This window comes from Pseudophryne corroboree, chromosome 1 (genome assembly GCF_028390025.1).
Source record: "Pseudophryne corroboree isolate aPseCor3 chromosome 1, aPseCor3.hap2, whole genome shotgun sequence".
Taxonomy (NCBI): Eukaryota; Metazoa; Chordata; class Amphibia; order Anura; family Myobatrachidae; genus Pseudophryne; species Pseudophryne corroboree.
The window spans coordinates 412376836-412521014 of NC_086444.1; the positions used below are offsets into that span (position 1 = coordinate 412376836).

The following is a 144179-nucleotide window of genomic DNA, read 5'->3' on the forward strand; positions in this document are numbered from 1 at the left end:
TCTAACTATATGAAGTTATATGTAAGTGTCAGAGAAGTATCTTCATATAGTTAGAATTCTCAAATTTCCTATACAGGAGCAAATAGCTTCATTAGTAAGGTGTCTGCTTCCAGTGTAATAGGTTGTGGTTTCTAATCCTGGGTGTGACCCTTGTAAAATGTGTATAATAAAAAGGGTGTGATTTGTAAGGTGCAGGGACCAGTGAGGAAGTCGGCCACTGAAAAGACAGCAACAGCTATCAATTAACTTAATTCAATGGTGTCACAGAATGGGAGGAGAGGTGCCCCCCCTGAGAGCAGGAGCCCGGCGGCAGATGACTCTGTTGCCTCCCAGAGTTCTGCCTCTGGGTAAAAGAGCATTTAGTGTTGTCTATAATGTCTAACCGATTTGAAGGGTTCTCTACAGATGAGGATGAGGGGGAAGTCATAAGAGAAGATGGCGTATTATTCCTGAAACCAAAAAGGGTGAGAGAGAGAAGGCAGGTGGGAAGAAGAGGTGGGGAAGAAAGGAATGAAGAAAAAGAAAAAGGAAGGAAAGTTTGAGGGTAAGTTCAGTAAATGAGTCGCAAAGCGAATTAGAGTGGGATCCGTCAGGATCAGTGTTAGGAGAAGGTGTGCAGGGAATCCCAAGAAACTGTGTCTCAAGTATAGAAGGGACCCAGGACAGTACAGGGGGTTTGGTGGATGGAGAAGTACAGGGGCCCTTGGGGGTGTGGTGGGGTGGGGGGGACTCCTACGGAGGACTTTGCCCGGAAACTTCTAGATCGTGTTCCAGGAGAAGAGATAGCCGGGATAAATGATGGAGCGGATGTAGTGAGTGTGAATTGTGGTGTTGGTGGTGGTGGTGGTGGTGGTGGTGGTGGTGAAGGTGGTGGTGGGGAGAAGTAAGTAAAGAATGTTTGCAATGGAACCTAATCACCTAAGAAACATGGATTTCCGCCCTATACGATGTGCCACGATTAATGCGGCTTCCTTGCTTTCTGAATGTGCTCGGTTTATGGCTTTTGATTTTTTCAACAATCAAGATTTTGATGTTTTGTTTTTGCAGGAGACCCAAGTTAGCAGGTTGGCTGCGCTCCACAAAGCCAAAAGCGAGTGGAGATGGAGAAGTGGTCCTTCCTTTTGGTCTCTTGCGGCTGAGCCGTACGGTGGGGTGGCAGTACTTTTTGCTGATGGATGGTCTGATGGATGGAAAGGGTGTCATGCAGGAGGGGAGAGAGGGCATCCTGGAAGTCATCAGAACCTATTACACTGATTTGCTGTCTGAGAAATCACTTGACAGAGAGAGGATGGAGGAATTTCTTGGGAGTACACCAGGACTCGTGGAACCAGATGTCTCAATTGACTGAAGAGTGAGATATCTGTGGAGGAGGTCAGAGAGGCAATTGGCGGTTTAACATCCAAAAAAACACCTGAGCCAGATGGCTTAACAGCTGAATTTTATAAAGAGTTTTAGGACATTCTGGCGCCACGTCTTGTGGAGGTTTTTAATAATAGTCTGGCAGAGGGTGAACTCCCTCCCTCTATGAGACTTTCTGCTCTTATCTTGCTCTCCAAAGGGAAAGACCCGGTCCGTATTTAAAACTGCCGCCACATAGCTCTTCATAATATGGACAGGAAGGTGTTGACAAAAAACATGTTTTAAAAGCTGAAGGAATTTTCTGGGCAGTTGCTCTCGTCTTTTCAGCATTGCACGTGAAGGGTCGTAGCACATTTAGTGCTGTCCTAGTTGTCCAGGAGGCCATAGAGCGGTGCAAGGCTGAGAAGTGGGGAAAGTATTTACTGGCATTGGATCAATCTAAGGCTTTTGATCGGGTCAACCACAAGTACCTATGGGCCCTACTTGAAAGGTATGGCATTCCAGTGAGGATGGTCAATTGGCTTTGAGTATTGTACAGCAGGGCCGAAAACTTCCCACTTGTTAATGGTTGGGTAGGGCCTATCTTTGTGGTTAACTCTGGTGTCCATGAGGGTTGACCCCAGAGCCCTCTTCTTAATGTGTTTGTGATCGATCCTTTCATTCGGAGGATTAAGAGTGGCATGGTGGGAGGGGTACAGCTGGACCCGGGAATACCACTGAGAGTAGTAGCCTACGCTGATGATGTCACAGTAGTTCTGTCCTCAGGGGCAGAGGCCTGTGAGGTTGACCAACTAATAGGAGAATACTCTGTGGCCTCTGGCTCCATGATAAATTAGGACAAGTGTGAAGTTTTATGGATGGGGGAGGAAGGTAAAGAATTTTGCCTTCCAGACAGCCTCCCCGTGGCCAGTCAGCATATTAAGATTCTTGGCATATGATTCGATCAGAGCGATTACGCCACCGCAAATTGGGAGAGGAAGCTGGAAGAGGCAACTCGGAAAGTAAGGAGCTGGAGGAGATGAAAATTCTCTCTAAGGGAAAGGGTTGACCTGTGCAAAACTTACTTGATTCCTTTGTTTTTGTACATCAGTTATGTATGTTTTTTGCATCAACCGTTGTGGTCAAAGATCGGCTCATTGTTCTTTCTACTGTTGTGGGGGAACAAAATGAATATGGTCAAGAGGGGCATCGCCTGCAAACCGAGGGCTGAAGGGGGTCTGGACATGGTCAACCCTGTCATTTTCTTCATAACAGCTTTCCTAAAGATGAATTTTGGTGGTCAGAGACACCCCCTCGGTGGGCAGATGGCTTCATGGAATGGATGTCTCCCTTTCTCACAGCATAGATGGAAGAAGGTCATTTTAAAAGACTTTGGGCTAGGAGAGGCTACCTCCCGATCTACGTGGTTCGGTGTCTGAGAGTAATGGAGGTGGGGGAGCTAAGAGACCTCTGCAGGAAGGAGTTGGGGAAGAGGGTCTTGCAAACTCACTTCCATGTCCCATTGGCTCTGAGGGATTGCCCAGGTGTTGTATGTTCAGAGGGGATTGCTCTGATAAATTCTCAGAGGGTTCCATTGAAATTCAGAAACATCGCCTGGCTCTCTTTCCAGGGGAAGCTCTATGTTAGGGGGAATTTGAAGTTTAGAAGGCCCGATGATCGGGATTGTCCACGGGAGGAGTGTCAAGGAGTGGAGGAAAGTATGGACCACTTCTTGCTTCAATGTCCCTTTTATATAGGTGTTTATAAGAGAGTGTCAAGTGCTCTGGGAATACTTTGCCTTTCTGGTTTGAATTTCCAGGGATGGGCCTATGGAGCATTCAAAAGGTATGATGATTATGATTTGTGCACAATATTTTTGATTAGCTTAGCGGTTAGATATCATTTGTGGAATGCACGGTGCCAGGTTTCTTTGAGGAATGAAGTCCTTCCCTGTGAGGAGATGGTGGGTCTGATCTTGCATGAGGTGAAACGGATGATGGAATTGTAGGAGGAGAGGTTGGACGCCCTCAGCTGGTCTAGTTTGTGGCACCAGCTGAAGCCCCCTTAATGGGTGGTGTTTAGTTTCTCCTTCTCCAGGATCTAATATGGCTTACTATATTTCTTCACTTTTTCTGTCAATTAGGTTTTGGTATGGTTGAGATTTTGTAAAGTGGTTTGCATACACTGGAAGGGTTATGAACATTCATTATTTGTCTCTTGTCTTAATGTTGGCTTTGTCCTGGTTTAAAAGGTGAATGGAAGGGAGTGAGTGGGGGAGTGTTTGGGAGTGTATGATGGGTGAATGGTGGTGGAGGGGTATGTATGGGTGGGTGATTGAGGTATGAATGAGGTATGAATGAGGCTCAAGAACAGGATCAGGGGAGAGTACGAGGGGGAAAGGAGGGTATAAGGTTAGGGAGATGGGATAGTAATAGGTGTTTGAGGAAGTAGGGTTAGGTTGGTAGAGGTCCTTGTGTTTGGACCAAAGTGAAGAAGGGATAGGCCAGAAGTAATAGCTATGTCTGCTGGTATAATCGGTTTGATTATAAAATGATTATGTTTATTTCTCTATTTTAACTTTATTTACTATTTATTGAATTTATAATATATTGTGTAAATACTGTATGTATATAAATGCGCTATGTATTATGTTGCAATATTTAATAAAAACATTTCCAGTGGTACTGCCATATAAGTCCAGTCCATTGCTTCTGCCATATAGGTCCAGGGGTACTGCCGTATAAGTCCAGTGGTGCTGCCTTATAAGTCCAGGGGTACTGCCATATAAGTCCAGTCCAGTGGTTCTGCCGTATAAGTCCAGGGGTGCTGCCATATAAGTCCAGTCCAGTGGTACTGCTGCATAAGTCCAGCCCAGTGGTGCCTCCGTATAAGTCCAGGGGTACTGCCGTATAAGTCCAGGGGTACTGACGTATAAGTCCAGTCCAGTGGTACTGCCATATAAATCCAGTGGTGCTGCCGTATAAGTCCAGGGGTACTGCCTTATAAGTCCAGGGGTACTGCCTTATAAGTCCAGGGGTACTGCCATATAAGTCCAGTCCAGTGGCACTGCCGTATAAGTCCAGTGGTACTGCCGTATAAGTCCAGGGGTACTGCCGTATAAGTCATGGGGTTCTGCCGTATAAGTCCAGTCCAGTGGTGCTGCCGTATAAGTCCTGGGGATGCCGTATAAGTCCAGGGGTACTGCTGTATAAGTCAAGTCCAGTGGTGCTGCAGTATAAGTCCAGTGGTGCTGTCCTGTGCTGTATATTATTTACTCCAACTAAAGCGGTTATTAATATTTAATCCAAATAATTTTTACAAGGTTTGCCCTGTGTGGTGTAGGGGTACGCACTCCTGTGCCGCATATTGGGGGTCATTCCGAGTTGTTCGCTCGGTAAAAATCTTCGCATCGCAGCGATTTTCCGCTTAATGCGCATGCGCAATGTCCGCACTGCGACTGCGCCAAGTAAATTTGCTATGCACTTAGGAATTTTACTCACGGCATTTTCATCGTTCTGGCGATCGTAATGTGATTGACAGGAAATGGGTGTTACTGGGCGGAAACAGGCCGTTTTATGGGCGTGTGGGAAAAAACGCTACCGTTTCCGGAAAAAAACGCAGGAGTGGCCGGAGAAACGGGGGAGTGTCTGGGCGAACGCTGGGTGTGTTTGTGACGTCAAACCAGGAACGACAAGCAGTGTACTGATCGCAGATGCCGAGTAAGTGTGGAGCTACTCAGAAACTGCTACGAGGTGTGTAATCGCAATATTGCGAATACATCGTTCGCAATTTTAAGATGCTAAGAGTCACTCACAGTAGGCGGCGGCTTAGCATGAGCAAATCTGCTAAAATCCGCTTGCGAGCGAACAACTCGGAATGACCCCCCCTGTTATATAACTCCAGAAAAATAATGGCCAACAAAAATTTGGAGGATAAAATAGGGAAATATAAAGAACCACTTCCTCCTACTGCTGCTGCTGCCACTGTTGCTGCTGGGAGTCGATCGTCATCCCAGAGGGGAAGTCGGAAGACCACTTGTACTACCTCAACTAAGCAACTGACTGTCCAACAGTCCTTTGCGAGGAAGATAAAATATGACAGCAGTCATCCTGTTGCAAAGTGGATAACTGAGGCCTTGACAGCTATGTTGGTGTTAGACGTGCATCCGATATCCGCCATTAGTGCAGTGGGATTTAGACAATTGATGGAGGTAGTGTGTCCCAGTACCAAATCCCATCTAGATTCCACTTCACTAGGAAAGCGATTCCCGGACTGTACAAGTACATTAAGAAAAGTGTCCACAGTGTCCTGAAAAATGTGGTTGTATCCAGTGTCCACTTAACCATGGACATGTGGACAAGTGGAGCAGAGCAAACTAAGGACTACTTGACTGTGACAGCCCACTGGGTAGATGTATTGCCTCCCGCAGCAACAACAGTAGCGGCACCAGTAGCAGCATCTCACAAATGCCAGCTCGTTCCTAGGAAGGCTACGCTGTGTATCACCGGTTACCGTAAGAGGCACACCGCTGGCAACCTCTTACGGAAACTGAGGGACATCATCGCACAGTGGCTTACCCCACTTAAACTCTCATGGGGATTTGTGATATTGGACAATGCCACCAATATTGTGCGTGCATTACATCTTGGCAAATTCCAGCATGTCCCATGTTTTGCACATACAATTAATTTGGTGGTGCAGAATTTTTTGAAAAATGATAGGGGCATGCAGGAGATGCTGTCGGTGGCCCGAGAAATTGCGGGCCACTTTCAACATTCAGCCACCGTGTGCCACTCCTAGATAGGCCAGGTGTTTGTGCCACACACTTGTGTCACTAAGCTTAGTCATCCAGCTACCTCGGTGCACCTCTTTTTTTCTTTGCATCATGTGCTGTTTGGGGCCTAGTTTTTAAAAGTGCCATCCTGGCTGACACTGCAGTGCCACTCCTACAGTTGCAAGAAAAATTATGTGAACCCTTTGGAATTTCCTGGATTTGTGCATAAGTTGTTCATAAAATGTGTTCTGATCTTCATCCAAGTCACAACAATAGACAAACACAGTCTGCTGAAACTAATACCACACAATTATATGTTCACAGTGCAGGGTGGACAAAGTATGTGAACCCCTAGGCTAATGACTTCTCCAAGAGCTAATTTGAGTCAGGAGTCAGCCAACCTGGAGTCCAATTAATGAGATGAGATTGGAGGTGTTGGTTAAAGCTGCCCTGCCCTATAAAAACACACACCAGTTTTGAGTTTGCAATTCTCAAGAAGCATTGCCTGATGTGAACCATGCCTCGCAGAAAAGAGCTCTTAGAAGACCTACGATTAAAAATTGTTGAGTTGCATAAAGCTGGAAAGGGTTACAAAAGTATCTGTAAAAGTCTTGATGTTTATCAGTCTACGGGAAGACAAATTGTCTATAGGCAGGTGGAAAGAAGAGGTGGGGAAGAAAGGAATGAAGAAAAAGAAAAAGGAAGGAAAGTTTGAGGGTAAGTTCAGTAAATGAGTCGCAAAGCGAATTAGAGTGGGATCCGTCAGGATCAGTGTTAGGAGAAGGTGTGCAGGGAATCCCAAGAAACTGTGTCTCAAGTATAGAAGGGACCCAGGACAGTACAGGGGGTTTGGTGGATGGAGAAGTACAGGGGCCCTTGGGGGTGGGGTGGGGGGGGGGACTCCTACGGAGGACTTTGCCCGGAAACTTCTAGATCGTGTTCCAGGAGAAGAGATAGCCGGGATAAATGATGGAGCGGATGTAGTGAGTGTGAATTGTGGTGTTGGTGGTGGTGGTGGTGGTGGTGAAGGTGGTGGTGGGGAGAAGTAAGTAAAGAATGTTTGCAATGGAACCTAATCACCTAAGAAACATGGATTTCCGCCCTATACGATGTGCCACGATTAATGCGGCTTCCTTGCTTTCTGAATGTGCTCGGTTTATGGCTTTTGATTTTTTCAACAATCAAGATTTTGATGTTTTGTTTTTGCAGGAGACCCAAGTTAGCAGGTTGGCTGCGCTCCACAAAGCTAAAAGCGAGTGGAGAAGTGGTCCTTCCTTTTGGTCTCTTGCGGCTGAGCCGTACGGTGGGGTGGCAGTACTTTTTGCTGATGGATGGTCTGATGGATGGAAAGGGTGTCATGCAGGAGGGGAGAGAGGGCATCCTGGAAGTCATCAGAACCTATTACACTGATTTGCTGTCTGAGAAATCACTTGACAGAGAGAGGATGGAGGAATTTCTTGGGAGTACACCAGGACTCGTGGAACCAGATGTCTCAATTGACTGAAGAGTGAGATATCTGTGGAGGAGGTCAGAGAGGCAATTGGCGGTTTAACATCCAAAAAAACACCTGAGCCAGATGGCTTAACAGCTGAATTTTATAAAGAGTTTTAGGACATTCTGGCGCCACGTCTTGTGGAGGTTTTTAATAATAGTCTGGCAGAGGGTGAACTCCCTCCCTCTATGAGACTTTCTGCTCTTATCTTGCTCTCCAAAGGGAAAGACCCGGTCCGTATTTAAAACTGCCGCCACATAGCTCTTCATAATATGGACAGGAAGGTGTTGACAAAAAACATGTTTTAAAAGCTGAAGGAATTTTCTGGGCAGTTGCTCTCGTCTTATCAGCATTGCACGTGAAGGGTCGTAGCACATTTAGTGCTGTCCTAGTTGTCCAGGAGGCCATAGAGCGGTGCAAGGCTGAGAAGTGGGGAAAGTATTTACTGGCATTGGATCAATCTAAGGCTTTTGATCGGGTCAACCACAAGTACCTATGGGCCCTACTTGAAAGGTATGGCATTCCAGTGAGGATGGTCAATTGGCTTTGAGTATTGTACAGCAGGGCCGAAAGCTTCCCACTTGTTAATGGTTGGGTAGGGCCTATCTTTGTGGTTAACTCTGGTGTCCATGAGGGTTGACCCCAGAGCCCTCTTCTTAATGTGTTTGTGATCGATCCTTTCATTCGGAGGATTAAGAGTGGCATGGTGGGAGGGGTACAGCTGGACCCGGGAATACCACTGAGAGTAGTAGCCTACGCTGATGATGTCACAGTAGTTCTGTCCTCAGGGGCAGAGGCCTGTGAGGTTGACCAACTAATAGGAGAATACTCTGTGGCCTCTGGCTCCATGATAAATTAGGACAAGTGTGAAGTTTTATGGATGGGGGAGGAAGGTAAAGAATTTTGCCTTCCAGACAGCCTCCCCGTGGCCAGTCAGCATATTAAGATTCTTGGCATATGATTCGATCAGAGCGATTACGCCACCGCAAATTGGGAGAGGAAGCTGGAAGAGGCAACTCGGAAAGTAAGGAGCTGGAGGAGATGAAAATTCTCTCTAAGGGAAAGGGTTGACCTGTGCAAAACTTACTTGATTCCTTTGTTTTTGTACATCAGTTATGTATGTTTTTTGCAGCAACCGTTGTGGTCAAAGATCGGCTCATTGTTCTTTCTACTGTTGTGGGGGAACAAAATGAATATGGTCAAGAGGGGCATTGCCTGCAAACCGAAGGCTGAAGGGGGTCTGGACATGGTCAACCCTGTCATTTTCTTCATAACGGCTTTCCTAAAGATGAATTTTGGTGGTCAGAGACACCCCCTCGGTGGGCAGATGGCTTCATGGAATGGATGTCTCCCTTTCTCACAGCATAGATGGAAGAAGGTCATTTTAAAAGACTTTGGGCTAGGAGAGGCTACCTCCTGATCTACGTGGTTCGGTGTCTGAGAGTAATGGAGGTGGGGGAGCTAAGAGACCTCTGCAGGAAGGAGTTGGGGAAGAGGGTCTTGCAAACTCACTTCCATGTCCCATTGGCTTTGAGGGATTGCCCAGGTGTTGTATGTTCAGAGGGGATTGCTCTGATAAATTCTCAGAGGGTTCCATTGAAATTCAGAAACATCGCCTGGCTCTCTTTCCAGGGGAAGCTCTATGTTAGGGGGAATTTGAAGTTTAGAAGGCCCGATGATCGGGATTGTCCACGGGAGGAGTGTCAAGGAGTGGAGGAAAGTATGGACCACTTCTTGCTTCAATGTCCCTTTTATATAGGTGTTTATAAGAGAGTGTCAAGTGCTCTGGGAATACCTTGCCTTTCTGGTTTGAATTTCCAGGGATGGGCCTATGGAGCATTCAAAAGGTATGATGATTATAATTTGTGCACAATATTTTTGATTAGCTTAGCGGTTAGATATCATTTGTGGAATGCACGGTGCCAGGTTTCTGTGAGGAATGAAGTCCTTCCCTGTGAGGAGATGGTGGGTCTGATCTTGCATGAGGTGAAACGGATGATGGAATTGTAGGAGGAGAGGTTGGACGCCCTCAGCTGGTCTAGTTTGTGGCGCCAGCTGAAGCCCCCTTAATGGGTGGTGTTTAGTTTCTCCTTCTCCAGGATCTAATATGGCTTACTATATTTCTTCACTTTTTCTGTCAATTAGGTTTTGGTATGGTTGAGATTTTGTAAAGTGGTTTGCATACACTGGAAGGGTTATGAACATTCATTATTTGTCTCTTGTCTTAATGTTGGCTTTGTCCTGGTTTAAAAGGTGAATGGAAGGGAGTGAGTGGGGGAGTGTTTGGGAGTGTATGATGGGTGAATGGTGGTGGAGGGGTATGTATGGGTGGGTGATTGAGGTATGAATGAGGTATGAATGAGGCTCAAGAACAGGATCAGGGGAGAGTACGAGGGGGAAAGGAGGGTATAAGGTTAGGGAGATGGGATAGTAATAGGTGTTTGAGGAAGTAGGGTTAGGTTGGTAGAGGTCCTTGTGTTTGGACCAAAGTGAAGAAGGGATAGGCCAGAAGTAATAGCTATGTCTGCTGGTATAATCGGTTTGATTATAAAATGATTATGTTTATTTCTCTATTTTAACTTTATTTACTATTTATTGAATTTATAATATATTGTGTAAATACTGTATGTATATAAATGCGCTATGTATTATGTTGCAATATTTAATAAAAACATTTCCAGTGGTACTGCCATATAAGTCCAGTCCATTGCTTCTGCCATATAGGTCCAGGGGTACTGCCGTATAAGTCCAGTGGTGCTGCCTTATAAGTCCAGGGGTACTGCCATATAAGTCCAGTCCAGTGGTTCTGCCGTATAAGTCCAGGGGTGCTGCCATATAAGTCCAGTCCAGTGGTACTGCTGCATAAGTCCAGCCCAGTGGTGCCTCCGTATAAGTCCAGGGGTACTGCCGTACAAGTCCAGGGGTACTGACGTATAAGTCCAGTCCAGTGGTACTGCCATATAAATCCAGTGGTGCTGCCGTATAAGTCCAGGGGTACTGCCTTATAAGTCCAGGGGTACTGCCTTATAAGTCCAGGGGTACTGCCTTATAAGTCCAGGGGTACTGCCATATAAGTCCAGTCCAGTGGCACTGCCGTATAAGTCCAGGGGTACTGCCGTATAAGTCATGGGGTTCTGCCGTATAAGTCCAGTCCAGTGGTGCTGCCGTATAAGTCCTGGGGATGCCGTATAAGTCCAGGGGTACTGCTGTATAAGTCAAGTCCAGTGGTGCTGCAGTATAAGTCCAGTGGTGCTGTCCTGTGCTGTATATTATTTACTCCAACTAAAGCGGTTATTAATATTTAATCCAAATAATTTTTACAGGGTTTGCCCTGTGTGTTGTAGGGGTACGCACTCCTGTGCCGCATATTGGGGGTCATTCCGAGTTGTTCGCTCGGTAAAAATCTTCGCATCGCAGCGATTTTCCGCTTAATGCGCATGCGCAATGTCCGCACTGCGACTGCGCCAAGTAAATTTGCTATGCACTTAGGAATTTTACTCACGGCATTTTCATCGTTCTGGCGATCGTAATGTGATTGACAGGAAATGGGTGTTACTGGGCGGAAACAGGCCGTTTTATGGGCGTGTGGGAAAAAACGCTACCGTTTCCGGAAAAAAACGCAGGAGTGGCCGGAGAAACGGGGGAGTGTCTGGGCGAACGCTGGGTGTGTTTGTGACGTCAAACCAGGAACGACAAGCAGTGTACTGATCGCAGATGCCGAGTAAGTGTGGAGCTACTCAGAAACTGCTACGAGGTGTGTAATCACAATATTGCGAATACATCGTTCGCAATTTTAAGATGCTAAGAGTCACTCACAGTAGGCGGCGGCTTAGCATGAGCAAATCTGCTAAAATCCGCTTGCGAGCGAACAACTCGGAATGACCCCCCCTGTTATATAACTCCAGAAAAATAATGGCCAACAAAAATTTGGAGGATAAAATAGGGAAATATAAAGAACCACTTCCTCCTACTGCTGCTGCTGCCACTGTTGCTGCTGGGAGTCGATCGTCATCCCAGAGGGGAAGTCGGAAGACCACTTGTACTACCTCAACTAAGCAACTGACTGTCCAACAGTCCTTTGCGAGGAAGATAAAATATGACAGCAGTCATCCTGTTGCAAAGTGGATAACTGAGGCCTTGACAGCTATGTTGGTGTTAGACGTGCATCCGATATCCGCCATTAGTGCAGTGGGATTTAGACAATTGATGGAGGTAGTGTGTCCCAGTACCAAATCCCATCTAGATTCCACTTCACTAGGAAAGCGATTCCCGGACTGTACAAGTACATTAAGAAAAGTGTCCGCAGTGTCCTGAAAAATGTGGTTGTATCCAGTGTCCACTTAACCATGGACATGTGGACAAGTGGAGCAGAGCAAACTAAGGACTACTTGACTGTGACAGCCCACTGGGTAGATGTATTGCCTCCCGCAGCAACAACAGCAGCGGCACCAGTAGCAGCATCTCACAAATGCCAGCTCGTTCCTAGGAAGGCTACGCTGTGTATCACCGGTTACCGTAAGAGGCACACCGCTGGCAACCTCTTACGGAAACTGAGGGACATCATCGCACAGTGGCTTACCCCACTTAAACTCTCATGGGGATTTGTGATATTGGACAATGCCACCAATATTGTGCGTGCATTACATCTTGGCAAATTCCAGCATGTCCCATGTTTTGCACATACAATTAATTTGGTGGTGCAGAATTTTTTGAAAAATGATAGGGGCATGCAGGAGATGCTGTCGGTGGCCCGAGAAATTGCGGGCCACTTTCAACATTCAGCCACTGTGTGCCACTCCTAGATAGGCCAGGTGTTTGTGCCACACACTTGTGTCACTAAGCTTAGTCATCCAGCTACCTCGGTGCACCTCTTTTTTTCTTTGCATCATGTGCTGTTTGGGGCCTAGTTTTTAAAAGTGCCATCCTGGCTGACACTGCAGTGCCACTCCTACAGTTGCAAGAAAAATTATGTGAACCCTTTGGAATTTCCTGGATTTGTGCATAAGTTGGTCATAAAATGTGTTCTGATCTTCATCCAAGTCACAACAATAGACAAACACAGTCTGCTGAAACTAATACCACACAATTATATGTTCACAGTGCAGGGTGGACAAAGTATGTGAACCCCTAGGCTAATGACTTCTCCAAGAGCTAATTTGAGTCAGGAGTCAGCCAACCTGGAGTCCAATTAATGAGACGAGATTGGAGGTGTTGGTTAAAGCTGCCCTGCCCTATAAAAACACACACCAGTTTTGAGTTTGCAATTCTCAAGAAGCATTGCCTGATGTGAACCATGCCTCGCAGAAAAGAGCTCTTAGAAGACCTACGATTAAAAATTGTTGAGTTGCATAAAGCTGGAAAGGGTTACAAAAGTATCTGTAAAAGTCTTGATGTTTATCAGTCTACGGGAAGACAAATTGTCTTTAAATGGAGAAAGTTCAGCACTGTTGCTACTCTCCCTAGGAGTGGACATCCTGTAAAGATGACTGCAAGAGCACAGCACAGAATGCTCAATGAGGTGAAGAAGAAGAAGAATCCTAGAGTGTCAGCTAAAGAAGTCTCTGGCACATGCTAATATCTCTGTTGACGAATCTACCATACGTAAAACACTGAACAAGAATGGAGTTCATGGGAGGATACCACGGAGGAAGCCACTGCTGTCCAATAAAACCACTGCTGCACGTTTGAAGTTTGCAAAAGAGCACCTGAATCAGGGCCGAAACTAGGGTTTTTAAATTGTGTCTACCTGATTTGTGGGTCAGTGTTGTACTGCACTCGTGAGCGGTTTGTAACCCTCAGATCATACTTATTGGCTATAGGTCCTTCATATGGTTATGGATCAATGGGTCGACCTGCATTAGGTCGACAGTCAATAGGTCGACCACTATTGATTGACACTGACATGGTCGACACAGGAAAAAGGCTGACACATTAAAATGGTCGACACGGGACAGGAGCAGGAACCCCAATTAGCTCACTGTGTCCCCTTGCATGGCTCATTTTGCTCACCATGCTGCGGGCAAGGTGCCTCACTCCCCTCAGCACATGTTACTACTCCTAATCATAGTCTATGTGGATGGAAAAGTCTGAAAAACTTAAAACAAAATAAAATTCAGAAAGTTATGTCGACCTTTTTTCCTGTGTCGACATCTCAATGTCAAACAGTAATGGTCGACCTATTGACCTAATCCATGTCGACCTACCATCCAGATACCATATGCCCATAGAGATTTCATATCTTTACCATAAGGCCCTATTGGAAGGATCTAGTTTACAGATTTGTTTGAGTAATTGTGTTTGAATGTTTATTACGAATTTGTATTTTATCATACACTACAAATGCTACAGACTTATTTTTCATTTATGCTTTTTCTTTTTATATGATGTTATTACTTGTATTCATGAATAATGAGTCATGTTTACTGTTTACTACATGTTACTGTCACTAGCACAGACCCCCTAGTGCCCCTGTACCGCCAATTGTTGTTCCTAATCATGGGAAGCCTTTTTCTTCTCATGCATATTGGGAGCTGTATTATCTTTGTCTGTTTTCTAATAGTTATCATTGTTGATTATTCAGATGATTTTTTGCTTTTCTATTCTCTTTGTTCCTTTCCTCTGGTTTTCTCCTCTCCCCAATCTTTTTGTTTTACTCTCCCTATCCCTCCACCGGGATTCAGATCCTATACTCAAGCTCTTTACATTGTTGATTCTTTACACCTCTTCATTGTTCTAGGGCTTTCCGCGGGTCTTCCTCTCTGTTTGGCTCAGTGATCTTAAATGTTAAGTAGTATTGGTAAAATCTAAGAGACTGAACATTCTGGAGAAAATGTCAAGACCCCCCCATAGGAGCTCTCGGGCAGACAGAGTGGATGTGGCCTTTGTCCAGGAGACCCACTTTAAGGAAGGTAAAGCTCACATTCTTCATAATCGGGACTATCCCCATGTTTATTTTAGCAATAATAGCTTGGGCAAAACTATAGGTGTGGCAATTCTTTTCGCCCATCATCTCCCTCTCTCTAAGACTGACTTGCATACTCTAATTGAGGGTAGGGGATTTTTGATTAATTTTACTATGATCAGGCCGTCATGATTGTTAATATTTATGCCCCAAATCTGAATCCACCTACCTTTTTAGGACAATTGTGGCTGCATTGAAAACTAGTGTTTTGGTGGTAGATGGGAATCTCATTTGGTTACCTCATCCCCTGCAGGACTCATCATCTCAGTCCCCCAACCTCTCTGATAAACAACATTGTAAAGTGTGTTGTCTACTCTGTGAACATCAACTAGTTGATAAATGGGGATTATATAATCCTATGGATTGAGACTACACTTTTTTCCAACACCCATAATGTTGATTCCAAGATAGACTACCTATTTATTGAGCATAAACAACTCCACATGATACATTATGTTGTGATTGGTCACTTTACCTGGTCAAAACATGCCCCTGTATCCCTCACCATAAAGCTAATTTATACTCTGCCTGCATTCAGGATTCCTATTGTAGGGACAGCTGAAACAGTGTATTGATGAATATGTCTCTCTGAACCATAATACTAACTAGAAATGAGCGGTTTGTATTCCTTGGAATCCGAGACCACCCGAACTTCCGGTATCTGAGTCAATCAAAACCGAAGCACAGGTTTTATTGATAGACTTGGATTCCAAACCGAGGCAAAACATCACCATCCTGGCATTGGATTCTTGCCGATTCAATGTAAGTGGAGTACGGCAGGGACTCAATGCCACTTCACTCTAGTCTGGGCATGCTGCTGTATGCTGCACTCTGCTCTGCTTTAAGTGGATGTGCTGTGTCCAGACTGTGGGGGTCATTCCGAGTTGATCGTTAGCTGCATTTGTTCACAGCGCAGCGATCAGGCTAAAAAATGGCAGGTCTGCGCATGCGTATGCGGCGCAATGCGCACACGTGACGTACGGGCACAACGAACGATGTAGTTTTGCACAGGGTCTAGCGATGCATTTCAGTCGCACTGCTTTCCGCAGAGTTATTGACCTTCAAAAGTAGACTCAAGACTTTTCTGTTTACTCAAGCATTTCCATAATGTCCCTTTTAGTATCTTCATGCTTCTGTATTTTATGAAAATGTACTTCATTATTTTCTGTACTATATTATGCTATGTATCTGTAAAGCGCCTTGAGTCCTATTGGAGAAAGAGCGCTATATAAATAAAATTATTATTATTATTATTATTATTATTAAGTTGGCGTTTCTGGGTGGCAACTGACCGTTTTCAGGGAGTGTGCGGAAAAACGCAGGCGTGCCAGGAAAAACACAGGCGTGGCTGGGCGAACGCTGGGCGGGTTTGTGACGTCAAATCCGGAACTGAATAGTCTGAAGTGATCGCAAGCGCTGAGTAGGTTTTGAGCTACTCTGAAACTACACAAAAATGTTTTGTAGCCGCTCTGCGATACAACCGTTCGCACTTCTGCTAAGCTAAAATACAGTCCCAGTGGGCGGCGGCATAGCGTTTGCACGGCTGCTAAAAACTGCTAGCGAGCGATCAACTCGGAATAACCCCCTGTGTCCAGGCTCCATACAAGTGGCTGAACTGTGTCCATACAAGCAGCTGTGCTGTGTCCAGACTCCAGACAAGTGGCTGTTCTGTATGCATACATACAAGTGTCTGTGCTGTACTCCATATACAAGTGGCTGTACTGCCTGTGTCCATCTAAAGTGGCCGTGCTGTGTTCATTAAGTGGCTGTGCTGTGTCCATCCAGAAGTGGTTGTGCTGTGTCCATTAAGTGGCTGTCCAGTGTCCATCTGCTCCAGTGTTGTCAATGCACTTGTCCAGTGTCCATCTATCTGCTCCATTGCTGACAACGCACCTGTCCAGAGTCCAGACCTAAGGAAGCTGCTGAAGTTTTTTTAAAGGTGGAAAACCTCATTACTAAAGAGTCCCAATACTTTGGAGGGAACTTATGCTAATTTAAAGCCACGCAACCAGCAGTAAACAAAAGAGCCTTTACACCATGGAGGAGACTCGTGTTGATGCACGGCCACACAACCAGCTGTAAGCACTCAGCAATGACTACATAATAACCACTCTAGTAGGAGACCCATTTCTACCAGTGCTGTAATAATCGGTAGACGCCAGCAGCAATGGGTAAGAGGGACACAGAGTTGTAGAGTCCAGAGGAAGGGGATTAAAATAGGATTTTAATTACCTACCGGTAAATCCTTTTCTCGTAGTCCGTAGGGGATACTGGGAATCCATTTAGTACAATGGGGGTATAGATGGGTCCACTAGGAGCCATAGGCACTACAGAAGTTTGATTAGGTGTGCTGGTTCCTCCCTATATGCCCCTCCTACCAGACTCAGTCTAGGAAACTGTGCCCGAGGAGACGGACATACTTTGAGAGAAGGATATAGAAAAGGAAAGTGGTGAGATTTCGAACCAGCACAACCATAACAAGAGGAAAGCCATGCTAACCAAAACTTGTAAACAGGGACAGCAACAGCTGAACCAAACAACATTACTTAACCAAGAAACAGTGCAGAAAAAACGAAGCACCGGGCGGGTGCCCACTATCCCCTACGGACTACGAGAAAAGGATTTACCGGTAGGTAATTAAAATCCTATTTTCTCTTACGTCCTAGGGGATACTGGGAATCCATTTAGTACCATGGGGAAGTACCAAAGCTCCCAAACTGGGTGAGAGAGTGCTGAGGTTCCTGAAGAACCGACTGACTAAACTGAAGGTCCTCAGAGGCCAAGGTATTGAACTTAAAAAACTTTGCAAACGTGTTAGAACCCGATCAAGTAGTTGCTCGGCAGAGCTGTAATGCCGAGACACCCTGGGCAGCAGCCCAAGAGAAACCCACCGACCTAGTAGAGTAGGGTTGTACCGATTTTGGAATCGGCAAACCTGCTGTGGAATAAGAATGCTGGATAGTGAGCCTGATCCAGCATGCAATGGACTGCTTTAAAGCAGGCACCCAATTTTATTGGGATCATAAAGAATGAACAGCGAGTCCGATTTTCTGTGACGAGCTGTTCTCTTCATATAGACCTTCAAATCTCTTACGACATCTTAAGACTTTGAAGTAGCAGAGGCGTCCGTAACGGCCGAAACCACAATAGGTGGAGTTCATGTGAAATGCGGACACCGCCAAAGGAAGAAATTGCCGACGAGTCCTGAGTTCAGCTCTGTCCTCATGGAAAACCAAGTAGGGGCTCTTGTAAGAGAACGCCCCCAGTTCCGACACACGTCTTGCTGAAGCTAATGCCAACAGTGTGATGGTCTTCCACGTAAGGTACTTTACGTCCACCTCCTGTAACGGTTCAAACCAGTCTGATTGGAGGAACTGTAGTACCAAATTGAGATCCCAAGGTGCCGTTGGAGGCACAAAAGGAGGTTGGATGTGCAGAACACCTTTTAAGAAGGTCTGGACCTCAGGGAGAGAAGTCAATTGTTTCTGAATGAAAATAGACAAGGCCGAAATCTGGACTTTTATGGAACCTAGATGTAGGCCCACATTCACTCCCGACTGCAGAAAAAGCAGGAAACGTCCCAGATGAAATTCCACCGTAAAATATTGTCTGCTCTCACACCAAGAGACATATTTCTTCCAGATATGGTAATGTTTAGACGTTACTCCCTTTCTAGCTTGGATCATAGTCGGGATGACCTTGTCCGGAATCCCTCTCCTGACTTGGATCAGCCGTTCAACTTCCATGCCGTTAAACGTAGCTGCAGTAAGTCTTGATAGACGAACAGGCCCTGTTGCAGAAGATCGTTGCGAAGAGGCAGGGGCCACGGATCTTCGATCAGCATCTCGAGAAGATCTGCATACCAGGCCCTTCGTGGCCAGTCCGGAGCAATGAGGATTGCTTGAACCTTTTCCCTTTTTATTCTTTTTAGAATTCTTGGGACCAGAGGAAGTAGAGTAAAAACTTACACCAGCTGGTAGACCCACGGAGTTGTTAGGGCATCTACCGCCACAGCCTGTGGATCTCTCGACCTGGAACAATACCATTTGAGCTTTTTGTTGAGTCGAGAGGCTATCATATAGATTTGTGGATATCCCCACTGACACGTCACCCACCGAAACACCTCCGGGTGAAGGCCCCATCCCCCGGGTGCAGGTCGTGTCTGCAGAGGAAGTCTGCTTCCCAGTTGTCTACTACCAGAATGAAAATCGCCGACAATGCCACGGTGTGTTTTTCTGCCCAGAGGAGAATTCCTGACACCTCTGACATTGAGGCTCTGCTTTTCATTCCGCCCTGTTGGTTTATGTACGTCACCGCCGTTACATTGTCCGACTGGACCTGAATAGCCTGATTCTGAAGAAGAAATGAGGCTTGCAGAAGGGCATTGTAGATAGCCCTTAGTTCCAGGATGTTTATTGGAAAGACGACTTCCTGACTTGACTATCTTCCCTGAAACTGAACTCCCTGGGTGACTGCGCCCCAACCTCTGAGGCTTGCGTCTGTGGTTAGCAGAATCCAATTCTGAATCCCGAACCTCAGACACTCGACTAGGTTAGAAGTCTGTAGCCACCACAGTGGGGAGATCCTGGCTTTTGGGGACAGACGAATTCTCTGATGCATGTGAAGATGCGATCCGGACCATTTGTCCAGCAGATCCAGCTGGAAGGGCCTCACATGAAACCTTCTGTACTAAATCACCTCGTAAGAGGCCACCATTTTCCCCAGAAGGCATATGCAGAGATGCACCCAGATCTGGGTTGGCTTCAGGACAACCCGAACCATCGACTCGATTATCAATGCCTTTTCCAAGGGAAGGAATACTTTCTGAGACTCTGTGTTCAGTATTCTTCCAAGTAAATGAAGCCTCTGCGTTGGTTCTAGGTGAGATTTTGGTAGGTTCAGAATCCACCCATGATCTAGGAGTAGTCTGGTTGAGAGACCAATGTACTCCAACAACTTCTCCCTGGACGGTGCTTTTATCAGAAGATCGTCCAGGTACGGAATTATGTTCACTCCTTGTTTGCGGAGCAGTAACATCATCTCCGCCATCACTTTGGTGAACAGCCTCGGTGCCGTTGAGAGACCAAATGGCAGGGCCTGGAACTGGTAGTGACAGTCGTGCAGTGCAAACCGTAGATAAGCCTTTTGAGGCAGCCAGATCGGAATATGAAGGTATGCATCCTTGATATCCAAAGATAATAGGAATTCCCCCTTCTCCAGACCTGAGATCACAGCTCTCAGACACTCCTTCTTGAATTTGAACACTCGTAAGTACAGGTTCAACGACTTGATGTTCAGAATTGGTCTTACCAAACCATCCGGTTTTGGTGCTACAAACAAGCTGAAATAGTAACCCTTGTTTTGTAGATGGGGTGGAACTGGAACAATGACCTGGGTCTGTAACAGTTTTTGAATGGCATCCTGTAAGGTTACCCCTGCGTCTTGTGAAACTGGTAAGCCTGATTTGAAGAATCTGTGAGGTGGGAGCTCCTGGAACTCCAGTCTGTAGCCCTGGAATATAAGGTCTATAACCCAGGGATCTTGGCACAACCTTGTCCAGACGTGACTGAAGAATTGTAGCCAGGCTCCCACCTACTTGTCTTCCAGGCATTGCGGTCCACCGTCATGCGGAAGGTTTTGAGGCAGCAGAGCCTGAGCCCTGTTCCTGTGAACCGGCAGTAGCCGATTTTCGTGGTTTACCTCTAGCATCTCTGGCGGCGGTAGAAGAACCTCTGGCCTTGCCCCTAAACTTGGCATCCAAAAGGACTGTAATTTGGATCCTGAATAGGCCTTCCCAGCTGGGGGAGCTGCAGAAGGTAGGTATGTGGACTTACCCGCAGTAGCTTTGGAGATCCATTTGTCTAGTTAATCTCCAAATAAGGCCTCACCTGTGAAAGGTAGGCCTTCCACGCCTTTCCTGGAGTCCGCATCCGCAGTCCACTGGTGTAGCCATGAGCCCCTGCGTGCCAACACTGCCATAGCTGTAGTGTGTGCATTAAGCAAGCCTATTTCTTTTATAGCTTCCACCATAAAGCTCGCAGAGTCCTGTATATGTTGCAGGAGCAAGATAACCTCCTCTTGAGGTAAGGTGTCTAACCCCTCAATTAGTTTACCCGACCATTTAGCAATGGGTCTTGTAATCCACCCACATGCTATAGTGGGTCTCTGGGCCACCCCAGCAGCTGTATACAAAAATGTGAGCGTAGTCTCAATCTTGTGATCAGCCGCATCTTTTAGGGAGGCTGCACCACGGACAGGCAATACAATTTTTAGTGAGAGCCTGGAGACTGATGCATCCACTATCGGTGGATTTTCCCATTTTTTCCTATCTTCAGGAGGAAAAGGAAAAGATGATAACAACCGTTTAGGGATCTGAAATTTCTTATCAGGATTAATCCACGGTTCCTCAAACAGGGTATTTAGTTTCTTTGGAAACTAAATTACAGTTACAGGAAAAGTAGCTGAAGATTTCTTCTATATATTAAAATAAGATTCCTCACTCTCCTCTGTCACCTTATCATGGATATTCAGAATTTCTCTCATAGCCTCTATGAGAGCCTCTATTCCCTGCGACAGAGTACCCTCCCCACCTCTGAGTCCACCTCACCCTCCTCCATTTCCATCCGCTCATCATCAGAGTCAGACTGCAGGATATGTGCCAAAGTACGTTTTTGCGGACAAATGGCAGGGGACTGAGACGCTGGTTTGGGTACTGAGTCTTTTTTCATAAACTCAGTCATAGATTGTCTTAAGTATTGCGTCTCTTTCTCATTCCGAGATAAGTTAGTAGAAATCGTGGAAATCATTCCCCTAATGGAGTCCAGCCATGCTGGTTCTGCCCCACTAGCCTGTAAAGGGATACTACACTGAGTACACACTAGTGAACCCCCTGTAGAAGAGGAACACTGTGCCTTACATGAAACACACTCTTTGCCTGACATACTCTAACAGTGACAGCACACACACACACAGGAAAAGGTTAAATGCACAATTAACCCACAAAGAGCCATTCCAGGGAGACACAGATAGAGTATGGAACCAGCACACAGTGCCCTATTCACTAATGCCAAGCTAAGCCAGGTCACAGACTAAGTACCTAGATTAGTGACTCAGTACACTACTAACTGCTGCCCCCCTACTATGACCCCCTGGTACCGCTGATGTAATCTGGAGTCTGTCCGGAGGAGCTGCGCGTCCCTGTCAGTCAGCATCTGTGTCAGCTGCAGTAGAGAAAATGTCACTGGTGAGCTCATAGTGAAGCCCCGCCCCTTCAATGGCGTGCGGTCTTCCCGCTCTTCTTTATACTGACTGTATGTGTCTATGTGCATAAAATGGAGACATACTCCTTTTATGGCTTTGTTGCCAGTCTGGGTACTGTGTCCGCTGTTCAGCGTCTGTGTCCGTACACAGTTGGGAGATGCAGTCCGCCCCGTTTAAGAGCCGTGCATCTCCGTACCCTCATGCCGCCATAATGGCCGGCGACCCGCTAACCGAGATGCCGGCTTAGTACTCACCACTCTTCATTCTTCTGGCTCTGTTAGGGGTGGCGGCGTGCTGTGGGATGGTGGGGCTTGCGAATAATTCCCTCAGGAGCTAGTGTCCTGTCAGCGGGGAATGGGTCCATTAACCCTGAGAGAGGTTGGGCCGTTCCCCCCCCCCCCCCCTAAGTCCCATGAAGCAGGCAGGCTGGTGCCATCCAGTCCTGCCTGAAAATAACAAACTCAGAAAATAAATGCAGAAAACTCTTCAGGAGCTTCCGGAGACGGTACCGGCTCCTCAAAACACATTTTCTAAACTGAGTCTGGTAGGAGGGGCATAGAGCGAGGAGCCAGCACACCTAATCAAACTTCTATAGTGCCCATGGCTCCTAGTGGACCTGTCTATACCCCATGATACTTAATGGATTCCCAGTATCCCCTAGGACGTAAGAGAAAACCATGTGCACTGCAGGTGGGGCAGATAAAACATCTGCACAGAGAGTTAAATTTGGGTGGGGTGTGTTCAAACTGAAATCTAAATTACAGTGTAAAAATAAAGCAACCAGTATTTACCCTGCACAGAAACAAAATAACCCACCCAAATCTAACTCTCTCTGCACGTTACATCTGCCTCACCTGCAGTGCACATGGTTTTTCCCATTAGAGAAAGATTTTGCTTTTGCGATCATCCCTGAATTAGGCCCTAAATGCCAAAAATATTGAACGATGGAACAAGCCCATAAACATTGGAAGGTATCTGCCTCTTCTTAATGTCACCTTAGACAGGAATGACTCTCAGTGGTTCCCATGTGAAAACATCTGAGTGGAGATAGATAAGTGTTATGATATGTATTTAAAAAGAGTTCTGTGTACAGGCTAGCTGCTAATGTTTTTTGCGAGAACAATAAAGCTTTTTCTAGCATTGGTTAGGGTTGGGAAGTGAGTAAATCACTTGGACATACCTCCCGAGATTTCAGCATTATCTAGTTCTCAAGAAATTATAATGCATCTATATTGCTCTACGTTGGGGTATGGAATATGTCAGGACAGTAGTGTATTGTCCCAATCATTTTATAAAAAAATGTTTCAACACATAGATTACGTAAAATTGTAACTGCAGATATGTAAGTAGATAATGACTTATCTTTGCATATTTAGCTGAAAGTTCTGCAAATACAGTTTATAAGCACACTCATTATCTGTAGAAACTAAGGTTCTCAAAGTGTGTATACCCGCCAATCGCCACATCTTGAAGGGGTAAGCAGTTATGCCATCAAGGAAACTAGGGTTTCTAAGACACAGTCCTCTTAACAAATTGCCCCATACCAATTAGCCCAAACTCAGCCCTTGTCCATCCCATTTGTCAAACAACACCCATTAGTAGGCAAAAATTTGTAGGCCCATTTGGAAAGAAATGCTGATTTGTAGACAAAAATAAACTTTTTTTTTTAACCAGGAATCCAAACTATCCCACTAAAAGCAAGACTATTCTGACTCAATAACCAGGCTGTAAGTGTAAGGCTTCTGAGACAGTTCCTCTGTGTATGTCTATATTGAACCAGTACTTACACCAAGAGACCTTGTCAGATAGTGTCAACTCAACTGAAGAGGCACGTATGAAGAATCCAGATGAGGGTTTATTTCAAGCTGATATTCTTGTAATTATGCACAAACAGTAGGTGAAAAGATGATAATTTTCCAGAACTCAACAGGAAAGCTAAAATGGCAGACACACAAAGAGCTAGAGACTAGAAGAAGGGGAGGACTAATGACATCAGAACCTGGCTACCGGAAATCAGGAGGGACAAATTTTAACAAGATGCAAAGATTTGCAATAGTAACATTATAGCATATGACACACCACTTGATCCCGATAAAGTGGCTCATGAAAGACCAGTGGCAGAACTTGTGAGTGGAGAGCCCAGGTGCAAAAATATACTTTAGGCTCCCCTCCACCCCACCCCAAGTTTATAATATGCCACAATGCAGTGGCTCACATGGGGAGGTACAGGGTGTTGGGGAGAGGCAGGGGGTTACAGAGAGAGACAGAGGGTGACGGGGAGAGGAAGATGGTGATGGGGAAAGGAAAAGGGTTATGGGGAGAGGAAAAGGGTGACAGAGAGAGGCAGAGGGTGACAGGGAAAGAAAAAGGGTAACGAGAGGAAGACGATGACGGAGAGAGGAAGAAGGTAATGGAGAGAGGAAAAGGGTGACGAGGAGAAGAACAGGGTGATGGAGAGAGACAAATGGTGACAGAGAGAGGCAGAGGGTGACAGAAAGAGGAAGAGGGGGGCTGGGAGAGGAAAAGGGTGACGGGGAGAGGAAGAGAGTGACAGAGAGAGGAAGAGGGTGATGGAGAGAGAAAAAGGGTGACAGAGAGAGGAAGAGGGGGACAGAGAGAGGAAAAGGGTTAAGGAGCGAGAAAGAGGGTGATGGAAAGAAGAAGAGAGTGACAGGAAGAGGAAGACAGGTAGAGGAAGGAGGTGATGGGGAGAGGGTCATAGGGAGAAACAGAGGGAGAAGCAGAGTCTGGCAAATGTATCACCTATTACAATTTACATACCTGGGCCTATGGTACAGCTGCAGTGGGTGGAGGGCTGTGCATATAAATTGCTGGCTGCGGCTCTCCTGCTCCCATAGACATTTGGCACCGGGGACTGACTGTGACGTCAGGTCCCTAGCGCCCAAGCCCAGCCTCTATCACATAATATACAAGGAAAGGGGAGGAGCTGAGAGGAGAGCGGCACAGTTTGTACATAGCTCAATACTTACTCCTCCAGTGCGAAGAAATCAAGCTGATCGGTGCCGGAGCTGATGTCACACACCCTCCCTGAAAACGCTTGGGAATGCCTGCATTTTTCCGGACACACCCAGTAAATGCATAGTTAACACTCACAAATGGCCTCTTCCTGTCAATCACCTTGCAAATGCCCATGCGATTGAAACTTTCGCACCATCCTATCGCTGTTTGGTGACATGCCTGCGCATTGAGGTGCATACGCATGCACAGTATTTAGATAATCGCCCGCTGTACGAAAACACATCGGCGATCAGGTCTGAATCGGGCCATTTATCCAATAGGACTCAAGGAAATTACCAGATAGAATAAACATAATACAGTGCAGAAACAATGTGCAGAAAAGCTTTTCATAAAATAAAGAAAGCAAGTAGATACTAAAGGGACATTAAGGAAATGCTTTAGGAAACAGGAAAGTATTGAGTCTATGTTTGAAGGATTCTACAGTGGTGCCTCTCAAACTGTGGGGGAAAGCAAGTTCCATGGAATCAGAGCCGCATGGCTCAAGCTTGACCACCACATGAATGCTGGGAGATTCTAGGGGGTATATTTACTAATATTCCGATTTAATTCGAATCCATTCGCTTATAGTAATTTCCTCTAAGTGTGGTTTCGGGAATTTACTAACCCAGATATGCGGCCGTGTTTTAAGCATTCGTATTTTTTTCCCCCGCCTCGAACACAAATACGAATGAATACACCATCAGTCAATTTTGGCAGTAATTATATAGAATACTGTAATTTACTACTGATTCGTATTTGTGTTTTCGGCCGTAAATATCTTCAACTCTGCTGCAAATCTGCTCGATTCGTACTAAAGTACGATTTTCAAATAGAACTGCTTTTGGCAGGCGTGTTTGCATGTGAACACTATTTTTTTTTAAAGTATGTAATTTTTGAGTGTTTGTAAGTGTATGTTTTGTAGCCTTGCTGTATTTTTAACCCAACAATACACTTTGTTGTGTCCTTGTTTTTTTTCCTTTAACATTGTATGTCCTGTCATTACACACAGTGGATGTACCAAACATTTATGCTGTAATGGTTTGTATTTTAAATTTTAAAAACATGCATTACTATATTCCCCTGGTACTGTTACCATTTTTCTTTGGATTAGTGGTTGATTAACTACTACTGTAAATCACAAATACACTGGTGTATGTTATGGGAATTCTGCTTTCTTCTGTGGCTAACATATTATAACATTATCCAATTATACATGTAATATAATTGTTCAAAAGTAATAACAAGAATATGATGTAATACAATACCTTGATTTTACTGGCACATTAGGCGAGTTGAACAAACACTTTATATCTGTAAACTTGTGTACATAACTGAATTTTGAATACGCACCAACGCTGCGTAAATTAAGTAAACAAATAACATTACACCCACATGCTTACGCACATCTATTTATGGGGTCTGCCACTTGAGGGGGCTGGGCCTTTTCCTCTGGTGTGTTAGCGACTTCTGCTCGAGCGTCTTGGAAGGGATGTTACTGGTGTCACCAAGGGGGTTGTGGTGGTGGAACTCGAGCTTGTCTGTTGTTCTGGATGCATTAGATGCTGTGTAAGCGTCGTCATAGTACTATGTAAGTCTCGAGTTGCAGCCGTGTAATTCTCCATGACTCTCAGCATTGTGTCTTGTGTGATTTGGTTGGCTTGTATTATTTGCAAGTATGTTTGATGTAGTCGTATATTGTCGTCCATTACTCTTTGAAATGTATCTAGCATGCGGGTATTGTCTGCCCGCATTAGTTCGACTGTATTGGTCAATCTGGTGAGCTCCGTATGTTGGCGACTGTTGCTTCTGCATAGGCGGGGCATGTGATGGGCTAGACTCGTTAATGCTTGGGTCTGTTTTTCAGACTTTCTGTGGTGTGGGCTTGTTGTGTGGCCCAGGTGGACCAAAATGCCTGGTCTGTTGACTGCGGCATGGCTAGGCTTGGGCTTATGTGCTACTCAGGTGTTTGTGGTTGTGTTTGGGTTGGTAAATCTGTGGGTGTGGTGTATGGTGGTGGTATTGTCGTAAGTTGAAGGGTAAATGTGTCCTGTGTTTGTTGCTGTTGTGTTTCACATTCAGGTTGATTGGTGTCCTCTGAAAAGACAAAGCAGTTATGTATTGTTATAAATTGTGAATGACATTGTTTATTTTTAAGGACAATTTTAGTTTTTTGGTTTATGAATATCTTTTCAAAAAGCAAATTTGTGACTTACATTTCTGTCCGTATGTTTTTGTGTAGGTCAATCCACATGTTTGTTGCACTAAACTATAATTGCACTCAGTTGCGCAATAATTGCGTGTTTGAAGTTGGAGGTCAACTTAGCATATTTGGAGTTCTGCTTCCGTATTTCTGTAAATGTTGGATATGCACATATATGCATTGTGCACATATTGTGACGATGTAATGTCATTATGTATTTATATGTGCTTTTATGATGAGGATAAATTGGAAAATGCAGGTTTACATCTATATTACCCAACATTCACTCAACTTTGCTGCTTCTAAAATTAATACCGTAAAATTGTAAAAGATGGATTGCACACAGCAACTCACCAGGCAGATGAGGTGATTGTGGCGACAAGCGTGGAGGACTGTCCAGCAGTTGTTGTGGGGGCACGGGAGAAACCAGTGATATGCGGCGTCAGGGTGATGGCTGCAGTGGTGGCCTGCTAGTCACACCTAGGCTTTGCCTCTGCGTGGGCACAACGGCAGAGGATGTTCCTGTTGGGAGAAGTGTTTGATAAAATTAAGATGAAACATAGGGGAACATTTTCTAAGATAGGAGTTCTATTTAAAATGGTATGTTGCCCATAGCAACCAATCAGAATCAACTTCTCATTTATCTAGCACTTTCTAGAAGAAAGTACCTGGAAGCTGATTGGTTGCTATGGGCAACATACCATCTTAAATAGAACTACCATCTTAGTAAATGTCCCCCATAGAGTGTGAAACACAACAAAGGGTAATGCATTTATCTACATCTGCATCATCCTCTGCTTCAGACAAAGGCCCTCATTCCGAGTTGTTCGCTCGCTAGCTGCTTTTAGCAGCAGTGCAAACGCTAAGCCGCCGCCCTCTGGGAGTGTATCTTAGTTTAGCAGAAGTGCGTACGAAAGGTTAGCAGAACTGCTGGAAAAAAATTTCATGCCGTTTCTGAGTAGCTCCAAGCCTACTCCTACCTTGCGATCATTTCAGTCTGTTTAGTTCCTGCTTTGATGTCACAAACACGCCCTGCGTTCGGCCAGCCACTCCCCTGTTTCCCCAGGCACGCCTGCGTTTTTACCTGACACGCCTGCGTTTTTTAGCACACTCCCGGAAAACGGTCAGTTACCTCCCAGAAACGCCCCTTTCCTGTCAATCACTCACCAATTAGCCGTGTGACTGAAATGAGTCGCTCGACCTTGTGTAAAACTGCATAGTTTTGTGTGAAAGTACTTCGCGCGTGCGCACGGCGGCCCATACGTGTGCGCAGAAATGCCGATTTTTAGCCTGATCGCTGCGCTGCGAACAACGGCAGCTAGCAATCAACTCGGAATGACCCCCAAAGTGCTAGCATGGGCAGACAGTGTATGTGTTTTTTTGGACACTGTAAACATAAAGAATTTATAATGTTACTCTTATCCTGTTTTATTTTTGTTTTACGTTTTCACAATAAACATCTCCATTTCTATTAGTTTCAATATTGAGCATGCGCAAAGGAATTGTCCCTAAAAAAAATTAAAAAAAATACACAAAAACCAGCATGTCTGAACTCTATTCCAGCATGCAAATGAAAATGTATTTCCAAAGTCATCCTACAAACATTACTGTCTCTAATATTTGGCACTCACATAATACAAAACAGACTTTACAATATATAATGGACACCTTTAGGACTGAAATATGTTTTCAGCTACATATCTTAGTATGTGTTTTAAAAAAATGTTGCACAAATATATACATTATCAGAAAGAACATTATGCTAAACATATAAAGGCCAAAAAAAAATGTACACAATAGAAGTGAAAAAATAACTACAAAGATGTCCAAAGTCCGTTTTGCACACATACATCAGCATATGTGGCCTTAACAGGCCAAAAAACGTCCCACATACCAAAAAAAACCACAGAAACAAAGAATAAAACACACACACATCATATAAATCCACCGGTGGGCCCATCATGCCCCAGACCGAAACTGACTCAGGATAAGGGCAAAGAATCAAGTTTAAACATAACCTCTATTTAAATAGATTTTGAATCTAACATTTAGGCCAATAGAGCATACACAATTCAATATATAATAAGAGACAATCCAACACATATTGCTTGTTTAGCAAAATAATAACACAAAAAAACAAACTTACCAGACACCTTGGGGCGATCAGAGTCCCGTACATATGTGGCCCGCACTACCTCCGGGGGAATCAGGCTCTGCAGTGGCTCCTCATATTCCAAATAGGTGGCTACAAATGGGCGGCCACCCCCTGTTTGGCGCGCAGACTTGGCCTCCTTCACCATTTTGGCTTTCACACGCCGCTTAACATCATAATACCGCTTTCTGCAGGTCTCCTCTGTTCGACGCACAATCCCCTCACTATTCACAGCGTCTACCACCTTCTGCCACATTAAAGATTTTTTCCTTGCTGACACCGTACCAGCATTCTGACCAAACAACTGACGATGATATTTCATTATCACCCTCACCAGGGCAACATTCTCTGCATAGGTAAATTTCACATTACGGCCAGACTTGGTCCTCACTCGTGGCTGCGGAGCCACATCGCTCTCACTAGAGGACTCAGGCGCCTCCTCTGCCACCTCCTCCACCTCACTTCCCTCACTAACCTCACTAACCTCCTGCACCTCCCCAACCTCACTCACCTCAGACTCAGACATGCTGATAACAAACACGGAACAGAGAAAAAAAAACACAAAACACAAACCTCCACTACCTCTACACAGCGCACACACACACACACACACACACACACAGACACACACACACACACACACACACACACACACACACACACACACTGACAAGAGACTATAAAAAAAAACAAGGACAGTAAATAAGACACACTAATAAGTAATAATACAACCACAAAGGCAAGACAACTTTCACTGCACAACACTCAGAAATCTAACTCCAAAAACCACACCAACTCACCAAGCTCCTCTCAATACTACCTCTCTCCTCTCTACTGACTAAACCCACGAGGTTCGGCCGTTTGGGGGCGTATTTATATGACTGCGATCAGCCACTCCCATGTATTCCTCACAACCAATCAATCACGCATCACCCAGGGCCGGATTAAGCCTTAGGGGGGCCCGGGGCACTTAAGACATGGGGGGCCCTCCCCTCTTGTCAGCATCCCCCCACTCCCCTGGCTGTTCTCACTGTGTATGTGCTTCCTCCCCCTGTACCTCCATTTGACGGCAGTAGGACCTGCAGCAGTGCCATCGAGGGCCACCAAGGGCCCAGGTACTGTGTGTCACAGCCTCATCTCCCCCCTGACTCTCAGCCTCATCCCCTTTCTTTCTCAGACTCACCTCCCCAGCGCCCCCCCACATCTCTTGGCCTCCCCCCTCTCCCCCCCCTTTGTCTCACATGTCTTGCGTCTCTTAATCTTAAACCCCAGTGTCTCACAGCCTCACTCCCACCCCCCGTCTTGTGTCGTCTAATCCCCCCCACCACCCCCTCTGGGTAGATGCTAGAACCAAGTTGGAGAAAGGACCTCTGACGTCAAGGCACCAACTTGGTTTTAGCCATAACCCTGCCCTCAGTGTCTCTCAGCCTCTTCCACCTGTCTCTTAGCCTCAGACCCTGTTATATCTATGTACTGTACAGTGTGCGCACCTCGGCTATCTCTGCGCCTCAGCCTGTTGGCGCGCCAGCGGGCAACTGTATGCAGGGCAGGCTCACTCCATTTGACGCTGTCACTCTTCTCTGTTTTCAGCAGCAGCGTTAGGGACTCCAGCCGCGCTCCTGAATAGACATGCCTCCTCCCTTACTCTGGCTCCTGCCCTGACTGCGGCAGGAACTACCTCCTCCTCTGCCCTGACTGCGGCAGGAACGATCTTTGAGGAAGTGGAGGATAGCGGAGATGTGAGGGCCAAGGACGCAGCAGTGCCGCAAGAGGGGCAATATCACCCTCCTCAGCCCCACACTACTACTGCTGCTGCTTCTATCGGCAGAGGCTGGGTAGAACCGACTTCGGCTGGGGGGCCCCCAGAGAAAATGGGGCCCGGGGGACTCACCCCCTGTGACCCCCCCTTAATCTGGCTCTGGCATCACCGACAGAATCAACGCCATTATTAAAATTACGGCCGCAAAATAAAAAAACTCTGCCGCTTCGTAAAAAAATACAAAACATGCGTCACAAAACACATCTTCGGCCAAAATACAACACAATCGCCCGTAAAAACGCTATTAAAAATACGAATCTTATCGACATCGGAAAATACGAATTACGAAAACTCTGCAGCATAGTAAATTACCGAAGATGGTTTCAAAAAGTTGCAGGAAAATACGAAATAAAACTCCCTACAAATCGACACCAACATGAATATTAGTAAATATACCCCTAGGTACTGCTAAGAGTCCTTCATGTACAGATCTTAGTAATGAGTGGGGTACTATGGAATCAGAAGCTGCTTCAGGAACATTGGACCATGAATATGTGGGACTTTGAAAGTAAGTAAGCCAATCTTGGAATAGAGTCGCCATCTTACATGCAGCCAGTAGAGGGAGTAGAGAATGGGTGTTATGTGGCTGGAACAGTGCTGGTTGGTTAACAGCCTGGTAGGTAGCTGCTTTTTTTTATTTTTTTAGCAAACGTAAGCGGTGCAATTAATATGCTGGGAGACGAAAGTGGAGTATTCTTGGCGTGATGATACAAATGCATGTTTGACTATTGGCATATCTTCAGAGGGAATGAAGTGTTTGATTCTGGCTGTGTTCCTCAGATAAAACAATGAGGATTTGATTGATGTTGATATATGAAGTTTAAGTGTCAAGCCACCATCCAGGAGAACACCAAGATTCTGCACATGGGCCTGATTCACTATCATTTGCTAATGTGAGAACGCACACTGAGAGATTATCAGCAGACTGTTCATGCGCTGCGAACGCATTGTGCGTGCGCGAAGGTCAAAATGCAATCGCACTGTGGTTGCAGAATAAGTGTAAAGTGATCACAATTTGATTGTCAGGAAGAGACCATTCGTGGGTGGTAACATGGGTTTTGTGGGGAGTGGTCGGGAAAATGCAGGCGTGTTGTGGCCATTTTCGGGGTGTGTATCTAACGCCATCTGTGAACGCTGCAATGAACACATGGTGACTGGTACGACTGCATTCTCATTATTTTGAGCAGGCATGTGGCAGCCGCATCTGTCAATTGTGGTCGTTATTTGCAAATCTGCTAACGCATATGCAGACTTGAGATCACATTGGTGGGAATCCTTTATCCTTTCTGGGCGTCTCTTCACATGAGATTTTTAGCATTAGCAGATTTGTGAAAATCGCTATTTCAGCCTCAATAGCAACCCATAGTGAATTAGGCCCTAAGGGGTCTATTTACTAAGTCTAGGATGAAGATAAAGTGCATGGAGATAAAGTACCAGCCAATCAGCTCCCAACTGCCATGTTACAGACTGTGGGCTAGATGCATCATCGCTTGGAAAGTGATAAAATGGAGAGTGAAAAAGTGCCAGCCAATCAGGTCCTAACTGACATTTTTCAAACACAGCCTGTAACATGGAAGTTAGGAGCTGATTGGCTGTACTTTTTCACTCTCCATTTTATCACTTTCCAAGTGATGATGCATCTGGGCCTGTGTTTGAAAAATGACAGTTAAGAGCTCATTGGCTGGTACTTTCTCCATGCACTTTATCTCCATCCAAAGCTTAGTAAATAGACTCCTAAGGGGGACATGTACTAAGCAGTGATAAAAGAGGAGAAGTGAGCAAGTGGAGAAGTTGAGTTGCCCATGGCAACCAATCAGCATTGACGTAACATTTATAATTTGCATAGTATATACATATACAGAACAGCTGATTGGTTGTCATGAGCAACTTCTCCACTGGGTCACTTCTCCACTCTTTTCACTGCTTAGTACATGTCCCCATAAGTCCCTTTCCCACGTGCTCAACCCCAGTTTCAAAGAGGAAACCAAAAGAAGTGGTACCCAACAGACATCCCTGTGCTTGGAGGAACAGAAACTTGGTTTTGATCTAGTTTCGAATCTGTCATATTTGAACCTGTGAAGAAATGGGCTAACTATGCGCCTAATTCAGCCCTGATCGCACTTCTGCATTTTTGCAGAGGTCTGCGATCAGATAGGTGCCGCCCATAGAGAGTGTAAACCCGCCCCGTGCAAGTGTGCAAATGCATGCGTACGCCGTGCAAAATCTTTGCCAGACAGCGGATATCTGCAAATCCGTTTGCTACTTACTCACCATCAAATGATTTTTCCATACTGTGCAGTCTGTGTGTAGCCCAGGACTCACTCCTACAGTGCGATACAAACAGGCTGATTGGGGATGGAGCTGACGTCACACACCCTCCCTGAAAATACTTGGGCACGCCTGCATTTTTCCTCACACTCCCAGAAAACGGCCAGTTACCACCCCCAAACGCCCGCTTCCTGTCAATCAGTCTGCGGTCTGAATTAGGCCCAATGAGGGATATCTGAGACTGAGAGGAACTAATGACCAATGAGTTCTAATTTATGCACACTATTGTGAAACTACTACATATGTCACAAACAATACAATTAGCACAGATACTTCACAATTAAATGGGATTTTATAGATCTTGATCTAAGGTCACGTGCTGTATTTGAATTTTGGAATAAACATTTTCTTTTTGTGAAGATTGGGACATCCCCAACAAAATATACATCTACTATAAATAATTGAATGCACACTGGGGGTCATTCCGAGTTGTTCGCTCGTTATTTTTTTGTCGCAACGGAGCGAATAGTCGCTAATGCGCATGCGCAATGTCCGCAGTGCGACTGCGCCAAGTAAATTTGCTATGCAGTTAGGTATTTTACTCACGGCATTACGAGGTTTTTTCTTCGTTCTGGTGATCGTAATGTGATTGACAGGAAGTGGGTGTTTCTGGGCGGAAACAGGCCGTTTTATGGGAGTGTGTGAAAAAACGCTACCGTTTCTGGGAAAAACGCGGGAGTGGCTGGAGAAACGGAGGAGTGTCTGGGCGAACGCTGGGTGTGTTTGTGATGTCAAACCAGGAACGACAAGCACTGAACTGATCGCAGATGCCGAGTAAGTCTGGAGCTACTCAGAAACTGCTAAGAAGTGTCTATTCGCAATTCTGCTAATCTTTCGTTCGCAATTTTAATATGCTAAGATTCACTCCCAGTAGGCGGCGGCTTAGCGTGTGCAAAGCTGCTAAAAGCAGCTTGCGAGCGAACAACTCGGAATGACCCCCACTATACGGGATGCAGTTATGTGACCGATGGTCGGGGAAACCGCCGGTCACTATACCGACACAGGAATCCCGCCCGGTGGAAAGCCTGACAGTCGGCGCACTCATCCCCGCCAGCAGTCTGAACACCGGGATCCCAGCGTTGGTATGGAGACTGGCGGTATCCCAACCGCCGGTCACCCATACCCAACCCCACTATACAAGTATACAATAATTACTGGCTTATCTATAATGGGTGCAGTGTGTGCGGTGCACACGGGCCCCTGGGTCAAGAGGGGCCCACACCGCACACACTGCACGCATTTCTTCTAAATACTTACTTTTCGGGTGTCCGGCTGTGGGTCCCCTCCTCTCCTGAGTCCCGTAGCCGGCAGCCGCTGCAGCGCTGTTAGTGCTCTGTCTGAGCACTAGAGATTCTGGCACAGAGCCAGAGTCTACAGCGCATACGCAGGTCTCCGAAAAAAAATGGCCGCCGTGCCATTTTTTTGGAGACTAGCGCATGCGCTGTGCCAGAGTATCTAGCGCTCAGACAGAGCACTAACAATGCTGCTGCCGGCCCACACCCGGAGACTGCACATGGGTCCCCTCCTCTCTCGATACGCCCCTAACAAAAATGATTAAAGGGAAATAAATCCCATCTGTATAACTTTTCATTATATATTATTTGGCTATATTTTACCTGATACACACATCTGTGTGATCATTTTATATGATAGAATAGCATTACCAGTACATATATTATTAGAACAAGATATAACCTTATAGATCTCAGCTGTTATACTGTGTGCTGAAACCAACATCGAATAAGACCCATTAAGAGGAATTCAATTGTTATTGCCCCCGATCTCCTGTGTAAAGTAACAGGAGATTGCAGGGGGCGATATACAATTGATGTCCCCTATCGTGCTGATCGCGCCCATTAGTGTCGTGTTTAGCCGCATAAAGCGGCTAAACCCGACTAAAATAATAGCCACGACTGGGACACGTGGGTCATTTTTCACACATTTCAGCACCCCTGTGGGTGCGAGATGAGATGTAGATTCCGGCAGCCAATCATGCCCGAATGGAGCTATGTTTGAATAGCTCTGTTGGGCACCATCTAGTGGCTGCCGGCCACAAATACATTTGAATCTTGCCCATTAAGTGTGAATATAGGGGGTCATTTCGAGTTGATCGCACGCTGCAACTTTTTGCAGCCCGTGCGATCAACTAGACGCCGCCTATGGGGGAGTGTATTTTTGCATAGCAAGGCTGCGATCGCTTGTGCAGCCCTGCTTTGCAAAAAAAGTTTTGCATAGAACAAGACCAGGGTAAGAGTTACTTACCCTGTGTGATGAATCTAGTGTTGCAGGTCCCAGAATTATGTCAGACATCTGCCCTCCAAATGCCTGGACACGCCTGCGTTCGCCGCACTACTCTTAGAAAACGGTCAGTTGACACCCACAAACGCCCTCTTCCTGTCAATCTCCTTGCGATCGGCTGTGCGAATGGATTCTTAGTTAAATCCATCGCCCAGCAACGATCCGCTTTGTAGCTGTATGACACGCCTGCGCATTGCGGTGCATGCGCAGTAGTAACCTGTTTGCTGCGCTGCGAAAAACAGCAGTGAACGATCAACTCGGAATGACCCCCATAGACAAAACTGAATAAATATATACAACTAAATCCATACCACTCAAGCATTATAGGGTATAAACTGTATATATTTATAACTCGGATATACCCACCTGTGATATATTCAATAATAATCCCTATAAATGAAACTAATATATATGGAATGATTCTATATGTCGGATATCCATATTTTATTATGAAGATTGATATAAAGACATGAGACGCTTCTTAAATCTATTCATTTGTTGAATACAGTATATAGCATTTGACGGCAACCCCCATACACAGTCATTTTAAATCACAACTTTACTTTTTAAACACAACCTTTTCTTATTTTAATTCTATATTTTGCAGAGTTTTGAAAATCATATTTCTTTATCATCCACTAGGGGTCACTGGAGTACTCTTGGGATATGGACGGGCGTAGCCGATCAAAGGCACTGAATATTCAAATTTAGGACTCTCCCCCCCCTCCATATCCCCAAGTACCTCAGTGTACTTTGCCAGTGTTTTTTCGGTGCTCACAGCATGATCATCGGCTTGTGGCAATGGCCACTTTTCAGAAGATTTTTATTTTTAATTTTTACACTTTCCGTCCCAGTTTCTGGAAAAACTTGGGGCCGGGATGGTGCCGCTGCAAGGCAGCGTATGGCGTGTCGGTCCTCACAAAGAGCACCCTCACAGCCACAGGCGCTATAAGGCAGCGCATGGCGTGTCGGTCCTCACAAAGAGCACCCTCACAGCCACAGGCAGCTGGTTACTGCAAGCTGCACGGAAAACAACTGGACGGAGCTTACAAAAAGAAGCTCCGTCACAGCCAAGATGACTGAGAAGCCCGTCACAGCCAGCATGAGAAGTGGTCACAAGCTGGACGGAGCTTGCAGCACAAGGTATGGTGGGTCAGGGCGGTCAGCTCACGCTGCCGCCCTGCAGTGTGGGGAAAGTGTTTATTTTATGTTGACCACAGCTATTACAGCATACCGCTGAATATCTCCCTGCACCCGCTCCAGCCGCCGCACTACCTAGCAGCAGAGCGGCCGCACGTCAATCACAGACGCCGGCCGCTCTCCCACCACTAATACAGATCAGGCCGCCCGAGAGAACTCCGGAGCACTGCTCAGAGCGGCCGCACGTCAATCAGACGCCGGCCGCTCTCCCAACCCGGCCATCGCTGTACACAGCGCCGCCCGAGCCAGCTACTTGGCAGAACTACGGAGCAGACGCCGGCCGCTCTCCCAGCACTTATACAGTAAGTAAGCTCCGAGACACACGGCGGCCGCTCTCCCATCGCTAAGACGGAACCACAGCTCAGAGCGGCCGCACGTCAAACACAGACGCCGGCCGCTCTCCCAACTCTGGTACCCGGCCACCGCTGTACACAGCGCCGGCCGAGCCAGCTACTCCGGAGCACAGCTCAGAGCGGCCGCACGTCAATCAGACGCCGGCCGCTCTCACAACGCTGGTACCCGGCCACCGCTGTACACAGCGCCGCCCGAGCCAGCTACTCGGCAGACAGCCAACGACGCCATATCCGGTCACTGATGTCTGTAGTCGCCGCAGCTATACTCTGCGTTCTCCTGCTCTCCCGGCACCGCTGCAGGTAACATGGGAAGTTACCTTACAAGCAGCGCAGCTGCAAGGGGGGGTGAGGGGGGAGTATATGGCCATAGCAGCAGATATAAAAGGCTGCAGGGGTTAACAAAAGTTTGTTAAGCAGTTAATGGCCTATCATAACCTAAGGGTTTCTGTTAAGGCTGCAATATAATACATTCACTGCAGCCTGGATTTATAGTAACTGGAGGTTAACTAAGTGTATGTGTTTACTGTATAATAGATCTGTAAGAACATATACGCTATATATATTAACTGTATAAAAGGCTATTAAGGCTATAAATTGCCTGTACTGTGAATTTCAGTGAAAGCAAAACGGCCATTTTAATTATTGCTGTTTTTCCAGTTTATAATTCCTGAACATTCCGGCCATACACCTTTACTCCACAAGGAGGCGCAGGGGTGTTGGTGGGAATTTTTAGTTCAAGATAATTCCAGAACATTCCTGCCCTACATCTCTAAGCCACCAGAAGGCGCAGGGGTGTTAGTAGAAATTTGGTTCGGGTTTCATATGCAATATGAACTGTTTTTCACATAAAGAATACTTTAGTTTCCTAGGGATTTCCGTACAGAGAAATAACCATACATATAAATATGCAGTTCAGCAATAACATATATATATATATATATATATATATATATATATATATATATATATATATGCCATATAATAATTTCATTAAGTCGTGCAAGTGTCTGTCTGTTGCCTATTATGGTGTCTGTCTACATAGCAAGTAAGGCTATAGTGCAGACTAAAAATACTTTTATAAAATTGGCAATTCAAATTAAAAGAGCAGTAATCGGAGTCTCGGAATTACTCCGCCAGCTCTAACAAAAGACAGTCTTTCCAAAGGGCTAATTTTCTTTTGGGTACCAAAGTGTTTATTTCACTGGTCTTATAATTTAATGCACGATTCTATGTCAATCTCACACCGATAAATACGAGTGAGAACGGTACAGTAGTCCAGCACTCAGATAGTGCGGGGGTTTGGATAACCATACATATTGGTTGCCAAAAGGACGCGATCCGTCATGGGTTGATGAGTTTCTGTCAAACATTATAAAAACCCAGGATACATTTGGGTCGCTAGAATCTATGTATGAAACCATGCCGATCACTGTTAAAAGAAGCAGCAGAGTATAGCTGGAAAGCTTCTGATAACGCCGGTTATTTTCATTGTCGCTAGTTAAGCGCAACAAGGCCAGAGCTTGTTTGCTCCTAAATTTGATATACTTGTAACGGCAATTTTTATTCCTTTATGATATTCAGCCATTACCGCATACAGTATATTTGTTACGGCGTTTTATCCCTTTATACAAAAACAGTCACGCCTTGTAACGACAGGACGTTACAGTCAGCAAGCCAGTGGTTTGATGACCTCTTTTACAATTGTGGAAGCGCGTTTTTACATGTTACATTTGCGAGGTTTCATGACTTTAACTTATATAGGTCTCAGCTGTTTACAGCTTAAAGACAAAACTGCCTCTGTGGAACGGTTTGGCAGGTTGTCATTTAGTCTTTGCTGGTTTATAAACCAGTCAATAGTACGCTTATTCCCCTCTGTTTGAGCAAAATCAAACACCTCCGTTTCAATATCAAGCAGCAAGTCATTTATTACAGTTAGAAAATGGATTTTCTGCAGTTAGTTTTTGCTTATTGAAGCCACAAAATTGTATGATTGCATTTGATCTTCACAATGCGTAGTTACCCAGTCAGGTTTCTTCATCACAGGTTCTAGCGGTTGCAAGCAACCATTAGCATTTCTTTTCTACCGTTGCTTATCGCTTCCGGTATTTGCTACAGTGATGTTGGAATGATAGCTCATCTCACTATGTATTAACAAAGTTTCTCTAACTTGCGCTACTAAGGTATACTACAGTAGCAGATTAAGTTTGAAAACAATCACATCTAAGTCTGTCTAAACGATGTAAATTCCTAGGTAAGATTATAAATACGGTAAATCAACGACTTTTACCTACTACACCAGCAAGAACAAAAGTACACGCACACTAGCGGTACATTGGTGTATTTACTTATTAAGAAAAAAATGTGTTTTCAATTTAGTTCGCCACCTTTCACTCGCGTGTCCCACAGAGGAACAAGGGTGCGTATACTCTAGACGACAGTCACAGAGAGTCAGGATTTGTAGTTAAAATCAACGCAAAGGTTCTAAACACGACAGATTGCTGTCGATAAATGTACTAGAACTCTGGTCATTTTACAATGCAATAGATAAATGTCCTAGAACATTTTACAATGCAATAAATAATTCGCTTTCAGTCTGACCAACGATAGACTCTGGTTTTCTCTTCAGCACGAATAAATCTTTCACTTTTTACTAAAGATTTCCGTGGAGAGTAACAACCGTGAGTTTCAGGTAATTTAATTTTGTTTTTAATGCCTGGCTCACGCTGCCCTTAAGCAGTCAAACAAAGCAACGGCAGTTGCATACTGAACAACCAGTGAGAACCGATAAGCCGCAAGGCAAGGCGGTAGGTAACTCAAATCTTCAATGGCTCAGAACGCCATTATGGGGAAATGTCAACATCAATCCGTGAGTGGACATCTGTTAGACAGACGATCTCACCCGTCAGGGTTTGGATCTTAAAAACTGGACATTAAATACACAGGTGTTTAAGATGTAAGTCCACAGAAGGGGGTTACCCTCAAGTATACATGAGGGCATCTCGCCACAATTACAAAAGCTCAGTATGTGTACATCACATTCATGGGGTCATTCAGCATCGTGTATCTGGCTTCACCAATTTCCGCTTCTTTCTTCGTTGCCAAAACGGATCAGAAGACAGTTCGTCACAGTCATACTGGTGGTATCTCATGGGTTTCAGAGAAGTTTGCTTCTCGAATTTTCAATGAATACTTGCACACGATCTTGGCCCGCTCATAATACGTCCAACCTGTTACATCAGGGAACGTTCTTTTACCCATAGTTACCTATGTACCTATTATCTATGTACCGCAGCTGCGGTTGACGGGGTGAGGGTTCAGTGCTAGCTTCGGCAGCACATATACTAAAATTGGAACGATACAGAGAAGATTAGCATGGCCCCTGCGCTAGGATGACACGCAAATTCGTGAAACGTTCCATAAGACCGCCCTCTTAAAAAAATAGAGCATTACAGTATCGGTTATACCAACCATGTAACGAAATAGTAAGCCGCTTAAGGCAGCTCATTATTAAAACATTTCGTGTGCTTACATAGGTTGTAAACCTCGGAAGTTTCCAACATCATACTTCAAGTACCCGTATTCTGTTAAACGGGATGGGATGGAAAACTGCGTTCATCTGCACTAACAGTGCAGGTATCTGGGTGGTAAACGTATTTTCAAAGACGTTTGCCTCTATTTGCGTCTGTAAACATCTTTCTACAAGGTGTCACCAAAGTTCAGACTCTATTTATCCTACCTACAGCGCCAGGCGATTTGAGGTTGGGTTCAGATTTATTACAGTTTTCATATTTTGGAACCCTTTCAACAAAGGGGAATTAAGTTTCATATTTTTTGAACCTTTACAACAAATGAGAATTAAGTTTCTCACTTTGGAAAACATTTTTCTTCTAGCCTTGCCTTCGGCAATGGTGCTTCGACAAGGGTTTTGTTTTCATATTTGGGTGCCTTGTATTCCAAGCCACCGTATTTGAGTTTCTCATGACAAAGCAGATCTTCGGACGAAATCCGCTTTCGTATTCTTCACATCAATATACCAATAGTGCTTCCTGTGTGGACAGCACATTCTTGAATTCTGAATGTGGTACACGCGTTACGCGTTTATATATGTACCGAACGTCTACAGTACGTGATATGAATACGTTGTTTGTTCTATATGATACTGCAAACTGGGGTTAGCCAGTTTCTCAGCAGACATTATCCAGTTGGATAATAATGACTACAAATCAGACTTACTTTAAGGCTAAGTTACAATCGCCTACGTCAGTAATAGTTCATCCCACAGGTTCTGTGGGAATGTCAGACCCAACGGGTCGTGCAGCGGCTACGACGCGGCTACATAGCCTTCAGTGCACCACGTTTGTGCACGGTTATACGTTATTAATGGTGGCGCCATCAGCATTTAGCTTTGGCCTGCCTACTGTTACAAGTATCAAACAGCTCTCCCGCCCACGAGGGAAGCTTTGGTACGTCCCAAGAGTACTCCAGTGACCCCTAGTGGATGATAAAGAAAATAGGATTTTGGTCCTTACCAGGTAAATCCTTTTCTTTGAATCCATAGGGGGCACTGGACGCCCGCCCAGAGCAGTTTTACCTGGGTTGTTTTAAGCTCAAGGGAGCTTAGTGAACAAATTTAACTTGGATGGTATTAAGCTCAAAGGAGCTTATGGTAACACATTTTCACCAATTGGCTCAAATTATAAAGTTCTATCGGTTAAGGTGTCAACTGTTTAGTTGACAATAAGGTTACGGATCAACTTTGTGGTTGTCCGTTATGTTATAGGGATTCTCCATTGTCAACCTCTCTATATCCTGTTCGCTCAGTAAAAAACACTGGCAAAGTACACTGAGGTACTTGGGGATATGGAGGGGGGGGAGAGTCCTAAATTTGAATATTCAGTGCCTTTGATCGGCTACGCCCGTCCATATCCCAAGAGTACTCCAGTGCCCCCTATGGATTCAAAGAAAAGGATTTACCTGGTAAGTACCAAAATCCTATTTTTACTTGACTACACAATAAAAGTTACATTTTAGGTATTATTTCTTCCAGCACCATGTTATACAATTCTTTTCTATCCTCCTTTACTTGCCAGGTTAGAAATAAAAAAGAGAATTTACAAGAGTACACATAATTGTGACTAATGATACCTCATAACCACCCACAAAAACATATATATTGTTGTAGTATGCTGGCATCATAGCTGACAGGAGTGGAAAGACCTCAGCTCCAATCACGTAAAAACATTCTAAACATTACAAACAACATAAAAAGGCCCACATTTTCGTTTAAACCTCTTGGGGCAAGGGTGTCAATTCTGAATATCCAATGTCTAGCAGCTTGCAAAAGTAAAAGTGACCTGTCACCTCCCCCACTCTTAAGTGCAGGATGTTCTATTGTCCGGTATTGTAGAGTCGCTATGTCTTGATTCCTGAAAATGTCTTGCTACTGGCTGGTTGCTATGTCCATATGTAATTGCAGCTTTAATGGAAGAACAATGTCCAGCCATTCGTTCATTAAAGGCCCATTCTGTTTTGCAGACATAGTGTTGTCCACATGAGCAGCTAATTAAATGCACCACGTATTTAGTGGTGCACATCACATTCTGTAAAATTTTTTATTTCTTCCCTGACAATGGAAAATCTCCGGTGACAATATAGTTACATGCGGTGCCTGGGGCGTAATAAGAACTTTGGGGGCCCCATAGCAAAATCTTCAAAGGGCCCCCTCTCCCCCCCCACCTTTGTCACTACAATGCCCCTTATGGGAGCAGGAGAGAGAGAGTGAGGGGAGTGAGAGAGAGACACACACACACGGGGTGTTGAGGGAGAGAGAGGAGCAAGAAAGAGAGGGAGAAAGAGGGAAGTCAGGGACAGAGAGAGTTTCATGGAAAAAGGAGGAATGAGAAAAAGAGATACAGGAACGAGGAGAGAGGGTGTCGGAGAGAGAGAGAGAAAGAGAGAGAGAGAGAATGGGGAGGAGGAATAGAGAGAGGTAGGGGAGCGAGCAAGAGTCAGGGAGGGAGGGAGGGAGATAGAAAGAATGGGGAGAAAAGGAGAGTGAGGTCAGGGAGAGAAAGGGAGAGAAAAAGAGAGAGGGCGTGACAGAGAGAGGGAGAGAGACAGTGTTAGAGAAAGACAGTGTCAGAAAGGGAGAGAGTGTGATAGTGTCAGGGTGTGAAGGGGGAGTAGTGGGCCTTTAAGGCAGCTGATGTCTGGGTACAGGGGGAGCAGCGGGCCCTGGAGGCAGCACGGGCCCCATAGCAGCAGCACCCTCTGCACCCTCGGTACTTACGCCACCGTGTGGTGCAGTTAATACATTGGAAACACCCTGGTTGCTGGGTGCCCAAAAAGTGGAAGATGTTGCAGATGTTGTCCAGGAACTGAAGCTAAATTGAGAGTGCAGGACTTTCTTCACTAAAATGTCTTTGAGATTTTTTCGTTCCGATATGCTGACATCAATATTGTATCCTTAAGGGACTGCAAGGCAGGGTTAGTGTTTACAATTGACCAATAGGACTTGGCTATTCTATTAATTTGTAAACTGGCATTGTGATAAACAAAATGTATTCTTGGTACTATCTCGTTTGTTCTGAAACAGTGCGTCTCTGGGAAGGCATAGTGCTTTATTTTTGGCTGATAACATCAAAGGTAAAGGGTATCTCTAACTGCAAATTTATTTAACATCTCTGATAACGAATTATCCAGATCTTAAGGATTGCTGGCATACCCTGAGCATCTGCGAGTATGTTAGCCCCTTCTTTAGTGGCAAAGGGTGATGACTAGAGGCTAAAAGCAAGTTTTTTAGATCTGTAAGTTTTGTGAAAAGAGCAGTACTAATGCATCCGTACAGTGGCGGAACTAGCGAGCGGTGGGCCCAGGTGCGACAAAATGCTTTGGGCCCCCCCATCCCATCCAAGTCCACAAAATAGTACCACAGCGTCCCCTTTTTACACATTACGGCAGACAGCGTCCCATTTTTTACACATTACGGCAGACAGCGTCCCCTTTTTACACATTACGGGAGACAGCGTCCCATTTTTTACACACTACGGCAGACAGCGTCCCCTTTTTACCAAGTACGGCAGACAGCTCCCCCCTTTTTACACATTACGGCAGACAACGTCCCCTTTTTACACATTACGGCAGACAGCGTCCCCCTTTTTACACATAACGGCCCCCCTTTTTACACATAACGGCAGACAGCGACCCCCTTTTTACACATAACGGCAGACAGCGACCCCCTTTTTACACATAACGGCAGACAGCGTCCCCTTTTTACACATAACGGCAGACAGCGACCCCTTTTTACACATAACGGCAGACAGCGACCCCCTTTTTACACATAACGGCAGACAGCGACCCCCTTTTTACACATAACGGCAGACAGTGACCCCCTTTTTACACATTGAGGCAGACAGAAAAGAAAGAAAGAAAGAAAGAAAGAATTATACTTACAGTCAGGGGTGTATCTAGGGGTCTGAGCGCCCCTGGAAAAGTAAGGGGCTGGCGCCCCCACCCCACACACATTTGGAATAAGGTGTGAGTATTGGAAATGGGGAATGGTCTTGTGGGGGAAGGGCGTGGACACAATAGTACTTCCAATTAAAATTATGCCACACAGTAGTATCCCTTATTCACATTACACGCACAGTAGTGTCTCGTATTCACGATACACCATCCCTCCCCCCTAACCCACCTTTCCCACAGCCTGACCTTAACCCACCTCCCCTCCAAAAGCCTCTTCAGTGGTGCCTAACCCACCCTTCCTAATCTCCCTCCCTGCAGCCTAGCCCTAGCCCTCCCGCCCTCGCAGCCTAACCCTAACCCTCCCACGTGGCTTGCTAGTGGAGACTTTGGCACCATCTCGATCCGGATTTTGGCATTCTGCATCGCTATCTATGTTGGGATGCCAGCATCAGCATTCCGAGTAGTTTCGGGATGCTGGCGTCAGCTTTCCGACCGCCGGGATGCCAAACGCCGGCATCTTGACTGCATCCTGAATGAAATGCTAATGAGCTGCAGTGAGATGAGCCTCATATGGACCCAGCCATTAACCAAACACCATTAGTTGGATGGTAGAAGTGCTTCCTGTTAGCAAAAACCATCAGGGTGCCATCACTTCCAAGATAAAATGATCAATTATACAATTAACTGATATACATTTCCGTGAACCTGGCCTTGAAATAGGTAAGATATGTATTTTCTTTATAACACTCAACAAGTTAAGGTTTTCGCTTACTACTTACTTACATCTAACATGCATGAAAATCTCAGTCCCTTCTCCCAAACACTGCCACTTTTATATTCTCTTCAACAACAAATAGATCTATACCACTGTGCTATAAAACAATTGCTGTGTACCTGATGAGAGTCTGTTACTGCCGGCGCGGAGCCAGTGTCCGTCAGCACCGCACTTGAAATCAGACTCACAATAAACTACAGTTCCCAGCAACCCTTGCTGCCGGGAGCTCCCAGCAACAAGGGCTGGGGGGAGCTGTAGTTTATTTTGAGTCTGATTACAAGTGCGGTGCTGCCGGACACCAGCGCCGCTCCAGCAGTAACAGACTCTCACCCAGGTACAGTCTGACAGTACTGCTTTTCTATCTTTTGGCCGCGGGTGGCACAGCCAGGCGGCGCCCCCTCCTTGCCTGGCGCCCCTGGCGACTGCCATCCGGGACAATAGGTAGATACACCCCTGCTTACAGTCTCCGCTGGCTCAGGCTCCTCGTGCAGCTTCTGGCAGATGATGATCCCGGGCAGGAGAGAAGGTGGAGGAGGGAAGTGGAGGAGGGAGCCGCAACAGCGCTGTGTTATTGGTGGAGGCACTGCTGCTGCTGTCCCTTTCCTTCCCCGTTGGCTATCCTCCGCCGCTGTGAATGCTGGGATTCCCAGCATTCACAGCGGCGGAGGACAGCCTATGGGGAAGGAAAGGGACAGCAGCAGCAGCGCCTCTACCAATTACAGTTCGCTGCTGCGGCTCCCTCCTCCACCTCCACCCCCGTAGCCGCTGCTCCTCTCCTGTCCTTGGCGGCGGCTGTGTGCGGCGGGCGGCGGTTGCCCGCAGCACACAGCGGCATGTAATGAGTCAGTTTGACTCATTACATGCCGCGCTGCTTTGGGCCCCTAGACAGTGACGGGCCCCAGTGCAACGCACTGGTTGCACTGGCGGTAGTTCCGCCACTGCGTCCGTAACATACAATATTTTAATAAAAACGTCCAAATACTGAATTTTGTGTTGGTCAACACTATATGTAAATGCAACTGGTGATAAAGTAGCAGTATGATGTTCAATCAAAGACCTTAAAACTTCAACAGAGCCGGTCCAAATTAGCAATAGATCGTCTATATAGAACGTGTATAACAGCAAGAAAGTGCTAGCAGATGGATTATTGTAGAAGGGCTCCCGTTCAACTTCAATCATAAACATACAGCTGTTAGCAAACAAAGTAGTACCAGAGAAAGAGTTTCACATTGGAATCCACACCACTGCTCATATGGCAGCTCTTTCTGGCTTCTACGAAACTAGGCTGTTTCCTAGCTGTGCTGTGCCAAACTAGGGGCCTAATTCAGCATGGATCGCAAAAACAAAATCTTTCTCTAAAGGGCAAAACCATGTGCACGGTAGGTGTGGCAAATATAACAAGTGCAAAGAGAGTTAGGTTTGGGTGGGTTAATGTACTGTTGCGATCCTGTCACAAATTAGAGCAGGAGTTGTTTAATTGGTATTATTATTTCTTTCTATTGCTATGTTTCCTTATTAGATGCACAGCACTTCATTGCTTCTCCCCCCCCCCCCTCCTCTTTTTACCGAATCTGAAAAATTTGTAGTGATAATGAGGGGCCTTTATGGCTCTTGGTTTGGGTTCTAAAAACTAAGAAAATGGTTAGGACTGCATTATGTAAATGTTATTGAAAATGTTACTTGTGTTATGTAGAGAATGCATATTTCTGAGACTAGGCATAGGTTAATATGGCTGGCTCTCAGGTTGCGTCAGTTAGTACACGGAAACATATAAAGTTATTAACTTGGAACGTAGATGGGCTTAATACACCTTTAAAAAGACAGAAGGTATTGCAGCATCTTAAATGATTAAAGCCAGACATCGCGGTGTTACAGGAGACGCACTGGCGGGACACTGACCCTAATACTCTGAAAGATACGTGGTTCACAGATTATGGGACAGCCTCCTATAACACTAAAACACATGGGGTGATTCTCCTTATATATAAAACCTTACACTACATGATAATAGATAAATTGTATGATTCAGAAGGGTGCTTTTTGTTTCTTAAAATACATATTGAAGGGGAATTGTTTACGGTAGCCACGCTTTATGCACCAACTGGCCCCAATAATGACTTTTACACTGATCTCTCTGTGAAATTGCAGGACTGGGCGACAGGACATTTAATATTAGGTGGAGACTTTAATACTACTCTTAACCCTCTCTTAGATAAGTCGAACAATGCCACCCGCACTACTCTACCGCCTGCCTTAGCATTACTGATGTCGTCATTGGACCTTACTGATCCCTGGAGATTTCAGCACCCAGTAGATAGAAATTACACCTTTTACGCCCATCCCCACCACACCTCAACTAGAATTGATTATTGACTTATGCCTACCTCAGTTTTAGGTAGAGTGCACTTATCTAAGAAAATATAGTCATCTCAGATCACGCGCCGACATGGTTCACATTGGCACTTAACACCCCCAGATCCCTCTCTTTTAATTGGAGGTTTCCATCTTACTTAGCCAATTCACCGGATTTCAAATTGTCTCTGGAACAGAACTTTTTAAATTACGTAGATGATAACATACAACATACGGAAGACATACATTTATTTTGGGCTGCGTCTAAGCCAGTGCTTCGAGGCCATATAATTGCTTATGTCGCATTTAGTTATTTATTTATTATTATTAGTTATTTATTTAGTTAGTTATCGCAGTTATTTAGAATAGTGGCAGTACTTAGCTCACAAATAAAACTCTTAAAGATGCAGTAACCAATTAATTTAATACCATCCAACACTGCACAATAAAGGTCGCCATGACCAAAAAAAAAAAAAAAAAAAAAAAAAGGTTCTCTGCACAACCACATAAGACCAAATGGAAAAGCAATCTACAAAGTAGATAAATTATCCATTAGATTCCTTATTTGTCAGCGAAGTAATGCCACTATTCTAAATAACTCCTATTTGTAAAACACTAAGCACTTCACACTTATGGTCCACAGCATGACTACATGTAGTGTCAAGTCTTTGCACTTTTTGTTAAAGCATTATTAATTTGTTCCTGTATTTGCAATTTCCTTATGCTTTTCGGTTACCATGGTAACCGCTATAGTCCGATATGTCACTTCCGGTACAGCGGAACCTGTTTGCAGTCCCCTGCACACTGGAACCGTGGCAGATTGGTTCCTATCTGTGATGTCAGTGCTGTTAAGTTCGTGTAACTTACAGGAAAAAGCAATACATAAATACAGAAATGTTCAGGCCACTGCGACCGCTAAGCGCGTGTGTGATAACCCTCTATGATATGCGTACACTTTGCATAAGCACGCCATCATGTTGTAAGCACAAAGTAGCTACACGTGCGGCCGAATATTCTTTAAACCCCTAACAAGAAAGGAATGCGACACCAATTGTATATGTTATGTTGTGGTCCAACGCAGCAACAAATATTTACTTAAAAGGGGGTTCACAGAGAAATACAACAATACAAAAGAAAAGCTACAACCAATGGATACATACGTTTGTTCGCCTGCCCCACCTGGATCCGGTCCTCAGTCAATCTGGAAAGATGACCTTCAGAGAATAGACTAAGGCCAGCCAGGAGGCTTGGTTTTTATACAATAGTCCAAAGCATGAAACAAAGGAAACTGTAATCTCTTCTTTCATATGTCAAAGGGCTGGTCATTTACAGTACATGAGGGGTCACAGGTCGGTATGAATAGGTGGGCGATGCCTGGTCCACGTGCACTTGCAGGTGTCTTCCACTGGGTACCCGCCGAATATCAGGAGTACAGTAAATACAGTGTGATATTAATAATATATTCCTGCGCATAGATATGCGCAGGAGTTCTACTTTCTGCAAACTGCCATCGGAAAACTGCCCTTGAAATACTGTACAACTGGATACCAAACACCACCTCCTAACCTAATTCTGTCCCCTCATATCCTGTAAAGTTGAATCCCTCTGTTGTTATGCCTCTGAAGCAAACGTAACTTGCTGGTGTGGTATGTGTAGGCTATGTGTAAATTATGCAGTATGTGGATTAAATATCAGATATGTCTTTGTGGATTTTCCATGCGAATGCGTATGCTACCGTATTTACTCATACCACGCATTAATACGCAGGACTTTGTGAGCCAATATACACAACGTGCGAGCATGCACACGCACGGCAGAACAAGCACACGCACGGAGGCCACTCTGTGTGGTGTTTGCACGTGATGCATGTGGGTCTAATATTTTCAACTTCGACAGTCCACCCTTTGGCAGTAAACAATAACTGCCACACATAACTAATAATACTGAAAATATTACATAATACAATATGTACAAAGTTCGGGTAACAGGGGAAGAGTTGTAGTTGGGAAATTGTATAACCTAGTGGGATAGGAAAAAGTGTGTATGTATGAGTAAATGTCTGAGGGGCATGTATCATCGTGCCATATATGTTCTAAGTAAGCTTCGAGGTACTGCGAAGTATACATTAATTCCTTCTTATCCCGTATTAAGGTTCTGTACATGGGCAAACAAACATTACCGAGCTCTTTCCAGGCAAAGGCCATTAGCCCTCACCTTTCCAGGTTCTTATACCAACAAATGGGGAGCACATTTATCTGATGATACATGAGGGGGAGACGTATGTGTATGCTATTATGTGTGGATAACATTTATCGACTATGTGTGTCATTAACTGAAGATTGCAGAGATGAGGGTAAGACACATAAAAATACATTTACATAAATTTGGGTATACTGAAGTCTTTTCCGGTTGGATGTCTCTGGGTAGAGGGGAAAACAGAAAAATGGTGAAAGAAACAGGCCATGAAATTCATTTACAATCCTTATCACAACACTGTTTCTACAGATGGGTCATAAATCAGATCTGCTGCTGTTACAATGCCCTCGCTCCTTAGACTCATCAAATTTGTACTGTGGGGGTCATTCCGAGTTGTTCGCTCGTTGCCGATTTTCGCAACGGAGCGATTTAGGCAAATATGCACATGCGCATGGTACGCAGTGCACATGCGCTAATTATTTTAGCACAAAACTTAGTAGATTTACTCACGTCCGAACGAAGAATTTTCATCGTTGTAGTGATCGGAGTGTGATTGACAGGAAGTGGGTGTTTCTGGGCGGAAACTGACCGATTTCTGGGAGTGTGCGAAAAATGCAGGCGTGCCAGGATAAAACGCGGGAGTGTCTGGAGAAACGGGGGAGTGGCTGGCGTGTTTGTGACGTCAAACCAGGAACGAAACGGGCTGAGCTGATCGCAGTGTAGGAGTAAGTCTCGAGCTACTCAGAAACTGCTAAGAATTTTTTATTTGCAATTCTGCTAATCTTTCGTTCGCAATTCTGCTATGCTAAAATACACTCCCAGAGGGCGGCGGCCTAGCGTGTGCAATGCTGCTAAAATCTGCTAGCGAACGAACAACTCCGAATGACCCCCTGTGTTTGCGCCGCGTCAAAATTCTAACACATCTGAATATCAGACCAATAATTATGACGACACCCACGATACAGAGGAGAAACTTTCCCACACTTGCAATTACATTTTGCGCCCACTCTCCTAAACCAGAGAACCATTTGAGTGGGTTCAACCATGAGGCCCAGCCAATCAATTCATTACCCACAGCCGTCAAGGTAAGGTTGTGTTTCCTTCTGAACTCCCACTTCAACTGCAAGATCTCGTCCATCTTTTGATCGATGTTCTCCGTTGGGTCTTCAGTACTGTTCGTAATGTAAGTACAGCACTTCACACCATATTGAGTTGCACACAGTACCCACCTGTCACAGCCGTCACATAATTCAAGACCATCCTGTGCTGACAAGCTCCTTCTTGTAGGCCTGTAACTCCCTACCTGTATACCTGAAGGTGTCATCATACATCTCAGTGATATTATCTATCAAGTTCGCCAGCGCATGGATGTACCTATAATTTATAATTCCTCTGGCAGTATGGGTGATATCTAATGCGAGAAGAATTTGAATCCCAGTGGATTCATGGATCAAATCAGAGGCTGCGGGCTCTGTCCTATCTATGAGGTGTCTCTTGACAATGTGTTCATAATGTGTATGAGTATAAGGAGTCTGAGCATTGCGGTGAATATCTTTAAGTTTGGCGTGCACCATGGTCATAACCTCTGGTAGTACTCTGCCAATATAACACAACCCTTCAGAGCTCGGAGTAAGCCACTTGTACGCTTTCCTTCCACATATGAAGTAGGCATCATCTGGGAGAACATAAGGGACAAAATGCAACAAAACCATATCACAGATTTTTCTTATAAAGAAACCGGTCCCCAGTTCTCCCGTTTGCTCAGTACAAGTATCGGGCTGGATGATGTGGTCACAATACCCCTGCAACACTTTTCCAGCCCACGTGGTTTTTATCCCACGTGTATACCTGTATCAGAAGTACCTCCCACTTGTGGCTATCTTACGTACAAGTTCGGAGTTGATGGGTATCAGCTCTGTGTGAGAAGGTCATTGTCTTGTTATTCCATGTCACTTCCCAATTTCCTGGTTTCCAGAAATTGGACACGCTAAAGCACAACAGTGACCTATCTACGTTGTACTGGTGGAGCTTCAAGCTAGATTGCCTAGATATGTTGAATTTCTTGTCCACCGGTCCCCCCCCCCTCCTGTTATTCAAGTACCTCATCTATTGTTAAAGGGTATGGCACTAATCCCAACTTGCTCTGTCCTTGAGGTACTTGTGAGCACACACAGCATTCTGTTTGGTTTAAGACCGTACCCACTAATGAGTGGTAATCACTCAAAGGATGTCCGCTCATGTCAATATTACTGTTTGACTGACATGCGCCCATCTTCTACTATGTTATCGCAGTGCGCACATATGCAGTATTCATCAGACAATAACCCTTCACATTGCCTCCGAGCTCTGTGATTACCAGATCTCTTACTGATACCATCTTTGACCAAAGTGATGCGCTAATCCTGGGGTCCTACAAATCCGTACTCTCCATCAAAACCCATTCCAGATCCTTGCTCGACGTCTCAGGGGCCCTCACAAAAACAAATTGTCCTGATCAAAAACAGAGTCACAAGAAAAATCTGGAACACAGTCTCTTGGTGTGGATCCATTTCGTTAAGGAGCAAAAATAGAATAGGGGAAAAAAGAAAAATGTAGTGGGGGATGAAAAAAGAAAAATGTTACGACAACCGTCCTTGATTTTGCTGCTCTCCACGCTCAGGTGCCGTCCAATAGTCCTGCCTCTCAGCTTTCCCGGAATAGATTCTCTAGTGATATGAGGTTCTGTTCACCTTTCTCTTTGTCACGAGTTTTCTCTGTGTCAGCGACCTTCTTGCAGTGGGACGAGTAGACCCAAGTCTCTCTCTCGGCAACCTTTAGTGCTGTCGTGCTGGTCAACAAAACTTGATACGGTCCTTCCCACCTGTCAATGAGGTAACCTGAGCGTAGAAAATTTTGAATCATCACATAATCTCCAGGTTCAATGTCATGACAATTACTGTTTGGTAGGTCAGGAATCGCCAGTTTTAGATTCCTTTGCTGGTTTCTCAGTTGCTGGCTCATCCTAACCAAATATTGCACAGTCATTTCATTATTGCACTTCAAATCATCCTGGGGATCTATCATTACATGGGGTTGTCGTCCAAAAAGAACTTTGAAGGGTGATAAGTTAAGCGGTGACCTGGGAGTGGTTCTGATGCTGTACAACACTAGTGGCAGTGCTTCTGGCCACAACAGTCCAGTTTCAGCCATCACTTTGCTCAGCTTGTTCTTAATAGTGCTGTTCATTCTCTCCACCTTCACACTGGCCTGTGGCCGGTATGGAGTATGCTGCTTACTATTAATACCCATCAGTTTGCACATGACCTGAAAGACTTCACCTGTAAAATGGGTACCCCTATCACTTTCAATCATTTTAGGGATACCATATCTACACACAAATTCCTGCACGATTTTCTTTGCAGTGAACACGGCAGTATTTGTGGCAGTGGGGAATGCTTCTACCCAGTTTGAAAAGACATCGGTACATACTAATACATACTTTAAATTCCTACAGGGTGGTAACTGTATGAAGTCGATTTGTATTACCTGGAAAGGTCCGTCTGTAGGAGGGATATGGGATGGCTCCGTTGGTATTGTCTTACCAATATTCTTCCTCAAGCAAGTAATACATGTCATTGCTTTCTTACCTGCATGAGAAGAGAACCCTGGTGCACTCCAATAGGCTCTTACCAACTTGCACATACCTTCCTTGCCCAGATGAGTCAGACCGTGTGCCGCCTCTGCTAGGCTTGGGAGATATGCCCTGGGGGCCACTGGCTTACCGTGTCCATCTCTCCAAAGTCCTGAGGACTCCTGACCATATCCCTTCACCTTCCAGACTGCCTTCTCCTGTAGGGAACACAAATTTTGCATTTCGATTAACTGTTGCATGTTTACCGTGTTAAATGTCATCAGTTGTGTGATGTTAGTTTGTATGATGGTGCTTGCTGCTGATTTTGCAGCTTCGTCCACCCGGCTGTTACCAAGTGAAATTGGGTTTGGTTGTAAGTGTGTGCTTTACACTTGATAACAGACACTCTGTCCGGTTCCTGTATGGCTGTCAGAAGCCTCTTAATGTATGACGCATGCGCTACAGGTGTGCCAGCTGCAGTCATGAAATTTCTGAGGCACCAGAGGGCCCTGAAATCATGTACCACTCCAAATCATACCTAGAGTCCATGTATATATTAGCTGACTTACCCTTTGCCAACTCACATGCTCTGGTCAGTGCTACCAGCTCAGCGACATGTGCTGAGTGAGATGGGCCAAGGGGTTCAGCTTCTATGATACCTTTGTCATCTACAACTGCGTATCCGGTGCACAGGTCTCCCGAGTCCGTCTGTCTATGGCAACTACCATCAGTGTAGAAGGTAAAGTCTACACCTTCCAGTGGGTTGTCACTGATGTCAGGTCTCGCAGTAAAAGTCTGGTTCAGGTATTCCATACAATCATGCGTATCAGTGTCTGCACTAAATCCTCCTTCACCATCATTCTCATCCTCCACCCTTTGTGCATGACCAGGCACACTCGGCAAGTAAGTTGCAGGATTTAGTGTGCTGCACCTCTTTATGGTGGTGTTTACAGGGGCCATCAGTGATAGTTCTCACTTTGTAAACCGAGCGGATGAGACATGTCTGGTTTGGGCGGAGTTTAGTAAGGCTGATACTGCATGTGGTGTATGGATGGTCAGGTCGTGTCCTAACACTACGTCTTCGCTTTTACTTACCAACAAAGCTATGGCTGCAACACTTCGTAGGCAAGTGGGGAGAGACCGTGCTACAGTGTCCAACTGTGCACTGTAGTAGGCTACTGGTCTGCTGGCATCACCATGTTTCTGTGTTAAGACTCCTGCCGTGCACCCAGCGCTTTCAGTACGGTACAATTCAAAGGGCTTCTCATAATCTGGCATCCCCAATGCTGGTGCTTGTGACAAACACTGTTTTAGTCTCTCAAATGCCAGTTCGGACTCTTCTGTATGAGAGACCCGTTCTGGTTTGTTCAAAGAGACCATTTCTTGCAAAGGTAGTGCCAGAATAGAGAACCCCGGAATCCAATTCCGACAGTACCCACACATTCCTAGAAAAGTACGATCTGTTGCTGAGTTTACAGCAGGGTCATGTCGCGGATGGCCTGTATTCTGTCAGTGGTGAGGTGCCTAAGTCCTTGCGTCAAGCAGTGTCCCAAGTATTTATAACCCTAGTCCGGCACAACTGCAACTTATCCTTTGAAACCTTGTGTCCTGTCTGGGAGAGATGAAACAGAAGCTGTTTAGTGTCTGCCAGGGACGACTTGAATGAGTCAGAGCACAACAAGTCATCAACATATTGTATTAGCACCGACCCACTCTCAGCTTGAAAAGATTGCAAACAGTCATGTGGGGTTTGGGAGAAAATACTTCGGCTGTCAATAAAACCTTGGGGAAGACGGGTCCAGGTGTACTGTACTCCCCTGTAGGTGAAAGCAAAGAGGTATTGGCTGTCAGGGTGAAGAGGGACAGAAAAGAATGCAGAACAGAGGTCAATGACAGCAAAGAATTCAGAGGTGGAGGGAATCTGCATGAGGATGACAGCTGGATTGGACACTACGGGGAATTGGCTCTCAACGATCTTGTTTATCCCCCTTAGATCCTGCACTAGCCTGTAACCCCTCCCCCCACTCTTTTTTACAGGGATGATGGGACTGTTGGCTGTGCTGGACGTCCTGACTAGGATGCCCTGCTGTAGCAGCTGTTCTATGATGGGGTATACTCCTAATTCCACCTCTGGTTTCAGAGGGTACTGGGGGATTTTTGGAGCTATCCTGCCACCTTTTATTTGTACTACTACTGGGGCTACATTCGCCATTAATCCAGTGTCCTGTCCATCTTTGGTCCAAAGGGAACCCAGTATTTGCGAGATAATTTCCTCTACCTGCGATGGACATGTGTCTATAACAGTGGAGTGTAACATTAGCCTTTGAGGGGTGTCTAATATATCTTGTACCTCCTGTGCATGGTTCTCAGGGATATCTAAGAACACACCCCCAGGGGTACAGTATATGACACACCGCATTTTACACAACAAATCTCTGCCAAGTAGATTAGTCAGAGCCGATGCAGCCAACAGGAAAGAATGTTTGGTATGCAACGGCCCTATCGTAATCTCTGCAGGTCTACTCAAAGGATACTGCTGCACCTTTCCCGTTACTTCCATTGCCGAAATCTTTTTACCCGTGGTTGTTACACCTGTGGTGGAATTTAGCACTGATCTGGCCGCTCCTGTATCTACAAGAAGGGTAGTGGTATGCCAGCTACATTGACCATGACCTCAGGTTCACTTCCAAGGCCAGCAGTCAATTTCACTGGCTGCAGACTACAGGTATGACCTGACCTCTATTGTGTTGTGGGACCCTCCCACAGGGCATTGGCAGCTACAATATGTGCGGGGGATAACTGGGTTTTCGGGGGTCTGCCAGTCCCTCCTCGGTGGGTACCTCCTTGTTTCCCCTCTATGCGGCTCATAATGCCTCCTATGTGTTCCCTGATCCCGTCTATGTGTTTGGTACCGTGGTTCATATTCTGGTGGTCTAGGGGGTCTATATTTAGTATGTGTCCCATTACTCCTACAATCCTGAGCAAAGCGTCCTTCCTTTCTACAAATGTAACACAGTCTTGCTTTTTTCCAAACATCAGGTGTCTGGGGTTTAGGTTGGTTGGACATCCCTTCCAGCGCCTGGACAACCTATCCCCTTACGACTCCCTGTGTTTAGTGATATTTCGGTCGTGCTCTATTGCGGACTCTCAGTACAGCTACCGTGATACCTCTCCAATTTGGCAGAGAGGTCTGCACTCTGGTCCTCAATGCCTCCTTTAATCCGTCCATTAGTTCAGAGACAGCTACCTCCCTGTGGTTGGCATTTTCCTTAATATCCTCTATCCCAGTATATCTAGCCATTTCCTGTAGAGCTCTGTGGAAATACTCGGATGCCGTTTCACTTTCCTTCTGTCTTATGGAGAAAATTTTGTTCCACTTAACAACAGTAGTGAAATACAATCCTAATTGTATATTAATGTGCCTTACATTCTCCTGGGTGTACTCATCAGTGAGAGACACTTCTACATCTAGTTTGCAATCAGTTATGAATTTTGGGATGTCAATATTAGAGGGTAGACTCGCTCTTAGCACTATTCGCCAATCTTTGTTTGTGGGCCCATGGGCATTGCCCAATACTTTAATAAATTTCTGCCATCCGACTAGATCTTTTCTGGGATTGGGGAATTCTGACATAATTGACCTCAGTTCTGTTCGGGACCAAGGACAATACATTGCAATGTTCCTGATGGTGGTTACTCCCTGATTATCAGTCTTCCCATTGGGGACTGCAATCACCCTGACTGGTTTTAACTCAACCACTTCATTTCTGTTTGTCTCTATAATACGGGGAGCTATTGTCTCTGCATAATGGACGGTTCCATACTTACCGGTGGACACAACCTCACTCACCCCTCCACTGGGGGGCATCGCCACTGTTCTCACCGGTTGGGCTGTGCCCACCTCAGTGTCCTGCATGGTAGCTGCTAGGGAGAGTGCTGATATCATGCTAGGCTCGTCGTCTTCCTCACAACCTTGGGGAGAATTCAAAACAGGATACAACTTGCAGGGAATAGGGTTAATACACTGATTATGTATTTTGCTATCATTTCCCGATGTACCATTCGTTGTAGCCGGTTTCTCTCTATCGATATATGGCGATGGTGGTGCGCTCGCAGTCACATTCCTGTCAGGTTTGGAACTTGCTGTGCGAGCCAGCTCCCTTTGCACATCTCCCTCTTGTTGCCACATATTTAAACAGTCGTTATGTCTGATCCTTAGTTTCCTACACTTGATCAGACATATTCTATTCCTTACATTCTGCAATACCCCTGGTTTAAAACTACCCATCCTAGGAAATGATGCCTTATCCCCCGCAGTCATACATCTCCATTCATCACAAAAAGCCTCTGTGTGTGGACCATACTTACCACACATTACTAACCTTGCGGACCCTCTTGGCCCTTCTTCTTCTTCAGCCTGAACCCTGGCTGCTGAATGCCTCTCACTTGTGCACTTGGATCCCATTATGGGCCTTTTATACACAATCCCCAAATGCACAAAGAAAAATGGTGAAAGTTCTTACCGAGTGCTTTCACTCACTCCAGTCCCTGCTGGCCTATACTACAAGCCACTGTAAATAGTGGATCACGATGTACCCAACCTTCAGACTGCTATCAGAACCTTCAGCACCGTAATTTCTTTCGTTGGAGTTTCTGTTGGAATATTTTTCCTGAGAGAGTCAGTGAAATAATTCCTTTTCGGTATCTTTCTACTGGAATTTTTGCAGGATGAGATCACCCTTTCCAGTGAATGTCCACCAGGGAGATTTCCTGAAGAGAGAAAAAATAAGAATTTACTTACCGATAATTCTATTTCTCGTAGTCCGTAGTGGATGGACCATGGGGAATAGCGGCTCCGCAGGAGACAGGGCACATCTAAAGAAAGCTTTAGGATCACCTGGTGTGCACTGGCTCCTCCCCCTATGACCCTCCTCCAAGCCTCAGTTAGGATACTGTGCCCGGACGAGCGTACACAATAAGGAAGGATTTTGAATCCCGGGTAAGACTCATACCAGCCACACCAATCACACTGTACAACTTGTGATCTGAACCCAGTTAACAGCATGATAATAGAGAAGCCTCTCGAAAAGATGGCTCACTACAACAATAACCCGAATTTTTTGGTAACAATAATTATGTACCAGTATTGCAGACAATCCGCACTTGGGATGGGCGCCCAGCATCCACTACGGACTACGAGAAATAGAATTATCGGTAAGTAAATTCTTATTTTTCTCTGACGTCCTAGTGGATGCTGGGAACTCCGTAAGGACCATGGGGATTATACCAAAGCTCCCAAACGGGCGGGAGAGTGCGGATGACTCTGCAGCCCCCAATGAGAGAACTCCCGGTCCTCCTCAGCCAGGGTATCAAATTTGTAGAATTTTACAAACGTATTTGCTCCTGACCAAGTAACTGCTCGGCAAAGTTGTAAAGCCGAGACCCCTCGGGCAGCTGCCCAAGATGAGACCACCTTCCTTGTGGAGTGGGCATTTACAGATTTTTGGCTGTGGCAGGCCTGCCACAGAATGTGCAAGCTGAATTGTACTACAAATCCAACGAGCAATAGTCTGCTTAAAAGCAGGAGCACCCAGCTAGCTTGGGTGCATAGAGGATAAACAGCGAGTCAGATTTCCTGACTCCAGCCGTCCTGGAAACATATATTTTCCGGGTCCTGACAACGTCTAGCAACTTGGAGTCCTCCAAGTCCCTAGTAGCCGCAGGCACCACAATAGGTTTGGTTCAGGTGAACGCTGAAACCACCTTAGGGAGAAACTGAGGACGAGTCCTCAATTCCGCCCTGTATGAATGGAAAATCAGATAAGGGCTTTTACAGGATAAAGCCACCAATTCTGACACGCGCCTGGCCCAGGCCAGAGCCAACAGCATGACCACTTTTTCTGTGAGATATTTTAACTCCACAGATTTAAGTGTGTCAAACCAATGTGACTTTTGGAACCCAAAAACCACCTGGAGATCCCAAAAGTGCCACTAAAGGCACAAAAGGAGGCTGTATATGCAGTACCCCTTTAACAAATGTCTGAACTTCAGGGACTGAAGCTAGTTCTTTTTTTTTTTTTTTTTTTTTTTTTTTTTGGAAGTAAATTGACAGAGCCGAAATTTGAACCTTAATGGACCCCAATTTCAGGCCCATAGATACTCCTGTTTGCAGGAAATGTAGGAATCGACCCAGTTGAATTTCCTCCGTCGAGCCTTACTGGCCTCGCACCACGCAACATATTTTCGCCAAATGCGGTGATAATGTTTTGCGGTTACATCCTTTCTGGCTTTGATCAGGATAGGGATGACTTCATCCGGAATGCCTTTTTCCTTCAGGATCCGGCGTTCAACCGCCATGCCGTCAACGCAGCCGCGGTAAGTCTTGGAACAGACAAGGTCCTTGCTGGAGCAGGTCCCTTCTTAGAGGTAGAGGCTACGGATCCTCCGTGAGCATCTCTTGAAGTTCCGGTTACCAATTCCTTCTTGGCCAATCCGGAGCCACTAATATAGTGCTTACTCCTCTCCATCTTATCAATCTCAGTACCTTGGGTATGAGAGGCAGAGGAGGGAACCCATACACTGATTGGTACACCCACGGTGTTACCAGAGCATCTACAGCTATTGCCTGAGGGTCCCTTGACGTGGCGCAATACCTGTCGAGTTTTTCCCAACGGTTTATAATCATGTGGAAGACTTCTGGTGAAGTCCTTACTCTCCCGGGTGGAGGTCGTGCTGAGGAAAACTGCTTCCCAGTTGTCCACTCCCGGAATGAAAACTGCTGACAGTGCTATCACATGGTTTTTCGCCCCGCGAAGAATCCTTGCAGCTTCTGCCATTGCCCTCCTACTTCTTGTGGCACCCTGTCTGTTTACGTGGGTGACTGCCGTAATGTTGTCCGACTGGATCAACACCGGCTGACCTTGAAGCAGAGGTCTTGCTAAGCTTAGAGCATTGTAAATGGCCCTTAGCTTCAGGACATTTATGTGAAGTGATGTCTCCAGGCTTGACCATAAGCCCTGGATATTCCTTCCCTGTGTGACTGCTCCCCAGCCTCGCAGGCTGGCATCCGTGGCCACCAGGACCCAGTCCCGCATGCCGAATCTGCGGCCCTCTAGAAGATGAGCACTCTGCAACCACCACAGGAGGGATACCCTTGTCCCTGGTGACAGGGTTATCCGCTGAAGCATCTGAAGATGCGACCCGGACCATTTGTCCAGTAGGTTCCACTGGAAAGTCTTGCGTGGAATCTGCCGAATGGGATTGCTTCGTAGGAAGCCACCATTTTTACCCAGAACCCTTGTGCATTGATGCACTGAGACTTGGTTCGGTTTTAGGAGGTTCCTGACTAGCTCGGATAACTCCCTGGCTTTCTCCTCCGGGAGAAACACCTTCTTTCTGGACTGTGTCCAGGATCATCCCTAGGAACAGAAGACAAGTCGTCGGAACCAGCTGCGATTTTGGAATATTGAGAATCCAATCGTGCTGCCGCAACACTACCTGAGGTAGTGCTACACCGATCTCCAACTGTTCCCTGGATCTCACCCTTATCAGGGAATCGTCCAAGTAAAGGATAACTAAAATTCCCTTCCTTCGAAGGAATATCATCATTACGGTCATTACTTCAGTAAAGACCCGGGGTGCCGTGGACCATCCCTACGGCAGCGTCTGAACTGATAGTGACAGTTCTGTACCATAACCTGAGATACCCTTGGTGAGAAGGGTAAATTTTGACATGAAGGTAAGCATCTTTGATGTCCCGAGACATCATGTAGTCCCCTTCTTCCAGGTTTGCAATCACTGCTCTGAGTGACTCAATTTTGAATTTGAACCTCTGTATGTAAGTGTTCAAAGATTTTAGATTTTAGATTTTAAAATCGGTCTCACCGAGCCGTCTGGCTTCGGTACCACAATAGTGTGGAATAATACCCCGTTCCCTGTTGCAGGAGGGGTACCTTAATTATCACCTGCTGGGAATACAGCTTGTGAATGGCTTCCAAAACTGCCTCCCTGTCAGCGGGAGACGTCGGTAAAACAGACTTTTGGAAACGGCGAGGGGAATACGTCTCGAATTCCAATTTGTACCCCTGAAATATTACCTGAAGGATCCAGGGGTCTACTTGCGAGTGAGCCCACTGCGCACTGAAATTCATTGAGAACGGGCCCCCACCGTGCCTGAACTTGTAAAGCCCTAGCGTCATACTGAGAGCTTGGCAGAGGCGGAAAAGGGTTTCTGTTCCTGGGAACTGGCTGATCTCTGCAGCCATTTTCCTCTCCCTCTGTCACGAGCAGAAAAGAGGAACCCTTTTGTCCGCTTGCCAACCAGGACTGCGCCTGATAATACGGCGTCTTATTTTGAGAGGCGACCTGGGGTACATTCCCTTTTTTTTTTTTTTTTTAAGGCAATACTTCCAAATGCCGTTTGGAATCCGCATCACCTGACCACTTTACTGGTATAATTGGACAACGCACTTATACTTGATGCCAGTCGGCAAATATTCCGCTGTGCATCATGCATATATAGAAATGCATCTTTTAATTGCTCTATAGGCAATAATATACTGTCCTTATCTAGGATATCAAATTTCCAGTCAGGGAATCCGACCACGCCAACCCAGCACTGCACATCCAGGCTGAGGCGATTGCTGGTCGCAGTATAACACCAGTATGTGTGTAAATACATTTTAGGACACCCTCCTGCTTTCTATCAGCAGGATCCCTAAGGGCGGCCATCTCCAGAGAGGGTAGAGCCCTTGTTCTTACAAGCGTGTGAGCGCCTTATCCCCCCTAGGGGGTGTTTTCCAACGCACCCTAACCTCTGGCGGGAAAAGGTATACTGCCAATAACTTTTTAGAAATTATCAATTGTTATCGGGGGGAAACCCACGCATCATCACACACCTCATTTTATTTCTCAGATTCAGGAAAACTACAGGAAGTTTTTCCTCACCAAACATAATACCCCTTTTTTTTTTTGGTGGTATTTATATTATCAGAAGAGTGTAAACTTTTTCCATTGCCTCAATCATGCAATGTGTGGCCCTATTGGAAATCACGGTTGTCTCTTCACCGTCGACACAGGAGTCAGTATCCGTGTCGGCGTCTGTATCTGAGGTAACGGGCGCTTTAGAGCCCCTGTATGAGACGTCTGGACATGCACAAGCTGAGTAGCCGGCTGTCTCATGTCAACCACTGTCTTTTATACAAAGCTGACACTGTCACGCAATTTCAACAGTACATCCACTCAGGTGTCAACCCCCCAGGTGGTGACAACACTATTACAGACACTCTACTCCGTCTCCTCATCATTTTTCTCCTCATACATGTCGACACAAACGTACCGACACACAGCACACACACAGGGAATGCTCTGATAGAGGACAGGACCCCACTAGCCCTTTGGGGAGACAGAGGGAGAGTTTGCCAGCACACACCAGAGCGCTATATATATACAGGGATAACCTTATATAAGTGTTTTTCCCTTTATAGCTGCTGTATTGTTTATACTGCGCCTAATTTGTGCCCCCCTCTCTTTTTTAACCCCTTTCTGTAGTGTAGTGACTGCAGGGGAGAGCCAGGGAGCTTCCCTCCAACTGAGCTGTGAGGGAAAATGGCGCCAGTGTGCTGAGGAGATAGGCTCCGCCCCTTTCTCGGCGTCCTTATCATCCGTTTTCTTGTATGTTTTGGCAGGGGTTAAATGCATCCATATAGCCCAGGAGTTATATGTGATGCATTTATTTTAGCCATAAAAGGTTTTCTATCGATTTATTGCGTCTCAGGGCGCTGCCCCCCCAGCGCCCTGCACCCTCAGTGACCGGAGTGTGAAGTGTGCTGAGAGCAATGGCGCACAGCTGCGGTGCTGTGCGCCTACCTTTATCTGAAGACAGGAAAGTCTTCTGCCGCCGATTTTTCCGGACCTCTTCGCTCTTCTGGCTCTGTAAGGGGGCCGGCGGCGCGGCTCCGGTGACCCATCCAGGCTGAACCTGTGATCGTCCCTCTGGAGCTAATGTCCAGTAGCCTAAGAAGCCCAATCCACTCTGCACGCAGGTGAGTTCGCTTCTTCTCCCCTTAGTCCCTCGATGCAGTGAGCCTGTTGCCAGCAGGTCTCACTGAAAATAATAAACCTAAACTAAAACTTTCACAAAGAGCTCAGGAGAGCCCCTAGTGTGCACCCTTCTCGTCGGGCACAGAAAATCTAACTGAGGCTTGGAGGAGGGTCATAGGGGGAGGAGCCAGTGCACACCAGGTGATCCTAAAGCTTTCTTTAGATGTGCCCTGTCTCCTGCGGAGCCGCTATTCCCCATGGTCCTTACGGAGTTCCCAGCATCCACTAGGACGTCAGAGAAACCCCTTTGTTTACACAATCATGTCTGCGTATGCTTCTACAAAGCGCATATGACACACCTGCGAAAAATAACGCAAACGGTATCACGTTGCGCCGTGTATAACACACGGACATGCGGTCCAATCGCACAGCCTATAGATACTTGTTATCTATTATTCCTACGATCACTGCTCCTTTACCTTAATCCACTTAGGACACCTAGTTCACTTAGACCACCTAGTTCACTTTAGTCAATACATAAGATTGCGAACCTTTCACGCCGCGAGCCTCTGCTAACTCAGCGTCTTTCACGGGATCCCGATTTTTCCCGGGGTTCAATACATCCACTCCTACTTTCAGCTCACACAAATACACAATGTTTTTCTGTACAGAAAAATATCACTCCCTTTGCTTGATAGCCTATCCCAGAGGTAGTACAGTTTAAACAAAATATTATAGTAATCTGCTTTTAAAATCGGATAGTTATTTGCTATTGTATGATTACAAATCCTTTACCCCGCCTTAAGCTTGAGCTGCTATCGTGTGGTTGAAATGTGCGCTCGCTGCTTCACGTAACTCTGCGTATGCACGCAACCGTGCGGTCATGTGCCACGTGTGCGTTCCTGTATGCTAACCGCACACAGCGTGCCAATTGTTCACAGTACATTTGCACTTAAATATACTACACTATATCACGATAAATGTGAACAACAAAATACTACTGCTCACACAACACACAATTGTTCCTTACACTCGCCGGAAGTCACCCACACAGGTGATCCTCTTTTGAGTGTATACCTAAACGTTTAGGCCGGAACTGCGTTTCATGATTTTTTTTCTAATTACTCTCTTAACACACTAACTCAAATATATATAGCAAATAAATGTATCCGATTTTACACAGATCTATAATGACTATTATAACATATGGCAACAATATATGAGAATGTATGCAAAGTATCGGTACGCTTTGTGTACGCTTTCGCGCCAAAAGTTACACACAAATAATAAACGGCTTTTTTCCTGTTTGTCTCTCGGGTTACACCAGCACCTCTAAGACTATACAGAACAGACATGGTCTAACAACACAAGATGGTTTTGAACACAATGCAAGGTTACTTAAGATGCGTCTCCTCCCTTTGTTGCTAGACCAAAGTCTGTGTGGTCTGCAAGTCTGTAAGTATGTGGTGAACCAGACGAGTACCCAATTGTTAAGTTTGTTTAACTTACAGGAAAAAGCAATACCTAAATACAGAAATGTTCAGGCTGCTGCGACCGCTAAGCGTGTGTGTGATAACCCTCTCTGATATGCGTATATATCAACGTAAGCACGCCGTCATGCTGTAAGCACAAAGTAGCTACACGTGCGGCCGAATATACTTTAAACCCCTAACAAGAAAGGAATGCGACACCAATTGTATATGTTATGTTGTGGTCCAACGCAGCAACAAACATTTACTTAAAAGGGGGTTCACAGAGAAATACAACAATACAAGAGAAAAGCTACAACCAATGGATACATACGTTTGTTCACCTGCGCCACCCGGATCCGGTCCTCAGTCAATCTGGAAAGATGACCTTCAGAGAATAGACTAAGGCCGGCCAGGATGCTTGGTTTTTATATAATAGTCCAAAGCATGACACAAAGGAAACTGTAATCTCTTCTTTCATGGGTCAAAGGGCTGGTCATTTACAGTACATGAGGGGTCATAGGTCGGTTTGAATAGGTGGGCGATGCCTGGTCCAGGTGCACTTGCAGGTTCCCTCCATTGTGTTCCCGCCGAATATCAGGAGTACAGTAAATACAGTGTGATGTTAATAATATATTCCTGCGCATAGATATGCGCAGGAGCATGCTACTTTCTGCAAACTGCCATCGGAATATTGCCCTTGAAATACTGTACAACTGGATACCAAACACCACCTCCTAACCTAATTCTGTCCCCTCATATTCTGTAAAGTTGAATCCCCCTGTTGTTATGCCTCTGAAGCAAATGTAACTTTCTGGTGTGGTGTGGTGTGGTAGGCTATGTGTAAATTATGCACTATGTGACTTAATTATCAGATATGTCTTTGTGGCTTTTCCATGCAAATGCGTATGCTACTATATTTACTCATACCACGCGTTAATACGCAGGACTTCGTGAGCCAATATACGCAACATGTGGGCATGCACACGCACGGCAGAACAAGCACACACACGGAGGCCACTCTTTGTGGTGTTTGCACGTGATGCATGTGGGTATAATATTTTCGACTTCAACAGTGCCTTTGCACTGGCAATCCTGTGCATGTTTTGCATTGAGAGGAGGGACTGGCTGCATAAAACAGGTTATTTGATTCATGTTTTTAAGATTTGCTATATATACCTCTTGTTTGTTGCTTTCTGTTGTGATGACCCTTTGAGAATCGACTGCTGTCAGGGTGGGGGTTGCCATGCCCCAAGCTGCTTATGCCTGTCATCATATGCTAAGTACTGCTTCATGAGATGGTGTTGTTATGCTAATTGAAGATAAATCTTTCATCAATCTGGGATGCAGTCAATTTACCTCCAATCAAAATCAAGACGGTCGAAATCCCAACAGTAATTGACCGACGGTCAAAATCCCGACAAGGTCAAAATCCCGACATGGACAAAATACCGATATTTAAAATACCGACAAGGTCAAAATACAGACATGTAAAATGCCAACTGGTCAAAATACCTCTATAGAAATGTTATTTGCATACAGCACCGACCGTAAACAGCAGCTTCGGTAAACCAGAAAGAGACTCCTCACAAGTCCCAAAATGCTATAACAGAAAAAAATATAGGACCACCAATGCGCTATTGACAAATGTTCACATAAAAGTCCAAATATCTTACATTAAAGATATATCCAACAGGTGTAATGTTTCTCTGTTCCAAACTTCCTCCCAAAATACCGGGTAAACGATGTGGATAAGGAATCATAGATAGGAATTTTCCTTGTATCTTTAAGATGCAGATCAGAGCTCCGGATACACTGAACCACCAATACCAGGAAACTGTCACAGCCAGGGATCGTCCTAAGAAAACCAGTCACCACGCCTGAAGCTTTTCGGACTTCAGTCCTTCATCAGAGGCATGGTGCCTGACTGGAAACATCCCTCCTAAATACCCCCACTTGATCCCCCAAGTAATGACAGGTGTGGCGTAAAGTCCCGCCACGCCGATTCCCGCTATCGTTTACAGCGGAAATGGCGTCCGCGGCACTTCCGGCCGAAACCGGAAGTGCCCCTCATGCGTTCCACGATGCGTTCCACTCGTTGTTCCGCCGGAAACAGGGCTCTTGTGCTCCATAGAGCGTTCCAAATCACCAGAAGTGGCACTTGTATATGGATCCATACTTCAATATCCATAAAGATTGTTCTTTAATGCATCCATTGATGAATAAAGTGCAGCGTGTAGAGAGAGTCCAAGTCCTTATACAGAGACCATAAAGTGCATAGTGGTGTATACACAAAAAACGTTAAAAACATATTAAAACAATAACAATAAAGAATATTATAAAGACCACTTAAGCTCAAACTCGGAATTAAGACCATTAGGGATTAAAGAATTTAACTTAAAAATCCATTTCATCTCAGATTTTGCTAAATTAATCTCCAATAGCCTGGATACCAATAAATAATTTAAGATGTTTGGGGTTGCATTGATGTATTTTCTTAAAGTGCATAGAGACTGTATGCGTCTCCAACCCCTTTCTAATATTATACGTATGTTCGGCAAGACGAGTCTTGAGAGTTCTACTCGTCTTGCCGACATAAAAAAGATCATATGTACAGGATAAAATATAAACAACATTTTTGGTATTGCACGTAATAAAATTCGAGATATTGAATTTTTCCCCGTTAACTTCAAAATCTTTTTGTTTACTTGGCCCCTTCACCAAATGGCACATGGTGCACAATCCACATCTGTGGAACCCATGGCTCCTTGTGCATTTAGTATCATTAATCGCACTATGTACCAACTTATCCTTTATGTTTTTAGCCCTACGATAAGTAAAAAGAGGTCTATCAGGTATCTCTTTTCCCAAAATAGGGTCCTCTTTTAAAATGTTCCAATGTTTTCTAAAGATAGACTCAATTTCCTTATGTTGGATACCATAATCACTTATAAAGTTCCATGTTTGGAATTGTCTACCTATCCCCGGGTCTTTCTTATTCCCTTTTAGCAATAGTTTTCTATCCACAGATTCAACACGTGCTTTCGAACTTAGAAGGTCCTCCCTCTTATAGCCTTTCTCAAGGAACCTCTCACTCATCTCGGCAATTTGTTGGTCGCACACTGTTTCTTCCGTGCAATTGCGTTTTACCCTTAAAAACTGGCCATACGGTATTCCATCTAGCCAGTTTTTATGGTGGAGGCTACTCCTCTCTATATAGCTATTTGAATCTGTTTCCTTTCTATATAGTTTTGTGAGAAGAGTATTATCCTTCACATAAATACACAGATCTAAAAAGGTAATGGCCCTTTTACTAGTTGAAAAGGTGAGTTTAACATTAAAATCATTGACATTAAGATTCTGACAGTATTCTTCAAGTCCTTCAACCGTCCCATTCCAGATAAATAAAATGTCATCTATAAAACGTCGCCAGGACACCAGACCCGCCCCCAGCTGGTCATCATGCCAGACCATAGTGGTTTCCCAATATGCCATAAATAGATTGGCATAACTGGGGGCGAATCTTGTCCCCATGGCGGTGCCAACTATCTGAATGTAGTATGATCTGCCAAAGTAAAAATAGTTATTAGTTAAAATAAACTTAATACTTTTTAAAACAAATGACTTTATCGCCACTGAAAGTTCAGACTTATCCAAAAAATAGGAAACTGCCTCCAATCCCTTGTCCATCTCTATTATTGTATAAAGTGTAGACACATCTGCACTTGTCAGAATAAAATTCTCTCTCCATTGTATCCCCTCTAATATCCGTAAAACATCACTCGTGTCTTTCAGGAAAGAATTTGTTAATCTTACTAGGGGTTGTAAAAACGAATCGACTACTGCCGACAAATTTGAAGAGATACTATTTGTACCCGCCACTATTGGCCGTCCCGGGGGATTTAAAGATCCTTATGGATCTTAGGCAAGGTATAGAAGGTTGGTACAGTTGGAAACTTAATATTAATAAAGTCCCCTTCAGACTTTGTCAAAACCCCACTTTGTATAGACTCTTCTGTGAGGATATTTAATTCTTCTACTATCCTTGCCATTGGATCTGTTTTTAACTTACGGTATGTCTTCCCATCCTCTAATTGTTTCATAATTTCCTCAACATATTTATCCTTGTCCATTAGAACCACCCACCCCCCCCCCCCTTTATCCGCCGGTTTGATTATCAAACTCTCATCATCTCTCAACGACTTAAGTGCTATAAATTTATTTTTTGTCAAATTGCATTTAAACTTCTTTTTCTTTTTCATTAGTTCCTGTACTTCATTATTAACTAATTTCCCAAAGCACTCTATAAAGCATCCTTTCTGATGAGACGGATAAAAAGTCAACTTGGGTTTACATTTAGAGGTTATTCCCCCTTCCTCATATTCACATTCCTTCCCATCTTTATTCAAAAAGAACTTTTCACTGTGAGCTTACGAATATATTTATTGATATCAACAAAAAAGTCAAAAGGGTCAATCCGACTTGTAGGAGAGAATTTCAAACCCTTTTTTAATAAATTTTCCTCATCTTTACTCAATTGCCTTTTACTTAGGTTGGAGATCTTTGTGGTAGATTTACAGAGGTGTCCGAAGGTAAAGCGACTTTCTTAGCCCTCTTGATCTTCTTCCCTGACCCTCTCTTACCTCTCCTAGTTTTTTTCTGCTTTTTCATCTCTTACCACCTCCTCCCCCTCCTCAGGTCCTGATCTAAAGTGACCCGCTCTCTTTTTCTATTCGCTAACTTAAAACGATTCCTCACAACTGGTATCCTGAAATTTTCTTGCAGTGAATAATCATTACCTTGATACCTATCATTTGACCAACCATCACTAGAGCTTCCCTTCTCATACTGAGGGAGTCTCCCAAGATTCCTTTGTTGCCTAGGTCGTCTTTCTCCTCTATTAGTCCAATAGCTATTATTTCGTTGTTCTACTTGTCGCCATTCTGTCTCTGTATTTCTATCCCTCAAAGGCCTCCTTTGTTTTAATCTTTTTTCCTTCGGCCGTGTATCTGAAGTTCCCTCCTCCTGCCTCTCTAATGGAGTAGGATCTTTCTTTCTCATTCCCTTTATATTATCTAAATCTCTAAAATATTTTTTCTGTTTATGTTCCTTAAGATCCCTAGTTTCCTTATTTAATTTCCTCACTATTTCAGTCTCAGCTTCTTTAAAGTCCTGAAGATTTTTAAACGGATCCACCAGAGTTTGTAGGGGATCCGGTCTGAAGATCGACAGTGTCTAGGTCGACAATGTTTAGGTTGACCACTATAGGTCGACAGTCACTAGGTTGACATGGATGGAAGGTCGACAGGGTTTCTAGGTCGACATGTGCTAGGTCGACAGGTCTAAAGGTCGACATGAGTTTTCCACATTTTTTTTCTTTTTTTGAATTTTTTCATACTAAACGATCCACGTGGACTACGATTGGAACGGTAAAGTGTGTCGAGCGAAGCGGTAGCGGAGCGAAGGCACCATGCGAGGGGACGCGGTGCACTAGCGGTGTCTTTGTAGTATACTGTACGCAGTGTATATAAGGACAGCCAGCCTGGCCAGCTCAGTCTTCTCTCCACAAACGGTTTTCATCTTGACTAACTCGGAGCTGGTACCAGGACTGCGCAGCGATCATTCCCCAGTGTGTGTAAGTTATTCTCTGTGACCATTCTAAATCTCTGACTGTATTTGCCATATTCTCTCTCTCTGTTATTGTATAAGATTGTGACGCTATTGTATATTTATGTGTAGTTATTCTGCTTAGATATTGATGTTAGCCTGTAGTGTATGAACTGTTAACTGTTTTTAACGTTTACATAGCTAGATATTGTTAGTAAAGGTGTTGGAACCTTAGCAAGGTATTGTGTGTTTATTACATCGCTGAGAGTATTCAGAGCGTCTCAATCGCTCAAGAGGCTTTCATACAATAGAGGTTAATTAGCATTGCATTGTGCTCACATTACAAAACCAAGGTTTACAGTATAGGCTCAGCCTTTCATTGAGTTGCATACAAGGTTTACTGAGTGTCATCCCGTGAGCATCTGCGCCGCTCGTGTTCCCCTCGTGGTCACGAGCGTACGCTAAGCTAGTAGCGTAGCATTACGGTAGTCGGCCGCCTATAGCGTGCTCGTCACCAAGCGTTAAGCTGTGAGCGAGCGTGTCGCATGTGCGTCTCGACCACGGATAAGCGTCCGCTACGCTAAGTGCGTACCCTTACGGTACCCCATACGCCAATTGCGTACTGAGTCTCTTACCCATTTATAGTGAATGTTATAAGATAAATATTTAGCTTTATCAAGGGTAACTGCACGAATGCCTGGTCTGATGTCCTAATCCACATGAGTGGTTACATGCTTATTTTATTCTATTGTTTGTGAGTGCATATTATTACATTACTAGTTTTAACCTTACCTCTGGCTGTACTTGCACTATTTTCGTTTTATCTTTGGATAATTTAAAGGTGATATCTACTCCTGTTGTGAGGATATACATATAAAGATACAAGGAAAATTCCTATCTATGATTCCTTATCCACATCGTTTACCCGGTATTTTGGGAGGAAGTTTGGAACAGAGAAACATTACACCTGTTGGATATATCTTTAATGTAAGATATTTGGACTTTTATGTGAACATTTGTCAATAGCGCATTGGTGGTCCTATATTTTTTTCTGTTAGGTCAAAATACCTACAATCTATGCTAGTGATCAGCAATTAATTCTACTTTATAATTGACAGTAACATACTTGTAATATTTACTTTTATTCTTTATCGGAAGATTTTATATAACAACTTTGATTTATGGTGGCAATTACTTTGCCAAACATTCTATCATGTCAGATCCCATTGTACGTCTAATTTGTTATTTTTATTCAATTCTATAAAGGAGAAACCATTTTTTTTCTGCACATTTGTAAACTAAAGTTATCATTGTAGCCTATGCCCTGGTATTGGTATGCTGTTTAACATATGAATATGAAGACAAGTCCAACCCATGCAGCTGGTGGATAATTAATTCCTTTTATCTCATTGGCTACAACATTTTTTAAGTAATGAGACTGGACCTAATGAAACTGCTTGCTAAGCAGAGAATCACATTTAGGGTTTAAAGGATCTCCTATATAATAGCTCAGATCTGTGACTTTGTGCCTGTGTGTATAACGCATCTCTCATTGGGTTAGTGGCAGGTCTATCACACCCAGTCCACAGCTGATTGGGCGAGAAACGCCCTCCCACACAGATTACATCCAATGGGAGGCTCTGCCCTTTGCCTGCTGTGTTTTCACAGAGCAGGATTAGCAGTGGGACTGATGGAGCTGCAGCTCCAGCCCCACACCCCAAAATAGGCCCACTGCATCTGCAGCAACACACCCTCCAACAATTTACACATAAACATTGATACAAATTCGAAAAGGGGGCGTGGCCACGGGTATTCCCGCGTGGTCACGCCCCTTTTCCTATACTTTCAATGGAAGCTTGGAGAGTCACAAATCGGTACAGACCATAAAAAAAGGGACTGTACCTCCCAAAAAGGTCCAGCTGGAGGGTATGCCACTGCACCTGCAGCAAGTCTCTGCGCTGCAGATAGGGGGGTGGGGGGGACTTTTACTGCAGCGTCCTATGTCCTGCTGCCAGTCCACCTGCCCCCTCCAGCATCAACAATCCCCACTCCCTAGCAGCGGCGCAGGTGGAACAAAAGCTGCTGCAGCCACTGGCAGAGGTGTATGAAAGCGGCGCAGCAGAAGGCTATCATAGCCCTCCCTGCGACGCATACTCTTTGAGCCCCGGAGCCTCCTCTGCATGTAATGTCACAGAAGTGCCTCCCCGCCACAGCCGCGCCCAGATCCCCAGAGGCCCTGACTCCGCAACACAGCACCTGGCCTGCCAGCCTGGAAGCCCCGAGATGACTAATGTAACGGATAGAGTGGGTGATATCGTGGAAGGTAATGTCTGGACGCTGAATCAATGTAAAAGGTGACAGTGCTGTGCAGTGCAGTGGGTGTGCAGTCTGGGCCGGTGCTAGGGTGTTCGGCGCCCCCTGCAAACTATAAATTTGCACCCTTGCATACTTTACAAAGGCACAGCGCACATAATACCCCCTGTAGTAGGGACACTTACACATGTAACGCCCCCTGTACCAGTGACACTTACACATGTAACGCCCCCCTGTACTAGTGACCATCCACAAGTAACACCCCCTGTACCAATGATGCTTACACACGTAACGCCCCCCTGTACCAGTGATGCTTACACACATAACGCCCCTTGTACCAGTGCCGCTTACACATGTAACGCCCCCCTGTACCAGTGATGCTTACAGAAGAAACACCCCCTGTAGCAGTGACGCTTACACACGTAACGCCCCCTGTACCAGTGACGCTTACACATGTAACGCCCCCTGTGCCAGTGATGCTTACACACGTAACGCCCCCTGTACCAGTGATACTTACACATGTAACGCCCCCCTGTACCAGTGACGCTTACACATGTAACGCCCCCTGTGCCAGTGACGCTTACACACGTAACGCCCCCCTGTTCCAGTGACGCTTACACTCATAACGCCCCCTAGAGCAGTGATGCTTACACACGTAACGCCCCCCCCAGCAGTGACGCTTACACACGTAACGCCCTCTGTACCAGTGCCGCTTAGACACGTAATGCCCCTGTATCTGTGCCGCTTAGACACATAATACCCCCTGTACCAGTGCCGCTTAGACACGTAACACCCCCTGTACCAGTGCCGCTTACACACGTAACGCCCCCTGTACCAGTGCCGCTTACACACGTAATGGCTACTGTACCAGTGACGCTTACACACATTATGCCGCAGTCACACATACACACACAACAGACATATATATATATATATATATATATATATATATATACACACAAACACACACACACACATACTGTAAATACATTACACACATACACAGTCACACATATATACAGTATACACAGACACTGTATATACACACACTCACACTATCTTTCCAGACACTTACCTAATGACGTCCGGCTGGCCGAAGCTGTAGCAGCTCATCCTCATGCTACAGCATGGTCCCGTGTAGCTCCGACCCTTATTCCCATCTAGCTCTGCCCCCTTTGGCTCCCGCCTGGCCACAAGGGAGCGGGGGAGAGAGGAGGCTTTGTGCTGCCGGCGCCGAGGGGGAGAGGAGGTTGTGTGCTGCTGGTGCCGCTGCATGTGGGACAGCAGCCTGCAGCAGCAGCAGGGATAGCAGCAGCAGCTCAGCACAGGGATGCAGAGCAGGGAGAATGCCTCTCCTTCCTGGTGCCTCCCTGCACTGCATCCCTTTGCTGAGCGGCTAGCGCCGGGCCTGTGTGCAGTGTCACTGACACTGCACAGCACTCTCACCGTTTACATTGATTCAGCCAGTCACTCAGATCTGCCAGCCAGTCACTATTGTTAGCACCAGTGTCCCAATGCGCCGCATTACAGGGAAGTAGACGCACTAAATAAACTACAGCTCCCAGCAGGCCTTAGCGCCAAAGCATTCCGGCCCTTAGGGCTGCTGGGAGCTGTAGTTTATTGAGTGCATCTTCTGCCCTGTAATGCAGCGCATTGGGACACCAGCGCTAACAATAGTGACTGGCTGCTGTGCGAGTCTCCGGGAGAGCTACTGCCAAAGGGAGGACAGCAGCTCAGCTGCTTCCAGGAGGAGAAGCATTACCCGCCCCTCTCCCACTCACAGTACCTCCGGGCCCCAGCCGCGGCACCACCACACCCCCCCCCCCTCCAGCATTCGCGGTAGCTCCGGACCTCCTCCCGCTGCAACCCTGCACCCGCCCCTCTTGCCGCACCACTGCATTCGCCCCTCCCCCACCCGGGGCACCCCCACAACTGCTCCTCCCCCACCCGTGATGGCTCCAGACTCCCACCTGCGGCACCACCGCACCAGTCCCTCCCCCACCTGCGGCAACACCGCAAGCGCCCCTCCCCCTCCCACGGCACCCCTGGATCCCATCCACATCTTCCCCGCACCCGCCACTCCCACAACCAAAGCACCTGCTAGGTGATTCATCAGGCCCTGCGTGCGCTGTTCACGCAGTTGCAAGGGTCTTCCACCCCTTAACCATTGCACGCCCTTTGTCTGTGCAATATTTAACCACTCACACAATTATGATTGAAGGTAATACTCCATATAATAAAAATATTGCACGACACAAGGGTGTACAAGGGTTAAGGGGGCGTAGCCCCTTACGACGGTGTGAAGATGAATCACCTAGTTTTTACATATTAGGATAGCACATATCTTATCTGTGACAGATTTCAGTGAATGTAAGCTACCCCTTTAAGCTTTGGAAAATATAAATGGCCAATCTTTCTACACACGTTGTGAGAACACGCAGCCAGATTTATCTACTAATGCACCAGACGGACTTTCTGTTAATTCCATCATTCTATGTACAGTAATACATCATTAACAAACTGACATCTCTTGGGCTGTCTGCTGAGGATAGACCATTCTGTGACTCTGTGTTCCAAATATTTGAAATTATTCTATCGTCATATAATGAGATTTAGGGGTAAGTGTAAAAGGGTGCAAGCCGGAGGTGTGTGAGTTTGTGCGAGGATGCTCGTAATTTTTAAAGCGCCAATCATCTACAAGGCAAAACCAAGCTGGTTTTGCATTGTAAATGTTTGCCGCTTTAAATACAGGGTATGCGGGCATTCATTCATATACTGTATATATATATATATATATATATATATATAGTTTTACAGTAACTCTATATGTACAGTAGTTAATTGATATATTTATCACACTGGTTTCTGCAATAGACTATTCTTATTTTGGATTTGTTTACATTTGATTTTAATCTGAAATTATCGAATTTTAATGCTGCCAAACCTTTTCTTTCTTTTGTATTTCTAATTTGTGATTATAGAATCTTTTTCCACGAGCATCGTTTTTTACAGTTGTATATTATTAAGAATTTTGAACATATGTAACATTTAAGTTTTTTTCTTTTTATAGTCGTTTCCCACAGCCTTAACAATGATGTGCATTCAGGGGAGACCGGAGGCAAAACCTCACCTGTTGTATTCCACTGACCTGATGATTATATCGCTTGTAACGCCATTTTTGAAATTCAAGATCCCCATGGTGAGCCAATTGCAGCTCCTCACATCACTACCCGGCCCACCTTGGGCTGGCTTATATTAGCCAGCGCAAGGCAGCGGTGGAGAATCCATCTGCAGGTAATAAGTAGTTAAGACCTTCTGAAAAAAGAAGGCACTGGAATTCCTGGGGGTTATACAAAAGAGCTTAAACAGGCCATCACCCACCATGTGAAGGTGTGTTCAATGAATTAGTAAAACATTTTGTGTTCTGGCTTTATTTTAACATTTACTTTACAGGTTGACTACAGGTGCTAACAGGCACTTAATGACTGGACATACTGGCACCTATTATTCCACAAGTGCCAGCATGCCAGAGCAGGCTTAATGGAACCTGCAGGCCACCTGTAAAGAGCAATTTTAAATCTTTCCATACCATTAACCCCATGCCCAACACCAATGGTGCTGGGAATAGGCCTGGGTTTAAAACCCAGGGCTAGTTGTTGCTTTGGACAGGATTTTATTTTTGGGACCCCCACTTTCTGAGAAATTCCAGCCCTGGGCTGACCAGTTTGAGGCTGATTAATGTGATGGCAAGGGAACCCCATGTGCTGGGTTTTAGAAAATAGGGGTTACCCCAATCTGATTGTACCCCTTATTTTCCAATACTAGACCCGTCTGACAGGTCTGGGGCTGGTTACTGATTTTTTTTGGGGGGGAACCCCAGGCTTTTTTTTTTTTAAATTAGCTAATACCTCCCCAACCATTGACTTCACCACACATCACTGGGCCTTTTCCAACATGCTGCTGTTTTCTAACATGCTTTATACCTTCCCCAATTGAATGCTGGTCTGTTTTGTCCATAAGATCAATGTAATTAGTGTACACTGCAATAATAAACAATAGTGCTTTTTCTAACATGGTTGGTTTCCTTACATTAGTTTCATTATCTTGTGTGTTAGGATCTCATGTGTGTTAGGATCTAATTTGTAAAGAATTTTGGAATAGGAGAAAATCCTGCCGCGCCCTCTGGACTGCTGCGAAAGGTAGACAGAAGGAGATGTCACACAATATCCAAGGGGGTAAATGGACAAAGAAAAAAAGTACTACCACCTTAACGCGCTATCCAATCACAATATTATGTAAATGCATAAACGTAAATGGGGATATCCCAACATTGAATGATAAGTGTCCCAAATGATGAAAAAGTCTCTTGTCTTGGAAAGGAGAGGTTCACGGAAAGGAGTTCTTGAAAGTGGGGAGGAATCCCCGGGGTCAACCCCGTACTCACGTGGAGAAAGGAAAATCAATGTTCGTGAGGGTTTCTTTTCCCTTCCGGAGTTGACTGACGGAGTATCCGGGGAGGAGGGAAGTTCTTCAAACACGAGTGTATAATTCCCTCGGGGAAAAAAGTGAAGAAACTAATGGTGTAGTATGTTTTTGACCAATTTGGGGATACTAATGATGAAGGAAGTGGGGTGAATTCTGAGTATTTATGAGGAGATTTGGCGTACCGAACTTACGTTGGTACGTATGCAAATCCTCATATAAAGGTATCTTTGATGGGTGAATTACAGGAGGGAATATCCTAAGGTACAGGAGTGGTTATTCTTTCTTAGTACACACCGTACTCACGTGGATTCCGGATGATAGAAGCTCATAAAGGTTTCTTTTTTTTCTGGTCAATGGTTCGTCTGGTTGATGTCCTCTTGGTGGAACTTTATTCATAGTGATGGATATTCTCCCAAGCGGACCGGAAATATAAAAAAAAACAATGGTGCGGTATATCGCACTCGTGTGGAAAGGGTGAAAAGGAGATGATACAGACAGAAGAAACGTACCAAACTCACATAGACATGAGCAGAGGTCCTCATATAAGGGTATCTTTAATAGGTGGACTAAAAAGTGAGGGAAGGTCTTAACATGCTGCGTACTGAACTCACATGGAAGAGACGGAGAACGAAGCTCATAAGGGTATCTTTAAATGATGTCTCCTACAGGTATTCTATCTTCCTGGGGACAATATTCACTTTCCAGCAGGAAAGGTGATTCCAAAGATCTCCTTCTCTCTGCTTTCTCTCGTGGCACCACGGAAAACAAACAAAAACAGGGAACCAGTTGTGGGTATTATGCCGGTCAGTTTACGTGTCACAATATATGGGAGGTGGGTATACTCCCAATGTTTCACGTGTATATATAATGAAGGAGTTGTCCACAAAATGAATAAAAAACAGCACAATTTAATAGTGAACCATTAAAATAGCATCTCCAATGATATAAACAAAAGCACATGTAACTTGGGGGACAGATGAAAAAAACCAGAACCTGGATAGTGATGATGTCCGGACCGTCACACTCCTAGGGACTTAACCCCCAAGTAAGCAGGTGCCTTCCAAATAAAACCAACGCGTTTCAACATAGTCTTTCTCAAGGACCTTGAGAAAGACTGTATGTCGAAACGCTCGTGTTTGAAGAACTTCCCTCGTCCCCGGATACTCCGTCAGTCAACTCCGGAAGGGAAAAGAAACCCTCACGAACATTGATTTTCCTTTCTCCACGTGAGTACGGGGTTGACCCCGGGAATTCCTCCCCACTTTCAAGAACTCCTTTCCGTGAACCTCTCTTTTCCAAGACAAGAGACTTTTTCATCATTTGGGACACTTATCATTCAATGTTGGGATATCCCCATTTACGTTTATGCATTTACATAATATTGTGATTGGATAGCACGTTAAGGTGGTAGTACTTTTTTTCTTTGTCCATTTAGGATCTAATTTGTGTTAGGATCTCTTGTGTATTAGGAACCCTGACACATAACCAGGGGTTAAAGTGGGGGGGAACAGGACAGAACTAACTTCCATACCCCGTAATGGTAGGTGGAATTAGTTCCATCTCCTCCACAGCCCTGCACAGTAATTCTAACAGAATCGCCTTCCCTACCACCCATGTCAATAGATGATGCAGGTAGCGCTAGTGTCACTGCAGCCATATTCCCCCTCCTCAGGTCCTGGTGGCTCCATAGTCCCGCTTCACCTGTGGCCCGCCCTTCCTGGTACTATTGTGGGCATTATGTGTATAAGTGGCAACACTGTTGGCATAATGAGTATAAGTGGCACTACTGTGGGCATCATATATAAGGGACGCTACTACTGTGGGCATTATGTGTGTAAGCGGCGCCACTACTGTGGGTCATATGTGTATAAGTGGCATTACTACTGTTTGCATTATGTGTAAGTGGCACTGGTACTATTGGTATTATCTGTGTAAGCAGCACTACTACTGTGTGCATTATGTGTAAGGGGTACTACTGTGTAGCATAATGTGAATAAGGGGCACTACTGTGTAGCGTAATGTGAATAAGGAGCATTACTATGTGGTATAATATGAATCAAGGGCACTACATGCAGTGTAATGTGAATTGGATTGTGCTACTCTGTGGCGTAATTTGAAATGGAGGTACTATTGTGGCTACGCCCCTTTCTTGCAAGTCCACACCCCTTTTTCCCACTATGTGCCTTCGACACTGCTGTGGCAATTATGTGTACAAGCGCCACTTCCGTGGACATAATGTGTATAAGCAGTATTACTGTGGGCATTATGTGTAAGAGGCAATACTACTATGGTCATTATGTGTATAATCGGCACAACTACTTTGAACATTATGGGGGAGATTCAAATGTTTGAAAAGTTGGTTGGGTGTCTGGTTTTTCCAGTCTATTAGATAGGGAAAAACAAACTGCCAACTGACTTTTCAAACATTTGAATCTCCCCCTATGTGTTAGGGGCACTGCTACTTTGGAAATTGTGTATAGGGGCATTACTGTGGGTATTGTGTATAAAGGGCACAACTGTGTGGTATAATGTGTATAAAGGGTACCACTGTGTACTGTAACGTGAATAAGGGGCACTGCTCAGTGATGTTACATGAATATAGGGCACTACTGAGTGACGTAACATGAATAAGGGGCATTACTATGAGGTGTATTATAAATCAAGACACTGTAGGCCTAATTCAGACCTGATCGGTGCTGTGCATTTTGGCATAGCAGCCGATCAGGTCAGAACTGTGCATGCTGCAGTACATCGGCGCATGCTAGACAGCCGTCTCAGCCCTGTGATCGCCTCTGCCTGATCGACAAGCAGAGGTGTTCACTGGGCGGGAGGGGATGGGCCTGCGGCGTGCCCGGACCTTGCGGGTGGCGGGCTGTGGCATCTGCGTAACATCACACGCAGCCGCTGCGACCCTCACAGTGATGAGTAGCTCCCTGCCAGCGCGCAGGATCTGCGCTGGTAGGGAGCTACTCTTCAAGTACAAAGGCAACACCGCTGTGCGATACTTTTGTACTTGTGCAGCGGGGCAGGAACTGACATGCGGGGAGGACTAGCCCTGTGCTGGGCGTCCCCCCGCATGTCAGGGAAGCTGATCGTAGATGTGCTAAATTTAGCACATCTACGATCAGGTCTGAATTAGGCCCTATGTGCGGTGTGAAGTGAATAAGAGTTTGCTACTTTGTGGTGTCACTTCAACTGGGGGTACTATTGTGTGACCACTCCCCTTCCCTATCCCTTTATAAAGTATGGGAGGTAGGGCACAAATTTATAGCGGGTGCTGTAAACCCTAACACAGGCCCTGGCTCCACCTAATGGGAGAGTGGGAGGGCGGAGCGGGGTCTAGGTGGCACGGTAAATTAGTTTCACCACTTTTCCAGGACCACTTTAAGCCATTTACTTAACAACTACAGGAATAACCTTTCTCCTTATTTCTTTCTGTGTTTTCTGCTGTGTCAGTCTCCTGCATTATACTTTTGTGTCTCTTCTCTCAGTTGCCGTGACAGTGATTGTATTTGACTAGTAGTGTTTAAAGCATCTGGTAATACACGTAATTTTCTCCCCAGCAAGTATTTGATATTTCATGTACATTTTCTTTTAGCATATCTGGTAACTCCTGTGAATGCTGTAGGGTGGATTATAGGAAGGTCATACTCATCTGGGTCTATCTCTACTTATGAATCTTAAATATCTGTCACTGTTATGAATAACACTAAATATACATGATAAAAAAAATCCTTAGAACTAGAAGCCAGATCTTTCCCTAAAACAGTCACTATTCCTTTGATTCTGTTTCTTTTTACCAGTACTTGGATGTCAACTGGACATCTGTGTGGGTAGAAAGGATTTATCACAGACTGGTATTAATGAGAGAGCAACATGACACTAATAAGATCTATAATTATATCCCAAAATGTACTAGATAATAATGCAGATTAATGCAAAATATCTGCATTATATAATAGAGCAGTTTAAGATAACTTGCAGTGTGTATCTCAAATAATGCATGTAAAGGTAGCCATACATTAGAACGACTTGGAAACGAGCAATGTCGCTAACATCGTGTGACGTCAAGCAGCAGCCCCTTTTCCCCGCACTGCCCCCACAACGGTCCGTAGCTGCCCCCCTGATGCAATCGCATTGGCCAGGTTGGGCACACGCAGGATGGGACCTGCGCACAAGCAGTGGCACCGCCGACTGAGATTTTGCAGTCGCATCACTTAGAGATGCGACCTGAATAACCTCCATAGCACATACACATAAGACAGATCTTTAAGATCTTACAAAAGATCTGCGGAGTGGCCTATACTTACCTACTTTTGAAAAAGCATTTCATGGAGATGTGAAAGTAACACCTATCAGAGCAGACATGTATTGCTACATCTGTGAGCCGTGTCATGAAAATGACTTACATCCAGTGCTCGAAGTGGGCCGGTATACAGTACCATACCATGCCCCGTCTCACAGCATGCTTACCGAGCACCAGCCCATTTGGCAATCATGAAAAGTAGGAGCTACATGTACTTTCTCAAAATACAATTAGGGATATCTGAATTACATTTTTAAGTGTAGTCACCATCACTGGCGGATTTATCACTAGGCAGCCAAAGCAGCCACTAAGGGCCCATTGGGTTCCAGGGGGCCCGAGAACAGAGCAGTTTAAAGGAGTGTATTTATATATCCAGGTTCCGGCAGACTGTCAGCGCATTGGAGTGTGACAGCTGCCGGGTGCCTTCTCTGCCTCCAGCACATGCCGCTCTACTCTGCACTGTCTGTGCAGTGAGGTGCTACTTCCTAAGTCTGCTGCCGGCACGTCATGCACACAGAGAGAGTAGCCCGAGAAGAGCAAGGTGAGGTGCGCTTCCATCCAGTTTACAAGATTACATGGTAAGTTACAAGGAGGGAGGGGAGGGGACAATGGGGATATTGTGTGGTGGACATTCACAAACATTCAGTTGCCACTGTTTGGGGGTGTGGGGGGGTCGAGGTTGCGGTGGACAGTCCCTGGGGTATAGATGTTTTAAAATAAAGTCACTTTCAGGGAGGTCAGAGTTAGAGAGAGCTTTTGTTGCATTGTGGAGTCCACATCTTGATTACCACTCTTTGGAGATATGCTGTGTGAAAGGCAAATTTGCTTTGGAGATATGCTATGTGACAGGTATGCGCACAGCGTCTATTCCCCGACAGAGGGAAAGGGAGCATGACCAGCACTGAGCGCTGTCCATGACTCCATAGTGACAAAAAAATGGGGGCGTGGCCTATGGCTCTTGCCGCAGTGCCACACCCCCTTACCACGAGGCCACGTCCCCAATTCCGTACGTTAATATCCCTTTTCGGCTCTCCCAGAATTTGGGTACAGTGGGACAATACTAGCATTGAATTAATAACCCAATGTAAACTGTAAAGTTTTATTACATTTTTCTACCTTACCATTTACAGGTCACGCATGTTACCCCTGCTTTTACAGCTTCTGTTTGTTTGTTGCAGCATATGGGGGTATTCAATTATTGGCAGATTTTTTGACCATTAAAAAAATTGGCAATTATCAGCCGTTTTCAATGCCTGTTCCGATTTTTCGACTGGTCAGCTAATCTGGCACTGGCGAAAACCACGTGGAACGGCAAATTCACTGCAGATCCACGTGTTTTGACAAATTTGTGGGTGTTTTCGCCCGTTTTTGGGTCCGTTTTCGCCCATGCCGATTCAACAAAAAAAAAGTGAAAATGCATGGGCAAAAAGGGATTCAAAAACGGGCGAAAACGTCCGCAACTGAATATCCATGGTCGAATTAGTGCTGTTTTTAGCCCAAAAAAAGGCACATAATTGAATACCACCCTCAAACTGACAATCCAGCTCCAATTACAGCTGGGACAATTGCATTTTTTTTATTACTCTGAGATCTGCTTTGTGTTTCCTAGATAGTGCACTGTACAGCATACTGTTTGTACTGCACAGCTGATCAGCAATAATAGTTAACAGCTTTTAGCAGTATATGTAGGTATGCCTTTGACAGTCATTCACCGAGATTCACCTGTCACTACCTCGGGCAGGGGTGGGTGTATGGGCGGGGGAGGGGGGGGATGAGGGCTGCGGTGGACAGTCTATGAAGGATAGGATCATGCTATTGAAGAATGCAGTATTATTGTTTGAGCAAAGGGCCCCAAATTGGTGTCTTGCTTGGGCCCCATGGGGTCTAAATCTGCCTCTGGTCACCATTATCACATACACACAATTACGCAGGCTTCCGTTCCTATTAAGCTTGGCATGCTGCATGTCTTTTTCAAAGATATTCATTTTAAAGTGGCAACATTAATTTGTATACACATAGGTGGTCATTCCGAGTTGTTCGCTCGTTGCCGATTTTCTCTATATTGCGATTAGTCGCTTACTGCGCATGCACAATGTTCGCAAAGCGCATGCGCTTAGTTATTTTACTCAAAAGTTAGGTATTTTACTCAGGGCATTACGAGGATTTTTCTTCGTTCTGCTGATCGTAGTGTGATTGACAGGAAGTGGGTGTTTCTGGGCGGAAACTGTCCGTTTTATGGGAGTGTTGTGTGAAAAAATGCTGCCGTTTCTGGGAAAAACGCGGGAGTGGCTGGAGAAACGGGGGAGTGCCTGCGCGAACGCTGGGTGTGTTTGTGACATCAAACCAGGAACGAAACTGACTGAACTGATCGCAGTGGCAGAGTAAGTCTCGAGCTACTCAGAAACTGCTAAGAAATTTCTATTCGCAATTTTGCGAATCTTTCGTTCGCAATTCTGCCAAGCTAAGATTCACTCCCAGAGGGCGGCGGCTTAGCGTGTGCACTGCTGCAAAAAGCGGCTAGCGAGCGAACAACTCGGAATGAGGGCCATAAATGTATATGACCCATGTGATTAAAAATACCTGTCAGCTTCTGTAGCCTGTTTATCTTTATGTCCCTTGAGGCTAACATATCTCTAAACTCTCCCCTTCCCTCACGCTGCCTCCCATTTCATCAGTTACCATGGGGGTTAGTGTCATTTTCTGCTTGTTAGACATGTTTCTGACCTATAAGACCAAATTCAATATGTGAATTTCATTCTTCTTGTCCAGACCTGTCACCGCACTTGAAGTTGGAGAACACAAGATATACACTGACAAGAGATTTACACTGACAGTGCTGGAATCAAAGCTCTCCAAAATATTTATAAACTGTACATTTTAAATGAAATCAATATACAGATAAATTATTATGCAAAGGAAGATTAAATGCTTAAAAAAATTTCAGAGTATTTTTCAATAGCTATTACCTTTGAATCCAGCTCACTAAGGGGCCCACTTATCAAACAATATTTGCAGCTATTTCTCTGAAAACACCTGTTTTCAGGGGTTAGCTGCAAATATGAAGTATTCCCCAAATCTATTTAGGAGGGACCGCAGCAGATAGCTCTGATACCAACTACAATCCTCAGTTCCCGCCTACAGACACATCCCTATTCGGAAGGCTGACACCGGCATCCTGAATAGGATCAATAGCTTGGCGCCAGAATCCTGACTGCTGGGACCCTGAACGAGCGTCAGCTGACCAGACTGACAGGGGTAAGGTTTAGGCTGCGGGGAGGGCGGGTAGATTCAGGCACCATTGGGGAGGGTTAGGGCACTAACATGCAGTGAGGTGAGGCAGAGCCTTTCATGTCATACTAACGTATAAGTCAGAGTTTTGAATATATAAAGTACTAGCTGAATACCCATGCTTCGCCACGGAATTTCAAGTATAATCACAAAGAGATGAAAAGCCCTGGTATTTAAGCAAATGTAATACTGCTTTTAAAAATGTTTACATATAAAACATAAAACTACACATATAACACTATGATATATGTATGAATAAAATCAACAAATTGCTTTATTTTGTAACAGGAATCTGTAGTCTCTGTGTCTTGTGTTCTGGACAATGGGATTACTTAAAGTTAAGATCAGCAATTAAACTTACAACAGAACATGCTCTGCCCACCGCTGCCAATCTTTGTCATGCATTCTTTATAGACCCCGCTGGGTGTGCTGGGCTGTTTTTAACACACATCTGTGAGGGGGGGAATTCCCAATCATCTTTGTGGTAGAGATGAGCGCCTGAAATTTTTCGGGTTTTGTGTTTTGGTTTTGGGTTCGGTTCCGCGGCCGTGTTTTGGGTTCGAACGCGTTTTGGCAAAACCTCACCGAATTATTTTTGTCGGATTCGGGTGTGTTTTGGATTCGGGTGTTTTTTTCCAAAAACACTAAAAAACAGCTTAAATCATAGAATTTGGGGGTCATTTTGATCCCAAAGTATTATTAACCTCAAAAACCATAATTTACACTCATTTTCAGTCTATTCTGAATACCTCACACCTCACAATATTATTTTTAGTCCTAAAATTTGCACCGAGGTCGCTGTGTGAGTAAGATAAGCGACCCTAGTGGCCGACACAAACACCGGGCCCATCTAGGAGTGGCACTGCAGTGTCACGCAGGATGTCCCTTCCAAAAAACCCTCCCCAAACAGCACATGACGCAAAGAAAAAAAGAGGCGCAATGAGGTAGCTGTGTGAGTAAGATTAGCGACCCTAGTGGCCGACACAAACACCGGGCCCATCTAGGAGTGGCACTGCAGTGTCACGCAGGATGGCCCTTCCAAAAAACCCTCCCCAAACAGCACATGACGCAAAGAAAAAAAGAGGCGCAATGAGGTAGCTGACTGTGTGAGTAAGATTAGCGACCCTAGTGGCCGACACAAACACCGGGCCCATCTAGGAGTGGCACTGCAGTATGTATGTATAAAGAAAGAAAAAAAAAACACGGTTAGGTGGTATATACAATTATGGACGGGCTGCCGAGTGCCGATACAGAGGTAGCCACAGCCGTGAACTACCGCACTGTACTGTGTCTGCTGCTAATATATAGACTGGTTGATAAAGAGATAGTATACTCGTAACTAGTATGTATGTATAAAGAAAGAAAAAAAAACCACGGTTAGGTCACTGGTATATACAATTATGGACGGGCTGCCGAGTGCCGACACAGAGGTAGCCACAGCCGTGAACTACCGCACTGTACACTGGTTGATAAAGAGATAGTAGTATACTCGTAACAACTAGTATGACGACGGTATAAAGAATGAAAAAAAAACCACGGTTAGGTGGTATATAATACAATTATGGTTGGACGGACTGCCTGCCGAGTGCCGACACAGAGGTAGCCACAGCCGTGAACTACCGCACTGTACACTGGTTGATAAAGAGATAGTAGTATACTCGTAACAACTAGTATGACGACGGTATAAAGAATGAAAAAAAAACCACGGTTAGGTGGTATATAATACAATTATGGTTGGACGGACTGCCTGCCGAGTGCCGACACAGAGGTAGCCACAGCCGTGAACTACCGCACTGTACACTGGTTGATAAAGAGATAGTAGTATACTCGTAACAACTAGTATGACGACGGTATAAAGAACGAAAAAAAAAACACGGTTAGGTGGTATATATTATAATACAATTATGGATGGACGGACTGCCTGCCGAGTTCCGACACAGAGGTAGCCACAGCCGTGAACTACCGCACTGTACACTGGTTGATAAAGAGATAGTAGTATACTCGTAACAACTAGTATGACGACGGTATAAAGAACGAAAAAAAAACCACGGTTAGGTGGTATATATTATAATACAATTATGGATGGACGGACTGCCTGCCGAGTTCCGACACAGAGGTAGCCACAGCCGTGAACTACCGCACTGTACACTGGTTGATAAAGAGATAGTAGTATACTCGTAACAACTAGTATGACTGACTATGACGGTATAAAGAATGAAAAAAAAACCACGGTTAGGTGGTATATATTATAATAATACAATTATGGATGGACGGACTGCCTGCCGAGTTCCGACACAGAGGTAGCCACAGCCGTGAACTACCGCACTGTACACTGGTTGATAAAGAGATAGTAGTATACTCGTAACAACTAGTATGACTGACTATGACGGTATAAAGAATGAAAAAAAAACCACGGTTAGGTGGTATATATTATAATACAATTATGGATGGACGGACTGCCTGCCGACTGCCGACACAGAGGTAGCCACAGCCGTGAACTACCGCACTGTACACTGGTTGATAAAGAGATAGTAGTATACTCGTAACAACTAGTATGACACTATGACGGTATAAAGAATGAAAAAAAAAACCACGGTTAGGTGGTATATATTATAATACAATTATGGATGGACGGACTGCCTGCCGACTGCCGACACAGAGGTAGCCACAGCCGTGAACTACCGCACTGTACACTGGTTGATAAAGAGATAGTAGTATACTCGTAACAACTAGTATGACTGACTATGACGGTATAAAGAATGAAAAAAAAACCACGGTTAGGTGGTATATATTATAATAATACAATTATGGATGGACGGACTGCCTGCCGAGTTCCGACACAGAGGTAGCCACAGCCGTGAACTACCGCACTGTACACTGGTTGATAAAGAGATAGTAGTATACTCGTAACAACTATGACTATGACGACGGTATAAAGAAAGAAAAAAAAATACCACGGTTAGGTGGTATATAATTATACAATTATGGATGGACGGACTGCCTGCCGAGTGCCGACTGCCGACACAGAGGTAGCCACAGCCGTGAACTACCGCACTGTACTGTGTCTGCTGCTAATATAGACTGGTTGATAAAGAGATAGTATACAACAATATACTACTATACTGGTGGTCAGGCACTGGTCACCACTAGTCACACTGGCAGTGGCACTCCTGCAGCAAAAGTGTGCACTGTTTAATTTTAAATTAATATAATATTATGTACTCCTGGCTCCTGCTATAACAACCTGCAGTGCTCCCCAGTCTCCCCCACAATTATTATAAGCTTTTATACATTGATGTGCAGCACACTGGGCTGAGCTGAGTGCACACAGACTGAGTCACACTGTGTGACTGCTGTGTATCGTTTTTTTCAGGCAGAGAACGGATATAGCAGAGAACGGATATATTAAATAAAAGTTAACTTAACAACAACTGCACTGGTCACTGTGGTAAACTCTGTCTGCACAATCTCTCTCTCTCTCTCTCTCTTCTAATCTATTCTAATGGAGAGGACGCCAGCCACGTCCTCTCCCTATCAATCTCAATGCACGTGTGAAAATGGCGGCGACGCGCGGCTCCTTATATAGAATCCGGACCCGTGAAAAAAAAAGTGAAGTTCGTGCGGGTTCGGATTCAAAGAAACCGAACCCGCTCATCTCTACTTTGTGGATGTAATTTTGAAAAAACCCTCAATGGTATTTGCCTTTTATATATATAGATTTTAAAAATACAAAGAATATGTTAGAAATATCTTCTTTGTATTATTCTAATCATTTTAATAGTCAAAACTCTGAAGTAAAAAGTCTATGGCAGGGGAGGCAGTGCTTCCCATTCCTACCTTTTCTGCACATCTCTGATCAAATTTCCTGCAGTATATACTAGAGATGAGCGGGTTCGGTTTCTCTGAATCCGAACCCGCCAGAACTTCATGTTTTTTTTCACGGGTCCGAGCGACTCGGATCTTCCCGCCTTGCTCGGTTAACCCGAGCGCGCCCGAACGTCATCATCACGCTGTCGGATTCTCGCGAGGCTCGGATTCTATCGCGAGACTCGGATTCTATATAAGGAGCCGCGCGTCGCCGCCATTTTCACACGTGCATTGAGATTGATAGGGAGAGGACGTGGCTGGCGTCCTCTCCGTTTAGACACTTGATTTACTAATTTTGGGGAGCATTAGGAGTACTCAGTAGTGTACAGTGCAGAGTTTTGCTGATAGTGACCAGTGACCACCACTTTTATTTATAATCCGTTCTCTGCCTGAAAAAAGCGATACACAGCACACAGTGACTCAGTCACATACCATATCTGTGTGCACTGCTCAGGCTCAGGCCAGTGTGCTGCATCATCTATTATCTATATATAATATTATATATCTGTCTGACTGCTCAGCTCACACAGCTTATAATTGTGGGGGAGACTGGGGAGCACTACTGCAGTGCCAGTTATAGGTTATAGCAGGAGCCAGGAGTACATAATATATTATATAGTGAGTGACCACCAGACACACAGTGCAGTTTATTTAATATATCCGTTCTCTGCCTGAAAAAAGCGATACACACAGTGACTCAGTCAGTCACATACCATATCTGTGTGCACTGCTCAGGCTCAGGCCAGTGTGCTGCATCATCTATATATATTATATATCTGTCTGACTGCTCAGCTCACACAGCTTATAATTGTGGGGGAGACTGGGGAGCACTACTGCAGTGCCAGTTATAGGTTATAGCAGGAGCCAGGAGTACATAATATTATATTAAAATTAAACAGTGCACACTTTTGCTGCAGGAGTGCCACTGCCAGTGTGACTAGTGACCAGTGACCTGACCACCAGTATATATAATATTAGTAGTATACTATCTCTTTATCAACCAGTCTATATTAGCAGCAGACACAGTACAGTGCGGTAGTTCACGGCTGTGGCTACCTCTGTGTCGGCACTCGGCAGCCCGTCCATAATTGTATATACCACCTAACCGTGGTTTTTTTTTCTTTCTTTATACATACATACTAGTTACGAGTATACTATCTCTTTATCAACCAGTTTATATATTAGCAGCAGACACAGTACAGTGCGGTAGTTCACGGCTGTGGCTACCTCTGTGTCGGCACTCGGCAGCCCGTCCATAATTGTATATACCACCTAACCGTGGTTTTTTTTTTCTTTCTTTATACATACATACTAGTTACGAGTATACTATCTCTTTATCAACCAGTCTATATATTAGCAGCAGACACAGTACAGTGCGGTAGTTCACGGCTGTGGCTACCTCTGTGTCGGCACTCGGCAGCCCGTCCATAATTGTATATACCACCTAACCGTGGTTTTTTTTTCTTTCTTTATACATACATACTAGTTACGAGTATACTATCTCTTTATCAACCAGTCTATATATTAGCAGCAGACACAGTACAGTGCGGTAGTTCACGGCTGTGGCTACCTCTGTGTCGGCACTCGGCAGCCCGTCCATAATTGTATATACCACCTAACCGTGGTTTTTTTTTCTTTCTTTATACATACATACTAGTTACGAGTATACTATCTCTTTATCAACCAGTCTATATATTAGCAGCAGACACAGTACAGTGCGGTAGTTCACGGCTGTGGCTACCTCTGTGTCGGCACTCGGCAGCCCGTCCATAATTGTATATACCACCTAACCGTGGTTTTTTTTTCTTTCTTTATACATACATACTAGTTACGAGTATACTATCTCTTTATCAACCAGTCTATATATTAGCAGCAGACACAGTACAGTGCGGTAGTTCACGGCTGTGGCTACCTCTGTGTCGGCACTCGGCAGCCCGTCCATAATTGTATATACCACCTAACCGTGGTTTTTTTTTCTTTCTTTATACATACATACTAGTTACGAGTATACTATCTCTTTATCAACCAGTCTATATATTAGCAGCAGACACAGTACAGTGCGGTAGTTCACGGCTGTGGCTACCTCTGTGTCGGCACTCGGCAGCCCGTCCATAATTGTATACTAGTATCCAATCCATCCATCTCCATTGTTTACCTGAGGTGCCTTTTAGTTGTGCCTATTAAAATATGGAGAACAAAAATGTTGAGGTTCCAAAATTAGGGAAAGATCAAGATCCACTTCCACCTCGTGCTGAAGCTGCTGCCACTAGTCATGGCCGAGACGATGAAATGCCAGCAACGTCGTCTGCCAAGGCCGATGCCCAATGTCATAGTACAGAGCATGTCAAATCCAAAACACCAAATATCAGTAAAAAGCCTCTTTTTTTCTTTGCGTCATGTGCTGTTTGGGGAGGGTTTTTTGGAAGGGACATCCTGCGTGACACTGCAGTGCCACTCCTAGATGGGCCCGGTGTTTGTGTCGGCCACTAGGGTCGCTAATCTTACTCACACAGCTACCTCATTGCGCCTCTTTTTTTCTTTGCGTCATGTGCTGTTTGGGGAGGGTTTTTTGGAAGGGACATCCTGCGTGACACTGCAGTGCCACTCCTAGATGGGCCCGGTGTTTGTGTCGGCCACTAGGGTCGCTAATCTTACTCACACAGCTACCTCATTGCGCCTCTTTTTTTCTTTGCGTCATGTGCTGTTTGGGGAGGGTTTTTTGGAAGGGCCATCCTGCGTGACACTGCAGTGCCACTCCTAGATGGGCCCGGTGTTTGTGTCGGCCACTAGGGTCGCTAATCTTACTCACACAGCTACCTCATTGCGCCTCTTTTTTTCTTTGCGTCATGTGCTGTTTGGGGAGGGTTTTTTGGAAGGGACATCCTGCGTGACACTGCAGTGCCACTCCTAGATGGGCCCGGTGTTTGTGTCGGCCACTAGGGTCGCTTATCTTACTCACACAGCGACCTCGGTGCAAATTTTAGGACTAAAAATAATATTGTGAGGTGTGAGGTATTCAGAATAGACTGAAAATGAGTGTAAATTATGGTTTTTGAGGTTAATAATACTTTGGGATCAAAATGACCCCCAAATTCTATGATTTAAGCTGTTTTTTAGTGTTTTTTGAAAAAAACACCCGAATCCAAAACACACCCGAATCCGACAAAAAAAATTCGGTGAGGTTTTGCCAAAACGCGTTCGAACCCAAAACACGGCCGCGGAACCGAACCCAAAACCAAAACACAAAACCCGAAAAATTTCAGGCGCTCATCTCTAGTATATACTGCTGTACCCGTGTATAATGCTCACATGAACCCTTTGTCTCATATATTGTGTGTAAATCTGACTATAGTACCAGTCAGTGCCTCCTGAGCCATTTACCTCACCGCACGTCACTGGTGTCACGATCCAGGTTATTGGACACGATTATTTACCTTCCAAGGGTCTCCTGAGACTGGCCCAGCGTTCCAAAATGGGATTCCATCTGCGCTGTCTGCGTGCAGCGCGCTGTATATCTTCACCTCAAGTCTCTTTCCTGTGATCCCGCAGCGCTGTCATGGCAGCCTTACAGTTTAGTTGCACTGTTATAAAGAATGGCATCTCCTGCCCTCGGCGGCCTCCGCCGCCATTACTGCTGTTTACCACATGGAATATACAATCAGACTTTCCCTCCAAATGCAAACATGGGCGCAGCCATGTTTTTCTGCATCACATGTCATTTCACAACCTATCCGCTGCACTCTGGACTCTGCCTAATTATCCAGCCAATGCCTGCTTCCCAGCTGGTATAAATATCCTGCTCCTAGGATGGATAATCATCAGTGCTTTGGTTGTCTAACCAATACACATGTCTCTCCTGCTTGTGGATTCTACTGCTTGTTTCTCCAGGTATTCCAGCTTCTGTGATTCAGCTCCACTAAGAGACCCGCACCTGTTTCCATCCTGCGGTGCAGCCTGACTTCTGCAGTGCTCCAGCATTGCTCCCGATTACTCTCCACGTTCAGACACCGGCTTCCTGCTTCCAGCGTTGGTCCTGCTTCGCATCCAGCCTCCAGCGGTGTTCTGGTATTGTTTTCAACTCCTCCTTCTGCAAACACCACTCTCCATACTCCACAGCGTATTTACCACGGCCCAGTGACCATTCCACCATTGAACCACAGCATCCATCGATGCTCACCATCGGACTCTAAATCTACAGTGGTGAGTTCTGCACACCATTCATTCATACCGGTTCCATCCGGCACTCTCTGCAATTACCAAGTACCATCTACTTCTGTGCATCTGTGTTTCTCCAGCCTCTGTACACCATCTGCTGGGCAGTACCAGTTCATACCTCTCCTCAGCGGTTAGCTGTGGCATATGGACTCTCCAGTTCTGGCAAGTACTTTGTGATATTCTGTTCTGCAAGCCACAGCACTAATTACCCTGCGCTTCTGGGAACTGTACTGTAAATTACCACTGCATATTTTCTGTGACATTTTGCATATTCAAGGTGTCTTTAGCTGTGTGTTCAATAAAACTGACTTTACCTTTTACAACTTTGTTGTCGTGGTCACGCCTTCGGGCAACTGGTACTAGAGCTCCTGTATGTCAAGGAACCCAATACTACCTCCCTGGTTCACCTACATGTCAGCTCCTACATCTGAGGCTTCCCCAGGTTAGCCTCAGCCCTCAGTTGTGACAGTAAGCACTGACCTAATGGACCTACTGGCAGTACCTCTGGTGGTAACCCCACTCGCCATTCCCGTTTCTGCTCGTCTCCATTTGCTGACACCAGCCAAGTCGATGGTTCCCCTAAAGCCTGTCATGGTTTCATAATTCAGTGTGAAATGCACTTTGAGTTACAGCCTGGCAATTTCCCAACTGGCCGCACCAAGGTTGCCTACATCATCTACCTCCTCATTGGCTCCGCCCTGGATTGGGCATCACCTCTATGGGAGAATTCCGATGCCCTGCTGTCCTCATATGCAGATTTTGTGGCAACCTTCAGGCGCATCTTTGACGAACCGGGATGTCTGATATCCGCCTCCACTGATCTCCTCCAGCTACATCAGGGGACACGGACAGTCGGTCAATATCTGGTACAATTACAGATCCTAGCGTCCAAACTTTCCTGGAATGATGACGCTCTCTATGCAGCCTTCTGGTATGTTTTATCTGAACGAATCAAGGATGAGCTTGCTACTAGAGACTTACCTCCAAAGCTTGATAAGCTCATATCTCTGTACCAAAGTCGATCTCCGATTTTGCGAAAGGGCGATTGAGCGAGAAAGGTCCACACTTCCTAAGACTTCTACTGCTACTGCTACTCCTCCTCATCAGCTATCTCCGCCTAAAGATGAGCCCATGCAGATTAATCACTCTCGACTGTTGCCTGCAGAGCATTGAAGACGCCTATCCGAACATCTGTCTGTATTGTGCTGCTCCTTCTCATGTCATCAACGCTTGTCCAAAGCGTCAGGGAAACTCCAAATCCTAGCCAGTCAAGGAGAGGGCCGGCTAGGAGTAATGAACTCCTCTCCATCTTCATGTGATTGTAATCTTCCAGTTTCACTTCAAGTGTCTCAGCGCTTCAAGTACCTCATTGCTCTGCTGGACTATGGAGCAGCTGGGAATTTCATGACTGAGGAATTCATTAAGCGGTGGTCCCTACCAACCGAGAGACTTTCGTCTTCCATATCCTTGACTGCTGTGGATGGCAGCAGGATTTCCGATGCAGTCATTGTCTCCAAGACCCTGCCTATCCATCTAAAGGTAGGAGCTCTTCACTCCGATTGATCTCATTCCTGGTTATTCCAAAAGCCATGCATCCTGTGGTTCTAGGCCTTCCATGGCTTTGTCTCCATAATCCTCAAATTGATTGGAGAACTACGCATATCCTGGCATGGAGTCCTTCCTGCCCTGAGACCTGTCTTCAAAAGGTACTTCCAGTTTGCACATCCTCTTCCAAGTCTTCAGATGTTCCGCCTCCACCGTACCAAGACTTCAGATATGTTTTTAGTAAGTCCTCTGCAGATATTTTTCCCCCTCACAGGGAGTGGGATTTTCCTATTGATTTCATTCCAGGGAAGACTCCACATCGAGGATGCACGTATCCGTTGTCGCTTCCAGAGACCCATTCAATGGAGGAATACATCAAAGAGAACCTTGCCAATTGGTTTATCTGGCCTTCCTCCTCTCCAGCTGGTGCAGGCTTCTTCGTAAATAAGAAAGACGGTGGCCTGCGACCCTGTATTGACTACCATGGGCTGAACGACATCACTGTGAAAAATCGGAACCCTCTGCCCCTTATCACCAAGCTGTTTGACCGTGTCAGTGGAGCCACCATCTTTTCTCAGTTAGACCTGAAGGGTGCGTACAACCTCATCCGGATCCGGAAGGGTGACGAGTGGAAGACTGCGTTTAACACTCGTGACGGACATTACAAGTACCTCATCATGCCTTTTGGACCCAGCAATGCTCCACCGGTATTTCAACACTTTGTGAATGAAATTTTCCGAGATATCCTCTACCGACCTGTTGTGGTCTACCTCGATGATATTCTAATCTTCGCTAATGATCTAGAGGAACATTGCTTCTGGGTCAAGGAGGTCCTGTCTCGTCTCCATGCCAACCGTCTTTATTGTAAGTTGGAGAAATCTGTCTTCGAGGTCAAATCTTTTCCGTTTCTAGGTTACATTGTGTCCGGTTCCGGACTAAAGATGGATCCTGAGAAACTCCAGGCTATTCTTGATTGGCCGATACCCACAACAGTCAAGAGGGTTCAGAGATTCCTGGGGTTCACCAATTATTACAGGAAGTTCATTCTGGACTTTTCTACTATTATGGCGCCTGTAACTGCCCTCACCAGGAAAGGTGCCAATCCTTCCAAGTGGTCGGAAGAAGCTACGCAAGCTTTCTATCTACTGAAACAAAAGTTTGTCTCTGCTCCAGTTCTGAAACAGCCAGATACCAGGTCGCCCTTCACCCTGGAGGTAGATGCCTCTTCCATTGGAGTGGGAGCAGTCCTGTCCCAAAGAGCTGATGATGGCCACTTACATCCTTGTGGATTCTTCTCACGGAAGTTCTCCCCTGCTGAGCGCAATTACGCCATTGGCATCTACTGGAGGGAGCTTCTCATACTATTACTATTCTGAAAGACCACAAGAACCTCCTGTATTTGAAAGCTGCCCAATGCCTCAATCCTCGTCAAGCCAGATGGGCACTCTTCTTCTCCAGGTTTGACTTTAAACTTCTGTTTTGTCCAGGGTCATAGAATCGCAAGGCTGATGCTCTTTCCCGCTCCTGGGAGCAAGAAAATGAGTCTGAATCTACTGGCAAGCATCCCATTATTGATCCAGTGGCATTCTCTGCCGTGAGGATGGACTCTATGCCCCCACGAGGGAAAAGCCTCGTAAAACCGGCTCTCAGGAGGAAGCTCTTGCAATGGGCACATTACTCTCACTTCGCCAGACACGCGGGTATTCAGAAAACCTTTGAATTCATTTCCAGATCATACTGGTGGCCGACCCTAAAGAAGGACATAGCAGAGTTCATTGCATCCTGCCCTAAGTGTGCCCGGCACAAGGTACCATGCCAGTCGCCCGCTGGACAACTGGTACATCTGTCTGTCCCTCATCATCCGTGGACCCGTTTATCAATGGACTTTATTACGGATCTTCCTGAGTGTAACAAGTACAATACCACCTGGTTGGTAGTTGACAGGTTCACCAAGATGCCTCACTTAACTCCGCTCACCGGTCTTCTGTCAGCTTCCAAGTTGGCTCAAGTCTTCATCCAAGAGATGCACAAGTAAGCTGGTAGCCGGAAAGGTCTCATGGTGGTACCATGCAGCGTGTCTCCTCACAGTGGTCTCCTCAGTGGCGCCTCCGCTCTCCACAGTGTGCCTCCTCACAGCAGTCTCCTCAGTGGCGGTTCCGCTCTCCACAGCGTGTCTCCTCACACACACACTGGTGCGAACCTCGCCTCCTGTTTTTCCCGCTCTGCCACAGCAAATCAAAACTATCATCCTTCTCACTCCCTCCTCCATTATAAGTTAGTCCAAGTGTCCTAGTGCCTGTCTGCTCACTGGTCCTACTGGTGTCTCCAAGTCAACAGCAGAAGGGAGTGTTAACCCCTTCAGCATTAACAGGATGGGTAGTAATCGAAGCTCAGCAAGGGGAAAATTAGGGGACCTTACTCATGTCTTATCCAGTCTGACAGTTGCCTGCAATGCATACCCTTTGTAGTACAAATGAAGGGGGTCCAGTTCAGAGTGTCACATATTCCTCCACTTAAAGCATGCATGTCCTCATGCAAGCTGCCACAATCAAGAGTTCTGAGCCACAGTTATGCAAATCCTCACTCAAGTTTCTGAGGTGGCCGAATATACATGAGCACAAGGAAAATACTCAAAATAACCACATACACATTACATTATATACACTTTCATAAGTATGTATATACAGAAGCAGCAGTTAAAGAAGCATTCTGCATTATAACATTTTAATTGCGGTACCTTAGAGGTAGTGTAGCTCTTGTACTTCATTTTGGCCTCTTAGGAACTGGGGTTAGCACCCCTTTGGCCGGATTGGGTACAATACAAAGTATGTCATCACATTCAATAGATATCTCTTCCCTGGCTCTTGGATCTACCGGTTTTATTGATCTCGGAGTTGTGCTACCCATAAATAGTAAAAACTCTGTGGGGTCATGGAATGGAATGCCCCTGGGGTTCCCCACCCTTCTACCAGAGGTGAGTCTTTCTCTACTGCCGGGACTTCAGCGGTGCAGAGCTTCACCTGGTCCAAACTTTATCTCCGATCTTGAGAGGCGTTGGCTGGGCATTCAAATTGTAGTTTCTCTCCTGATGGTGATTCACTGTTTCCATCCGTTGTTCCACCAGTTGCCGAGCAGTTTCTATCTGACATTGATGTTCTTGCACCCAGTCAGTACGCTCATTATTAGGCTCCTCCACCATTGGCATCAGCTCTAAATCCTTTGGGAGTTTGCCTATCTCCCGAACATTAGGTAGAAAGGAGTGAATCCTGTGGAGCAGTGTTCTGTATTATCATAAAGGTAGCTCAATTCCGGAAGCAGGTTAGGCCACTGGGTATGCTTCTCTGCTAAAAGACTTCAGAGCATTCCAATTACAGTCTGGTTGGCTCTCTCACATAAGCCATTCCCCTGCAGGTGATAGGCCGTAGTCCGCAGTTTCTTGCATCCGTAGAGAAAACAGAGTTCTTGAAACAACTGGGACTCAAATGCAGGGCCTTGGTCAGTAAGAACTTTATTGGGGTAGCTGTAAGGGTGTACGAAGTGCTTGAGGAACAGCTCAGCAGTTGTTTTTGCTGTCAAGTCACGTGCTGGCACCACCACCAAGAATTTGCTGTAGTGATCTGTAATGATCAGAGTATACTGGAACCCAGCGGAGCTACGTTCAAGTTTTACATGATCTAACGCAACAATTTCAAGTGGACAGGAACTCTGTATTGGATGTAGAGGAACTTTTTGGGACGAGTCATCTGGTCTCTTCAGATTACATATCCTGCAATCACGACACTACTTGTCGATTTCAGATCTCATCCCGACCCAAAAGATTCTCTGTCGGAGCTTCGCCTCCATCTTCTGGGTCCCGAAGTGCCCTGACTGACTGTGATAGGAGTTAAGCAACATGTCAGTTGCTGTCTAGGTACTACAATTTGAGAGATTGGCTGGTGGGTGCCAGGATCAAGGCTGGTGCGGACAAGGCCCTGTCGGAGGCTGATCCGGTCTCGGTGGCGCAATAGTTTAATCAGTTCAGGATCAGCAGCGACTCTCTGGGACTTAGTTAGATGACTTTTGCTGTGGATGAGGCCCATTAGGTCTTGTAACACAGGACTCGCTTCCTGTACTTGTTGCCAGTCAAACCCAAGACTACTTGGCGAAGAATTTTAAGGGGTGAAATTTGCAGTGGCGATAACAGGGTCAGAAGTGACTATTGGTTTCCTTTGCTTTGGAGGCTTAAACACAGGGGTCTCAATGTCTTCAGACCAATCCTTTTCATCCTCTGCAACATCGGTGGTTGAGAGGTGAGACAAAGCATTGGCATTTCCATTGGACTTTCCACTTTGGTAAGACACTGTATATCTAAAGTTGGCAAGACGTGCCATCCATCACTGCTCTAACGCATCAAGAAGGGCGGAGGACAAATGTGCCAATGGCTTATGGTCAGTGACGATCACGAAGGTTGTGGCTGTTAAATAATTCTTGAACTTTTCTGTGACGGCCCAGATGAGGGTAAGGAGTTCCAGCTTAAAGATGCTGTAATTTTCATTGTTCCTTTTAGTCTTCATTAGACCTTTACTGGCGTACGCTATGACCCTCTCTCGTCCATCTTGTACTTGGGAAAGGACAGCTACCAATCCCTGGTGGCTGGCATCCGTATATACCTGGAAAGGTTTCTCATAGTCCAGATATGCAAGAAGTGGGGCTTCCATTAGTGATGACTTCAAACGTTCAAAAGCATTCTGTTGCTCCTCTGCTCATGTGACCAGGGCAGTACTCCGCCTCTCTTGACCTAACTTGCCACGTAGTAGTTCATGAAGTGGTGCCGCCACATTGGCGAAATGCTGAATAAAGTGTCGGCAATACCCAATGAAGCCGAGGAAGCTGCGGACATCTTTCACTGTATGGGGTACAAGCCAGTCCCACACCATCCATATCTTCTGGGGGTCAGGCTTCACCCCTTCAGAGCTAACTATGTGGCCCAGATATTGCACACTGGGTTTCAGAAAATGCCACTTGGACGGCTTTAACTTTAGACCACATTTGGTCAATTGGATGAAGACTTCCTCCAGATGTTTCAAGTGCTCATCGTAGGACTTTGAGAATATGATGACATTGTCAAGATACAACAGAACCATCTCAAAGTTCCTGTGCCCCAAACAGTGCTCCATAACTCATTCGAAGGTGACAAGAGCATTGTAAATCCTGAATGGTATGTGGTCAAACTCGAACAGACCCATGGGGGTCGTGAATGCGGTCTTTTCCCTGTCTTCTGGGGCCATTGGGATTTGCCAGTATCCACTCATCAGGTCAAGAGTGGAGAAGTACTGAGATGTCTTTAGAGCTGTCAATGATCCCTTTATCCGGGACAGTGGATAAGCATCTTTGTGTATCACCGTGTTCAGTTTTCGATAGTCGATGCAGAGTTTGAGGCTGCCATCCTTGTTCCTCTCAATTACTAACAGTGCTGCCCATGGACTATGACTTTCACGTATCACACCTTCATCTCATGTATCATATTTCTCACTGGCTGGTACATGGCCAGTGGTAGAGGCCTGTATCTTTCCTTAACTGGTGGGTTAGTTCCCATAGGAATGTGATGCTGGACTCCTTCAGCCTTTCCGAAGTCTGATGGGTGTTGACTAAAGGCTTCAGCATTCCTGCGCACAACCTGAAGTACGCCCTCACACTGACTCTCTGAAGTATCTGGACCACCGATCTGTACTTCACACCACCATCTAGCTTCACCAGTGGCCATACTTGTCTGGCCAGCCACTGCTCCCTCAGGAATCTTGGGTAGAGCCTCACCAAGGACATCTTGAAAGTCAACCAGAATGACTCTAGCCACCGGGCAGTGTCAAAACAATCATACTGGATAGCTATGTGGGTTTAATTTTCGGACATCATCGCCTCCTTGAACTCTGAAAAAGTGCAGACAGGGTTCTGAAGCCTCCACATCTGCAACTGAGCTCTTGTTGATTTCCCCCTAGCTCCTTCTATAAGCAAGTTTATCATGGTCTCATCTGCTTCCTCAGTCTCTTTTGGATCTCTGGCCTGTATCGCCCACATGGCTTCTTGTAGCCCCAGTGTGAACTCTCGTAAGGACTCATGTGGTTGTTGCTTCCGGGCATACAGACGACCCTTTAACTCTGTAATTGTCTGTAAGTTGAAGACACCAGCCAACTTATTCAAGGTGCCGTCAGCTGACTTTCACTCTTCATCAGACCAGGATCTTACTTCCTGTAATGCTGCACCTTTTAGTTGCCCAATGATGACCTCCGCTTTTTGTTCCTTGTTAAGGGGGTACAGCCTGAACATAGATCTTAATTTTTCTTTAAATTCTTTAAAAGAACCCGTGCCAGCCGTTTTAGTATCTCCCGAGTATATGGGAAGCCATGGGGCCCCAAAATAGTAAGGCATCGTGATTGCTGCAGGCTGTGAGGTTGCAGCTGGTGGTGACTGGCCGGGTGAAGTGGGTAGCCTCCTTCTGCCTGTGGTCGATGCAGGCATCTGAGGTTCCTCTGGTTCTGACATCCTGGATCCTGTTCGTGGACGCCAAGTTGTAACAGGTAAGTACTGTGGATGTGTTGTGCAGGTGCAGGTGGACATACCTGGATTGTTCACCCGGAATCACTTTTTGGATTGGAACTCACTGCTCGAACCCCAGACAGAGAGGATGAGGAACCCCAAACCCAGAGGACCCAATACAATAGTCACCGCACGTTAGGACGATGACATATGATTTATTTTTCGGTAACAAAACTGGTCACCGCTGTATAATTAAATGGTTAAAGGTAAAAGCACTTCAGGATAAGGAGAACAACATAAATAAGCAGTAGTTTTGCAACCATAAAATACAGACGTAATATAAATGTTGATGAAAGTTCACAATAATAATCACTGCCAATTTCCAGACACTTCCACACATTGGTGGTATAACCTCAGCTATCACTTTAACCTGCTTCTAACTTAACGCATGTACTCCGTTCATAGTTACTCTAAGTATCAAAGTAGTCAAATTATGTGAACCCTTTATAATCTACAGTCTTTAAGGCAGGCAGTTCAGTGAAAGGTGAAGAATGGCATGGAAATTCTTAAAACTGCTCAGTCAATATGAACCCTTTATAATCCACAGTCTTTAAGGCAGTCAGTTCAGTGAAAGGTGAAGAATGGCATGGAAAGTCTTAAAACTGCTCAGTCAATCAGGAGAGCATGCATAAGCTGCAGAATAGCAAATTACAGGGCAAGCAGCTGTTATTAGAGAAGGCAAGTAAGCAGGCAGATGAACAGCACCGGTTAAATCTAAAATAAGCCAGTTAACACTATCCTGTAGTTCGTCACTTGGGTCAATAAGCATTGCGAAAGAATAAGTCAGGCAGCTTAGTAATGTAAGTAAAGAGTAGCATGCAATTTAGAAATGGGCATGAGAAATGGGCATGCAATTTATTGTCACACATCATAGCACCATTCAATCCTTAGTAACTTGGTAGGCATATGAGCAAGGTCTGATAACAGCAAACGAGTGTCGGATGTCACAGTATACAGTAGTTCAAAGCACTTGTGCTGCACAGACATGCACAAGTAAGCTGGTAGATTGAAAGGTCCCAGGGTGGTACCATGCAGCGAAAAACGGAGGAACTTGTTGGGTGCTGGAAAGGGAATTGCCAGCCTTGGATACACACAGGGGGTTTCCTTCTCCACCCAAAGAAATGTATTAGAAATGTGTAATGGTGTAGTCTGGGCACCCACTTTCAGTGGCTGAATGATCCCTATACAGAAACCAAAGCAATGGTTTCCTTAAGCTAAAAATGTAGTTAAACTGGGTGGGTCATAATTGCTATGTAATACACTACTTCAGTAAGTATTATGCACAAAGCTGTTGCAATATTTAAGCAATAAAACATAAATTTAATATACATAAAACATAAGTAGGGAAATATATCCCAATTTTTTCATAAAACAATTTGTACCAAAAAGGAAGCAAAGGAGGTGGAATATGCAGCAGGGTGGTCTAAACTTCACCCTGCTCTGGCTCCTGAGCTTACCAATGACGTTCATCTGCAGTAGAATCCGGTGGGCAAATAGTTGTAGTCCCAAAGTGCGAATGTCCAGTAGCTAACGCGTTTCGAGATATGCAATCTCTTCCTCAGGGCTTGATAGTTTTTATAATTGTTCAAACAAGCTTTTTAAAGATGGTAGGCAAGTACTTCCGGTCTGGAGTTCACTGGAACCGGAAGTGGGAACTCGAAATACTAGATAGCTGAATAGCCATATTTTTTTCACTAGTACAAGGTGATTTGGAGAGTAAACATCCATATAGGATGTGTGTCTTTGTGAGGGACTAAATGAACATAATTACCGGTGAGATACTGAGAAAACGGCAGCGTGGCTGGAAGTGACAATACCCGGAAGTGCCGTCGACCGGAAGTGATGAAACCGGAAGTGAGGCAAAACGCAGCCGGTATGGAAAAAGATGATGGCACAAGTGACTTGACCGGAAGTGGTGCACCCGCGATTTTTTAAAATAACAGAAGTGCAATGATAAATAATATGTAAGGGTTATTTATCACAACCAGAATAAAATAATTTCTTGGTGAATGTGGTATCATTTAATGCACTATGGGTGATATTACTTGTAGTTCATAATAAAACAAAATTATATCTAAAAGATTATCAATAATAAAGGATGATGAAAACTTTACATGATTATGTACTGATGAGAAGATATAAAAGTGTCTCATAATATAAAAATTAGAACTAAAGTACATATGCTATGAATCCATATTAGGTTGTCCCAAGAGAAAATTATTCATAATTAGGTTTCATCCAGGCAATCCACTGTGGTGAACATATTCATGTTTGCTCCAATGTTTCCGGCTAGGAAGTACTCGATGGATACCAAGAAAGAAGAAAATAGAGGGAAAAAGTGGGTTATAATGAGTATAGACAATATGTTTCTTCCATAAAAAAAAAGAGAACAGTCAGGAGAGAACAACGAGGCCTATGAATTGCAGAAACCATTTAAGATCAGAGTCTTTATTCAATCCTTTTGGCATAAGGACTGAAGTTTGTATATAAGTTTCATTTCGGCCCGGGCCAGATTTTTTTTCAATATTTCTATCACGCTAGGTTGATTTGATATGTTGAAGCCCTACGAATTTCCTTACAGACGTAGAAGAACAATTATGTTCTGTTTTAAAGTGTTCTGAAAAAGGAACAAGAAGCGATAATATCCCTCCAAGAAGATCAGGATATCGTCATCAAACCGTGTAATAAAGGGAGGGCATAGCCATTTTGAACAAGTTGGCCTATGTGAATGAAATTTACCACCAATTGTCAGATAACAATACCTATCAGAAACTCAAAACAGATCCTTCAGCAAAGATAAAGAACAATTTTCAAAGACTATTACAAACCCACCTTGAAAAGGGTGGAATTTCAGCTTCTGAATTTTCTTTTTTGAACATTGAAGACCCCATCACTCCGACCATCTACGTATTACCCAAGATACATAAAAGCAGCACATTCCCCCCGGGAAGACCAATTGTCGCTGGAACAGGATGCCTAACCTCCAATCTTTCTGCTATGATTAACCATGAACTTCAACCTCTAGTAATAAAAAATCCCTCATATCTATATAACACCAGTGACATTATTAAGAAATTAGAAGAAATATCTTGGGATCCTGATATCATCATGGTAAAAGCTGATGTCGCCACCCTGTACACCATTATTGAACACCAGAAATGTATAGAAGCCACATTTTGGCTTTTAGACCAAACCGAATTTTCAGAGGCAAGAAAATTATTTATCATTGAGTCCATTGATTTTATTTTGAAAAATAACTTATTTTTCTTTGAAGGGAACTATTACCTCCAAAAAAGAGGAACAGCGATGGGAACACGCTCTGCCCTCAGCTTTGTGAACCTTTTAATGGCACACTGGGAGAAGGAAAATATCTACACACACAGCTCATGGAAAGATACACTCATCACATGGAATCATTATATTGATGATGTCATATTTTTCAAAACGACGGGAACATCACTTTCACCTTTGAAAAAAGTAAAACTGAGATTAATTTTCTGGATTTATCGATCTATATCAAAGAAAATAACATTCACACAAAAACTTACAATAAACCCACGGACTCGAACAACTACATTTCCAAAGAAAGCGAACATCATAAAAACTGGCTTAATGGTATACCTAAAAGTCAGTTTTTAAGAATACATAGAAATTGCAGTGAGGACACCATCTGCATTTCACAAATCAACAAACTAAAAAGTGCCTTTATCGAAAAGGGATACGAACCAGATAACCTTGAGAAGATCCAAGCTGAAACCATGAATATGAACAGAACATCTCTCATACACAGAAATAAACAGGACAGAAGAGAAACAAATCAATCAAATCATTCACAATGGTCATTTATCACAGGTTACGACCATCAACACAAAAAAAAAATAGAGTCAATTATCAAGAGACATTGGTGGTCATTCCGAGTTGTTCGCTCGCTGACGTTTTTAGCAGAATAGCGATCAGGCTAAAAATGGGTGATTCTGCGCATGCGTATGGGCCGCAGGGCACACGTGCTAAGTAATTTCACACAAAACTAAGCAATTTAACACAGGTCCGAGCGACGCTTTTCAGTCGCTCTGCTGATCGGTGAGTGATTGACAGGAAGTGAGTGTTTCTGGGCGGAAACTGACCGTTTTCTGGGAGTGTGCTAAAAAACGCAGGCATGTCAGGCTAAAACGCAGGAGTGGCTGGAGAAACGGGGGAGTGGCTGGCCGAACGCAGGGCATGTTTGTGATGTCAAACCAGGAACTAAACGGACTGAGGTCATCGCAATCTAGGAGTAGGTCTGGAGCTACTCAGAAACTGCATTAATTTTTTTAGTAGCAATTTTGCTACTCTTTCGATCGCAATTCTGCTAAGCTAAGATACACTCCCAGAGGGCGGCGGCCTAGCGTTTTCAATACTGCTAAAAGCAGCTAGCGAGTGATCAACTCGGAATGAGGGCCCTTGGCATTTGATGTGTATGGACAACACACTAAGAGACATTATTCCCAAAAGACCAACATTTATTTACTGCAAAGCATCCAATTTAAAAAACAAATTAGTACGCAGTGCTTTACCACAAAAAAGCATTAATCCCATCAGAACAAGTGGATTCCATAGGTGCGGACTTTGCTTACCATGCACACAAATCAAGACAGAAACATCTAAATACACAGAAGTAATAGCAAATGGAATCACCTTTAAGATCAAAGATTTTATTACATGCCATACCAGCAATGTTATCTATCTTGTTGAATGTACATGTGGAAAGAACTACATTGGACGAACGTCAAGAGCTTTGAAAACAAGATTAGGGGAGCATTTGCGAAACATAAAGAATGGCCTTCTTACTCACAATTTGTCAGAACACTTTAAAACAGAACATAATTGTTCTACGTCTGTAAGGAAATTCGTAGGGCTTCAACATATCAAATCAACCTGGCGAGATAGAAATATTGAAAAAAATCTGGCCAGGGCCGAAATTAAACTTATATACAAACTTCAGTCCTTATGTCCAAAAGGATTGAATAAGGACTTTGAGCTTAAATGGTTTCTGTAATTCATAGGCCTCGTTGTTCTCTCCTGACTGTTCTCCTTTTTTTGTTATGGAAGAAACATATTGTCTATACTCATTATAACCCACTTTTTCCCTCTATTTTCTTCTTTCTTGGTATCCATCGAGTACTTCCTAGCTGGAAACATTGGAGCAAACATGAATATGTTTACCACAGCGGATTACCCAGATGAAACATAATTATGAATAATTTTCTCTTGGGACAACCTTATATGGATTCATAACATATGTACTTTAGTTCTAATTTTTATATTATGAGACATTTTTATATCTTCTCATCAGTATACAATCATGTAAAGTTTCCATCATTCTTTATTATTGATAATCTTTTAGATATAATTTTGTTTTATTACGAACTACAAGTAATATCACCCATAGTGCATGAAATTAAACCACATTCACCAAGAAATTATTTTATTCTGCTTATTTGTGATAAATAACCTTTACATCTTATTTATCATTGCACTTCTGTTATTTTAAAAAATCGCGGGTGCCCCACTTCCGGTCAAGTCACTTGCGCCATCATCTTTTTCCATACCAGCGGCGTTTTGCCCCACTTTTCCGGTTTCATCACTTCCGGCCAAAGGCACTTCCGGGTACCGTCACTTCCGGCCATGCGGCCGTTTTCTGTTAGGCGCCGGGGTCCGCTTGTCTGCGCGGCCCGGCGCCTAGCAACTAGAGACGCCGTGCGCGTACAGCCGCCGGCTCCCTAGCAACGCTAGACGCCGGGCGCGCTGAGCCGCACGGACCCTAGCAACGGGGACGCCACTGGCGGACCGCGTTCCCCGTTGCAAGGCTTTAGGAAATTAAGGTATTCACCTGCTCTCTGGCCGTGCAGCAAGGCAGCTGCACGGTATTTATTCTAATCAGCCTTTAGCAGCTGATTGGAGGACTCCTTGTTAAATACACTCCCAGGGCATCTCACAGACGCCGGTAATAGCTTCCTGCATGCTGCCTTTGTTTGCTGAGAGTCTGTTTCCAGTCCTGCTGTATCCGGTCATTCCAGTCCTCAGAAGTCCGGTATTCGGGAGTTGTCATCTCATCCCAAGAGGTCGTTTGGTTCCCTGGAGTCCTGACTGATCACCGTTTTATATCCAGTGGTGTTCGTGAGTTGCGGCTCTGCCGTGTGTTGCGGCTCAGCCGCTTTACCTTTTATATTTTGTGTTTGGAGCATTTGCGGAGGGTTCCGCTTCCACAAGTCCTCTCTGGTACTCGGCGGTGCTGGGTAGGAGAATTGGACAAGTGGATATTTTGGTTGTCCTTTTCCCTGGCGGTTTCTCCGCACATATTATAGTTTTGAGTTTGCTTAGCCCCTGGCCTGGTTGTTTAGTTAGAGGGCCTCTTGTTATCACCCTGTCTCGGGTTTCCCTTTGTCTCTCATTAAGACCGGGGGGCATCGAAGTTGGGCAGACATAATCCGCCCTTCAAACGCGGCTGCCAAGGGCTCAAGAAACCATAGTCTCGCAGGGGATTTCTGACAACACGGGTGAGACAACAGAGTTAGGGCGCCAGGGGCTATTTTCCTGTCCTGCTCCCTTCCCCAGCATTCCGTTCCAGTGCTCCGGTCCTTGCCATAAGATCTCCTCTGACCAGAGTGCTGGAATCATAACATTATTACCGGCCATACCAAAACAAAATTAAACGGGGTTTAATTTTTTCTCAGTTTTGTGAGAGTTTATCGGCCTCATGAATCCAACAGGTTTAGGGCCAAATCCTGATCAGCTCTTAGTCAGCCAGATTCAAGAACTTACTCAGATGGTTCAGGATCTTTCTCTTCGGGTGAAGTCGCAGGAAGATCTTTTGCGAGCTTCCCCAAGGGTAGTCCCTGAACCAAAGATGCATTTGCCTGACCGTTTTTCTGGTGATAGAAAAGAGTTTTTTAATTTTAAAGAATCCTGTAAACTTTATTTTCGTTTAAGACCGACTTCCTCGGGTACTGAATCTCAGCGGGTCGGGTTTATTATTTCTTTGCTCCAGGGGGATCCTCAGACCTGGGCATTTGGTTTAAGAGCAGAGGATCCGGCATTGTTGTCAGTTGACGCTTTTTTTGAGTCATTAGGGCTCTTGTATGATGACTCTGATAGAGAGGCGTCCGCTGAAAGTCAGTTGCGCGCTCTCAGACAGGGTAGAAATCCGGCGGAGGTTTATTGTACGGAGTTTCGCCGTTGGTCGAACGACTGTGGCTGGAATGACCCAGCCCTGCGCAGTCAGTTTCGCCTCGGCTTATCAGAGTCTATAAAAGACAGTCTCCTTCAGTACCCCGCTCCTGAGACTCTCGATAAACTCATGGAGCTTTCTATTAAGATTGATCGTCGTCTCAGAGAGCGGAGGGCTGAAAAAGGAGCACCTGTAAGGTCAAGTCCGTGTGTATATTCCATTCCTGAAGACGTAGAGGAGCCCATGCAGATGGGTCTCTCCCGGCTGTCTCCTGAAGAAAGAGCCAGAAGGCAAAATTCTGGTCTTTGTCTGTACTGTGGGGGTAAGGGACATTTTGCTCGTAATTGTCCGAACAAGTCGGGAAACGCTTTGACCAGGTGAATTGTGAGGGGGTTCACCTAGGTCTGCAGCTTATCTCCTCGAATAACTCCCTTTTAGTCCCAGTTAAAGTTTCCTTTGGCAGCCTCAGTTCTTCGGTGTCGGCTTTTGTTGATAGTGGAGCTGCAGGAAACTTTATGGATTTAACTTGGGCTAAGGCCTTAGGCATTCCTCAGTTACCTTTGGGTAGGTGTGTCACCATGCATGGCTTAGATGGAAGTCCGCTGTCTAATGGGATTATTTCTCTCCGTACACCCCCTGTACTACTTACAGTAGGAGCTCTACATTCCGAGAAAATCGAGTTCTTTCTTACACATTGCCCAGCAGTTCCAGTTGTTCTGGGTCACCCTTGGCTGGCCTTTCATAATCCCACCATTGATTGGCGGTCGGGGGAGATTTCACATTGGGGTACTTTTTGTGATAAGGAATGTATCACGTTTCCAGTCAGAGTAGCAGCTATCATTCCAGAACTCATTCCGGTGGAATACCAGGAGTTTGCTGATGTTTTCTCCAAAGGCAATGCGGACATTCTGCCTCCCCATCGGCCTTATGATTGTGCTATTGAGTTAATTCCTGGTGCCGCATTGCCAAAGGGAAGATTATATGCATTATCCGGGCCAGAAACTGCGGCTATGAATGATTATGTAAAGGAGAGCCTTGAGAAAGGATTTATTAGACCATCAAAATCTCCTTTAAGTGCAGGCTTCTTCTTTGTGGAGAAAAAGGATGGCTCGCTTAGACCTTGCATTGATTTTAGAGCCCTGAATAAGATCTCAGTTAAAAACACCTATCCTTTGCCGTTGATTTCTGTACTCTTTGATCAGTTACGTTCTGCTGTGATTTTTTCTAAAATTGACCTTAAAGGAGCGTACAACCTCATCCGAATTAAATCTGGAGATGAGTGGAAAACGGCCTTCAGTACTCAGTCGGCTCACTACGAATACCTGGTGATGCCGTTCGGCCTGTCCAATGCTCCGGCAGTTTTTCAAGACCTCATTAACGATGTGCTCCGTGACTTCCTAGGGAAATTCGTGGTCGTTTACTTAGACGACATCCTGATTTTTTCTGAATCAATGGAACAACATATTACCCAGGTGCGTCTGGTTCTTCAAAAGTTACGTGAGAATCATTTATATGCCAAGTTGGAGAAGTGTGAGTTTCATGTCACGGAAGTATCTTTTTTAGGGTACATAATTTCCCCTCAGGGATTTTCCATGGAACCAAAGAAACTCCAGGCCATCCTTAGTTGGGCGCAACCCACCAATTTAAAAGCAATTCAGCGCTTTTTAGGGTTTGCGAATTATTATAGGAGGTTCATTCATTCTTTTTCTGACCTGGTTGCTCCCATTGTAGCTCTGACAAAGAAAGGAGCGGATCCTACCAACTGGTCGCGTGAAGCTGAGTTTTCCTTCCGGGCCTTGAAACAAGCCTTTGTCTCGGCTCCAGTCCTCAGACATCCTAATCCGGAATTGCCCTTTGTGGTGGAGGTTGATGCCTCGGAGGTTGGAGTGGGGGCTATCCTTTCTCAAAAGGATCCGGAGTCTCTGGAGTTACATCCTTGTGCCTTTATGTCCAGGAAATTCTCAGCTGAATCCAACTATGACGTTGGTAATCGGGAGTTACTGGCGGTAAAGTGGGCTTTCGAGGAGTGGAGGCATTGGCTGGAGGGAGCAAAACATACTATTTCGGTATTGACTGACCATAAGAACCTGCAATACATTGAATCGGCTAAGCGGCTTAATGCCCGGCAGGCACGTTGGGCATTATTTTTTACGCGCTTCAAATTTATAATCACTTTCAGGCCTGGTTCCAAGAATACTAAGGCTGATGCCCTGTCACGTAGCTTCCTTCCGGTTCACAATAACAATCCTGTTACCCCCATACTTCCATCTTCGGTCATCTGGGCGGGCCTCACACAAGATTTATTTACCCAGTTAAAACAGCTTCAACACCAAGCTCCTAGAATTACTCCTGCTGGTCGTCTTTACGTCCCTGAGTTTTTGAGAGCTACTGTTTTAACGGAATTCCATGATAACAAAGTTTCAGGGCATCCAGGAGTCTCTAAGACATTGGAGTTAGTCTCTCGCTCAGTATGGTGGCCTGGTCTTTCTAAAGACGTCAAGGAATTTGTTTATTCATGTCAGGTTTGTGCACAGCATAAGGTTCCCCGTTCCTTGCCCATCGGGCAACTTATGCCCTTAAATGTTCCTCTCAGGCCGTGGTCTCATATTTCCATGGATTTTGTGGTTGACCTTCCCCTTTCAGCCGGATTCCGAGTCATATGGGTGGTAGTGGACCGTTTTAGTAAAATGGCTCATTTTATTGCTCTTCCCCGATTGCCTTCTGCCCAAGGGTTGGCAGTTTTGTTTCTCCGCCATGTATTCAGGCTTCATGGGTTGCCTACTGATATTGTTTCTGATCGGGGTCCACAATTCGTCTCACAATTCTGGAAATGTTTTTGTGCCTCATTGAAGATGAAATTGTCGTTAACATCCGGTTACCACCCACAATCCAACGGGCAAACCGAACGAGTTAACCAATCATTGAAACAATATTTGCGCTTGTATTCAGCCAAACTCCAGAATGATTGGTCCGAGTTTCTTCCGTTGGCTGAATTTGCTTACAATAATTCTTGTCATTCCTCCACTAAAGAGTCTCCATTCTTTTCAGTTTTTGGTTTTCACCCCAGAGCTAATTCTTTTTTTCATCATTCCTCAGTCTCCTCGCTAACCTTAACCTCCCATCTCAGAGCCATTTGGAAAAAGGTGCACCTTGCTCTCAGAAAAGCGGCCTTTCGAGAGAAGAAATTTTCTGACAGGCTCTGACGTCCTTGCACTTTTAAGGTGGGAGATAGGGTGTGGTTGTCGACTCGCAACATCAGGCTTCGACAATCCTCGGCTAGACTGGGACCCAAATTTATTGGGCCATTTCTTATTATTAAAAGAGTCAACCCAGTTGCCTTTCGGTTACGTTTACCAAGATCTCTCAGGATTGGAAATACGTTTCATTGTTCCCTGTTGAAACAATACGTTTCTTCCAGTAGATTTCCTCGGAAGATCTCTCAGGGTAGATCTCCAGTGGATGTACAGGGACAACAGGAGTTCTTGGTAGAGAAGGTTCTCGATTCCAAATTGTCCCGGGGTCGGCTGTATTTTCTAGTTCACTGGAAAGGCTATGGTCCGGAGGAAAGGTCTTGGGTCCTGGATAAGGATCTTCATGCCCCGAGGCTCAAGAGGGCATTTTTTCGGGAATTTCCTCAGAAACCTGGCTTTAGGGGTTCCTTGACCCCTCCTCAAGGGGGGGGTACTGTTAGGCGCCGGGGTCCGCTTGTCTGCGCGGCCTGGCGCCTAGCAACTAGAGACGCCGTGCGCGTACAGCCGCCGGCTCCCTAGCAACGCTAGACGCCGGGCGCGCTGAGCCGCACGGACCCTAGCAACGGGGACGCCACTGGCGGACCGCGTTCCCCGTTGCAAGGCTTTAGGAAATTAAGGTATTCACCTGCTCTCTGGCCGTGCAGCAAGGTAGCTGCACGGCATTTATTCTAATCAGCCTTTAGCAGCTGATTGGAGGACTCCTTGTTAAATACACTCCCAGGGCTTCTCACAGACGCCGGTAATAGTTTCCTGCATGCTGCCTTTGTTTGCTGAGAGTCTGTTTCCAGTCCTGCTGTATCCGGTCATTCCAGTCCTCAGAAGTCCGGTATTCGGGAGTTGTCATCTCATCCCAAGAGGTCGTTTGGTTCCCTGGAGTCCTGACTGATCACCGTTTTATATCCAGTGGTGTTCGTGAGTTGCGGCTCTGCCGTGTGTTGCGGCTCAGCCGCTTTACCTTTTATATTTTGTGTTTGGAGCATTTGCGGAGGGTTCCGCTTCCACAAGTCCTCTCTGGTACTCGGCGGTGCTGGGTAGGAGAATTGGACAAGTGGATATTTTGGTTGTCCTTTTCCCTGGCGGTTTCTCCGCACATATTATAGTTTTGAGTTTGCTTAGCCCCTGGCCTGGTTGTTTAGTTAGAGGGCCTCTTGTTATCACCCTGTCTCGGGTTTCCCTTTGTCTCTCATTAAGACCGGGGGGCATCGAAGTTGGGCAGACATAATCCGCCCTTCAAACGCGGCTGCCAAGGGCTCAAGAAACCATAGTCTCGCAGGGGATATCTGACAACACGGGTGAGACAACAGAGTTAGGGCGCCAGGGGCTATTTTCCTGTCCTGCTCCCTTCCCCAGCATTCCGTTCCAGTGCTCCGGTCCTTGCCATAAGATCTCCTCTGACCAGAGTGCTGGAATCATAACATTTCTCAGTATCTCACCGGTAATTATGTTCATTTAGTCCCTCACAAAGACACACATCCTATATGGATGTTTACTCTCCAAATCACCTTGTACTAGTGAAAAAAATATGGCTATTCAGCTATCTAGTATTTTGAGTTCCCACTTATGTTTTCGGTGAACTCGGACTGGAATTACTTGCCTACCATCTTTAAAAAGCTTGTTTGGACAATTATAAAAACTATCAAGCCCTGAGGAAGAGATTGCATATCTCGAAACGCGTTGGTTACTGGACATTCGCACTTTGGGACTACAACTATTTGCCCACTGAATTCTACTGTGGACAAACTTCATTGGTAAGCTCAGGAGCCAGAGCAGGGTGAAGTTTGGACCACCCTGCCGCATATTCCACCTGCGGCTCCTTTGCTTCCTTTTTGGTACAAATTGTTTTATGAAGAAATTGGGATATATATCCCTACTTATGTTTTATGTATATTAAATTTATGTTTTATTGCTTAAATATTGCAACTGCTTTGTGCATAATACTTACTGAAGTAGTGTACTACATAGCAATTATGAACCACCCAGTTTAAATACCTTTTCAGCTTAAGGAAACCATTGCTTTGGTTTCTGTATAGGGATCATTCAGCCACTGAAAGTGGGCGCCCAGGCTACACCATTACACATTTCTGGTACCATGCAGCCCCTAAGTCACTTGTTTTGCAAAGGGTAGTAACAGGTATCCTAGAAGCAGCCTTATGACAGAAATACTGTGGAAAGCTGGGGCAGAGGATAGAGCAGAATTTCACAATGTGGGAGGGAGTACTACAGTTCCTGTGTTACTCTGCCTTTCATCACCTGACAAGGTGATTTCACTAGAATTGAATAAAACTTCCCCGTCTGTTATCACTGAGCCTCTCCTGACCTTCCCTGGGACCCAACATCTGTTTCCATGTATACAGTCTATGAGAAGGCTGCTATATAATTGGCTGCTCGTAGCGTTGGCCACTAATTCCCAGCTCTAGCGATGGGTTAGACAGTAAGGAACAGGGCAAAGTAGCTGGCCAAAAGGGAGCAGGCGTTATGAGGTACCTGCAGCTGCGCTGCTTCTGATGCTCCCAGATCTCCCATTGACGTCCGCCCCTTGGTGCGGGCTCAGGCTCTCTGCATTCAGCAACCTCCAAACAGCGTGTTTCTCCTCAGCGTGGCTTGTCAGCACGGCTCCTCAGTCCACAGCGTGTCTCCTCACAGCGGTCTCCTCAGCAGCGGCTCCGCTCTCCACAGCGTGTCTCCTCACACACACACTGGTGCGAATCCTGTCTCCTCTTTTTCCCGCTCTGCCACAGCCAATCAAAACTCTATCAGCCTTCTCACTCCCTCCTCCATTATAAGTAAGTCCAAGGGTCCTAGTGCCTGTCTGCTCACTGGTCCTGCTAGCGTCTCCCAGGCAACAGCAGAAGGGAGTGTTAACCCCTTCAGCATTAACAGGATGGGTAGTAATTGAAGCTCAGCAAGGGGAAAATTGAGGGACCTTACTCGTGTCTTATCCAGTCCGACAGTTGCCTGCAATGCATACCCTTTGTAGTACAAATTAAGGCGGTGCAGTTCAGAGTGTCACACCAGCATGGACATTAATGGTTTGCTGGCATCTGTAGTCCACCTGTAATGAGAATATTAAAATAAAAACAAGACACTTAATGTTTTAATAGTATATTATACAGCATCTTCACCTGGGGGCGGCAGCCTTAAAGCTCTCCTGCATGGCCACTGCCACCCCAGGGCTTCAGACGTATTCTTTCTTCATCTGGGGAAGGGGTGGCCATTAAGCTCTTTCGCAGAGCCTCTCCAGGGCTTCTAATGTTTTCTCCCTACATCTTCAACAGGTAAAGATGCAGGAAGAAGACGCTGGAAGCCCTGGGGAGGCGCCAGCCATGTAACTGAGCTTAAAGGCCACCGCCTCCCCAGGGCTTTCAGTGTCTTCTTCCTGCATCTTCATCTGGGGGCGGTGACCTTTAAGCTCTTTTACATGTCCGCCATCTACCCAGGGATTCTGGTGTCTTCACCTGGTAGGCAACAGCCTCTAAGCTTTTTTTGTATTACCACAGCACAACAGGACTTCTGGCATCTGCCAACCATTGCCTCATGCTGGCTCAGATAAGCCAGCCAGAGGAGGCAGAGCAATGACGCGGTGAGCTGTTATTGGCTGGCAGCGGCCATTTTGAATTTCAAAAATGGCTCTGCAGCACAATTTTTTTAAATGGGCCATGCTGCAGAACTCTGCTATAATGGCTGACAGCTTCTGGATCCTCCAGGGTCCAAACCTGCCACCATTCACACAGGCATTGCCAACTCCCGCCACCTCCAGTGCCCACTACTGCCAGTACCAGGGCTCCTTCTCACTGCAGCTGGAAGGACAGCTGTCTGTGTTGCGGGGGAGGAGGAGGATTGGGGATCTGTGAGCACGCCAGACACTGGCAGCTAGGGGCATAAATTCATCCCAGTCACCCGCAAGTTGGAGTTTGGTGCCCCGCCTGAAAAAACAAAAAGGGAAAACAAATATGATGTGTGTATGTGTGTTAGTGTGTGTGTGTGTGTGTGTGTGTGTGTGTGTATAAACACATGCGACTTACATAATTATATATATTGCACTCTCAGCTTGTCTACAGAGACCGGAGCCCACAGTGAATTGGCAGGACTCCAGCTATGCTGTGTGACAATGGCTGGTGGGTCAGAGTTCATGATATTCAGCCATCTGCAGCATGCAGAATTAGTATTCACTGGCGGGTCCAATCTTACAATCCAACAGCACTGTCGCATGCTGCAGCGCAGGCTGAGCAGCACCAGGCAGGAGCCATCCTGTCCCAATCGCAGATGTTAGCATGGTTCCAGGGACATGCAGAGTAACTCTTTAGCAGTAGCAGTGGGTGTGCCATAGAACTCCGTTGGAAGAGCAGTGGTCACACTTGCATCCCGCTGTGAACCACACAGATGCTGCTGTACATGCATGTGCCCCTTCAAGGTTTGGAGCTCAGAGGTAGGTGACTATATTGCCTGTGGAAGTTACGCCCCTGCTGGCAGCACAAAGCTGAGGGGTGCCGGCGTGAGCGGTGCTGGGCGGCAGGATGTGGTGGAGGTGGCAGGATGGGCAGGATGTGGAAAGAAGCCCATAAGCTTCTATAGGGTAACGCCAGAAATATCTGGCGTTACCCTCCGCATTGGTAAGCGGGTGGCCTGGGGTTAGTACATTTGAAAATGAGGTAAAAAACGTCAACATTTTCTTTAGTAGATCTCACCCTCAGTGTTATAAATATTTCTTTGTATTATTTTAGTCATTATGACAGGAGAGGCTCTGCCTCCCGTGACTGTATGTCCCTGCTCTGCATAGGTCTATCTTTAACCTCACTCTATGAGGTCTATTTATTAACATTACTTTTACTAAAATAATGTGAAAAAGAGTGTTTTCACACCCTTTTCACATTATTTTAGTATTACCTGAATGTATTAAAGGGCATTTGGAGCAATTTTCATGAAAAACTGCTCCAAACCCTTTAATTCCCTTTTTTTTTTAGTAACCGCATCGCATTCCCCATACTTATAATGGGAAATGCGATCTGACCAGATTTACTAAAAAAAATGTGAAAAAATACCGCAGTGTGCCCTGTGATCTCGCCAGCTCAGGCTGGCGAGATCACAGGGCAGCACTGCAATATACCCCCTTTTGCCCAGCTTTCTCTGCCCCTGTCAAAGAAAGCTGAGCGGGACCCGGCCACAGTGATCAGCTACATGTGTCCGATGGACACACAAGCTGATCAAAGTCTTAAAAAAGTAAAAAAAAAAAAACAGACTCACCTGTTCAGGGAGCCGGCGTCTGCTGCTCCGGAGAACGCTGCCGGGCGCCGGGTCCCCCATGTGCTGAAATGTGACCCCGGTGCAGTAAAGTGACCCTGCAAAGCGGCAGCGCACTTTACAGCACCGGAGGTCACTGCAGCGCACAGGATGCGGCGCCGGGCAGCCCAGCAGAAGCAGTTCCCTGGACAGGTGAGTACATTCATCTGCTGGGGGGGGGGGAGGGGCGGGCAGCGGCGGTAGTGACGATGTCGGCGTGGGCAGCGCATGCGCAGCAGGACATCGGGGTATTTTTTACAAAAAATACCCAGATGATGCTGCGGAGTGTCATTGTAGGGACAGAGCTTGACCGCAAGCTCTGTCCCTGCATGCGATAATTGATACATCCCTGCGATGTAATCAATTGTCGTAGTGCGAGTTGGGGCGATTTTATCACCTGTCATCCGCATCCTTGATGCGGATGGTGATAAATAGGCCACTGTATGTTCTCCTCACACTTTACATATTACAGGAATATATACACTTATTAATTGCAATGCTTAGTGTGAGGAATCGAACACTGCAAGAAAAGTTAAAGCCTTGTAATTAATGAATCTTTCCAGGAGAGACAAAATGCCATGTTTCTGGACTTCCCTCTTTATGTATGATTGCATTTGCCTGTGTTGAACTAATTAATTGATAAGAAAGGGAAGCATCAATTGCTCAAGTAGGTATACGACTACGTAGACTGGACGCAACAGCAGGCCATGTTTTTGTACGTTAAAGCCCACAGAAACATCAGATACACCCCTCGAAAATGGTCATGACATGCCTGTACTTTTACGACCACTCCCTGCTAACACCATGTAAACACCCCTGATCGGCCATTTCCTGCCAATCACTTTGCAAAGGCATCCTCATTGCATGCGGTACGCAGCGGCACCAGTGGCGCAATACAAATGCAGCACAGTCTGCCAATAATCACTCAGTTCCGTGGAACATCGGCTTTGCATCCATCTCTGAATCAGGCCCTCAGTTTGGTTTGTTGCTGCTAGTCCCCATGATGGGACTCACTGAACTTAATTGCATCAATAAGTTTAAGTGATACACTTTTTCAATGGACCTAGGGTAATTCAAAGATGTATGCAAATGCATTCACAGTTGCAAATTTGTACACATCATATGCAAATGTCGCAGCCACGAGTCACTCTCTGACCAATCAGTGAAGCCACTCAGGATTAGATAATTGTGGCTGGATCAGTACGAAATCCCGCTGGACGGGATCCCGGCGGTCGGAATACCGACACCAGAATCCCGACCAGCACAATCCTGACAGGGGGGCGAGTGCAATGCAGACCCCTGTGGGCTCGCTGCACTCGCCATGCTAATTGTACTATGAAGGAGACTCAAATTTCTTGTATGTAGGCCTGATTTTTCTGTGGAAATACAGTAAGACGTGATAAACAGTGGATCCCCAGAACTACCATTGGTGCAGCAAGTGTAGGCGGAACTACTATTGATGCAGCAGGTGTAGGCGGAACTACCATTGGTGCAGCAGGTGTAGGCGGAACTACTATTGATGCAGCAGGTGTAGGCGGAACTACCATTGGTGCAGCAGGTGTAGGCGGAACTACTATTGATGCAGAAGGTGTAGGCGGAACTACCATTGGTGCAGCAGGTGTATTGCAGAGGGACCCTCTGCTGCCCAGACTAGCAATGAGTGCAGCCCAGCCCAGTTATTTAACTAGTGGTTTTGGCTTATCAATAGATAGCAGGTATAGCCATACCCACTTTTACATGTACAGTGGTGATGGAGGTGAGCTGGAGGGGATCGGGGTTTTATACAGTTCACCATACGGTGAGTGTACACTGCAAATGCTTTATGGCAGGTATTAACCAGGTCTCTCATAGGATCTAAGTAGCACACTACAAAGTCTTATACAGTAATGAAATAAGATTGCCTCTCTCTTTCAGTAGTGAACCTGGTGGCAATCTTGGGACAGGGAAAGAGGCCTATCTGGAGGATGGGATCAGCATGATTTACCAGCGGGCGGGATGCCGGCCGCCTGTATACCGACAGGGGCATCCCGGCTGCTAGTGTGCCGGTAGTGGGGCAAGTGCAAAGAGTGCACTTGTGGGCTCGATGGTTCGCTGCGCACACCACAGGTTCTAGTCCCACTCTATGGGTGTCGTGGACACCCACGAGTGGGCATAGCCCCTGTGCACCAGGATTTCTCCTGTCAACATTGTTGGCTGTCAGGATTCCGCTGTTAATATCCTGACCATCGGGATCCCAACAGTCGGCAAATTAACTGCATCCCCAGAGCACAGGAAGACTAAAGTCTGTGCAGTAGTACACTTCTTTCAACATCCACCACCAACAAGATTCCTTTCCCTGGGCTCCACACAGCACCTGATCGTTCGCTGCAGTTTATCGCAGCGATCGGGTCGGAACTGCGCCGGTGCCACAGTGCGCAGGTGCATGCTGGACGGCCGAAGGCCGTCGTTCCATAGCGATCGCCTGATTGACAGGCAGAGGCGGTCGCTGGGCGGGAGGGGGTGGTACGTTATGGGGGCGTGGTCTGGCCAATGCAGGCGTGTCCGGACCGTGCGGGGGGCGGGCCGCAGCAGCTGTGTGACGTCACATGCAGCCGCTGCGACCAGGGGCAGCGATGATCAACTCCCGGCCAGCCGCAGGAGCTGCGCTGGCCGGGAGTTACTCCACAAGTACAAAAGTATCGCCGCTGTGCGATGCTTTTGTACTTGTGCGGGGGGGGGGTTGGACTGACATGCGGGGCGGACTAGCCCTGTGCTGATCGTAGCTATGCTAAATTTAGCACAGCTACGATCAACTCAGAATGACCCCCTGTGTGCAGAGTCGGCGCAACCCACTCAGCAAAGAGATGCAAAGCAGGGAGGCAACAGGCTGGAGAGGCACTCTCCCTGCTCTGCAACCCTGCTTATGTCCATTGTTGCTGTCAGCTGCTGCTGCACCTGTTATACCATGACAGGCAACAGTGCCTGCAGCTTGAACTCAGCTTCCACCCCCCTGAAAGCATCAGTGATCACGGCCTGAAAAGGGGGTGAGTCTACATGGGAATGAAGGGGTGGAACTACATGGGACTGAGGGGGCGGGGGGGGTGGAGCTACATGGGACCAGGGCTGCTGTATGTCAGAGGGAGTGAATGAGCTGCTATAGATCTGGCCAGCCATATTTTGTTAGGTAAGTGTTACATAGTTACATAGTTGTTGAGGTTGAAAAAAGGACAAATGTCCATCGAGTCAACCTGTATTTTATGTTATTTTTTTTTTAATATTAATTAAATACTGTATCCTTGAATATTTTTTTCCGCTAGGAATTTATTACTACATTCTCCGTTGTGTATGGAATTTTTTTTCTTCTAACGTCAGGTTATGTCCTCGTATCCGATGTAGTGTTTTTTTGATAAACAAATCATTTGATAAACCCTTGTATTGTCCCTTAATGTATTTAAAAATATTAATAATGTCTACTTTCAGTCGCCTCTTTTCCAGTGTGAACAAACCCAACATTTTAAGTCTTTCCTCATAATCAGGTGTAGTATGTTATGCCGGCGGTCGGGCTCCCGGCGGCCAGCATACCGGTGCCAGAATCCCGACAGCTGGGCAAGCGCAAATGAGCCCCTTGTGGGCTCACTGCGCTTGCCATGCTGTGGGCACGGTGGCGCGCTAAGCGTGCCACGCTATCTATTCTCCCTCCTGGGGGGTCGTGGAACCCCAAGAGGGAGAAAAGCTGTCGGTATACCGGCGGTCGGGATTCTGGCGCTGGTATTGCTGGGAGCCCGGCCACCGGCAAACTGAAGACCACCCCTCATAATCCAGTGCCTCTAACCCTTTAACCAGTTTAGTGGCTCGCCTCTGAACCTTTTCGAGTTCCAAGATATCTATTTTATATTGAGGTGCCCAGAACTGTACACAATACTCCAGATGTGGCCACACCAATGATTTATACAGTGGCAGGATTACACTCTCATCCCTTGTCCCCAATCCCCGTTTTATGCATGATAACACCTTATTAGTCTTTGCTGCTGCATTTTTACATTGCATACTGCTACTAAGTTTATTGTCGATGAGAACTCCCAAATCTTTTTCAACTACTATTATCCCTACATTTACCCCATTTAGTTTATAGTCTGCATGAATGTTCTTAGTCCCAAAGTGCATAACTTTACATTTGTCTGTATTAAACCTCATTCTCCATTTATCTGTCCAGACCTCAAGTCTAGATAAGTCATTCTGTAGAGACTCAACATCCTTCTATGAATGTAGTGGTTGACAAAGAGGGGCGATTTTTGTTGGTACATCTTTCAGTTCATGGTGAGAAATTTACTATTTTAAATATCTATGCTCCTAACACACCTAGTTTGGCCTTTTATAAAAAACTATCAAATCTTCTTATGAAGTATGATACCCCTAATCTGATAATTGGCGGGGACTTTAATTGCTTACATAATCCCCTATTAGATCACTCAACCTCTCCCTCCCCAACTCTTCAAACCGTGTGAACGGGGTTGACTTTCTCTGTTCCAACCATGATGTGGTTGATCAATGGAGATTGCATAACCCTTCTTGTGTTATGATTCCAGTACTCCTGACCGGAGGAGATCTTATGACAATGGCCAGAGTACTGGAAGGGAATGGTTACGGGAGCAGGAAAGACTAGTTGCCCCTGGCGCCCTAACTCTATTGTCTCACCCGTGCTATCGGAAATCCCTTGCGAGACTATGGTTTCTTGAGCCCCTGGCAGCCACGTTTGAAAGGCGGATTATGTCTGCCCAACTCCGGTGCCCCCCGGTCTTAGTGAGAGACAAAGGGAAATCCGAGGCAGGATGATGACAAGAGGACCTCTGACTACAACAGGCCAAGGGCAACAAGCTAACTAACCAAACTTGAAGTATGCGCGGAAAAACCGCCAGATAAAAGGACAACCAAAATCCACTAGTCCATTACTCCTACCCAGCACCGCTGGATACCAGAGTGGATCTGTGGGAGCGGAATCCTCCGCAAAAGCTCCGAAACACAAATAATAAATAATAAGTAATAAAGCGGCCAAGCCGCAACACACGGCTACGCCGCGACTCACGAACACCACTGGATGTTTAACAGTGCTCAGTCAGGACTCTAGGAACAGATGACGACTTCCGAGTGCAGGACAACTGAGGACAGGAACGACCGGATACAGCAGGACTGGAAACACTCTCAGCAAACAGATACAGCATGCAGGAAGCTATTACCGGCGTCTGTGTGAGGCACTGCAAGAGCATATAAACCGAAGCCCTCCAATCAACTGCTGCCAGTGCTGATTGCATGAATGCCGTGCAGCTGCCTTGCTGCACGGCCAGGAAACAGGTGCCCTTACTAATTTAAATGGACCCAGCAATGGGGAACGCGGTCCGCCAGTGGCGTCCCCGTTGCTAGGGTCCGTGCGGCTCCGTGCGCCCGGCGTCTAGCGTTGCCAGGGAGCCGGCGGCTGTACGCGCACGGCGTCCCTGGTTGCTAGGCGCCGGGCCGCACCGACGAGCGGACCCCGGCGCCTAACAGTACCCCCCCCTTGAGGAGGGGTCAAGGAACCCCTAAAGCCAGGTTTCCGAGGAAATTCCCAAAAAAATGCCCTCTTGAGCCTCGGGGCATGGAGATCCTTATCCAGGACCCAAGACCTTTCCTCTGGACCATAGCCTCTCCAGTGCACCAGAAAATAAAGCCGACCCCGGGACAATTTGGAATCGAGAACCTTCTCCACCAAGAACTCCTGTTGTCCCTGTACATCTACTGGTGATTTCCCCTGAGAGATCTTCCGAGGAAATCTACTGGAAGAAACGTATGGTTTCAACAGGGAGCAATGGAACGTATTTCCGATCCGGAGAGCTCTTGGTAAACGTAACCGGAAAGCAACTGGATTGATTTTTTTAATAATATGAAATGGTCCAATAAATTTGGGGCCCAATCTAGCTGAGGTTTGTCGAAGTCTAATGTTACGAGTCGACAACCATACCCTATCTCCCACCTTAAAAGTGCAAGGACGTCGGAGCCTGTCCGAAAAAATTTTCTCTCGAAATGCCGCTTTTCTGAGGGCAAGGTGCACTTTTTTCCAAATGACTCTGAGATGAGAGGTTAAGGTTAGCGAGGAAACAGAAGAATGTTGAAAAAAAGAATTAGCTCTGGGGTGAAAACCAAAAACTGAAAAGAATGGAGACACATTAGTGGAGGAATGACAAGAATTATTGTAAGCAAACTCCGCCAAAGGAAGAAACTCGGACCAATCATTCTGGAGTTTGGCTGAGTACAAACGCAAATACTGTTTTAATGATTGATTAACTCGCTCGGTCTGCCCGTTGGATTGGGGATGGTAACCGGATGTTAAAGACAATTTCATCTTTAATGAGGCACAAAAGGACTTCCAGAATTGTGCAATGAATTGTGGACCCCGATCAGAAACAATATCAGTGGGCAACCCATGAAGTCTGAAAACATGGCGGAGAAACAAAACAACCAATCCCTGGGCAGATGGCAGTCGGGGAAGAGCAATGAAATGAGCCATCTTGCTAAAACGGTCCACTACCACACATATGACTCGGAATCCGGCTGACAGAGGGAGGTCTACCACAAAATCCATGGAAATATGAGACCATGGCCTGAGAGGAACATTTAAGGGCATAAGTTGCCCGATAGGCAAGGAACGGGGAACCTTATGCTGTGCACAAACCTGACATGAATAAACAAATTCCTTAATGTCTTTAGAAAGACCAGGCCACCATACTGAGCGGGAGACTAATTCCAAAGTCTTAGAGATCCCCGGATGCCCGGCAACTTTGCTATCATGAAATTCAGTCAAAACAGTAGCTCTCAAAAACTCAGGGACGTAAAGACGACCAGCAGGAGTATTTCCAGGAGCTTGATGTTGAAGCTGCTTTAACTGGGTAAATAAATCTTGTGTGAGGCCTGCCCAAATGACTGAAGACGGAAGTATGGGAGTAACAGGACTGTTATTATGAACTGGAAGAAAACTGCGTGACAGGGCATCCGCCTTTGTATTCTTGGAACCTGGCCTAAAGGTGATAATAAACTTGAAACGAGTAAAAAATAAAGCCCAACGAGCCTGCCGGGCATTCAGCCGCTTAGCTGATTCGATGTACTGAAGATTTTTGTGGTCAGTCAATACTGAAATGGTATGTGTTGCTCCCTCAAGCCAATGTCTCCACTCCTCGAAAGCCCATTTAATAGCCAGTAACTCCCGGTTACCAACATCGTAGTTGGATTCAGCGGATGAGAATTTCCTGGACATGAAGGCACAAGGATGTAGTTCCAGAGACTCCGGATCCTTTTGAGATAGGATAGCCCCCACTCCAACCTCCGAGGCATCAACCTCAACAATGAAGGGCAATTCTGGGTTGGGATGTCTGAGGACTGGAGCTGAGACAAAAGCTAGTTTCAAGGCCTGAAAGGATAACTCAGCTTCACGTGACCAGTTGGTAGGATCCGCTCCCTTCTTAGTCAGTGCCACCATGGGAGCAACCAGGTCGGAAAAAGAATGAATAAATCTTCTATAATAATTCGCAAACCCTAAAAAGCGCTGAATTGCTTTTAAGTTGATGGGTTGCGCCCAACTAAGGATGGCTTGGAGCTTCTTAGGTTCCATGCAGAATCCCCGAGGGGAAATAATGTACCCTAAATAGAATACCTCCGTGACATGAAACTCACACTTCTCCAGCTTGGCATATAGATGATTTTCACGTAATTTTTGAAGAACCTGACGCACCTGGGTAACATGTTGTTCAATTGAGTCAGAATAGATCAGGATGTCGTCTAAGTAAACGACCACAAATCTTCCTAGAAAGTCACGGAGCACATCGTTAATGAGATCCTGGAAAACTGCCGGAGCGTTAGACAAGCCGAACGGCATCACCAGATACTCGTAGTGACCCGACTGAGTACTGAAAGCCGTCTTCCACTCATCTCCAGACTTGATTCGGATGAGGTTATATGCTCCCCTCAGGTCAATTTTAGAAAAAATCACAGCCGAACGCAGCTGATCAAAGAGGACAGAAATCAGCGGCAGAGGATAAGTATTTTTAACTGAGATCTTATTCAGGGCTCTAAAGTCAATGCAAGGTCTGAGTGATCCATCTTTTTTCTCCACAAAGAAGAAGCCTGCACTTAAAGGAGATTTAGATGGCCTGATAAATCCTTTCCCTAGACTCTCCTTAACATACTCATTCATGGCCGCAGTTTCTGGCCCGGAAAAAGCATATAACCTTCCCTTTGGCAATGTGGCACCGGGAATTAGCTCAATAGCACAATCATAAGGCCGATGGGGAGGCAGAATGTCCGCATTGCCCTTGGAAAAAGCATCAACAAAGTCCTGGTATTCCACGGGAATGAGTTCGGGAATGGCAGCAGCTATTCTAACGGGAAACGTAATACATTCCTTATTACAGATGGTACCCCATTGTGAAATCTCCCCCGACTGCCAATCAATGGTGGGATTATGAAAGGCCAGCCAAGGGTAACCCAGAACCACTGGAACTGCTGGGCAATGGGTAAGGAAGAACTCGATCTTTTCGTAATGAAGAGCTCCTACCGTAAGTAGTACAGGTGGTGTACAGAGGGAAATAACCCCATTGGACAAGGGACTCCCATCTAAACCATGCATGGTGATACACCTACCCAAGGCTAACTGAGGAATACCTAAGGCCTTGGCCCAAGTTAAGTCCATAAAGTTCCCTGCAGCTCCACTGTCGACAAAAGCCGACACCGAAGAACTGAGGCTGCCAAAGGAAACTTTAGCTGGGACTAAAAGGGAGTTATTCGAGGAGATAAGCTGCAGACCAAAGTGAACCCCCTCACAATTCACTTGGTCGAGGCGTTTCCCGACTTGTTCGGACAATTACGGGCAAAATGTCCCTTACCCCCACAGTACAAACAAAGACCAGAGTTTTGCCTTCTGGCTCTTTCTTCTGGAGACAGACGGGAGAGACCCATCTGCATGGGCTCCTCTACGTCCTCAGGAATGGAAAATACACATGGAGTAGTCCTGACTGGTGCTCCTTTTTCAGCCCTCCGCTCTCTGAGACGTCGATCAATCTTAATAGAAAGCTCCATGAGTTTATCGAGAGTCTCAGGAGCGGGATACTGAAGGAGACTGTCTTTTATAGACTCAGATAAGCCGAGGCGAAACTGACTGCGCAGGGCTGGGTCATTCCAGCCACAGTCGTTCGACCAACGGCGAAACTCTGTACAATAAACCTCTGCAGGATTTCTACCCTGTCTGAGAGCGCGTAACTGACTCTCAGCGGATGCCTCTCTATCAGGGTCATCATACAAAAGCCCTAAAGACCCCAAAAAAGCGTTGACTGACAACAATGCCGGATCCTCTGCTTTTAAACCAAATGCCCAGGTCTGAGGATCCCCCTGGAGCAAAGAAATAATGATTCCAACCCCTCTGAGATTCAGTACCTGAGGAGATCGGTCTTAAACGAAAATAAAGTTTACAGGATTTTTTAAAATTAAAAAACTCCTTCCTATCACCAGAAAAACGGTCAGGCAAGTGCATTTTTGGTTCAGGGACTACCCTCGGGGAAGTTCGTAAAAGATCTTCCTGCGACTTCACCCGCAGGGAAAGATCCTGAACCATCTGAGTAAGTTCTTGAATCTGGCTGACTAGGAGCTGACCAGGATTTGGCCCTAAACCTGTGGGATTCATGAGGCCGATAACTCTTACAAAACTGAATAAGGAAAAAAAAATCAAACCCTGTTTAATTTTAAGTTTTGGTTTGGCCGGTAATAATGTTATGATTCCAGTACTCCTGACCGGAGGAGATCATATGACAATGGCCAGAGTACTGGAAGGGAATGCTGGTTACGGGAGCAGGAAAGACTAGTTGCCCCTGGCGCCCTAACTCTATTGTCTCACCCGTGCTATCGGAAATCCCTTGCGAGACTATGGTTTCTTGAGCCCCTGGCAGCCACGTTTGAAAGGCGGATTATGTCTGCCCAACTCCGGTGCCCTCCGGTCTTAGTGAGAGACAAAGGGAAATCCGAGGCAGGATGATGACAAGAGGACCTCTGACTACAACAGGCCAAGGTCAACAAGCTAACTAACCAAACTTGAAGTATGCGCGGAAAAACCGCCAGATAAAAGGACAACCAAAATCCACTAGTCCATCACTCCTACCCAGCACCGCTGGATACCAGAGTGGATCTGTGGGAGCGGAACCCTCTGCAAAAGCTCCGAAACACAAATAATAAATAATAAGTAATAAAACGGCCAAGCCGCAACACACGGCTACGCCGCGACTCACGAACACCACTGGATGTGTAACAGTGCTCAGTCAGGACTCTAGGAACAGATGACGACTTCCGAGTGCAGGACAACTGAGGACAGGAACGACCGGATACAGCAGGACTGGAAACACTCTCAGCAAACAGATACAGCATGCAGGAAGCTATTACCGGCGTCTGTGTGAGGCACTGCAAGAGCATATAAACCGAAGCCCTCCAATCAACTGCTGCCAGTGCTGATTGCATGAATGCCGTGCAGCTGCCTTGCTGCACGGCCAGGAAACAGGTGCCCTTACTAATTTAAATGGACCCAGCAACGGGGAACGCGGTCCGCCAGTGGCGTCCCCGTTGCTAGGGTCCGTGCGGCTCCGTGCGCCCGGCGTCTAGCGTTGCCAGGGAGCCGGCGGCTGTACGCGCACGGCGTCCCTGGTTGCTAGGCGCCGGGCCGCACCGACGAGCGGACCCCGGCGCCTAACATCTTGCAAGGATTTCACGTTTCATTCCAAGGTCCATGATGTGTTTACCAGAATAGATTACATTTTGGTAGCGGATACGTTATTCCAACGAGTCTGCAATACCATAATAGACCCTATCATTATATCGGATCATGCCCCTATACTTTTCGACTTAACTAGGCCTACCCCTTGGCATTCCTCACGCCTTTGGCGCTTCCCTTCCTTCCTTTCCCAGAATGATGATTTTCAATTATATTTGAAAACTAAATGGAGGGAATATGTAGACGATAACTTGGAACATTGGAATGATCCTGTTTTATTTTGGGAGGCCTCAAAGGCAGTGATGAGAGGACATGTGATTTCTTACATAGCTAAACGTAATCGTACTCACAAGGAGACATTGCATTCGTTAAAAAACAGACTGAAAGAAGCCTACCGCCATTATTTGCGATTTTCAACAGCGGATAATAAATCAAATTATTTACATCAAAAACAAATTTTGGAGTCTTTCCTTATGAAAGAGGCTCAAACCAAATTAAACTACTCTAAAAACACTTATTACCGCTGGGGGGGGGGGCAAATCGGGGAAGGTTTTGGCTTACATGGCAGGCCGACAACGGAAGAAACAATTTATTATGAAAAGCTTAGACCCAAACTCTAATGTAATGGCTGCTAAACCTGCTGACATTAACAAAATATTCCATTCATATTTTGCTTCTCTTTACGAGGAGTCTTGAGTTGACACCCTTTTATCAAACTCCTTTCTTAAAGAAGCCAATTTACCATATCTAACAGCTCAACAGAAAGAATTCCTTTCTAGCGATATAACTGAGGAAGATATTGGGTTGCCATTGATAGCCTGCATCTTAACAAGTCACCGGGTCCTGACGGATTTAATGGGAATTACTATAAGATTCTAAGGAATGATATCATCCCCTCCCTGACGCACGTTTTCAAACGGATTCAGGAGGGAAATCTTCCATATCCTACATTTAATGACTCTTATACTATATTATTATTGAAACCCAATAAAAATCCTGATTTAGTAGCCTCTTATAGACCCATTACTCTCCTGAATCAGGATTACAAAATTCTTTCTAAGATTCTGGCTACTCGCTTGCAAACAATCCTTCCTTCTCTCCTGACATCCCACCAATCTGGTTTTACTCATGGCAGGAACATGGTTCGCAACGTTCGCTTAGCGGTAGCGGCTTTATATTCTTCAACAATTCAGGAGCCTTCCAATAATATATTGTTAAGTTTGGATGCCGAAAAGGCATTCGATAAAGTTTTATGGCCCCATTTATATGCTATATTACAACAATGAGGATTTGACTATTCCTTTATTAATTTAATTAAATATCTATATAGCTCCCCCAGGACGAAATTGTTAATCAATGGTCTTTTAGGTAATCCTATTCAAATGTACAGGGGAACTCGACAGGGATGCCCTTTATCCCCCTTACTTTTCAATCTTGCATTAGACCCCTTGTTAAGAGTTCTTCAATCCTGGCCCCTTTTCCAGGGAATGTCCTATGGCAATACAGAAATTAAGGTAGCAGCCTTTGCCGACGATCTTCTTCTTTTTATTTCTAACCCACACGAATGCTTAGTGCCCCTTCTTTCTAAATTGGAAGACTTTGGTACGATATCAGGGTTTACCATAAATCACTCCAAATCTACCATTATGGCCCTGTGCGCTTCCTTTCGTAAAAATACATTACAGGTTGGTAATCTGAAATGGGCAGATAATTATATCTCTTACTTAGGGATTCGCCTTCCTAGAAATATCCATGATTTATATACCATTAATATAAAAAGTACTATTGATACAGTCCTTAAGGAGTTAGACGGTTGGCAACATTTACGATTATCTTACCTGGGAAGAGCCAACCTTATAAAAATGATTACCTTCCCGAAGCTGCTGTATCCTATTCAGGTTCTGCCACTTGTGTTTACTAAGACGGATCTTAAACGAATTGATGCGGCTTTCCGACAATTTATTTGGAAAAAAAACAAAACCTCGCCTCAGTCTTAGATTATTACAAAGAACTAAATCGGAAGGAGGTATTAATTTTCCAAATATGGAAATCTATAATTATGCTGCTGTATGTAGACATATTAAGGATTGGATTTCACACTCTGAATTATATTCCAATTATCTAGTGGAACAATCCTTTCTTACCAATATAGATTTGGTCTGTTTTTTACATTTTCATAAATCTGACATCCCAACAGAAATATTAGACAACCCTCTCTTAATGTCAGCATGGTCAGTTTGGCATACGATCCTCAATAAATGGAGACTTAACGCCTCATACTCTTTGTTTCTTCCTTGGCTTGGCAATGTGAACTTTCAACACGGTTTGGCGTCTGCTCCCTTTACTTTATGGGCCCAACAGGGGCTTACTACAATTCGTCAGCTTACTGATGCAACCACAAAACATACTCTTACTTTTTCTCAGGCCCAATCTAAATTTTCTTTTTTACAAACTCATAATTTTGCCTTTATGCAAGCACAGCATTATGTCTCCAAAATGACTTCTTATCTTTCTCCTGTGGACTGGACGAACCAATTGGATATTGCCTTTCAATCATTATTCAACGCTAGAGGAGCTATTTCTGGGTTTTATAAAATATTACGAACACCGTATTATGAAGGCCACTACGACACGGGCATTACTAGATGGCAGAGACACTTTCCTGATCTTAGTGAAGCAACCATTCTAAAAGCGCTTTTATATTCCAATCGTACCCTCCCAGCCATTATGTACCAGGAAATGTTTTTCAAATTTTTTTACAGGGATACCTATCACCTTCTCGCTGTCAGTTGATGGGGTTGTCTTCCGGTTCGACATGCTCAAAGTGCACTCGACCTGAGGCCACTCTTTTTCACTGTTTGTGGGATTGTACTCATATTAAAAAATTCTGGCTTCAAATAAAACAATTTGCCATTTCAGATTTAGTTAATTTTCTACCTTTGTCCCCTGAATGGGCCATTTTTGACATACTAACAACCACTTCTAAAATATCTCCGGGTTGTCGCAAGCTATTGTTAATTATATCAGCGGTGGCGAAAAAATGTATCTTACAACAATGGATACATTCATCTCCTCCTTCCTTACAAATGTTTAAAGATAAACTTTTTCACGTATTTAAAATGGATTGGATGGAGACTTCATTACATAAAGAACAACGCATTGAGAAATGTTTTGAGGTCTGGGAATCCTTTATTGATACTTTAAACATTTCAACAAAGACTCAGATCCATAATTGTTTTCGCACAACTCTATGGTATGAAACTGCAATATTTTGTTAATATCCTCCCCCCCTTTTTTTTGTTGTTGTTGCGGGGCTACGGGCGATCCCCTCCCTCTCCTCTTTTCTTTACATCATAAATTCTTTCTTTCTCCTTGTTCTACTCTTCTGTATCTTCCTCTTTTCTACTCTCTCTTATTCTCTCTCCTTGGAAGATTACTCTCTTCGTGATTGATTATACACTGTTCTGATACTTTACGGATTCTATAATTTGGATAGAACATTTTGTATTACAGTCATGTTCTACTATATTGTTTAATTACTTATTATTCCAATTACTGCTTTATTGACGTTGTAACGAAAATGTATACAAGGAAAATGGAAAATAAAAACATTTTTGAAAAAAAAAAAAACATCCTTCTATGAATTAATGACTCTACATAGCTTAGTATCATCTGCAAAAATTGACACTGTGCTTTCCAGTCCCTCTCCTAGGTCATTAATGAATATGTTAAACAACAATGGTCCGAGTACTGAACCTTGCGGTATTCCATTGAGCACTGAAGCCCATTCAGAGTGCATCCCATTAATCCCCACTTGCTGTTCCCTATTAAACAGCCAATTATTCACCCAAGTACAAATAGTGTCTCATACCCCAAGCTCCCTTAATTTGAGAATTAATCTCTTATGTGGAACTTTGTCAAAGGCCTTAACGAAGTCCAAAAAGATCACATCCACTGCTTGACCCTGATCAATATTATCACTCACTTTCTCATTGAAGCTTATTAAGTTAGTTTGACAGGATCTGTCCTTCACAAAACCATGCTGATTCCTAGTAATAACCTAGGAGGAATCCAAGTACTCAAGTATGCTGTCCCTTAATATACCTTCTACTAATTTCCCCACTATAGATGTCAAACATACCAGTCTATAGTTACCGTGATGAGTTTTAATACCCTTTTTAAATGTTGGGACTACCTCTGCTATACGCCAGTCCTTTGGTATCGTTCCTGATCTAATTGACTCTCTGAAAATCAAATATAGGGATCTTGATATCGCTACATTTAGTTCCATAAGAACCCTGGGGTGGAGTCCATCCGGCCCAGGAGATTTATTTATCTTAATTGTACTTAATCTCTCCTGGACTACTTCCTCATTTAACCAAGTACCTAGCATCAGGTCGTTATCGTAGCTTATGTTATGCTCTACTCTCGTCAAACTGTCCTCATTCGTGAATACTGATAAAAAGAATTTATTAAATAAATCCGCTTTTTCCCTATCATCATTAGCCTCAGTGAGTGCCCATGTGTCCTATACAGAGTTCTATTAATAAATAAATCCCCTGCTAACTCCTTGTAATGACCCTTTACATATTTGAAGATATCAATAATGTCTCCTCTTAGTCGCCTCTTTTCTAGTGTATACATATTTAACCTAGTAAGCCTTTCCTCGTACTCCAGTATCTATAATCCTTTAATTAGTTTAGTAGCTCGCCTTTGAACTCTTTCGAGTTCCCTGATATCCTTTTTATGATATGGTGCCCAAAACTGAACACAATATTCCAGGTGTGGACGTACCAATGCTTTGCACAACTGCAGGATTACATCCTCTTCCCTTGTCTCAATACCCCGTTTTATGCACGCAAGGATTTTACTTGCCTTCTTTGCTGCGTTTTGACATTGTGTACTGATATTAAGCCTATTATCTATGGGCACCCCCAAATCTTTTTCCACTACTGTTACCCCTATATTTTTCCCATTAAGTGTGTAGGATGCTAGTTTGTTTTTAATCCCAAAATGCATAGCTTTTCATTTTTCAATATTGAACCTCATTCCCCATTTAGACGTCCAGGTTTCAAGTTTAAATAAGTCATTCTGTAGAAACTCCACATCTATTTCTGAATTAATTACCTTACACAGTTTCGTATCATCTGCAAAGATTGACACTGTGCTTTCCAGGCATATTCCTAGATCATTAATAAATACATTGAACAGTAGCGGGCCAAGTACAGACCCTTGTGGTATTCTGCTTACTACTGGTGCCCAGCTGGAGAACATCCCATTGACCACTACGTGTTGTACCCTGTTATCCAGCCAATTACATATCCAGGTACAAATAGTATTTCGTAGGCCAAGTTCCCTTAATTTGATGATCAGTCTCCTGTGAGGCACTGTATCGAAGGCTTTTGCAAAATCTAAATAGACCACATCCACTGCTTTTCCCTGGTCAAGATTATTGCTCACTTCCTTGTAGAAGCTAACTAAATTAGTTTGACATGATCTGTTCCTCACAAACCCATGCTGAAGCTTGGTAATAAACTTAGTATTTTGCAGATAATCCTTTATGCTATCCCTCAAAATTCCTTCCAATATTTTACCCATTATAGAGGTTAAACTAAGTGGTCTATAGATCCCTTTTTAAATAATGGCACTACCTCAGCAATACATCAATCCCTCGGTACCATACCTGATCTAATTGAACTATAGAAAATCAAGTATAAGGGTCTTGCAAAAAGTGCCTGAAGCTCCATAATAACCACCGGGTGAAAACCATCTGGGCCTGGTGATTTATTATTCTTTATGTTGCTTAGTCTCTCCAGGACTACTTCCTCACTTAAACAAGCATCTAGCCATGGATCATTACCTTCACTGTTGTTATGCACTACTGTCACCGTCTGATCATCCCTGGTGAATGCTGATAAAAAAAAGTTGTTCAGTATATACGCTTTTATTTTGTCATTGGTTATCAAGGCTCCCAGTTCATCTTTTATTGGGCCTACGTTCTTCTTTTTTAATCTTTTACTTTTTATGTATTTATAAAACTTTTTAGGCTTTACTCTCTATAGCGATTTGCTTTTCGTTTACAATTTTAGCTGCTCTTATTGCTTTTTTGTATCTTTTATTGCATTCTTTGTAATACTGGAATGACTCCTCCCCTCCAATGGATTTAAATGCTTTGATAGCACGCCTCTTTATAGCCATTTCCTTTTTTACCACCTTATTAAGCCACATTGGTTTGTGTTTAGTACTCCTGTGTTTACTGCCCATTGGAATGAATTTGTGAATATTGCTATCAAGCAACCCTTTTAAGCATCCCACATTTCCGATGTGTTCTTACCATGAAACAAAACTTCCCAGTCAATGTCGTTTAGTGCCTGTGTCAGCATATTGAAATTGGCTTTTCTAAAGTTTAATGTTTTGGTTGATCCATTATAGCTATGTTTCTTGAAACTGATGTCGAATGTGATCATATAGTGATCACTGCTTCCCAAGTTCTCCCCAACTGTAATGTTAAATATAATGTCCACATTATTGGTAATAACTAGGTCCAGAATATTATTACCTCTGGTTGGGTCCTCGACTAATTGAGACAAGTATTGAACCTTTAATGTGTTTAGGAACCTGCTGCTCCTAGCTTTTACACATGAATTGTTACTCCAATTTATATCAGGATAATTGAAATCCCCTATCACTAGGATGTCCCCCATTCCCGCAGCTTTTTCAATTTGCTGCAAGAGTTGTTTCTCCTTATGTATGCTAATATCCTGTTGTTTGTAGCACGTGCCAATGACTAGTTTTTCTGCTTCAATGCCCCTACTTGCAATCTCAACCCATACCGATTCCACGTTGTCTCTAGTCCCCTCGTAAATAACATCTATTAAGTTTGGTTTTAGAGATGGTTTTACATAGAGACATAACCCTCCTCCACTTTTGGTAGCCCTGCCCCTGTCCCTCCTGAAGAGTGAATATAACTCCAAATTTGCAACCCAGTCATGAGAGTCGTCCCACCATGTTTCCGTAATACCTATAATATCATACTGATTTTTTTATACAAGCCATTCCAATTTCCCCATTTTACCTGATAGGCTTCTTGTGTTTGCAAGCATACATTTTAGCTTAATATTTCCTTTGCCCGTTTGTTTCAAAGGTAACTTACCCTTATTTACAAGTGCCTTTCTAGGATTACTCTTACAGGCTGTTATTCTCTTCCCTCCCTTACCACCCCTATCATACTTAATACAGCCTTTCTTACTACTATCCCTATTTGGCCTAATAGGTCTTTCTAAACCCTCCCCCCTGATGTAGATACTTTCCCTTATGCTATGGACATCATTTTCTATATACCATACTTTTGTACCATAATTGTCATACAGCAAATTAATAATTTGGGAATACCATGGGCAATACCTATGTCAATAATTCCTATGTCAATGCCCCTGCAAATTTGTGTATATGTATGTTCCATCATAACTCTGAAATGCCTGCAGCAATTTACACCAAACTTGGTACACATATGACTTACAATCTGGGAACAAACACTGTGGGAGTAACACACCCCTAGCACCCCTAGGGGTGAGGCAGCAGTACAGAGTATTTCAGTAGACAGCATAACTCTGGAATGGCTGGAGCAATGTACCCCACACATTTGTACACATATGATTTACAATCTGGGAACAAACACTTTGGGGGTGAGACATCCCTAGCACCCATAGGGGTTGAACAGCAGCACAGAGTATTTCAGGAGACAGCATTACTCCGGAATGCCTGGACCAATTTACACCAAACTTGCTGCACATATGACTTACAGTTTGGACACAAACACTGTGCAGGAAAGACACCCCTAGCACCCCCAGGAGTGAGGCAGCAGCACAGAGTATTTCAGCAGACAGCATAACTCTGGCATGGCTGGTGCAATTTACCACAAACTTGGTACACATATGACTTACAATCTGGGAACAAACATTGTGGGGTTAACACTAGTGATGAGCGGATTCGGTTTTACTCGGTTTTACTCGGTTTTACTCGGTTCTCAAAACGGCATCTTATTGGCTCACGGATGTCACGTGTTTTGGATAGCCAATAAGATGCCGTTTTGAGAACCGAGTAAAACCGAGTAAAACCGAGTAAAACCGAACCTCGCTCATCACCCCCCAGCACCCCTATGGGTGGGCCAGCAGCACAGACTAGAGTATTTCTGCAGACAGCATAACTCTGGAATGCCTGTAGCAATTTACACCACACTTGGTACACATATGACTTACAATCTGGGAACAAACACTGTGGGGGTAACACACCCCTAGCACCCCTAGGGGTGTGGCAGCAGTACAGAGTATTTCAGTAGACAGCATAACTCTGGAATGGCTGGAGCAATGTACCCCAAACTTTGTACACATTTGTCTTACAATCTGGGAACAAACACTTTGGGGGTGAAACAACCCTAGCACCCCTAGGGGTTGAACAGCAGCACAGAGTATTTCAGGAGACAGCATTACTCCGGAATGCCTGGACCAATTTACACCAAACTTGCTGCACATATGACTTACAGTCGGGGAACAAACACTATGCAGGTTAGAGTCCCCTAGCACTCCTAGGGGGGAGGCAGCAGCACAGAGCGTTTCAGCAGACAGTATAACTCTGGCATGGCTGGTGCAATTTACCCCAAACTTGGTACACACTGTGGGGTTAACACACCCCTAGTACCACTAGGGGTGGGCCAACAGCACAGACTATATCAGGACATGCTGAGAGTCATATAGTGGGAGGAACACATGCTGAGAGTCATATAGTGGGAGGAACAGGGTCCCCAGCAGCACAGAGTATATTAGGAGATGCATGATATGTCAGACAGGACAGGGCTGCATGTGACAGGGGCAGTGACATGATGTCAGGAGGGGAATGGAGGTAGCATGAACCCACACACTGAGAGTTATATAGTGGAAGTAGCAGGGTCCACCCGCAGCACAGAGTATCAAGAGATGCATTAAGTCTTGCGCTGTATAAGAAACTAAATAAATCTATAATTTCACAGGGGCACTGACATGATGTGAGGAGGGGGATGGAGGCAGCAAGAAGCCACAGACTGAGAGTTGTATAGTGGGAAGAGCAGGGTCCCTTGGGGGACCAAAAAGGGGTCCGACCACTACACAAAGTGGGTCAGGGCAGCAAATTATGCATATATACTAGATCTCCAACAAACGTCAATTAACGAACAACTGTAATTCTCATTTACCATCCTCATCCCGTAGTAAAGCACAGGTATTCAGCTAGTATATATATATATATATATATATATATATAGGCATATGTTTGGTGCGGCACTCCAGGCGACAAAAGAACTCAGAGTCAATGCATAGTTGAAGAACAACGTTTCAATGCCTTTATTTGGGCATTTTCATCAGGTCAACATGTAAAATAAACTGACTTACCTATATACCAAGTGCAATCACCCAGGTGTGGAGTAGCGTCCGGACGCCGGGACACCCGCCCGCTCCGTACGCGCATCTTGCTGACGTCAGCGTATACCGCGTCAACGACCAGTGCCCGTCACCATGACAACCTTAGTAACAATGAACCTGCTTAACACAGCGGCAGCTCCATAGTACATCAAACAAAGACATCACAGGGTATTATACCTAGCGCTTAATAATAAAACATGATTCGGTGCAAATTAACATCAATGCTTACACCATACAGTACAACATAATGAATCCTGGATCTATGCATGGGTCCATAAATATTCCAAAAGATATATATCCTAATATAGAACCATACAATAATACCGATCATATGCTGAGAATATAAAGGACCACTAAGGAAAAAATTTATAACTCAATATGAAGCATGGACAGGCAGACCTACATTAGAGGGTCAGATAATTAAATAAAGCAGTTGAGGCCCAATTGCTCGTTAAGGCCTCTTGGATACATAGTACCAAGTCGATGGATCCAGCGTGTCTCCAACTGCCGCAATTTCAGGCCACGGTCCCCACCTCTAAGCGGTGCCGGGACATGATCAATCATCCTGTATCGAACAGATACTAGTGGATGACGTGCCTGAGAAAAATGCCTGGCCACCGGTTGGTCACTAGACCCCTTAGCAATAGCCATTTTTATAGCTGACCTGTGGGCTGCCATACGTTCCTTGAACATACATTCAGTTTTGCCCACGTATGACAGCCCACAGGGGCACATAAGTTGGTACACAACATACCTCGAATTGCATGTTAAAGTGTGATTAATATACATGGTGCGCCCTGATAAGGGATGCTGAAAAGTATTGCCACCGACAAGAAATTGACACGTGGTGCACGTACGTACATCTAATGCATCCCCTGGGGATAGCACCAGAGGATACCACTGAATTGGAGGTAATGTCGGTTTTCACCAAGAAATCTCTAAGATTTTTACGTCGTGTGTAACAGGACATAAGTTTGGTTTGTTGCAAATTTAAATCGGGATCACTCTGTACAATATGCCACAGTTTTTTAGAGATGTGATTGATCCCAGCACTTACTGGGCTGTATTGACCTACCCATGGGATAATATTAGGTTGTGTTGATTTCTTAGATTGACCACATACCAGATGTGACCTTTCCGTCATAAGCGCTTTACTCTTAGCTTCCAGAAGGAGGTCTATGGGGTAACCCCGTGCCTGAAATTTGGCCACCATGTTGTTCATTTGTAATTCTGCTTGTTCTGGATCCGACGTAATTCTACGTATTCTCAATAATTGGGAATACGGAAGTCCAGATTTAAGGGGGGCAGGATGGAAACTTTGAAAATGGAGTAAATTGTTGCGGTCCGTCGGTTTACTGAATAATGATGTGTGCAAAGTACCATTAATGATAGATATACACACATCCAAATAGTTAATTGCTTGTTTACTCATGGTATAGGTCAATTTGATAGGATGGTCACATTTGTTATGATTGTCAATGATCCCTGCCAAGCTATCCTCTGATCCTTTCCACAATATCAAGAGATCGTCGATATACCGACAATACATAACTATGTTATCTGTAATGGCAGGATCCTCAAAAAAGATTTGTTGTTCAACCGAAAACATGTATATATTTGAGTACGATGGGGCCACAGAGGACCCCATCGCACACCCAGTTTGCTGGAGATAAATACGACCATCGTATAGAAAGAATTTTTTTGTAAGGATTAATCGTAACAATTCTACACACAGTGATACATCTGGTCCCTTATAGTCAGGGTGTCCACAAAGAAATTGATGCATCGCATCCAAACCAAGGTCATGGGGAATGACAGTGTACAAGCTTTGTACATCTACACTGCACAATACAACATCATGCTCAAATTTTGGCAAACTTGACAATTTACGCAACAAAGAGGTAGTATCTAGTAAAAATCTCGGATGCGACTGAATACAAGGCTGCAGCAGAGAATCAAGATATATAGCTAACGGTTGAAACAATGCATTGGTAGCCGAAATTATAGGGCGGCCTGGTGGATTAACCATACTTTTATGTATCTTGGGTGTAGTATACAACACTGGGGTAACCGGAAACTTCGGGACCAATGCATTGCGTAATTCACTAGAAATTAAGCCTGACGCTACTGCATCATCAAGCTTACACACTAACTCCTCTTTAAATCTGTTAGTAGGATCAGCAGGTAATCGACAGTAGGTATTCAAATCTGAGAGCTGCCTCTCAATTTCAAATTTGTAATCAATAACATTTTGTATAACCAGGGCACCGCCCTTATCGGCGGGCCTAAATATAAGATCCTTTTGTGATGATAATTTATCCAGCGCTTGCTTTTCCACTTTTGACAGATTATATCTGTGCACAGGCGCAGAAGCTATAAATGCATCAGTCTCATCAGTCTCATCTTCCAGTAGTCGCATAAATGTCCGTATGGACGCATTCTGCGTTTGTGGCTCAAACGTCGATTTTGGCAGGATTTTTTGTAATTTAGCTGGGATCTCAGTATCTTCCTTAGGTAGCCCCGTATGTTTAGCAAAGTGTTCTTTAAGCTTGAGTTGTCTATGCAAACGGAATTTGTCAGCTTTCCACTGTAGGGGGTCCTGTCGACAGGTGGGTATAAATGACAGACCTCGCGAGAGTACATCAATCTCAGTTTGACTTAAATCATAGCAAGATAGATTGATTATTAATGTCTCTGCGTTCTGGGGTTCTTGGGTGGACGGCCCACCCTTCCTCTTCCTCTGCCACTGGTGGCTACGTCTGGTGTACCTGCGATGTCGCTTCCGCCAGGGGTCTGCGTCCTGCTGCTGACCCCTAAAGGGTAACGACCCTGGGATTTAGAGGTGCTGGGATCCGAATCGCTGGTATTGGATGTATTGTCATTAGAAGATTCAAGGTCACGGATTCTATGTGCTCTCCGCCGAAAAAAAGGTTTTTTAAAAAATTTATTATTAAGCGCTAGGTATAATACCCTGTGATGTCTTTGTTTGATGTACTATGGAGCTGCCGCTGTGTTAAGCAGGTTCATTGTTACTAAGGTTGTCATGGTGACGGGCACTGGTCGTTGACGCGGTATACGCTGACGTCAGCAAGATGCGCGTACGGAGCGGGCGGGTGTCCCGGCGTCCGGACGCTACTCCACACCTGGGTGATTGCACTTGGTATATAGGTAAGTCAGTTTATTTTACATGTTGACCTGATGAAAATGCCCAAATAAAGGCATTGAAACGTTGTTCTTCAACTATGCATTGACTCTGAGTTCTTTTGTCGCCTGGAGTGCCGCACCAAACATATGCCTATTTGAATCCATGTGAGGGCACCCGGCGCAGCATTGTTACTAATGGGAGAGACGGACCTTCTGTTGGCTGTATGTGAGTAACCACAAGCAACACTGTGTGTACTCTATGTCAAGGCTCCCCATACAATTCTACTGCAATTACAAAGCTTTTTATCAAGTGTCTATCCATGTGTGGTTTCGGTAGCCTGTTTTTAATTAGCAGCTACCTCATGTGCTGATTCATGTTTTGCACATTTTTTGCACTTTTTTGGCACTAAGCACTTTATTCGTACTATTTATGGTGGTGTTGTATACAATCTGTAACCACGTACCTGCATTGGCACTTTTTGGGCTCTTTGCTGTGCTGTAATTATATGACCCTTTGCCTACTGGTGACTATTGATTTTAGTACCATTTATTATGGCCGACGGATGTGTTGAGCATGAAGCTGGGGATTTGCTGTTTTCCAATTACCCACTTGGCGACACACATAGTTACTCTGAAGCTGAGGCTGAAGCCATCCTATATACAGAGAAATTGAGTGAGCAGAATGAATCTGTAGCTCCTGAGGACCTGTACCATGAGTTATTAAAGATTAGGCGCAAAGAAATTGATTACTACTACCATTGCCTATCTTTATCAGATTATTATCGGTCTAAAAAAATTCCACGTGGGTTGCGAATTAGGAATTCTCCCACGATTGGACGCAACGATCCTGTCTTTTGTAGAAAATGGGTGGGCATTTTAAATCGTTGCTCCATGGACTTAATGTTACTAATCATTGAACAGTCCACTAAGGAGATGAATGCCTATAAAGCCAAGGCAACAGATTTTGAAACCACACATAAAGCCATTATTGAGGTAGACACTTCAGGCAATTGGTTCAACAAGCTAAATGACCAATTGCAATTGCATAAGCGTGAACTCATCAAATTCAAGGCTCAAAAACGCCAAAAAGTGGATATGGATTATGAGCAGCACAATGTGTATAGATGGACAGATCCTGCACCCAAGCGTGATTTTAAAAAACCTTTTTTTCGGCGGAGAGCACATAGAATCCGTGACCTTGAATCTTCTAATGACAATACATCCAATACCAGCGATTCGGATCCCAGCACCTCTAAATCCCAGGGTCGTTACCCTTTAGGGGTCAGCAGCAGGACGCAGACCCCTGGCGGAAGCGACATCGCAGGTACACCAGACGTAGCCACCAGTGGCAGAGGAAGAGGAAGGGTGGGCCGTCCACCCAAGAACCCCAGAACGCAGAGACATTAATAATCAATCTATCTTGCTATGATTTAAGTCAAACTGAGATTGATGTACTCTCGCGAGGTCTGTCATTTATTAGAGATGAGCGGGTTCGGTTTCTCTGAATCCGAACCCGCCCGAACTTCATGTTTTTTTTCATGGGTCCGAGCGACTCGGATCTTCCCGCCTTGCTCGGTTAACCCGAGCGCGCCCGAACGTCATCATGACGCTGTCGGATTCTCGCGAGGCTCGGATTCTATCGCGAGACTCGGATTCTATATAAGGAGCCGCACGTCGCCGCCATTTTCACACGTGCATTGAGATTGATAGGGAGAGGACGTGGCTGGCGTCCTCTCCATTTAGATTAGGGTTGAGAGAGAGAGAGAGAGATTGACCTGAGGCTGTGATACTGTAGAAGAGAGTGCAGAGTTTAGTGACTGACGACCACAGTGACCACCAGACAGTGCAGTTGTTTGTTTTATTTAATATATCCGTTCTCTGCCTGAAAAAAACGATACACACAGTGACTCAGTCACATACCATATCTGTGTGCACTGCTCAGCCCAGTGTGCTGCATCAATGTATATATATATCTGACTGTGCTCAGCTCACACAGCTTATAATTGTGGGGGAGACTGGGGAGCACTGCAGTGCCAGTTATAGGTTATAGCAGGAGCCAGGAGTACATAATATTATATTAAAATTAAACAGTGCACACTTTTGCTGCAGGAGTGCCACTGCCAGTGTGACTAGTGACCAGTGACCTGACCACCAGTATATATAATATTAGTAGTATACTATCTCTTTATCAACCAGTCTATATTAGCAGCAGACACAGTACAGTGCGGTAGTTCACGGCTGTGGCTACCTCTGTGTCGGCACTCGGCAGCCCGTCCATAATTGTATATACCACCTAACCGTGGTTTTTTTTTCTTTCTTTATACATACATACTAGTTACGAGTATACTATCTCTTTATCAACCAGTCTATATATTAGCAGCAGACACAGTACAGTGCGGTAGTTCACGGCTGTGGCTACCTCTGTGTCGGCACTCGGCAGCCCGTCCATAATTGTATATACCACCTAACCGTGGTTTTTTTTTCTTTCTTTATACATACATACTAGTTACGAGTATACTATCTCTTTATCAACCAGTCTATATATTAGCAGCAGACACAGTACAGTGCGGTAGTTCACGGCTGTGGCTACCTCTGTGTCGGCACTCGGCAGCCCGTCCATAATTGTATATACCACCTAACCGTGGTTTTTTTTTCTTTCTTTATACATACATACTAGTTACGAGTATACTATCTCTTTATCAACCAGTCTATATTAGCAGCAGACACAGTACAGTGCGGTAGTTCACGGCTGTGGCTACCTCTGTGTCGGCACTCGGCAGCCCGTCCATAATTGTATATACCACCTAACCGTGGTTTTTTTTTCTTTCTTTATACATACATACTAGTTACGAGTATACTATCTCTTTATCAACCAGTCTATATATTAGCAGCAGACACAGTACAGTGCGGTAGTTCACGGCTGTGGCTACCTCTGTGTCGGCACTCGGCAGCCCGTCCATAATTGTATATACCACCTAACCGTGGTTTTTTTTTCTTTCTTTATACATACATACTAGTTACGAGTATACTATCTCTTTATCAACCAGTCTATATATTAGCAGCAGACACAGTACAGTGCGGTAGTTCACGGCTGTGGCTACCTCTGTGTCGGCACTCGGCAGCCCGTCCATAATTGTATATACCACCTAACCGTGGTTTTTTTTTCTTTCTTTATACATACATACTAGTTACGAGTATACTATCTCTTTATCAACCAGTCTATATATTAGCAGCAGACACAGTACAGTGCGGTAGTTCACGGCTGTGGCTACCTCTGTGTCGGCACTCGGCAGCCCGTCCATAATTGTATATACCACCTAACCGTGGTTTTTTTTTCTTTCTTTATACATACATACTAGTTACGAGTATACTATCTCTTTATCAACCAGTCTATATATTAGCAGCAGACACAGTACAGTGCGGTAGTTCACGGCTGTGGCTACCTCTGTGTCGGCACTTGACAGCCCGTCCATAATTGTATATACCACCTAACCGTGTTTTTTTTTCTTTCTTTATACATACATACTAGTTACGAGTATACTATCTCTTTATCAACCAGTCTATATATTAGCAGCAGACACAGTACAGTGCGGTAGTTCACGGCTGTGGCTACCTCTGTGTCGGCACTCGGCAGCCCGTCCATAATTGTATATACCACCTAACCGTGGTTTTTTTTTCTTTCTTTATACATACATACTAGTTACGAGTATACTATCTCTTTATCAACCAGTCTATATATTAGCAGCAGACACAGTACAGTGCGGTAGTTCACGGCTGTGGCTACCTCTGTGTCGGC

At 45.1% G+C, this 144179-nt stretch overlaps 1 long non-coding RNA gene, 1 other non-coding gene and 1 pseudogene across 2 annotated transcripts; 2 read left to right on the forward strand and 1 right to left on the reverse strand.

The window, feature by feature from the left end:
• Window positions 1–26135: 26135 nt before the first annotated feature.
• Window positions 26136–114466, reverse strand: LOC134893033 (uncharacterized). The gene is made up of 3 exons (XR_010171638.1): window positions 114242–114466; window positions 27398–27565; window positions 26136–26937 (listed from the first exon to the last, which is right to left on the reverse strand). It is a non-coding gene; the product is annotated as an uncharacterized LOC134893033 (long non-coding RNA).
• Window positions 39799–39905, forward strand: LOC134932304 (U5 spliceosomal RNA; annotated as a pseudogene).
• On the forward strand, window positions 40511–40617 carry LOC134932531 (U6 spliceosomal RNA). The gene has a single exon (XR_010179387.1). It is a non-coding gene; the product is annotated as a U6 spliceosomal RNA (small nuclear RNA).
• Window positions 114467–144179: the final 29713 nt, after the last annotated feature.